The sequence below is a fragment of the Tachysurus fulvidraco genome, chromosome 8, assembly GCF_022655615.1.
Source record: "Tachysurus fulvidraco isolate hzauxx_2018 chromosome 8, HZAU_PFXX_2.0, whole genome shotgun sequence".
NCBI lineage: Eukaryota > Metazoa > Chordata > Actinopteri > Siluriformes > Bagridae > Tachysurus > Tachysurus fulvidraco.
In genome coordinates, this window is record NC_062525.1 from 20,752,153 (window position 1) to 20,895,027 (window position 142,875).

The following is a 142,875-nucleotide window of genomic DNA, read 5'->3' on the forward strand; positions in this document are numbered from 1 at the left end:
TGGCAGCATGAATCCTCTGATATCATAGAAAATGACCAACAATAACAATATTTTACTTAACAATGTGTTAGTTCCTGTTCTCACTTAAGTTATAGCAGTTCTCAACAATCTCCAGCCTCATTTCTCACAAAGGCTAATCAATCACCATAAATAAAAATCTGATGTAAGATAAAAATTAAATTCCCTCGGCTTCAGTGTTTACATCATAGGAATGTGTGGACTGACTCGACAGTCAGAAGGTGTGTGTGTGTGTATGTGTGTGTGTGTATGTGTGTGTGTTAAGTGCTATGGCAGGATGCTAGCTATAAACGCTTTCAAAGTGTGGCTCATAAATGCCTCAGTGCCTCTATAGGACACATTAAAGACGCCATCACACACACAAAGCATTACTTTTATGGTTTTATGACACACACTGCTGAGGTTCTGCATTCACAGGAAGTGAAGTCTGGAGGCCTGCAGACTAAACCACCCTCTTTACTTTATGGATACAATCCAAACCCAAAATCAAAATCTGCAGCCATCCACAACATTTTTTAAATTCATTTTTCCTTTCATATGTCAGCTTAAATTCTCGATCCCGGATCAGTCGAAATCTCGGCTCGGCTCCTTGGCGCTGCGTTCGGCTCTCCATAGCTCCCTTCCTCAATTCCATCCTTTTGGTCCTGACGAAGAGTAATAAAAGGTTATAAAGACGCAGGGTCTCTTTCCAATCCTCAGATCCCAGAGTGAAAGTGTAGACCTTTAAACAAACACTGTTTTATTTTTTGTTTTTGTCCCCATTTGACCCCTTTGTGTTTGGACACGTTGATATCGAATAATAAAACCTTTGTGAGGTCCTCCTTTCAGTCCTAACTTTATTACTAATAAATAAAGTTACGAAAAAATGCGTTTTTTTCTTTGCTTTAAAAATGCATTTTTATTTATAAGTTTAAGTAGAAATATTCAGCGATGAATAAAATGTTTGTTCATTTTTAAAAATATTTTGAAATTTAAGTTGAAAATTTCAACATCAGTTCACCTGCTTCCAGTTTGTGTAGAATTATTCAAAATGTTAAAAACACGACGGAAAAGTAAACTGGAAGATAATTTAGCACAATGTTGATATTATATCGTCACCCAGACCTGTTTGTATCATTTTCTCAAGCATCATGATTATTTGCTTTCAGCATTAAAAAAAAGAGCTGTAAATGGAAATGGAATGCGTACTAAATTAAATTAAATAAGTACATAGCTTGTAAAATGTTAAAATTTTGTCTTTTTTTTTCTCATCTAGTTGTATGTGGTAACTTTTAGGTACAATTTAAAACATAAAAAAAATCTTCAAATTACATTTTATGTAAAATGGAAAAAAAAAATGTAATAAATTTGAAGATAATATGGAATATTCTGCCCATCTGATTATCTTTATTGATCTTAATATCACCTGAGCATTTAGTGATTGTTTAGTGGATAATAAAAATAAAAAGCAGACCTTTAGAAAAGCCTTAACGATTCTGTCAGTGTCGTCTTAGACATTAAAAGGTAAGTAAATTCCTTCATTTCCCCCCCCATATTTTATCACCTTGGGATTCTCCAGTTTCCTCCTAATCTTCACAGAAGTTCCCTTTAGCATGGATCCTGACAATGAAATATTCGACATTGAACAACATTTCTCAAAATCTTCACTCGCTTCACTGATTTTGCCTGTATGCGGATTTCATATTTATAGTTTACAGGCAATAAATTAGCTACTGGAGCTAAACCTAAGCTAACGTGCCAACTTCCACGCATTCTGTTAGGCCTTCATAAGAAAATACACAACCCTCGCATCTTATGACAGGTTATAACCCTCCATGTCCTGTTACGTAGTGTTAAAGAGTACAGGCTTTAGGGCACTTCCTGGAAGGTGGCTACAAATGGACAATAAAAATAACTTCACACACTCGAGCGTGGCCGAATCGTCTCCAATCAGCTTCGCTTATAAAGCCAGGGCTCTTTTTTCTCTCGCTTTCTTTCTGTTTATCACCTGTTCCTTCAAATGAGATGTGTGTGTGTGTGTGTGTGTGTGTGTGTGTGTGTGTGTGTGTGTGTGTGTGTGTGGCGTGTGTGTGTGTGTGTGTGTGTGTGTGTGTGTGTGTGTGTGTGTGTGTGTGTGTGTGTGTGTGTGTGTGTGTGTGTGTGTGTGTGTGAGAGAGAGTGAGTGAGTGAGTGAGCAAGCACCATTTAATGCATCATTTCTGAACAGTAGACTAATTAAGAGGACATACACAGGAGAATGAACACACACACACGCACACACACGCACACACACATACACACACACACATACACACACACACACACACACCTGTAACATTTACTACCATGAATTCTTTCATAAATTTGCATTAGAATTTTATTTTTTTTTCTCATGAATTTGAATAAATTTGCATATTAATGAGCCAATTAAACACTCATTAAAAGTTCTTCTTTATTATATTAGATGGTTCTGTAGATATTAAATTGTCTGTAAATTGAAGTTGTATTTACTCTAAATGCAATATCCATTTTTGGGAATGTACTTTATTTGTTTGCTGATTTTGGAAAATTTTAATTTAAGGGTAAAAAATTAAAAGAGAATTGTTCACATGTGTGTATTTCTTTCTTTTTCTCTTCTTTCATTCTTTCTTTCTTTCTTTCTTTCTTTCTCTTCAAATGTGTCACTTTTTATATCTGATAGTATATAATTTTTTTTTGTTTACATTTCTGTTTATTCAAATTTTTATTATTATATTTTGCCTTTAACTTCCTTTTTGGTCTTTCACTTTTATGTAGATATACTGAAATATACATTTTATACACAAAACCACACACAGATGGATAAGAAGTGGGGGATAAAAGAGCTGAGGAATGTGATCTGTTATCCGAGAGGACCTTCCCCTTATCACAGTGTAAACACACTGCAGCGCTGCATTAAACCACACACGCACACACACACACACGCGCGCGCGCACACACACACACACACACACACACACACACACACACACACACACACACACACACATAATGTCCCATTCAGCATCTGTCTAAACTCATTTTCACCTCTGAGTGAAGGCATAGAAACCAGGCTGAATTAATCATCGCTATGTTCTCCATCAACTCGGACTTCCTTCATCATCGTTAACAAGTGCTCTGCTCCCTACCTAGTGCCCTTCTCTGATACCTAAGCACACAAATGGACACACTCTTTATAATTAAAGAAGCATCTGGCACAGTTCCACACACTTTACCCATACAGACTGACTTTGTTTTATTATGTATCACTGATAGATCTCGCTAGTTTCATTTAGGAAAGCTTTTGCTAGCCTATATAATGTACATATACCACTAGTTTGAATTAAGAACACTCTAGATAGCCTATGTCACATAAATTTGCTGCTAATTGCATTTATTAAAGCTTTAGCTAGTCTGTATCACATAAATACCAGGCTAGCTTCATTAATAGTTATAATTAGCCAATATCCAATTAAACAAATTAAATAAACAGGTAGTTTGATTTAGGAAAGCACTAACTAGCCTATATTGTATAAATGTCGAGCTAGTTTGAAATAAATACGAATAAATAAGAACATAAATATGTAGCTAATATTCAGCTACTTACATATAAACAATATAACTTACTATTGCAAATGTTTTGCTAATTCTGGGCGATAGATTAGTGGATACAGTATATAGACTAGCACAGGTTTAAGGGTTGCTAGCACTTTCTTTACATTATAACAACAGTCTAAAGAGAAATTATCAAATGATTTATATAATATATGTCAGGTTTCTTCCTTGAACTATATAAGGCTTGGGTCATTTAGGGTCAAATAGAAGGTAACCTACGCTATTAAACTGAGCTTTCTTATTTAAAATGAGCTTTCTTATTTAAAATGAACTTAATTATTGAAATTAATGCTAAGTTAAGATTGTTTAATATACCTGCATATTCTCCTAGGATTCTGTCAGCATTGCTGTTTCCCATGAACTGTGCTTCTTGCTCTTTTTTCCCTGTGCTTCTTGCTCTTTTTTCTAAAATCCATTAAAAACCTTGATGTATTGTGAGTTTGAACCTTTTTATGTGAAACGTTAATTGCATTAAAGTTGTGCATAAAGTGTAGAAGGAGGGAAAGGCCGCATGTGATGGAGTTTAGGTCAGGGAAGGCTGCATGGCGGAGTGGGTCACGCGGAGGTTGAGAGCCGAGTCGAGCCGGGTTCAGAGAAAGTTCAGCCGCATGGCATTAGGCAAATGAGGGGGAGAAAAGAAGAAAAAAGGGGAGCAGAAAAGGAGTTTGAGTGATGAGGGAGTGAGAGGGGGCAAATTAGTCAGAAGAAGGCCATTTAGGGAAGGGAAAGGAAGGGCCGAGGCGGATCACACTGTTGTTGTAGCCTCCTGCTGTTGTTGCCAAGTAGGATACTAGCAAACAAACCGTGAACTTTAATACGAAACACAGAGCTCTCAGTAGCAGAACCGACAGCTTTGACATACACATCACTTTTAATCTTGTACTTGAGTTTTCTTTCTTTTTCATTTCTTATAAGTCATAGGTTTAACATCAGTTTTGTATTATTTACCATCATGTTCTTTTGTAAGGGATGAAATTTAGATGTATTTTTTTATTTGTTTGTTTGTTCACTTGCTGCAAATGTCCAAAATCTCACATTAATCTTGCCTACTTAAAAATAAATCACTTTCTTTTTTAAAAAAATGAACAAAACCATGAGGGATTCTTTTTTTTTTTTTATTCTGCCATTTCAACTATATATACTGTAGCTGTTGCAGTACACAGTGAAATGACACAACGTTTCTCCAGGACCGAACAAAGACAGAGCTATATGGACTTAGATAGTAAGTTAGTCCTAGATACATAAAGTGCATCTGTGTGACCTGGTGCAAACAGTGCAGGACAAAAGACATCACACAAAAGGCAATACACAAAAGCAGCGACCAACCAGCATACACACTGTACGTTCGATCGATATTACGTGTGCAGAAATACTGTAATGAACACATTAGTGTTCATTACAGCAGCAGTTACAAAATTGCAAAACAGCAATCAACTGAAATGTGTGACTTTGTATTAGATGTTAACTCTAACCGTTGTGCTTTGCTTAATTTAACGTAGAAAATAATTCATTAGCTTATGACTTAACACAGTAAAGAAAAAAAATAATAAATCAGTGGACTTTCACCAATAATTTATTTACAGCTTTAAAAATGTTAGAAATAAACCCAGAAACTAAACCCACTGTCTGTAAATAATAATAGTAATAATAATAATAATAATAATAATAATAATAATAATAATAATAAAAAGAAGAAGAAGAAGAAGAAGAAGAAGAAATTTCACACCGATTCATTGAGCAGCAAATAATGAGATGATAATGAATCGATTTGCAGTTTCACTTTAATGAAATAAGCGGTTTGGGGTTTTATCGTTTACAATAAATAATAAACAAAGGGGGCGGGGCGAGTGGATGGGCGGGGCGAGTTTAACGCTCGTCACTACTCCCACCTTCTGCTTGTTTCCAAGGGGCGGGGCTTCTGGAGCTCAGCTGCGCGCTCTCGTCACTCACGCAGACGCGTACGAGCGCGAACAAGCGCAGGGACACAGAAGGAACGTAAACACGACGCCGAGACGACGGTTTTTTGTTGGTTTGTTCGTTTGTTTGTCGGTTTTATTTCTTAACGCGAAGGATTTGAAGTTTGAAACGGCGGGATAAAATGGCTCCGGTGTGAAAGGAGGAGACACGCGCACGGGAAAAGGAGAGAGAGAGAAGGAGAAGATCAGCGCTCGCGACTTGCGTTTCCTGCGCGTGGATTTCTTTAAACTCGTATCCACACAAACACGCGGCATAAAACTTGTTTATCTGTTTCCGAACCTGTGCTTTGGATTAAAACGGGGCGCCGCTCGGTTAAAAACTCTTCGGATATTTTGTGTTTTTGTTTTTTTTTGTGAACACGACCCAAAGTCCATCATGGACTCTTTGCGCTCGGGGCTTTGATGCTTGCACGAGCGCGCACACACATACATTTGAGCTTGTGTCGGATCTCTAAACTCCATCCTGAACACTTGAGCACAACATGTACGAGGGCATGGACGTGGTGGGTTTGCACCCTGCCCCGAACCCCTTCCTCATGATGGAGTATTACGGCCAGAGGTTCCCTAACACGCCCTGGAGCGCATCCAAGCACTGTACGTGCCTTCAAAACATCTCCAAATGCTCACATGTCTCTTCTGGTGCATTGTAATATTCCTTGCATGTTGTCTCGGCTCACTCCATTTCAGCTTTTCTGAAAAAATCTTAGGCATGCATGAGGCCAGGACCTTTCCCAGACCCACTTCTCATTCGCAAACGTGCTGCAGAAGCAACACTTTATACTTTACATGTTGCATGCACATGCAGTGATAGGCATCCGGCAGTATTCTGGATACTTTCTAATCCATTCTGCTTATTAATCTTAATATCATAACTGCAACATGCAGCGTAACCCGACTTGGGGTCAGAGAGGAGTCGTGGCGCTGTGATCTTTCATATTTATCCGTGCTTATCTTCTATTTTTTTTACATTTACAGCATTTGGCAGACGTCCTTATATAACAGAGTGACTTACATTATCTCATTTTTATGCAATTGAGCGTTAAGGGCCTTGATCAGGGGCCCAACAGTGTCAGCTTGGTGGACCTGGGATTGAACTCACAACCTTCTGATTGGTAGCCCGACACCTTAACCACTAGGCTACCATATACCATATTCACACACACTTTTTGTTCTCACTCGTAGCTAGTATTTAATTTTATTAAACACAGGAATATATATACATACATACATACATATTTAAGTCTTTTTTTTTTTTTGCTTGGAACTCTACAAAAAGAAGAAAATGGATGAATGATGGCTGTGAGGGGGAAAAAGCCTAGTGGTTATGGTGTTGGGCCATTCGGAAGGTTGTGAGTTCGATCCCAGGTCCAACAAGCTTTCACTTTTGGGCCCCTGAGCAAGGCCCTTGACCCTCAATTGCTCAGTTGTATAAAAATGAGATAATGGAAGTCGCTCTGGTATATAAGGATGTCTGCTTAATGCTGTAAATGTAAAAAAATAGAAGATAAGCACGGTCTCCAGCGTAACCCAGACGTCCATTGACCATCCGTCTTGTCTCCTGATTCTTTTGTAAACAGCTTTACACGCCACACACACACACCTCTGTCCTTCAAGTAACACATGAATGGGATTGTGTTTGTGACGGATTGATCCGAGTGTCCAAGATCGGGGTTTGTTCCTATCTGTCTGACGGAATTCTAACTAAAACAAAGCCCTAATCTGATTTTTTTTTACTTGTAGCAGAAATGAACAACTTCTTAGACGTTAAGATTCTCTTTAGTCTGAAATCTGCGAAGTTAATATCGTAGTTAATCTGGGGTTTGGTTTCGCTTTTAATATTATTCACCATCATTTGGTTGACATAATTTTATTAATTTTGGTTGAAAGAATTTAATAAACATTTACTTAATAATTCATTAATAATTGTTTAACCCGTCAGTGAGAATGGGGTGATATTTGTGAGACGTGTTCCTGTGGAAACGTCACAATTTTTCGGTTATCGTGAACTTTTCTTTGCTTAAATGAATGAATTCTAAAAGGAATTTTGGCTTGCATTTATAAACACAAATTTTTCTGCTAAGAAAATGAGAGGGACAATGTAACAATCGCAAGAGAAACTAGTGTTTAGTGATCAGTTCCTTTTCACACTAGCGTTTATAACAGTATGACATAAAACCGGGTTACACGTCAGGTCACATAACGTCGTCTTTTATCCGTTTATAGTTACATTTTAGGTGTACACCTTAGCCTCTCTCTCTCTCTCTCTCTTTAATATAGCTTAGTGTCAAGTTTCATAAATGTGTCCCTACGACAAAACATTCATCTCTATGAATTTGTGGATTTGATCAAAGCTCTGTGTCCTTAAAGCTGTAAACCTCTGTGCAGATGAGCAGCAGTTATAGAAACCATCACGCACAAACCTGTGATTAGCAGATAAGTGAATAATAAGATGAGCTGCTAGATTTCTAACGCGGTTCTAAAACACGCAGGCATTTGGTTGATTTGAGATATAATTAAGCCGCGAGCGTTAAAATGATCACCGTCTCACTAACGCTAGCGTCTTGCCTAAATAGATGATGATATTGTGTGTGTGTGTGTCTTTTAGGCATTGTGTAATTCTGAGTCGATTCTGAGTTTACAACACAGCAGATTTTCTCAAGCAAAATAATTTCCGTTTTTTTAACAGAGTGTGTTTGTGTGTGTGTGTGTGTGTGTGTGTGTTTAAAAGTGTTTGTGAAGGATAAGGATGAAACCCACTCAGTCTGAATGAGCTGATGGTTGTGGGCAGTAGGGTTTCCCCTCTGAGGATACACAGTGTTGCGTGAGGGAATGCAGTGCTGAGGAGATGATACTCACATGACCATCACACACACACACACACACACACACAAGTGTGTGTACTGTTACATCACAAGCCACAGTCCCGGTAGAATGATGTGCGTTCTCATCTTATTTAAATTACACACTTCACTTGTGTCTTTCACTCTATCAGACTGTCTGTCTGTTTGTGTACCTGTTCCTCTCTCTACTCGTCTGTCTGTGTACCTGTCTGCATCTCTACCCATCTGTCTCTCTACTCGTCTGTCTGTGTACCTGTCTGCATCTCTACCCATCTGTCTCTCTACTCGTCTGTCTGTGTACCTGTCTGCATCTCTACTTGTCTGTCTCACTACTTGTCTGTCTGTTTACTTGTCTGTCTTTCTACTCCTCTGTCTGTGTACCCATCTGTATCTCTACTTGTCTGCATCTCTACTTGTCTGTCTCTCTACCCATCTGTCTCTCTACTTGTCTGTCTCTCTACTCATCTGTCTGTGTACCAGTCTGTATCTCTACCTGTCTGTCTGTGTACCCGTCTGCATCTCTACTTGTCTGTCTCTCTACCCGTCTGTCTATCTACTCATCTGTCTGTGTACCCGTCTGCATCTCTACTTGTCTGTCTCACTACTTGTGTCCGTTTACTTGTCGTTCACACTACCTGTCTGTCTGTCTGCCTGTCAGAAACACATCCACTTGCCTATCTGTGTAATTCTTTCCAGATCTCTCTCTCTCTCTCTCTCTCTCTCTCTCTCTCTTTACACCTGTGTGTCTGTCTTTCTATCTGTCTGCCCCTTTAATGGTCTGTCTCAGTCTGCTACCTGTCTTTGGTGTGTGTTTGCTCGCGTGTGTTTGCGTGCGTGATGGTGTGCATGTGTGTGTGTTAAAGGTTACCAGAGTTCATGTTTCCTTTTACAAGAAGCCTCATTGTCAGTCAGACATAAAGCCTCACCCACTTTTGTTTAAACTCTGCCCTCGGGCTAATCTTCAGCTTCCTGCTGGATGCCTTTATTTTATTATTACAATTTGTACATGCATCTGTGTGCGTGATTGTATGTGCACGTACGCGTGAGTGTATTTTAAGGACAGAGTTCACACACAGAATGCCTCAGAGCGATGTTGACCTGTCACTCATTCAACACTGTTTAAACTCCGCCTTCTTAATGAATCACTTCCTGATGAGCTCATGACTGGTGCTGGATTATTAAGAGGGGTGTGTGTGTGGGTGGGTGTATGTGCAGTGTGGTTGTGTGCTTTGTAGTTGTACACAAGGTAGTCAGGGCAGCTTTTCTGGGACGACTTGGACACACACACAAACACAGACTTGTTCTGAATATATCAGAAACTGATAAGAGGCAAAAGCATCCTAAGAATAGTTGTTATCTGTGTGTGTGTCAGAAGAAGAAAGGATGTGTGTGTGACTGCTTTATGAATATCAGCTATTGTTTGACTAAGGGGTTTTCCTTGTGCTGCTGTCACAATTTGTGTGTGTGAAAGAGAGAGAGAGAGGGTGTGTGTGAAATGTCTGGACTTACTCCAGCTCTCAGCAAATTGAGTCTGGTATACAGTGACCTCAGCTCATTAAGCTTGTGTGTCTGTGTGTGTGTGTGTGTGTTCTGTCTGACTCTGATAGGTCAGAAGGTGTTGATTTCTTTCCTTAAACAAAATCTTGGTTCAATACAGCAGCTTCACGGGCTCTTGTATGGGGGTCTTGTATGACGAACCCATCACCTTAGTTCCAGTGTAGAAATTATCCCCATGAGCAGCGGGGTTTTTTTTTTTTTAAAAATTTTTTATTATTATTATTTAAAAATCAACGTTACGGAACCATGTCGATCATTAGGGGTGCCAATACTTTGTGTAGCACACCCTTCTTTGTAATTGTACCCCTACAGTAAAGAGCATTAATACACACATACACACATGCATGTATGTTTTCATACATACTTGCACGTGTGTTTAGTGTAGGGATGGGACCTCGTCCTGTTGCTACGGTAACAGGGATACGGGTCAGCAGGGCTTGCCACATGACCGGCTAAACCTATAAGGTCAAACTGTCCATTAGGAGATTATACAACAGACCTGTGTGTGTGTGTGTGTGTCCCCTCTGACACTCATATCTTATTAACAGAATGGTGTCACAGATGTGTGCCCGAATTCAAAGGTGTACAGAATGTGTGCGCGTGTTTTGCCTTAGGCCTGTGCTTTTGCGTAAAATCAGGTCCAGACGTCTGTAGGATGTGTGTGCGTCCCCGTCCCTGAGGGCCATTTTTTTTAAAGCCCCCCAATTCAGTTCAGGAAATGAGTGTCTACTCGAGAAGAACAGCGCTGGCTCACACACACACATGTGGATTATTTTGGAGTTTTAAGATCATAGTGGATATGAGAGAGGTGTGTGTGTGTGTGTGTGTGTAAGAGTGTGTGGGGTTTGGAGAACATTTTTTCCTTACTCACGCACTCACTCACTGTTACACATCAGTGACTTATGATACATTTTATTAATATTCTAATAATGAGCCGAATCTGATTGGCTCCTGACAGACATTCTCATGAATATTCATGATCCTGCTGGTGCCTTTACCCTGGCTATGTGTTTCTAGCAGTTTTTCTCAGCAAGTTCTACACACACGTCTGTGTTTGACTCGGATGTTTCCGAATGCCTCCGTCTCGTCTTCACTCGTGGTCTCTGGGTCTCCCACACCGTCCTTATAAACCTGTTAGCACCCGTACGATAGCCAGCTAGCGTGTGCGCATTCTCATGTTGTATGGAGCAGCTACTATACACACACACATGCAGGGTGAAGCTCTGAAGGTTGTCTCACGCATTCTGCTTTGTGAGCACTGACTGAATGTTTGTGTGTTTATTTAGCTAATACAGGTGTGTGTTGTGGACATTGTCCTCTTCCAATCTATGTCTTTCATTGTCTGTGTGTGTGATGTGTTTGGGGCATGTGGCTGCAGCAATGTGTAAATAAGAGATCTAAATTTAACTCGCATGTTCAGCTGCTCTAAAATCACTTGACACGCACACACATGACCACGCAGACATGCATATATACAAATATGCTTACATAGCGAGACCGACCAACACACACACACACAGCGTGGAGGTTGTGGTTAACACGACACCAGCAAATAAAACACATCCTTCTATTTATACCCACTTCCTGAGTGCAGATGTGTCATTCGTGATGGCTGATAAGTCTGTAATAAAACACTCTGTGCTGCATTCTTAAAGAAAAAGAATAATCCACTGTCCAACCAGTGACACCGATTTACTAGAACAACACGTTCCCAAGCGCTTCATTCACAAGTTTCCAGTTGTTGTGGAACGTCTGTGAAACAGGTTTCTTTCTGTTCTCAGTTACGTTTTTGGCAGTTTATGGAAGGAGTCTCCAGTGTCAGGGATAACTTTTCTTTTTACAGACAAGTTCACCCTTTTTTTTTTTTTTCCCAGTCTCTCTGCAACAAACAAGTCGTAGCGTTTTTGAGTTTTGAACGTGTCACGTCATGAAAAGTAACTATACAAATGGATAAAAATGAAACGTGTCGTTCTTTAGTGTCGTTAAGAGACTGTAGGAAATACCTAAAAACCTATATTAAGTGTTTTCCCTTTTGTTTATCTTTTTTTTTTCTTCTTTTCTTTTTTCTTGTTCAGCCGTGGAGACGCAGAGCACGAGTTCGGAGGAAATCGTCCCCAGTCCGCCGTCTCCTCCTCCACCGCCGAGGGTCTACAAACCCTGCTTCGTCTGCCAGGACAAGTCCTCTGGCTACCACTACGGCGTCAGTGCCTGTGAAGGATGCAAGGTAAAACAAACACACACACACACACATACACACACACACACACACACACACACACACAAATGTGACCCTCAGTTCCTTCATTTCATGTAAAACTGTGCTTTCTGTTCTGCATCATCGGTGCTTGGCCCCCTGCCGTATCGCTCATTATGACTGAAATGTGAGTCTTGTTATTCTGATTTGTACTTTTGGCCAGTTTGTAGGTGTGCGAAAGGTCGCTGACGCTTCTGTATTGATGCACAGGTCGAACTCTTGTCAGAGGATCAGCTGCTTTTAAATCAATAACCAGATCAATAACCAGGCAGCGAGGTTAAAAACCCGAACGTAAGCAAAAGATTTGCGGCAAATTTATTTTTTTAAAGTACTATAAAAAAGGCAAGACTAAAATTTGAAATAATTTTAAATATTTCTAAAATAAAAAACATTTCTAATGTTCTTTGAATTTTTTTTTTTTTTTTTTTTTAGTTTCAGAGCAAAGGAATAATTTTTATAGAAAGAATAAATAAATAAAAGCATTTATGAAGTCTGCTTGTGAATCAACGTTTAGATCTCAAGTATATGAAAGTGTATATTCTTATGAGAAAAGACTTAGAAAGCAAGTCCCGCATAACATAACGAAGCTTCCTAACGATAAAATTATTTTTTTTTTGTTTGTTTGTTTTTTTTGTTTTTTTAAATGGGGAAAAAAATCTAGTTTGCCGTCCAACATTCCGAACATTCCAAATTGAGACGTGTCTAGAAATAAAAACAAAATTCATGCTTCAGAACCAAAGAGTGAAGTGATGAGTGATGCTGAAACAACATAAATGAACGCTAGCTTGTCAGTGCGAGCTTTTAGAATAAAAGCTTTTTTTTTCTTTCCCAAGTTAAAATGAATCTTATCTTAACTCATAAATATTCATGAGTGTGTGAGGTGAAGTTTGGTGAAGGAAATCTGGCAACTCTGGATTTTGTAGGTCAGACACAAAATACAACAGTGTCTGCTGAACACATCCAGCTGTGTGTGTGTGTCTGTGTGTGTCTGTGTGTGTCTGTGTGTGTGTGTGTGTGTGTGTGTGTGTGTGTGTGTGTGTGTGTGTGTGTGGTATGCACTATTCACGCCAAGAGATTTGTTCCATTTCTGTTTCTTAAGCCGTCTGTTACTGTAGCCAAGCAGGGATGGAGTGTCTGTGGATTTTGTGGTGTGTGTGTGTGTGGTGTTGTGTGCGTTTGTGTGTTAGAGGTAGAAAGAGCAGAGTACACACATGTGTTTCATCTATCTGCCAGTAGTTGTCTTGTAAAACACACATACAAACACTACTCTCTTTCCACCTGTAGCTTTGCTTGTTTTGATTTCCGTCTCCTGCAGCCCCTGAGATGTTAAATCATGTTTTAAATTCAGTTCTCACACAAACCCCCTCGTTATACAGGAGCGATCGGATCATCGTCATCTAATCTCTCTAACGGTTTGAATCGAGCCACTACGAAACGAAACACGTCGTCATTTTTCAGCACGTCATAAATAAAGGAGAATCCCGACATCCTCGTATTCAACGCGGTGTCCGTTTTCTCCACAGGGCTTTTTCCGAAGGAGCATCCAGAAGAACATGGTGTACACGTGTCACCGGGAAAAGAGCTGCATCATCAACAAGGTGACGCGGAACCGCTGCCAGTACTGCCGCCTGCAGAAGTGTCTGGAAGTGGGAATGTCCAAGGAGTGTGAGTAGCTGCTTCGCTTCATCATATCTGCGCCTGGGTTGATTTTATCTAGAGCTAGCGGTGAAGAGTGTAGTGAGTGTTAGAGGTTTAACAAACAGTTACTGAATAGATGGTTGGTCTATCTAAAGCTAGCACCTGTAACTTGTTTGTTTACTGCTGACGCTGTGAGCGGCCGTATTTGACGTCGCTCGGGGTTGAGGAGACCGTCCTGAGTTTGAGTGTAGGAGGTTTATTCGAACGAATCACCTAAAATGGAAGGTTTTGTTTTTTTTAAACCAATCAGCTTCACTGGGAAGTTTCTGTTTAGTCTGTATTAGTTTTTTATTTTGACCCATTCCTGCAGTTCTTGTTTTTGTTTGTAATCTCTTTGTACATGTTCACCCTGTAATCTGAGCTTAGTTTGTTCTGTTTTAAAACAAACAAACAAACAAAAGTCTAATCTATTTCACAGTGACTCTGACCAGGCAGTTACTAAGGATGAAGGCGTGTGTTCCTCACATGAAACCCACAAGTAACAAATTCTCGTGTACTTTTGTTAGTCTTATTCCCTTTTAGGAAGCTTTCTTAAAAAATAAAAATTAGGGTAAAGTGCGAATAGTATTCATGTCTTTATTTCTATTCGTTTTGAACATCACAGTCCTAATATCACACTGCAGCATCAGTGACCGTGTTCAGATCAGGACCTGGAGATGGTGATATCAATAATGTGATAAATGAGTACGTGGGGATGTAGTAGCCTAAAGGTTAAGGCAGGGTTTCCCCCCAGAAAATTTGTTAGTTAAGGCGGTAGGGTTGGGCGGGTGGGCGGGGGTGGGGGGGCTTCTTTGTGAGATAGACCACAGACTCTGTACTACATTTAACAATTATTAAAAACAGGCACGTGCAACCTAATCACCAGCTAACACTTTAAATTTGCAAGAAGTATAGACTAATACAATAACAGGCTTAAATAAACCCAAAACATAAGTCCACTTACAGTTCTCACGGACATGCGTTTTATCAACTGGCTAGATATCCTCCAGACAGTGGTGGACCACGTCTTTCTTTCCACGTCATGCCCGCTCGCTGTGTGAAGCGCATCCACGCTATTCGAGATGCACTTGACGGCCTTTTGTGCAGCGGATTTATTTATTTATTTTTGACGACCCAGTTAAGGTGGTAGGGTTTCCCAGCTTAGGCGGGCCGCCTTAACTGAAAAGCGCTGTGGGAAACCCTGGGTTAAGGTGTTGGACAACCAATCAGAAAGTTGAAAGTTCAAATCTAATGTCCACCAAGCTGCCACCACTGGGCCCCTGCGTAAGGCCCTTAACCGTCAATTGCTTAGCTACATAAAATGAGATAAAATGTAAGTGGCTCTGGATAACGCCGTCTGCCAAATGCTGTAAACGTAAAAAAATTGTCACAGCGTGTATTGTTTCGATTTTTTGCCAGTGATTACACACTTGTATTGGAAACAATGAGATGTTTTGAAAACTGTTCATATATACAAACACAAATATATAGAAGAATTGAAATGTATAGAGTTGCTAATGATAAAAGGTAACTTCAACTTGGAAACTCTTGTTTAAGGGTTTACTCTCAACTTCTCAGAGAAATAATAAAGTAAATAAGACAAACTTAATGAAAAAAAAAAAAAAAAAACCAACCTAAAATACCACCTCTGCTGTTATCTGAATCTACTGTGCAAGGTTTTTTTACTTGGAATATATAAAATAGATATTTTTATAATTGTATATAAAACAAAGCCCTGCTTGGGCCCTGTTTTTCTCTCGGAAAAACCCGGAGTAAATAAATGTTTGCTTGTTTAAGTCTAGTCTGATTTAATGATTTAAAAAGTCAGAAATAAGTAGAATAACTCAGAAGTAGAGCTAGTTATAAGTCGATCGTTGTAGTAATAACAACCTCGCTGTGTATTCTTCGTCTCAATTTTCTATGAATAAATTCACATTTCAGCCGTCTGGATGCAAGACTGGATGTAGACGTACATATACTTTATTACAAGCTCCGCCCTGAGGATCTATTAGTCATTATGTTTTATTTAACACCGGTTAAATTATCCAGTACCGGTTTAATTGGGTTGTCGTCTGGTTGTGAAGCTCCTGTTCGTTCAGCATGTTCACTCATCTTAATCCTAGACTAACAGGAGCTAGCATCTTCAGCTAGCGTGTGACGTCTGTGGGGTTGCAGTACATCACCCAGACATCAACCTTACGCTTTTGTCTGCAGTTTGTCTCTTGTCGACTCGGCCCATTGTCCCACGGTCATTTGTAGCCGTCTGACGCGTGATCCAGGATTAGACTTGCGAATAGTTTAGCGTGAGAAACCAATGCCAAATTTCACTGCGTGTGCTGAAGTGAAAATGAGGAAAGAAAAGCGAGTGCTGAAGTGAAATGTGTCATCAGTCTGGCAGTTTTTCACCGTCTCGGGCTATTTGCAGGTGCCCCGTGGGAGAAAAGAAGCAAAAAATTTTTACACGGCTAAACCAGATACAACCTGAGTAAAGTGTGTATCAAAAGCTAGCAAAGCTGGACGGATATAGTAACACTGGACGCTGTCTGAAAGCTAGCGTGATGGCGACATGCTCAGGCATTAAGGATGCTTGCTCACGGACGCATCCTGAGAAATGGCGTTTAATCGCCGAGGTTTACAAATAACATATTGAATTCTAACATCCGTCCCACATCCGTGCTGAGCTCAAAAGCCTCGATCTGCCATTTAACAAAAGCCCTGTTAATGCCACAACCAATATTTAAGGCATGAAATTAGTTAGTTATTTAAACTGGCAGAAAAACATTTTCTCCTAAGTAGATAAGTGTCCCAGTATCTAAGCCCCGCCCCCATCATAATAATTTTAAGCTTATTGTGTTTGTAAGCATGCGCATTGATGTGCATGCAACCTGGTTACTGGAGGACCCGAGTTGCCTAGCAACCTGATGGTACGTGGTTTTAACCTGACTGAAGAATTTATTGTAATGGGATTGATGTCAATGTAAATATTAACGTCTTGTATTACAGATGAGCACTAAAAGCCCCGGAGTGCTGCTCACTGTAACGATGCTACGATTGCTATGAACGACCGTATATACACCTTAAGCATATCTTATGTAAACTATTTATTTTGCGTTTATACTAGCAAGAATCAAAATGCAGAAATTTCTACTTGATGTGCTAACTTGCATGTTTCAGCATTATGATTGCACCGTGTGTGTGTCTGTGTGTTTGTTTGTGTGTGCGCGCTATATACCACACATTTTTTTTGTCAGAATGTGTTTCCATGGTGGCATACACTAAAACACACACACACACACACACACACACACACACCAGGGTTTTCCCTGTGGCTGTGTGATCACACATTCTTTCAATTCTGTCTGCTAGTGTCAGACTTGAGAAGTTAATTGGGAGAGGCGAGAGAACGACCTCACAGCAGTTTATCCTATTCTTTTCTATTATACACTCGCAGATGTGTGTGTGTGTGTGTGTGTGTGCGTGTGTGCGTGTGTGCGTGTGTGTGTGTGTGTGTGTGTGTGTGTGTGTGTGTGTGTGTGTCCAGCACTCTTTAGAAGTGAATAGGGTGATCCATCATTGCCAGATTACTGAATCTACAGCAGTGAGCTGAAGCTGCACACACTCGCCACCTAGTGGACACTCAGAATTTGTGCGTGCGTGTTTTGTGTGTGTCATAGAGATGTACAGTACAGTGCATTCCATTCCTATTAAAATCATTGTAATTAAAGGCTTGTTAAAAATGCCTTTGTCAAGGACCTAATTTCCAGAAAGCTCTGCCTTACTAGCGAGTGATATCACAGTGAGACACATAATTAAACATGACCGAAAAGGTTCACAAAGATTAGTAAATTGTCACTTCTCATTTTCTGTTATGGATGAAACAATACCAGATATTGTTGTCTAATTGAGTTTTTGCAGGTGTTTCCCATTATGAATCACAAATTTCTGACTCCCGGAAGGTAAACCATGAAATCAGCGAAGTTCCGATATGAATAGAATTGATAAGAATTGATGTTTTTAAGTGACAGAAAATTAGGTGTGTGTTATTTGAAAGAATGGACACTGATTTTTTTTTTTTTCTTCTTTTTTCTTTTTTCTTTTTTTCTCCAAACCGATATAAAGGTTCAGCTTGTGGTCTGCAGTCACCGTTACAATGCAAAAGGTTTTATATGCTAGAAAGGAAGCTGATATTTTAAACATGATTACATCAGCAGTCAGACAGTTTATGCACAAACACATCAGGTTCCTGTTCCCCTCACACACTCCCTCTGTTCCATTATAGCAGGAGCTCATCTCCCGGCAGGATGATGCAGAGATGCTGAAAAGAGGAAGAGGAGAGGAACATGGACATTTTTATCTTTCCGTTGAATTTCATGCACGTGACGAACGAGCTGCCAGCGGTTTAATTTTCTCCCCCTGAATTACAGCCGCAAGAGACACACACACCCATTTACGAAGACCTTCTGCTGTAGAGAACCTCCATTAGGAATTTGTAGCACAGGATAAAGATGTAGAATTCCAACCAGGATGCAACCATATGTTTTTCAAATATATCTTTTATTTTAGATATATTTAATATAAAATAAATAATTCTATTAAATAACGATCAAACAGACAAATATTCCCAGGTCAATGAATTCTTTAGTTATTTGGTTAATTTCAGGTTCACGCACATCATTCCCCCCCCAATGAATTTTCTAATGAAGACCAAGATTTATGTTACTGATTTAAATCTTTCTCCAGTCATCATACAGAATGAACCTGAACACACGCACAAAAAAAACTAGCCTCAGTAAAACCTCAAGTCCCCACGACGTAGGTTTTTAACTGGTACCAGTAAAATTGTTTACCAAGTAACACAAACCTTGCATCATATTCCCAATGATTTGTGTATTCAGTTATGGAAGCAAAAATTCCCGTTTACATCCTCATAATCTAGGTATTTAACCTGTCCCAATAACAACCAGATCACACATACATACACAAAATGTTTATATATTATAGATCTCCTTTAGGATACATTATGTTCACTGCGCACCAGAAATGTTTCCCTTTCATAATTTTATGACTCCAAAAGGTAGCCGTGTACCTGGTCTTTATAATAAGGCAACTTTAAACTCACCTTCCTCTTTCTCATCGCTTTAGTTCTCAGTGAAGGTTTACCTACTGAATGCCAAGATGAGAACAACACACACACTCACACTTCCCCTGCAGGATTTTTTGTGTGACTGATGAAGCGAGCACGCTAATAGTTCTTTAATGGCTTCATTAAACCGTGTGTGTGCAGCGCACCGATCTGTCAGTGCGGCTAACGTGGCACTGTTAAGCACGGCCCGCTTTTATTTAGGAATTAATTTCACCTCTCCAGAGGCACAAAGATGGAGGGAGAGAGAAACAGAGCATTAACGTTCACTGAGATTGCAAAAAGAATAATGGAACGACATGCAGCATGAGGCAGTTGCAGATTTGTGTAGCTATATGTGTGGCGAGTAATGCTCACACACAATGCTGATAAATCACAGAATCAAGTAACATATGACAAATGCCTAGCCACTAACCTTAAAAAAAACAGCTGTGAGGATTTCTGAGAGGATTTGTTGCTCATACTCTAAAAAGGGTTCATAAATATTTCATGACAGTCAGTCAGTTAGCGAATGTGAGCTAAAGTAAGAAGGTTTCTGAGCCAAATACTAGCCAGCTTGCTAGCTAAAGGAGCTAGATTTCTGAGGGATTTTGTTATTCCAAAATTCATGTTCATTCATTCACTGCTGAACAGATAGCGAGCATGAACTCAGCAGATGGGCCAAAAAAATTATACTTTATTTATCATTATTTTATCCTAGAGAGGTAGCTAACGCGTTTGATCAGATCTGAAGTGACAGAATACCTGAGACAGATTTTATTTTTATTTTTTTTTAGATTCTGTAAAGTTCAGTCGTTTAGTGCTAAACAGCTAGCTAAGCTGAGGTGACTTTATTCTGGGAGGGTTGTTTTAATTAGTTTAAACGTTTGTAAACAAAATTAAATGTTTCGTTTGTTTAAACGTTTGTCAGTGAAAGCAGCTAGGTAGCTAGCTAAAGTGACAGTATTTCTGAGGGTAGTCATTATTTACATTCAAACAAGGTTGATGTTCATTGACTGCTAAACACAAGTTTTTTTCACAATGCCAAAACATTTATTTATTTATTTGTACTTGTCGGGCACTAGGCTTGCCACCCGTCCCGTGAAATACGGAATCGTCCCGTATTTACAGGCAAAATGACGCATCCCATATCAAATTAACACGGGACGCGATTTGTCCCGTATTTTACATAGGTCCACATTATACAGCATCCCATGCAAATCATAGAGACGTGTCCTATTCTGCCCCTGACTGGGTAATACTCGTTGCTTTCGTTGGTTTGATTGGTTTGTTTTAGGGTTACAGGCCGTGAATCACGGGCAATCAGAGTCAGAGGAGGGCGGGAGGGCGCCTTGCCGGTTCTTTTGACAGTCAGAGTGACAGAAAATCCATATGAAACATGCTCCAATACTGCACACTACTACTTCTGGTCCGCTGATATTCACTGATACACTGATATACATCCACTGATGTTATTATGTTCATGATGTTCATGGAAGATCTTTTGCAAGTTTGTAAGTTATAATTACCGAGTTATGGATCTGTTAATTTAATAATAAGTTAATAAAATATAGTTGGCGTATATTTATTATTGTCATAGCTGTGTATTCAATATGACCACTTAAGTTGTGATGGTGAGAGACTGAGTACATCTGTTCACACTGATTTCAATAGCAAATATCTTATTATAATATCCATTGGTATCAATCTTAATATTTTTTGAATACATGTTTTAAGTTATGATATACCACCACTGGCACGCCATTGGGACTGTGATCATCGTGGCCCCGAGGGTTGTGGCCCCCGCTGCGCCAGACGGCCCTTATTTTTCTGTATTGAAGGTGGCAATCCTATCGGGCACTCACTGTGGACAGCAAAGAAAGAATTTGATTGTACTGGGAAACTTGTTCCCTTACTATGCATATGACCAAAAAAAAAAAGCCCTTTAAATCTTAAAGATCTTAAGTTAACAACGGCAAACCTGACAGGATTTCTGAATATATTTACAAAGAATATATTTACCTCATATTTTTAAAAATTATAATTGTTTAATGCTAAGTAGGTAAAGTGGAAGGATTTCTGAGAGGATTTTTAAAGATTTTTTTTAAAAGTTTATTTTGAAAGAAAAGGATTGTTAGCTAGCTAGCTAGCTGACAGAAGCTGAAGTGTCTGTTTTGCTGATAAGAGTTTTAGCTCATCTTAAAAACAGTTCATTTTAGTTCTGTGCTAAACCGTTAGCTTGCTAACATAAACTGAATAAAGTGATTTCTGAGAGGATTTTTGTGAGCGATACATTCAGACACATTCATTATTATTTAATGATTGATTAAATCTTTTAGCTTGCGGACAGTTAAATAAGTGACAGGACTTGTGAAGAAGAATTAAGGCTAACATCGTCCTTTTTCTCTGTAGCGGTGCGGAACGACAGGAACAAGAAGAAGAAGGAGGAGAAGAAGGTGGAGTGTGTGGAGAGCGGTGTGCTGAGTGCTGACACAGAGCTCATGATCGAGTCCGTGAGGAAAGCTCACCAGGACACATTCCCTTCACTCTGTCAGCTTGGCAAATATACCACGGTGGGTGTGTGTGTGTGTGCGAGAGATAAATTAACTTAGCAGTGTTTATCATACAGTAGTACCGAAAGTTTAGCTTTAAATAAGAGTGAGAAAAAACATTAACTATGTTCTACACAATGCTGTTGAATCCTGGAATTGTGATGGATGTCTGCTACAGCTCATGGAAGCCGTCAACGGTAAAGTTTTCCGACATCGTTGTTCTAAGCTGTGTCTGTGTGTGTGTTTACAGAGTAACAGCTCGGAGAGACGTGTCTCACTGGACGTTGATCTGTGGGATAAATTCAGCGAGCTGTCCACCAAGTGCATCATCAAGACGGTGGAGTTTGCCAAGCAGCTTCCCGGCTTCACCACGCTCTCCATCGCTGACCAGATCACACTGCTCAAAGCCGCCTGCCTCGACATTCTGGTGAGAGACACACACACACAGAGTAGATGTGTTTAGTGTCAGCCTTGTTTTGTTGCTAAAGCTACTCCTTTTGTTTATAGATTCTGCGCATCTGCACACGCTACACACCTGAGCAGGACACCATGACGTTCTCAGACGGGTTGACGCTGAACCGCACGCAGATGCACAATGCCGGCTTCGGACCGCTCACGGACCTGGTGTTTGCCTTCGCCAACCAGCTGCTGCCCCTCGAGATGGACGACGCAGAGACGGGCCTGCTCAGCGCCATCTGCCTGTTGTGTGGGGGTGAGAACCACACACACACACACACACACACACACACACACACAGTGTCTCTTACTGTAGCAACTTTAGCTTTATTTCCTTGTTTCATACTTATTGTTAGACAAAGAGATCAAATAAGAAAATAATATATTTTTATTGTTAGTTTTTATTTGTAGTAGTACTAATATAGTATTTTTATACCCTTACTATAGTATACTAGAGGATTATGATCATATTTTATTTAATTCTGTTTTTACAAATTTACTAAAAAGTATTTCTGTTCCATTATTGTTTTATTATAACTATGTACATTATAGCTCAGTGTTACTCCTTTTTTTTTAATTGAGCTATTTATACTGTAACCTACATTTCAGTATCCACCCACACGCAGACCAATAAAAATTCATGGTTTCTTAGCCTCACCTAGTGGCGGCACGGTGAACTGCTTTTTAGGAATAGACTGCATCAAACAAAACTATTCCTGCAGTTTAATGTGTGTTTGTGTGCATGTGTGTAAGCAGATCGTCAGGATCTGGAAGAAGCCGATAAGGTGGACGTGCTGCAGGAGCCGCTGTTGGAGGCACTGAAGCTGTATGTGAGGAAGAGGAGGCCACACAAACCCCACATGTTCCCCAAGATGCTGATGAAGATCACAGACCTGCGGAGCATCAGTGCCAAGGGTGAGTGTGTGTCTCTCTCTCTCTCTCTCAATCACACACAAACACACTTTTTTTGTTTGTTTTAAGCTTTCTGAGTTTAGCAGCTTGTTTAATGTTTAAATATATTCTAGTTTAAACAAGATACCAGCTTTATAACACAACTTTGTTTACTAAATGTCCCATTTCTCCCTACCTCTCCTTTTCAGGGGCAGAGCGAGTGATCACGCTGAAGATGGAGATCCCTGGCTCAATGCCTCCTCTCATCCAGGAGATGCTGGAGAATTCAGAGGGGTTGGAGAGCACAGGGAGTGGAGCTAATGCACGGTCAAACCCCGCTCCTTCAGGCAGCTGCAGTCCCTCACCCACGCCTAGCTCTGCCCATAGCAGCCCATCCACACAGTCACCCTGACATTCACACAGAGACAGACAATATCCTCCTCTTCCTCTTAGCCCCGCCCGCTCAGTGCTGCAGGGGCTCGGTCGTCCGCCACTTCACTTACCTCTCTCCGCTGCTGTAAAGACTCATCAGACCTTCGGTAGAGAGAACATTTTACAGACACGTAAACGTGAACAAGAGCGAAGAACTCAGAACTTGTGTGGACTTTTTTTTTTTCTTCTTCATTTTTTTCCCTCCAACATCTCAGGCCTGGACTTCACCACGATGAATTAAACGATGGACTTGGCCTAGCTTCCAAAAGGCCTTTTTTTTTTTTTTTTTTACAAAAATATATATAAATATATATATAGAAGAACCCAGGAATGATTGTGGAAGTAAAAATACATGGACTTGGAGTGTAGGTGTATTTCTTCACTGACTTCTTTTTCCTCTTTTTATGGCCGTTAGAGAAATTGCAGAAGGGGGATACAGAGAGAGAGAGAGTTTCTTTATTTCAGACTGATTGTGTTGATGATGAAGATGATGCAGTTTTTCATGAAACGAAAATGTCAAAAACATGAATTTACACTCATGTAAATTGTGCACAGATGAAATGAGATAAAACTGGTTGGAAAAAAAATCTGCCTCTTTAATTTGTTCTTCACAACAAAATACTTATCCTATGTCTGATTAAATATAGCTCATTAAATTTGTTACTGCCTCTAATACGACACTTCAGCGCCTCCTACTGGTAGTGTGTAGTTTAATGTTTGTCCCTTTATCATTCCCAGACTAGCAGTCATTAAACAACAGTCAGAAACAATCTCCTTTCCCATTTTTTTGTTTTGTTTAACTCAGCTCAATGTTGCATGTTTCTCTGATCCTGACATGTTCTACTAGTGTAGCTCAGTAGTAAAGGGGACACGACTGAGTTGAGGTGTGTCTCAAAATCGAAATATTATGTAATATTACTAGATTATTATGTAAAAAATAATGTAGAGCACTAACCGGTTTTAATACTACAGTTTTCTTTCTACATTATTAAATACTTACTCATTTTACAAAGTTTTCAATTTCGGTTTTCGATTTGAGCTGATGGCAATAAACACGACGACAATGGCGTGTTTTTAATCAATCAATCAATCAAATTTTATTTATAGAGCACCTTACAAGAAAAAGAGCACATGGTGCTTTCCAGTAAAACAACAATAGACAAAAAAATATAAGAACACAATGAACATAAAAGCAGTTGAATCAGGGGCTATGTGTTAAAAGCTTGTATGAATAAATTAGTTTTCAACTGTGATTTAAAAACACTCAGCACAGTGATGCATCGTACAGTATGTGTGCTGGAAGTGAGTTCCACAGCTTTGGTCCCGGGACGGCAAATGACCGGCCTCCAAACTTTTTGTATTTAAACTTGGGAATGACCAGAGAGGTATGTCCAGGGGAGCGGAGAGTTCTGGCTGGTTGGTAGACTGGTACTGAATCAGCGAGGTTGGCTGGGACGAGATAATTGATGGCCTTGAACACAAACAGCAGGACCTTATACTCCACCCTAAACCACACCGGAAGCCAGTGAGGCGAGAGGAGGACGGGGTGATGTGTGAGCGTTTGGAGGTGTTAGAGAGAAGACGTTAGTTAGTCTAGCTCGTCAGTGTGTTTAACATCGCCAGGCATGGAATCACTGTACATTTTAAATGAATCTGGTGGACAGTGATGTTTTGGCTCTGGCATGCAATGACGTGGATGACAATTTTTTATATTATTAATGTACCTAAGGGGGGGGGGGGGGGCACGGTGGCTTAGTGGTTAGCACGTTCGCCTCACACCTCCAGGGTTGGGGGTTCGATTCCCGCCTCCGCCTTGTGTGTGGAGTTTGCATGTTATCCCTGTGCCTCGGGGGTTTCCTCCGGGTACTCAGGTTTCCTCCCCCGGTCCAAAGACATGCATGGTAGGTTGATTGGCATGTCTGGAAAATTGTCTGTAGTGTGTGAGTGAATGAGAGTGTGTGTGTGCCCTGTGATGGGTTGGCACTCCGTCCAGGGTGTATCCTGCCTTGATGCTCGATGACACCTGAGATAGGCACAGGCTCCCCGTGACCCGAGGTAGTTCTGATAAGCGGTATAAAAGAGTGAGAGTAATGTACCTAAAGAAAGACAGCGAGTTTTTGAACAAAGCCGATCGCGTTACTGTTGCTTCAACACGCACGCTCAGAAATCATACATCTCTACTGCACATCAGGGGTGTCACTAACTTTACATGTTACTATATTATAAATGTGGAAATGTGTGGAATTTGTTTTTATATATATGTAAATGAGATCATGGATTTGTGGTTGCAGAGAATGGCCGTTTACAGTGGTTTGCTCAAAAATTTTGGGAATGCTTGCGTAACCCACCAAGTGCCTTTTAGCTCATCTTTAGTAAAGTGTTTCTATATGCTTCAATACTCAAATACACTATTGCTAAAAGTTTGGGGTTTGAATTAGGGATTTCCAATTACTTCCATGGCCACATGGGTATGAATTTAAGCACCTAGGCATGCAGACTGCTTCTACAAACATTTGTGAAAGAATGGGTCGCTCTCTGGAGCTCAGTGAATTCAAGCGTAGTACTGTGATAGGTTGTCACCTGTACAATAAATGCACTAGTTAAATTTCCTCACTACTAAATATTCCACGGTTAACTGTTAGTGGTATTATAACAAAGTGGAAGCAATTGGGAACAGCAACAACTCCACCACGAAGAGGCAGGCCGCGTAGAATCACAGAACAGGGAGGTGCACAGTGCACAGAAGTCGCCAACTTTCCGCAGAGCGAATAGAAATAGACCTTCGTATGACCTTCAGATTAGCTCAAGGACAGTGTATAGAAAGCTTCAAGCAATGGGTTTCCATTTCCAGCGTCTGCATCAAAGCCTTACATCACCAAGTGCAATGCAAAGCATCGGATGCAGTGGTGTAAAACACGTCCTCACTGTTCTCTAGAGTGATGAATCACACTTCTCTGTCCTGTAATCTGATGGACGAGTCTGAGTTTGAGTTTGGTGGAGGGGGATTATGGTGTGAGGTTGTTTTTCAGGGGTTGGGTTTTGCCCCTTAGTACCAGTGAAAGGAGCTCTTAATGTTTCAGCATACTGGGACGTTTTGGACAATTTCATGCTCCCAACTTTTTGGGAACAGTTTGAGGATGGCCCCTTCCTGTTCCAGCATGACTGTGCACCAGTGAACAAATCAAGGTCCATAAAGACATGGATGAGTGAGTTTGGTCTGGATGAACTTGACTGGCCTGCACAGAGTCCTGACATCCACCCGATAAACCACATTTGGAATAGATTAGAGTGGAAACTACAAGACAGGCCTTCTTGTGCAACATCAGTGCCTGACCTCACAAATGCGCTTTTAGAGGAATGGTCAAAAATTCCCATAAACACACTCCTAAACCTCGTGGAAAGCCTTCCCAGAAGAGCTGAAGCCGTTACAGCTGCAAAGGGTGGACCAACTCCATATTAAACCTACAGATTAAGAATGGGATGTCATTAAAGTTCATGTGCGTGTAAAGGCAGACGTCCCAAAACTTTTGTCAATATAGAGTATGTCTCCTTTAACCACATTGAAGACATGAACTTTACGTTAGTTTAAAAAGTACTGTAGGGTAAATGTAGCTGATTTTGCTACTTCCCTAATTCTTAACTTCTGATTAATTTATTAGCAAGAAAGTTATTTCGGAATTATAGTAATAAAGGTTTTCAGACGTAAGTATGACTTGATTGTATCAGTTTAAAATTTGTACTATTTAATCCTTGAGTAGATTTTTGGCTGAGACATTAAGTGACCCTAGTTTTTCTGACATTATCAATTACCTTTTATTTTAATGCTTTGTCCGTCTCTGCATACTAATGGTTTATCACACAAACCTCATACAGTTTAGAAATTCAGAATTTGAAAAAAAAAACTTATTTTGCATTTATGCTACAGTTAGAAAAATACAGCAATATAAGGTTGATGATGATGATGATGATTATTATTATTATTATTATTATTATTATTATTATTATTATTATTATTATTATTAAGAAAAGAGCAGATAGAACGTGAAATATAAAATAATGAATAAATATTTCAGCCGTTACATTTGATTACTTTCTTGTTTTATTTATGTACTTTCGATGTAATATTGTTTTGTTAATTTAATTGTCAGATTATAATTAGCAAAACGTTGTCTATTGGTCAACTACACTGTCCATCAATTGCAGTTTAAATGCGAGTGCTCTTCCTATTGGCTACAACATTTTCCATTCATTCATTCCGCGACCAATCAGCGGCCTTCGCGCGGAATTTCGAACTCTATTCAAACCCCTAGTCGTGAACAGCCGCAGTGTTCCTACGCCTGTTTGACATAAACAAAATAGTTCCATGCAATAGTACTCAGACTGCATAAAGGATGAATTCATTATTAAATATGTACAACACCAAATTCTATGTGTTTATGCTGTGTTTTGCGTTCGATTAATGAAAGTCTCTTTAGTTGTTTGTTGTTTGGCGGAGGGATATGGATGGTGCGCTGTGCCCCTGCACGCGGTGTGCACTAGTTAGTGTAAAGCTGTTAGTTCGAGCGGAGGTCAATATCGGCCTCAGTGGTCTGTTTATGTCGCGTTTTTAAGTTATCGATGGAATATTTTTCATCTTGAAGATCTGTATTAACTCAGGTAACGTGTTTGTATACAGCTCTCGTTCTAAAGTATTGTGTTTTTTAATTATTGCCGATTACAGAACTCTATATGACGCGTAATGATTTTGGTTCCTAGTCGTTTTCCGACAGAGCTCTCAAAACTCGGTGGGATTGGTGGGTTAATCTCGCGAGCGTTCGCTCATTGGACAGTTAAGTGTCCGTATAAATCGCTAGCCAATGCAGAACGAAGAGGCGGGACTTGTCGGAAAACGAGTGCTTTTGCAGTAACATTTTAGTCGAAATGTATAAAACCGAATTAAAGGTTTGTTGTTTTATTTTGACATTGTTATATGCGTTTTAAGAGACTCGTAGAAAGTGTGGGTTTCTTTGGAGAAACAGATGCTACTAAGGATAAGATTTTAACGCAGCACGAGTTCGTGTATTTAAGTCAGACATCGAGGATAAACACAGTTTTGTGTGATTAAGTGTTTCCTTTTCCACTTCTTTATCCAGGTAAGTAAAGCTGGTGTAAGGAAGATGCCTCTGCTGGGAAAAATCGTGGTGATCAAGAGAAACGGTACAGATGGAACCGAATTTCCACTCACAGCATCCTGTCTTTTCGGGAGGTCAGTAATAAACACTAAATTTGATTTAATTTCTATTTATCGTGCCAATATAACGTGCTGGTGTACTTAGTCTGTGACTGGACCGTTTGTCTAGAGCGGTTTTTCTGGCCATGTGTTGTTCGCGTGCGAGTCGACTCAGTAGTTCGGTTCTTGTGAGTGAACGTTAAAAATCGACTCTCCTACTGTACGTGAGCTTTATTTTCATCATATGCTATAGGTAAAGGTAATGCATTCGACGTTTCTGTCGAATTGACAAAAAAAAGCTATCAACATCTTTTTAACATTCGAGCTGTGTAGTCTGTGTTTTTGACTCCGAACCGATACATAGGAACGGCTTGCGTATTTAAAAGAATGTCTTGTGATTATTTACCCAGAAAAGTATTTCGAGATTTCATTATTTCATCACACGTCCAAATCGCGTTTGTTTGGTTTAGGATCATACAAACAGTATTTCTTGTAGAAGTTGACTCTTGTTTATCAGATGAGCCGATTGATTCGACTAACTGAAAAGACCTGAGATTCTCATCACTACTGTTTAAACTCGGGCGGGTTTTTCTGCCATTGACGTCACACTCTCCTCTTAGCCAATCAGCGTGGATTAGACGTCACGCGCTCCAGGAAACGTGCTCTGGTTTTCATGCATTTTGCTTCACTGTCAATATAAACAGTCCAATGCTGATTATGGACCGTTATCAATGTTTCTGAACGTTCTTTCAGAGGTCCTCTATACAATGCACGCAAATTGTCCAAGTATAGTCCAAAATAATTCGGATTAATAATGTTTGTGTCCTAAAACCCAGCTCAGCTACTGCAGTGCATCAGCTGCTGTAGATACAAATCTAAACTAGTTATCATAGATCATGGATTTGCTTAATAATCATGGCTGATTTTTAAAACTGATCAACCAAGGTTCATTTCAACGAGTCTCTGTATACTAACGAAGGATATAAATGTTTATAAACTATCCGGATTTTTTTTGTGTAACATGACATTTCTTGTGTGTTTGCTCCTGTGACTTATTTTTAGGATTCAAGTTGTGCAATGAACTCTATTATCCATGTATTACATTTACTCTTTGAATGTACATTGTTTATGATCTCCATCTGACGTGTTTTTTCCTTATTATGGTTTCAAGGAAGCTTGAGTGCGATATCCGGATCCAGCTGCCACAGGTGTCGAAGGAACACTGCAGAATCGAGTTTAATGAAAACAAAGAGGTAAACAATTCAGGAGCGAGTCCCAAATTCATCCAGCATGCGGTCCTGAATAGTGTTTTAGCTGCCTACAGGATAATAATTTAGTTGTAATGAAAATGAGTGAATAGTCAGATTCCAGTGGATGGTGTTGGCCATCGTCCTCATCACCAGCAAAAATGTTATATTAGCAGATTGTGTGACCATGTGTCTCTCTTCTTCTTTTTTTTCTTTGTGTGTGTTGTGTTTATTTTTTAAATTGTTTCTGATTGTGTAAAAATCATCAAACTATGCTTGAGAAGCATTGCTAATTGGCATTTTTTTATCTGGAATGATTGCCAGTTGTGTGGGTGTCATGAGTATTCGGATGTTATCTAGCCACTTGGAGCAGAGATAAGTGTGACCCAATACTGCTCTTTCTGGGTTCCTGTAAGGAAGCTGTGTCCCAGTTGATGTTGCACTTGTTACAATGTTTAGTGAGTCACAATGGATCCATGATGCACTGCTTCGCTGCGTTTCTTTAGTCGGCTGAGAACTTGATTGGGTCTAGGGCTGGGACGATTTACTAATCTGGCGATTCAATACTATCCCGATACTTTTGTGCCGATTCAATACATATTGCGATTCTGTAGCTATTGCGATTCATTGTTTAAATTGTGATTTTTGTTTGCTTAATAAAGATTAGACAATGGCAAATACTTGATCATATCGTTAAAGAGACTGTATATGAGTTATATTAACAGAAACAATGCATCACATCTTTCTGAATTTTTATTTCAGGAGCATATACATACATAGTGCATAAAGAACCTTGAACCATAAAACTTTCAAGTACCAAAAACTTGAATATAATATTTAAATGTGCAACAAAATAACCAAAATCAATACTCTCTGAAATAAAATAAGTGCTGTTAATCTGTTCCAATAAATAACAATAAATAAAAAAGCTCCGGAACAATTTATTTAAAATTGAAATAGATTTATATAAAGATTTATTTATTTATGGGCTGTCAGGGTTACATAGGACTCTGTAGCTCGCGATGCGACTCGTTGAGCTTTGCTTAAACGTTTTTGTTTTTTTTACTTCTGACGCAACCTCGTCATAGATTTTAGGCAGGACTGTGTCTGTGAAAAGATTCCTCGATGGAATAACGTACCTCCGCTCCAAAGTATGGATCATACTTCGAAAACCTGCATTTTCCACAACGCTATAAGTTCGAATGTCTTTGCAGATAAAAAGAGCAATCGACTCTGTGATGCGTTTTGCCTTCTCTGAAGTGCATGGTAATTTACTCAATGTCACATCCAGAGTTTGTTGAGACGCTGCAGGTTGTTTGGCATTCAGCCTGAAATTTGCTATCACTGTATGGCAGAGTTTGCATACCGTTTTAGTCATGTCCAGCGCAGCTCTTCCTGCCAGTGTGTAAAATCCAAAGTGTTTCCACACTTGTGATTTAAAATGTGAAGGTGCAGACACAATTCTCAAAGAGGTTTGCTCCCCTGCCTCTGCCATGGTTTAGCTTTCTTGCGCCAGCTTAAAACGGATACAACGTCGTCTAATACAGACAACAACAAAATACGTTTCGCCCTCTGTTGGAATAAAAGCGATAACGTCTTCCCGCCACATCTCTGGAAAAGTAAAAAAATTAAATATATATCGATTCTGAGCCAAACAAATCGATCTCAAAATCGTTTTAAAAAGAATTGCGATAGTTTGGTGAATCGACTTTTTCTCCCACCCCTAATTGGGTCCGGAAGCATTTGTACAATGTGGTCTTGTATCAGTTTCCATAGAACTCTAGTGATTCAACCCTGAATCGACTCGAATGCTGGAACACTTAAGGAGCTCACAAAATGTACCAGTTGTTGATATAACCATTGTAACTATACAGGCAACTGACCACAGTCCAAACTGACACGTCAGATCTGCTCACTTTTAGAGCCCAAAGCTCTCATCACTGGGTTTTTCTTTGAGGATTTTTGCAGATTTCCGGTCATATTTTACTGCTGCATTAACACTATTTGAATAAAGGTTGTATAAATGTACCTAGCATGAATCAACAAAATAGTGTTGGAAATTCTTTCTTTCCCTCCAGCTTATTTTGACCAACCTAAGCTCAGTGAATCCAACCCGCATCAATGGTGAGGTTCTGCAGCAGTCTGAGCGTCTGAAGCATGGAGATCTAATCACAATTATTGATCGTTCTTTTAGGTACATCATCATTTCTTAATGTCCAAAGCATTGTGTGTAGTTTTATATTTTATTCTCTAATTGTTGATATAAAGTTGACCTCATGCTTTGCAGGTTTGAGTATCCACCTGCGCCGACTCCAAAGAAGAAGCGTTTATCGACACCTGGTAAAGGAGAAACTGTCAAGGTGAGTGTTTTACCTGAGTGCAGGGTCAAAGTGTCCTGGCACAATGCTGTTGATGGTCAAGAATCTTTTTTCTTCTTCTTTTATTTAGCGAGGAACTTGAGCAAAAACATTTTGGACTAGTTCCATTTTTCACATTAGACACCAGTCCAGTGTGAACCTTTTCACCCTAAAGGTTTACATTTTACTTGTGTTTTTTCCCCATTGTAATTTGTTAAATTTGTAAAAAATTGTTCGGACTGCCTAGATAAATGTGTAATTTGTTATGCTTGTTATTTTAACAACTGTTTTATTATTTGAAATATTTGGTTAGTGTTAGGATTCAAACTTCCAAACGTCCTCCCAAGCAGAACTCCTTTTTGGAGGCCAAGAATGTTTGAAAACTTTTAACGAACCTTCTTTTAATTTTTTTTTATTATTATTGGGTGACCTTAATAGCATGTCTTCTGAAGGAAATTAGATAGTTTACATGCCCCCAAAGTTGATGGAGTCCAACATCTCTAAAGCACTATTCGGACGGGACTAGTTTTACGTGGGGATGTGGAGTAATGCAATTTTACCTCAGGACGTCTGTAATATCAATTGGCCAATTCGCACGGGACAAGACATCTCAGTAAAACTAGCAGAAGGGGGAGGGGTAACTCGCTTTATGCACAACAGTAACCTCCTTGTCGTCATGTGTGTATGACGTTGCTTCCTGTTATCACGTGCGCAAACAGACAACATGGTGCCTCCATGCTTAAAAAACGTGCCTTTTAAACAGGAAATGACGGAATTTTACCGTACATATTTACAGCGGGTCGATTCGGACGGGATTAGTATTACCTGAGGTCATTTTTCCGGACCTTTTTTTACAGAAGGTAAAAAAAAAATCTGACATTGTCCATAATGATTACCGAGATGGCACATTCGGACGGTACTAAAATCACAGAGAAGCTCTGGTAATAATTACTTTACCCCCAAGTCCCCACGTAGAACTAATCCAGTCTGAATAGGACTTAAGACAGCTTTGTCTGTTTCCCAGGTTTTGCAAGACCAGCAGGTGAAGAGCACACCTGGGACCACAGAGAAGAAGTCTGAGCACACCACAGGTACAGTAAGCTCTCGTGTTGCATTGCTGATGACTTGTGATTGGCCTTTGCCTTTATTTGACTGTTTCTTTTCCTTTTTTTTTTTAAATAGATATCTGTTTGAAAGATGGCTCCAACCTGCTTGTCTGTATGGACCAGAGCATTGGAGATCAGCAGAGCAAAGCGAGCATGGACAGCAGCTCGTCTCCCTTCTCTGATCTTTACAACATGGTCAAGCGAGATCTGGCCACCAAACCTGTGTGGAAATCTTCTAGCCTGTCAAATACCCCTCTCTCAAGACCTTCAGTGGACAGACAGGAGATTGAAGAGGTTTCAAGTGAGAACATTAAGCCGATGACTCCAAAGTCGGTCAAGAAAAAAAGAAGATCCTCAACCGTCAAGTCATTAGAGGGTGTTCAGACAGAGAACCTGTCTGCAGAGGAGAAAACAGCCACACCTGTGGTTCAGGTAATGCAGATGAGGCACTCGGAGGGCATCAGCATGCCTGTATCTCAGAAGAAAACTCCTCAGACAACACCACAAAAGTTCACCACCGATCAAGTGGCCCAGCAAATAGCCTCCAAGAGTCCGAGTACCAAGTCGCCGAAAGCCAGGAGGAGCAGCACTTCCCAAACCCCAGAGAAGCAAACCATTTCCCAGAATCCCTCAGAATTAGAAGAGTCTGGAGAGGTCAAAGTGAATCAGGCCACTAGAACGTCCCCGAGAGCAAATGCGGGAAAGAGGTTCCAAGTCCAGGATGTGTTGGAGGCTGTAGTCACACCCACTTCTGATGGTGCAGGTCAGTTTTTTTATTTTATTGTAAGGTGCTGTGAATTTTAGATATTTGTTTATATTTGCACTAATTATAGCGGTAACAAAAAAGACTTTATGTAAAATGGATGGTGCTAACCACATTCCTGTGTCTCTTAATCATTCGTGTTTGTTTGGTCATCTACTGAATGTAGAGCAGGGGCCTCCAACAAATCACTACCAAGCTACTGGTAGCTCGTGGACCCACTTCTGGGTAGCTCACTTAAAAGTTCATAGAATATCTACAAAATTGATAAAATCACAAACATCCCGACCTTTTCCAGAGTTGAACCGAATCCGACCAATCATACTCCTCTGCAGGAACACATACATCACACAGTTTAATACAGCCTTCGATCAATCTTTTTTAAACACAGATCGCACCAAGAATGTACATGGAAGCGTTATATAAACTTAAATCTTCGAAATTTTAAATTGAAAAGTTTGGATAAAGAAACAGCAGATCTCAACTCGGAGGCTGCTAGGGACTCGATAGCATTAGGAATAAAGCTACCAAAGCAAGACTGCTGAATGAATATATACTACTTCACAAAAATGCATGACGTGCGTGCTGTAAACATTTCTCATTAGTGAAGGTGGGGTTGTAATCAAGTCATGTGAATGCCAATAAAGATAATATTTAATAGGCCATCAGGGTGTGTGCCATGGGACTTGTTAATGATTTGCTGATAAATAACAGAATCCATGTGAATAAATTAAATCTGATGATAGTAACTGCTGATAAGTTTTATCTGTAAGCCTGGTGTTAAATCAGTTGACTCAACAATTAACATGCTGCTTATGTGAATATAAAATGATGTTGCCAAAAATATGACCCCCAATATTGACATCTTTTAAAAAGTTCACACAAATATAGATTATTCAGCCCGTTTGGTTTATAGCAATAAGCTATGTAAATAAATGTTAATAATAATCTAACTCTAGTAGCTCTTGGCCACCTTATTTATGTCAGAGTAGTGCTGAGTGGGGGAAAATGGTTAGAGACCCCTGTTGTAAAGAAAGCCTTACTATGTCATCATTAGGAAGTATATTTTTATGATACTATTCAGTGTGTTGTAAGCTGTTTATTATTCCTGAGCATTGCTGCTTTTCCTTTTGAAACAGGAGATCAAAATGGTGATCTCGTTTGCTGTTTTTGTTTATTTTAATTTAAAATTTTGTTGAATTAGTTTCAAAGAGATACTATTGTTGCTAACAAGAAAATCTTAGCTGGCAGATAAATCTATTACGCCACACAACTTCTTGCAGACATATGACTTAGCTTGATGTTCAGCAGGTAATAGGCAGGCCTCCAGCAAGAAGCACAAACGTGATGACCTACCACTTCCTGTACCCAAGAGAAAACGTGTGTCCTTTGGTGGACAGCTAAGCCCTGAACTCTTTGACAAAGGATTACCACCTAATTCCCCCTTACGCCGAGGAGCGACCCCTGGGAGACGTAGCCTGGGGTTCACTCAGAAATCTCACTCGCTTCTGAGACGAGCCTCTACCATTGGCCTGATGGTAAGATTTGAAAAAATGCTTGTGGTGTTTTTAGTGTTTCTAAAGCATTTGTCTTCTAACGTCTCTTAATGATCTGTAGGGTTATAAGCTTGAAGAGGATATTGCAGAGAGCCCTGCTAAGAATCGTTCACCTAAACGGGCTCCTTCCCCTGCCAAGGGCCTGAAGACGCCTTCCCCTGCCAAGGGCCTGAAGACGCCTTCCCCTGCCAAGGGCCTGAAGACGCCTTCCCCTGCCAAGGGCCTGAAGACGCCTTCCCCTGCCAAGGGCCTGAAGACGCCTTCCCCTGCCAAGGGCCTGAAGACGCCTTCCCCTGCCAAGGGCCTGAAGACGCCTTCCCCTGCCAAGGGCCTGAAGACGCCTTCCCCTGCCAAGGGCCTGAAGACGCCTTCCCCTGCCAAGGGCCTGAAGACGCCTTCCCCTGCCAAGGGCCTGAAGACGCCTTCCCCTGCCAAGAAGTCTCCAAGCCCAAAGGCTAAAACCCTGTCTCCTAAATATTCCAAGACCCCTTTACCAAACTCACCAACCCCAAAATCCTCCCGGAGGCAATCAAATGCTTCTGTGAAGTCTCCCTCTCCAAGTGAAGAGTTGCTTCTCAAGACACCTACAACGCATGGCCGATTTTCGGTTTCCCGAATCAGCACCCCGTCACCTGACTCTGTTCACAAGAAAGAAACAAAGGAAGAATCTGTACCAGTAGTAGAAGACCCTTGGAAACGTGTTACTCCGAGAGCCACGCTGAGAAGCAGCATGAAGGCATCGGCTCGGAAGACCCCAAAGAGTGTTCTGAAGAGCGCGCTTGATGTTGTGCGCTCACGACGCAGTGGAGCATCACGTGCTAACTTGAAGGGTAAGGTCGATGTGTGTTGTGGCAAATATCCCACACATCCACCCAAAACACATTTTTCTTTTAATAAGATTTCTTTTGTTCCTGTTTTAAGTTGTGAGTTCCTGGGCTGACATTGTGAAATTTGGACAAGCTAAGCCTCAAATGGATTTTGGTGTTAAGAAAACAGCAAACAAGAAGACAGCAGTCAAGCAAACTAAAGTGACCAAGCCCAAGGTAATTTTGCTTCTTTCTTTTTCTGTTTTTAAAGTTTTGGGTTCTTTTTAATTGTTGTTTATGGATGTGTACTTTGTCTGCAGACACCTGCACGCAGACTAATAGATCACACAAGTACTGGACATGCGGATTCTCCAGCCAGTATAGTTGTAGGCAAGGCCTACTTAAGATCTACCAAGCTCATGGGTGCTGCTCCTAAAGTAGTATGCAATGTTGCCCTGTTTAAAAAGGATTTGAAAATGGATGAAGATCTTACTGGTGAGATGATTTGATTCAAGTTGAACACACAGCTCTTATACAAAATATTTCTTCTCTTTCAATTCTCCAACATCTTTGTTCGTTCGCAGGGGTATCGGATATCTTTAAAACTCCGGCTAACAGCAGACGGAAGAGCGCTTTTACAAAGACTAATGTGTGTCCAGCAACACCACTTGTTGGTGAAATGACTGAAATCTCAGTAATGAATACTCCCGAGGAATCTGGTAAGTGTTGCTCTTTTTGTTTTTGATTTTCTTTTTTAAATAGGTTTAGCATTGTGAATGTTCAAGACCTAAACTCATCATATATTTGTTTATAGGTGAAATGGTGGTGTCTCCTATGAATGTTGCGTCTACTGCCAAACTGGGTCGCTACAACAGTGAAGCTGTGAGCAGACTTCTCCAGGATGACCAGGATGGAAGTTTAATTGAAGAAATGGATGACTCAGTTGGCCTTAGTCCATCTGGAGTATCCACAGTATTAGATATGCCTAGTAAAAATCAGACCAAGAGCAAGAAGGCTGTACCAGTCGGAACACCACAACAGAAACCGACTCCGCAAGAATGCCTTACAGGTGTCAAGAGACTCATGAGAACACCTAAGCAAAAAGCTGAACCTATAGAAGACCTAAGAGGCAAGTTGCTTAAGACGCCCAAAGAGCCAAAACCACTCCAGGAAGTGAGTTTTGAAGGTGTTAAAGAACTCCTTCAGACGCCTGAGCAAAATGGAACTCCTTTAGCAGAAGAATTGTCTGGATTAAAGAGAGTGAAGACTCCAAAAGTTACCATAAACAGCCCTGTGGTGTGTTCTGTGGCCTTGAAGAGACTTACCAAAACCTTCATGGATAAGACTGAGCAAGAGGAAGACCTTACTGGAGTAAAGCAACTGATGAAGACACCCAAGCAGAAAGAGGATCTGGTTGAGGAAGACCTGACCGGCATTCAAGAGATGATGAAAACTCCCAAGCAGAAGAACCAGCTGATTGAACAGAAGAAACAGCCAATCAAAGAAGATCTGACAGACATTCAGCAGATGATGAAAACCCCCAAGCTGAAGAACAAGCCAGTTGAGGAAGACCTGACCGGTGTTAAGCAGATGATGAAAACCCCCAAGCTGAAGAATAAGCCAGTTGAGGAAGACTTGACCGGCGTTAAGCAGATGATGAAAACCCCCAAATTAAAGAAACAGCAAGTTGAGGAAGACCTGACCGGCATTCAAGAGATGATGAAAACTCCCATTCAGAAGAACCAGCTGATTGAACAGAAGAAACAGCCAATCAAAGAAGATATTACAGACATTCAGCAGATGATGAAAACCCCCAAGCTGAAAAACAAGCCAGTTGAGGAAGACTTGACCGGCATTAAACAGATGATGAAAACCCCCAAGCTGAAGAACAAGCCAGTTGAGGAAGACTTGACTGGCATTAAACAGATGATGAAAACCCCCAAATTAAAGAAACAGCCAGTTGAGGAAGACCTGACTGGCATTCAAGAGATGATGAAAACTCCAAAGAATCTGGTTGGGGGGAAGAGCATGTTTCAGACCCCCAAGAAGAAAGGTGAGCCAGTTGAAAATGACTTTGGAATTGATAATTTGATGAAGACCCCCACACAAAAAAATGGAGTGATCGAGGAGTCCGTCATTGTTGAAGAGCTTGAAAACTGCAGTTCTGGTGCTTTGCTTGTTGAAGGTGAGTTAATGCTCTGCTGTGTTTGCACACACACCTCTTTAGCTCTTGTTTTATATAGAATTATGCGGAATTGGAAATTGTGTATGTATGCTAAAACAGGTTAATTCTCTCTTTTCTTAAGATGCCTGTATGGAATCTAAAGAGAAGGCAAATATCTGCCTAGATGGAGATGTGAAGAATGATACAGAAGAAGCTGAAACTTCTTGCCAGGAAGTGAAGGAGGGGCAAACAAACGTATCCACTTCTGCTAAAAAAACTAGGTGTGGCGCTAGAGTAAGAATGGCACAGAAATCCCAGAAAATTCGGGAACATCAGGTGGATTCAGATTCTCTGCCTGCTGTAGCTGCTGGAGTTCAAGATGAAACCACTGCAGATTCTGCAAAGTCTGTTTCTACTTTGCGAGGAAGGAGGGGCAAGTCAGCCATTGAAGTCTTTGAGAATATTCTTGTACAAAGTCCTGCTGGAAAGTCTAACAAAGGAAGAACCACAGAGGAGCAAGTTGAGGCTCCAGTATCATCTCATACCTCTGCAGGTGATGAACAGGTAGCACTTAAACCCAGGAGAGGACGGAAAGTTGCACAAGATGTTGAGGATTTGCAGGTAGATCCTGTTATCTCCATGAAGTCACCGGCTCCTGTTAGGGGGAAGAGAGGAAGGAAAGGAAAACATGTATCGGAGAATACACAAGAACCAGAACCTTTAGTCGAAGCTTCAGTTGAGGAGGTTGGGGTGGCATCAAAGAGTGCTGAACTTCAGCCATCAGCAGAGACTGAGGTACCAGTTAAGACCATCACCAGAGCAAGAAGAGGCAGGAAGGAACCCACAGTGGCTGCAGAAGAAGAAACCTCAGACACTATGAGTGCAGATGCTGTAGTGGTTGAATCTGCAGCAGAAAATACCAGGAGAGGCAGGTCAACAAAGAAGGAATTGCTGAAGACCTCACAAGTTATGGAATCTCTGGAAACCACCCCGATTGTTGTCGAGTCAGATTATGTTGATTCTAAATTACCAAAGAGTACCGAAGCTCAGTTAGCAGCAGAAACTAAAGGTCCTGTTAAAGCTAATTCAAAACCGAGGAGAGGCAGGCCAAAGAAGGAAATTCCAGTAACAGCACAAGTTGAGGAAATCTCTAAACACTCTTTAGATTCTGAGGTACTGCCTGAAGAACACACTGAAGTTCCTGTGAAGTCTAAACGAGGAAGAAAAGTGAATCCAGTGGCTTTAAACAACCAGTCAGTGGTTGATGAACACACTGCTGAACCACATCCAGTTGAATCTCCAAGTAAACCAGAAGCTCCCACAGTCAGGTCTGGACGAGGTGCTAGAAACAAGAGGTTAAAACCACAGGCAGAGGATGCTCCTAATGATCATGCAAAACATGTCATTACAACAGCTGCTCCGACTGAGGAACCAGCAGAAAAACCAGTGGTGCTAAATGTCAGACGAGGCAGGATGCCAAAATGTCCCAAAGCTCAGGTATTAGATGACTCTCAAGAAGAAGCGCAAGATAAAACCAGTATTGACTCGGAACCCATTCGCAAGTTGGAGGCACCTACAGTCAGATCAGCCAGAGGAAAGTGCACAGCTGCGGTCAAGGATGAATCAGAGGTTCCAGTTAAAAGAGGGCGTCGTGCAGCTACTGTTGAAGTCCCTCCTCCAGTTGTCAAGTCCAGCCGTAGTAGAAAAGCTGCGGCAAAATATGAGCCCGAGGATGTCACAGCAGATGCCACAATAATGGTGGAACCAGTTAAGGAGCCCGGCAATGAAACAAAGGTTCTGGTGTCTGTGACTAATGAAACATCACTTACCCAGGCAGACCCTGGAGTAGTAGTTAAGGGTGGAAGAGGGAGAATCGCTAAGAAAGCTAAGGTCTCAACCAAGAATACCTCAGTCAATGAAGCTGAAGACACAGCAGTGGAAGAGCTTCAGCTCAAGAAGAAGGAGGAAGCGACAGATAAAGAGGATCCCTCAGTTGCAGAGATAGAAAAATCAGTCAAAGGACGCAAAGGTAGAGGGGCAAAAAAACAAGAAGATCTGGAAATGGAGAAGCCAGCTGCTGAAGAAAACATCCTACCAGTCAGGAGAGGACGAGCAGCCGCTCCAGTTCTTTCCCAAAACAAGGAAGTGGCCGCTTGTCCTAAAAGGGGGCAGAAAAGAAAAGACATGGAGACTGTAGCTGAGGAAACCGTGGATACCGAGTCTTTACCAAAGAGGAAAAGGGGCAAAGGAGCTGGTGCAGAAACTGAAACAGTTACAGCTATAACAAGCAAAGGAAGGAGGACAGCAGCAAAAAAGGCAGAAGAAACCCCTGATGTGGAAGCTGAAGAAGCTCCTAAAAAAGGAGAAAAACCTGTAAGAGGCCGGAGAAAAGTAACTCTGGAGGATGTTCCACCTCAGGCAGAGGATCCTGTCCTAGGTAAGTTTTCTCCACTTTCTTTTAGAGAACTTTTTAAACCCGAATACATAGACTTGCATGGATTATTACATGGATGTTCAAAAAAGACTTTATTTTTATTGCAGAAACAGCCACCAAGCGAGGAACTAGAGGTCAGAAGAAGGCAGAGGCAAACGTCCCTACCGCTCCTGTAAGACGGTCAAGAAGGAAATGAAGCACTGATCTTGAGATGATGTAAATAATCTTCAAGACTGAGGGGTTTTTATGTACTTGGACCATTTAATTATTGTGGTGTTTTTTTGTATTAATTCTTTTTATTTTTTTACAGAAAGTTAACATGATTTTTAAAATGTTTAAAAAAAAGTGTAATTGTTTTTAAAAATCATTTCAAATTTTCAAATTTATTTTTTTAAGGTTTGGGGCATTTAAATGCATTTGTGTTCTCCGAATTGCTTCCTCACCCCCTGAGCCTTCTGTCTCTCTCTTCTCTTCTTGTTTTGGGGAAAAGTTCACTTTTATTTACTTCTCATCCTTTTTTTTTATCTGCCTATTTTTAGCAGTTTGTAGCTTGGAAAAAAAAAAGTCCTGATAATAAACAGTATGAGGATTGGAAAAATGAGCATCGTCCATCTTTAAATCATTTCATGGGAACTGGTTTAATGCTTTTTGTAAAATATCTGATTATATAAATATATTGGTGTGTTAAACGTCACCAGAATCAGACGAGATCATCTTTCAGGGGTAGATGATGACCATTGGAAATTTGATTAAACACAAGGAAGCACAAGTTGACTATGAGCACAGAGCAAAAGAAATGTTTTTTTTTTTATTATTGTATGGGTATATATACATATAGGGGAGATATGATATATTTAAATTTTACAAAGTTATAAAAATTTCTATTTTCAACTCTATACTCCGCACCTCCTCCTAAACGGTGGGGGCGACGCATCGTAAATACAACCGCTAACAAATCAACGAAGAAGACGACTTGCGGAGGAGGAAGAACACCGACTTGGAGGGAGATTTGAGTTTTGTGTTTGCGACGCACAATGGCGACCGACCCAGACATCAAAACATTAACAAATGGATTTATTTGCAAGTTATGCGATGTTAAGATTCCTAACGGTAGGGTTTTTGTCCCCCTCGACAGTCGAGTTAATGTAGCACGGCTAAATACGCTTATGCTAAAAATGCTAATGCTAACCTCGTTAGCTTGCCTTGTGGTTTTGTTTACGTTTTCAGCACGTTGTTGTCGTTAGCACGAGTTAGCACGAGTGCTGAGAACATATTAAAACATCAAATTTATCTGTTTCTGTTAGTTCCTGTGATATAAATAAACATAACCTGGCAACAAATCAATAAAACAAATGTATTCACTTAGTAAACAGTTTAGCTGAAGATGAAACTTTCTAAAGAGTCGGTTCTTTTAAGTGACTCCTATGTGATTTTATGATGTAGCTGAAGTGGAGACTTTTTACCCCTGATGTCTTTCCCACCGTGAATGTTTGTTTTTTTATCGTCCTGATGTTTATTTGTGACTCAGAGGCGAGTTTAGGGGCCCACATGAATGGGAAGAAGCACCAGCACTTGTGCAGACTGCGGGCGAAGAGAAAAGCTCAGGAGGAGAACAGCGTGTATGTCAGCGGCTTCAAACCCGATACGTCTACCAGCGAGCTGTCTGAATATTTCCAGCAGTTCGGACCCGTGTCCGAGGTCATCATGGACAAGGAGAGGGTGTGTGTGAGAGATGCTGCAGTCATTAATATTGACAGTGTGTGTTTAGATGCTGTAAACAGTTCTGGGTCATGATTATAAATGATCCCAGTACTGATCCCTATGGGACGCCATGTGTGATTCCTATTTGTGTCTGTGTTTTTGTGCAGAGTCTGTATGCCATTGTAGAGTTTACAGAGAGCACGAGCACCGAGGCAGTGTTGGCTCAGCTGCAGCATCGTTTGGACGGACTGAAGCTCCGCGTAAAACCCAGAGAGAGAAAGGAGTTCAAGCTGGCCAGCAAGGGGAAGCACGACCGAACAAAACCTCACATCAGCCTGGAGAAGCTCAACCACGAGCTCTGCCTCATGTCTTCTGTAAGTACTTCTTTCTTCATCTCCCACCATCACCACAAACACTGCTGATAAAGACCCCCCCCCCCCCCATTCCCTCAGGTAAATGAGCAGATGCAGAAAATGGTGGAGATTTTCCAGCTGAGTGAGAATGACAGTAAAGCAAGGCAGCTTCTCATTCAGCTCCTGGAGGAGGTCTTCATCGAATTTCTACCAGGTCAGAATCCAAATGTGAGGTGTGTGTGTGTGCATGAGAGAGATAGAGCGCATGTAAATAACAAAAATGATCAAAGCACAATATTCCAGGATGTTCCTATGGTACACAATGCATATCACAATGTTTTAGAATATACCACCAGTAAAAGAAACTGGGGGCAAAAAAAACCCCAAAAATTTATTGGTTTGATGACGCATTTATTTCAGCTGCACAAAAGTAAGGCAACATTGAATATAAGCAAAGTTATAAAGTATTAAAATTAAATAAAAAAAATAATAATAAAAATTCACAAAAAATGTCACGATTGTTGATTTAATTGTTTTCAACAGTGTCATTAGTCTAAAGTTTGAATTTTAAAAACCTGTCATGTCGCCCATCAAACCTACAGAATGCTCTGCTTGCCTCTTGCTCTTCTGGCTCTTCTAAATGCCCTTGAATGTAAGGTCTGAATTTTGGATTTGAATCAAATCATGATGACTGTCAGGTAGACGGCAGGAGGTTATAGATTTACATAGATCGAGATTCACTGTGTGAGACAAAGAGATAGAAGGAAAAACAAAACACACATCCACTTATTAGTAATATGAATTATTGCAGATGAATAGTACAGTGTTTTTGTTCTATATACTTTTTATAATAATAAAAAAGAGAATCGATGCCCTGGGACATAACACTGCATTCAGAGATGGTTATAACATTTTATATGTGACCTAAACACTTAGAATAGATCTCACAGTGTGTTTGGTTGTATTGCTTCTCCCTGAATCAGCTCGTAAGCAAATGATTGGAGCCGAACTCATAATGTGACATTTGAGGCATCTAAACTGGTGAATTGTGCCCTGTTTTTATTTTACACCTCAACAGTCTAAGTAAATGTAAAACCCTGTTTAAATATGCTCAATGTGATGCATGACTGAAATTCAGTCAAACGTTTTATTTATTTTATACAGATTGTCAGATCGTTCCATTTGGCTCCTCTGTGAACACGTTCGGTTCCCACTCGTGTGACCTCGATCTCCTCTTGGACCTGGAGAACACCAAAGCCTTCCAGAATCGCACCAGGATGTTAGAGCAGGTTTGTGACCATGGCTCGTACACACACACACACACACACACACACACACACACACACACACACACTGAGGAACACTTGAGTACATTTCACTCTATTTAAAAAAAAACCCTGATACTTTATTTGACTCATTAATTGACTCAGAGAATTTTATGGAAAAGGAGCATACAAATAATTTCACATTGTTAGTACGTGTGATTATGGAGGTAAAAAGAGGTGCAGCAATTGATTTAAAAAGGGATTATATTTAAAGTTGAAATGCAAAAAGGCAATTAAAAGGGGTCTACATTTTAGTTAAAAATTAATAAAGTTAATAAAAGTTAAACATAAAAATGCATTAAAACAGTATTATTTTCCTCCTCATTGACCAGCAGACGCCCGAGAACCAGTCAGAGGATGGACAGTCAGAAGACATCCTGTCCGACATCAACCTGGCCACGGCTTCCCCCGCGGAGCTGCTGGAGCTGGTGGCGGCCATTTTGAGAAAGTGCACACCTGGAGTGCATAAGATCCAGACAGTGAGCAGCGCACGCCTCCCAGTGGTCAAGTTCAGCCATCGGCAGCTCAACCTGCAGGGAGACATCACCATCAACAACAGGTACAGCAAAACTCATCGTCATTGCTTATTTTATTCAAGCTGGAATAAAGGTGTAAAAAAGGAGTTAGTCGTAATGCTGTTTTGCTGACGACAGGCTGGCGGTCAGAAACACGCGATTCCTGCAGCTCTGCTCGGGGCTGGACTCCAGAGTGCGCCCTCTCGTCTATACTGTACGATTCTGGGCCAAGCAGAAACAAATTGCAGGTACGGCATCAGAGTTCTTGTCCGATTGCATCATAAATAGGACAGGTTGTATCCCCTGACTCTGATTTCTTTATTTCTCCACTGTGACCAGAAGATGACAGCAGAGCTTTAGCTTTTAGTCACCAACCAGCCACTGTGACTTATCTTAACAATATAGAGTGTTCTTTATAAGAGGCAGGCTTTCTGTGGGACAGGTGAATAATAACAATAATGATAAAAAGTAGATAAAACGATAAGTAAATAAAGTTAATCACATTTTATAGGCATTAAGAGTTTCATTTAAAATTCAAATAAAGTCAGCAGAGTAAAATATAATGTTTTGGGACTTATTTTCCGCACCATAAGGCGCACCGGATTATAAGACGCAGTCTCAATTGCGGGGTCTATTTCTGTACTTAACCCATACATAAGGCGCACTGTATTATAAGGCACATGCTAAAACATACGGTCTACAAAAAAAAGCTAACGGAAGCAAAACAGTGAGTTTAGTTAAACTTTATTCTACTATTTAACAACACACACACAGATAATCCATCAAAGTCCTCACCTACCGGAGGCGTGGCGGAGGTAAGCGTACGTACTGTACGTATTACAGAATGTTCTCTGATTGGTTTATCGCTGCCAGCGTACGTAGTGTACGTCCCTGTGTCAGCGGGAAATGGTCCGACAGTCAATCAAGCGGAGCGCTTACCAAAGTCACACAACATTTTTACAGGTTTTGGAACTCAGTGCACACAGGCGCACTGGATTATTAGGCGCATGGCTGATTTGTGAGAAAATTTAAGGCTCTTAGGTGCGCCTTATAGTGCGGAAAATACGGCACTAAAATATAACAGGAGAATATTATACATTAAAACAATTAATAGAAAATATTATAGCAAAATGAATAAACATTGTAAACGTTTAAACAATACTGATGCATTTTGACCTAAAACGGAAAAAGATTCCAATGGGGTGCCAAAACTTTTAAATCAGCGCGTTTAATTGAGGCAACTTGGACAAACTGGTGGTTAAATCATTTTAGAAACAGAAACCAGCTCAATAAGATGTGGTTGATGGTGTCGATGTAACTTTTCTTTCTCCATGTCCGCTTTTATTGTTCGCATTGTGAATTCTGTTTTTTTGCACAGGAAATCCGTCTGGCGGGGGGCCACTGCTGAACAACTACGCACTGACGCTGCTGGTCTTATTCTACCTGCAGACAATCAGTCCACCTGTACTGCCTTCTGTGGAGCAGCTCAAGAACATGGCATGTACGTACACCTGGGCTTATTTTGTGTTGTACTGTAAAAATGTCTGGTAGGAATAAAAAGAAACACAAAGTACAGTAACTGTTAGACCTCAGGTGTAGCTCCAAACGTAATTACAGTGCTATACAAGAGTCAGACTAGCAGGGTTGGGAACCGAGAACCGGTTCTGGTTTTTTAACAGGAACCGGAACCGTGAGGAATTTTTACGTTTCGGTTCCAAACGTGGTTCGGATGAGATGACGGGCAAAGCACTGGGAGCGGTCACTTTAAATAGCCACGTCTTACCTCATGAATATTAATTGTTTACACTGTTTGCAGTCACGCAACCAAATGCGCAGCTTACCACAGAAATCAGTCACTCGCGCTGCTGTGCTGAGGTTCGCTTTGTGTTAAACATGTCTAAAAAAAAAAAAAAAGTCTAAAGTGTGGATACATTTCCAAAGCTACAACAATGAAGCAAAGCACACCCCCCACACCCCCTCTGAGAGGGTTTTCTCCACAGCTGGAGATACAATAAGCCAGGAAAGGTCTTGTCTTCTCCCAGAGAAAGCAGACACGTTCTGTTTTGTTACGTTGTAATTCTGGATGTTAAATTTGATGTTGGATTTATTTACATTTAAATTGAAATGCTCTGTTTAAAATATTTAAAGAGTGATTAATAAACACAAATGGAATTGTTTAAGTATTGTGCATTATTTTTCACATTTCTTTTATTATGGAATCGGAATCAGAACCCGGAAATGCCTTTTGATACCCAACCCTACACACTAGTGTCACACACTTGTGGTGGAGTTTAATTAAAGCAGAGAGCGTGTCGTAATTACACACAATTCATTTTTTTTTGTCATGACTTGGGTTGTATAGGTGAGGAGGAGGAATGTGTCATTGACGGATGGGACTGCACCTTCCCTAGTCAGCCGATCGGCGTGCCTCCTAGTAAAAACACAGACGACCTGTGTAAGTATCGTGATATTTAGATACTGGAAATCAACCTGTTTTTGTAGAGAAGTGCACAAAAAAGATTAAAGCATAGAAAGCCATTTCATATGCACCTTTAACCTCAACAACATAACAGCAACATTCAATTCTTTTTAACAGGCTTACTTCGATATTCCTTGGAAAGAAATAAGCTCTGAAATAATAATTCTCAGGTTTAAAGGTATAAAGTGAGACCGGGATCCCACCAAGGCCAACAAAAACTAACCAGACAGCAGGAACTAAATGAGACAGAAATGAGCTCCATAGGACAATGAAAGTTGTCTTATCTTATCCGGAAAGGGCCGGTGTGGGTGCAGGTTTTCATTCCAACCAAGCAGAAGCCACACCAGAGGCTACTGAAAGCCAAGAACAACTGATTAAACAGGTGGAATCAGGTGTGGCTTCTGATTGGTTAGAATAAAAACCTGGACCCACACCAGCCCTTTGTGGATAAGATCGGACACCACTGCTGTAGTCACTAATCACATGCAGCAGGTTGCTAGCTGTTGGTAAATGTTTTATCTTGGTCAGGGTAGCTGGGGTATAAATGGCCGATTTGTCATATTTTGATTAGTAGAACAATGTAAAACTTTTAGAAAATATTTGTTTGAAGGGACAGGATTCAGGATTGGATGAGATTAATGAAATGTACTGTGTAGTGGGTGGGGTTGGTCAGAATATCTGCAGGAGCGGGTGGGATAGATCAGAGGTCTATTAGAAAGGTGTGGGATTGGTAGTAAGGTCAGGAAGAGGGAGGGTTGGACAGAATAGCTTAGGGAGTGGCAGAATTGGTCAGAACTTTGCTGGTGGATATGACGGGGTTTTCTCGTGTAAGCACTCGTACGAACCATTCCTTCAGGAGTGGAATGAGTTAAACAGAATTGGTTGGGCAGCAGGAAGGATTAGTCAGACTTAGTTTGAGAATGGGTCTGATTGGTCAGAATTCTTTCAGGAGTGGGGGAGTGGTCAGAACCTGTGAAGTATCTCAATTAATTCAGGAGTTTGTTAGATGCACCATCGTACACTTATGTGCTTGTTTAACATCCAATTCCAGGTTTAGTTTCCCCTTTGCTGATATAATAATAATAATCTATAGGAATATGTAGGATGTCCATGAAGATTTGTGTTCATTCAGCCACAAGAGTATTAGTGAGATTAAACACTGGACTGGGGTCTGGGGTGCATTTGGTGGTGTATTTTGTATCAAAGGTGTTCAGGGATTAAGGTAAGGGCCTGTGCAGGACACTCGAGTACCATGTCTTCATGTGATCTTTATGAAGTGTTTGGGCAATTGTGTGGTTCCAACAGTTTGGTTAAGAACCACATGGGTCTGAAGAGCAGGTGTCTGTATTTATTCGGCCCATGTAGGTGTAGGTCAGAGTGTCTCCGGGAGCAGACAAGATCAGTCTGAATTCCCCTACACACCTCTATTCTGGTCCACCAAGGATGATCTTTTCTGTAGGTTCTCCTGTTCTTTCCCAGTATCTCATTATCCGATTTCCCCTTTCTCCCTGTCAGGCACTTTACTTTTTGGTTTCTTTACCTACTTCTCCAAGTTTGATTTTCCTGGATCCGTGCTGTCTCTGAGAGCCGGGCGCATTCTTCCCATCACAGACTTTCTGAGCAGAGATGATATGTCTGATACTGCAGAGAACTTGGACAGTGCAAGGCAAAAACCAACTGAACACCCTAAACTTGGACCTGTTAACATCCTGGACCCATTTGAGTGCCACCATAATGTAGCTGGCAACCTTACCGAGCGAACACACAAGAACCTACGCAGGGAGTTCTGCGAAGCTGAGAAGTACTGCCGGAGCCAGCAGTACCAGCGCAAGTCATCCAAGGGCAAGTCCTGGGGGCTAGTTAAGCTTTTCGCACCACATGCAGAGGGTCCCTCCTGCTCACATGATGCATTAGAAAAAGTCCCGGAGATCAACATCCCATTCAGGGCAGCCATTTTGACACCTTCTTTCCGTGCAGAGCTGAGTTCAGCAGGAGAGGCATTCCGAGTCCTTTGGTTCAAAAAGGTCTGCTCCGCCTTGGAGGTGGTGTTCAATGACATTCTCAAGTGTACACTGTCAGACCATGTCGAGATCAGTCAAGATCAAACCGTCACCAAAGATGAGGAAATTAACAATAATCAGAGTCTTGACAATTCCAGCCATCAGCAAACAGTTCAGACTGGAATAAAGAGACCTTTGTCCATAGAGGAAGGTCCATCCTGCTCTTCTTCACCCCTGGAAAAGAGGATGAGACTGGAACCAACAACAAATTATCCAGAGGTGGCTCACTGGACCTGGACTCAGAAACACCCGGTGTGGGCTGGCCGAAGGAAGATCCGGAGAATTTTACTGAAAACAAGTGATGAGTCCTCCAAGCCTGAAGGGGGCTGCAGCAGCATTGAGAGCAGGGTGACCCAGTACATCATAGAGAATGACTCAAACCCAAAGGAGAAAGTGCAGTTCGGGGTGGATGCCGTTGTAGCCGGCAGTGACGAGTGCACGAAAGCGGTGCTTAAATTTAAAGCAACCGATGATCCTGCAGGACATTTTCAAGACTTCGTCCATTTTCTTGATACTTTCCTGCCCAAGATGGTGGATACATTGTTGGCGAAATCTGAATGATCATTTTGTTCTTTGACTGCCCTTCCTGCACATTTCATTTGTAATAAGTAGACTATTGGGTCTATTTGAATGTAGACACAATAATTAACAAATGTTTGATATAGTTTGGTTGTCGTCTGGCCTGTTTTTCCTTATTTGTACTCTGATTTTTTTTTTGTGATTATTCATTTCAAAGAAACAAATTGTTTTGATTTAAACTAGTTTGTTGTATATTTTGGTTTGTTTATTGTCAAAAAGAAAAGTTATAAGTGCAGGTTATTAAACGTGAAGCTATCAGGTTATGGTCTTCAGCTTCTGCTTTAGATGTGTGCTCCATTTATATCTAGTTATTTATTTATTTCTGAATGAATGCAAAAGGCCTGTTTCCATACATAATCTGCACCTGTCAACACTTTTAATCCATGTTTAACTCAATGAATCGTTTTGCTCAAGATCGAGGTTTAACTCACTGAATTCCTTTGGTTAAGACCAAGATTCGTTTCACTCTTAATTCATCAGATCAGTACATGACTCAGTGAATTGTTTCAGTTGTGGCCAAGATTCGCTCATTTCTTTCAGCAGGACAGTGTTTGATTTGCTAAATCCTTTCAGTTAGGACTTATAGCAGCTCCACTTTTTTTCAGTGAAACATTTTGGTTATGGACAAATTCTCTCGGTTCGTTCTGTCAGGATTTGACTCAGGTGAATCATTTCCATTCATGGATGAGATTCAGTCTGATGTTCAGGAGATCAGAGTTTGACTCAACAAATCAAAAAGCTTTCTCATTATTAAACTGGTTGGTAAATCCTTTCAGATAAGACTATGAATCTCTTCTTTCTTGTTTTGTGGATCACTTTTTGACTCCTTATGATCATGGATGAGATTTGTGTGAGTAAATTACTACACCCCTTAACTTGAGGGAGGAATGAATTTCGTCTATGATCATAAATGACTCCGTGATTCGTGGCTGACTCTTTCAGAGAGCGAGTGTGTGTGGTGCAAGTGCAGACAATAGTAATCTTTGTAGCACGTTAATAAAATAACAGTGATTATTAATTATTTGAAACGCCTCAAACGGTTTGGTTTCTGCCTTAAACTGCAGCATGATCAAGTCGAATGAATTCAAATGAATCGTTAAACTCAACCAAAATTGTGTCTCTATTCTATTACAGAATATAGAATGGATTTTAACTCAGTTGATTATCATCCCTTCTATGTTCTGTACAGATAATAAAATTGTCCTTTGTATTCCTAAATTCCTAAAATGGCGATTTTTGGATTCTTTGTTAATACCAGCAGTGGCTCGTGCTTTTACAGAACAACTTCCCAGCAAGATGAAGTAAAAGGTCAGCCTTCACCCGGTGCTGCTTGGCAGGAGATGTACGAGTGTCATTATGGATAAGGATGTGCAGTTTCCATACAGATGTAGTGTGCTCCAGACAGGCTCACCGATTAACATCAACTCATTTCGTTCGATCTGAGCTGACATGGATAGCTCGGGACTGCATTAGGATGTAGAGAGAAACCAGGACTGGGTGCTTCCCATCATTCTTCGGGGGTTATAAAGGATGCGCCGATCATTTCCATGTGATCTCATTCCTGAGCTAGCTATAAATATACACCACAAAGGGAAATATATATTTAATCTAAATTGAACAGATCTGAGTTTTGCCAGAACTCTATGCAGTGTTAACTCTGTGTTATACTCGGTGAAAGTTTATCTGTCGTCCAGCTTTTGAATTTGACCGTTAACGTTTCTCAACCCCAACACACGAGTTGCTTCAAACCAGGAATTGGGGCTCTTTTTAAAAATGGCTGCTGCCAATGTTTATTGGTCATATTAATTTTTCATGACCATTCAGATTAAGGCAAGCTCAGATAACCAAAATAGAGGACAAAAGTCAATATATCCAGTCTTGTGTTTAAATCGTTTAGTATAACCCTAAAGCCATACCTCAAGCTCACTAAAAACAAATATCTTTTGCTAGCCTGTTTTGCGCGATTTTAACATGCACGTTAATGAGATCCTGGATCGATCGGGCCATGTTAAAGTCACTCCCATGGCTATTAGCCATTGATGTCTCATTTATGCATGGTTAATGGCTTTCATTATGAAAGGTTGATGTGAAAGTTCAAAGGATGTTCCTCAAGGAGCATTACTGCTACAAGATCTCTCTCTGTGGACTGGTTTTGAAGTGAACGTTTTTGTGCCAAAAGATGTTAAGAATCTCATCTCACCACCAATAGTTCTCTTAAGTGGAGATAAATGTTCTAAACTTCTCCTTTAAAGCTACTGATATGAACTTGACATGTGGACTGCACTTTATTATAATTAAGCATGATTTTGCTATATTTAAACTTCACAAGTGTGTTATTAAAATGTAATATTTGTGCTCTTCATATATTTGTGAAATTTCCAAGAAAAAAAAAAACGTTTATAAAACTCATAACAAATCTTGAAAGACACCATATGCTATATATCAGTTGAATGGGCTTATTTTAGGGCACAAATCCATCCAGAAACATCTGAGACCATCTCATGCTACCCAGTGTAGCAGTGCGATCTGTAGATATTCATTAGATTAGATTAGATTCAACTTTATTGTCATTAGATATGTACAAGTACAAGGCAACGAAATGCAGTTTAGGTCTAACCAGAGTGCAATAGCAACAAGTGCAGGATATAGTGTTTTTACAAGATTTAAATAAAGTGGTAATATAGAAGTAATTTACAGATATGTGTGTATATGAACATAATATACAGATGGCTATAATTATAACTGAAATTTACAGAAGGATGTAACAAAATATGGCTATTACTATAAACAGTAATTTATAGATGTGTATGTACTATGAACGTAGTATGCAGATGAATATATATGTACTATAAACATAATATACAGATGAATATATATGTACTATGAACATAATATACAGATGAATATATATGTACTATGAACATAATATACAGATGAATATATATGTACTATGAACATAATATACAGATGAATATATATGTACTATGAACATAATATACAGATGAATATATATGTACTACGAATATAATATGCACATGGCTATTAGTATAAAATGAAATTTACAGACTGGTATGTGCTATAAACAAAATATATGGCTATTAATATAATATATTGCTGTTACTATAAACAGAAATCAGGTGGATATATTCAATGGTAAGGCAATGGTGAGCAGCCTTTATACATGTGTTGATGTTGGAGAAGAACACCTCTGGAAAACACCTCTGTGGAAGGCTGGAAGCATGTGGAGGTAAGTTTCACAAATTTGCTGACGTTAACCCTGATATATTTAACTAAATCATCCTGGCTTCTTTGCTAATATCAGATTAGACTAGCATTACTTTCAATAGCTATTGTAAACTGGCTAGAAGAAATATAGAAATATATTTAGATATTTATAGAATCTTTTTTACTTCAGATTAATTCATTTGCAATCTCTGTAGCTTTAGCAAAATAAATAAATAATATATATATATATATATATATATATATATATATATATATATATATATATATATATATATATATATATATATATATATAAAATGATCATGAAATGAAGTGGGGCACGGTGGTTTAGTGGTTAGCATGCTCGTCTCACACCTCCAGGGTCGGGGTTCGATTCCCTCCTCCGCATTGTGTGTGTGGAGTTTGCATGTTCTCCCTGTGCCTCGGGGGTTTCCTCCGGGTACTCCGGTTTCCTCCTCCGGTCCAAAGACATGCATGGTAGGTTGATTGGCATCTCTGGAAAATTGTCCGTAGTATGAGTGTGTGAGTGTGTGTGTGTGCCCTGCGATGGGTTGGCACTCTGTCCAGGGTGTTTCCTGCCTTGATGCCCGATGACGCCTGAGATAGGCACAGGCTCTCCATGACCCGAGGTAGTTCGGATAAAGCGGTAGAAAATGAATAAATGAATGATCATGAAATAACCTAAAAGTTTTTAAATTTTTTTTTATTTAAGTAAAGTAGTAAAGTTCTTTACCCCCACAAGAAACCAACGTTTCTTTACTTTTAACTAAAAATACAACAGAAATGAAAGCTTTTTTTGATTTCTGTGAAAACATTTGTTAAAATATTGTTGTGTTAAATATATTTTCAGCAAATTGTCAGTGTTTCATATTGCTGTTCAGCCATTTAATTACAAGACTTGTACGTTTAATTAAAGGTATCAAATACACCATGAGTCAGCTAGTCATGAGTCAGCCTTGCTAGCTCTCGAGAAGATTGGCACTGATATATGTGAAGTAAAGAAGGGTGTAACTCAGGTTATGAGTCTGTGCTCATGATTGCCTCAGATTCCTCAGTACTGGACATGTTGTGCATTCTGTGATTCTTTTCAGCTCTGCATGGTTTTAAAGAGTGATTATTTTGAGGTTTCATGTATTTTTTTGCCTTATTTTGATTTGCAGCTTCATAATTAGCTTAATGAGCAGGTGTTCGTAATAAAGTGGTTGTCAAGTGTATTTTGCTAATGTTCCTCCTTACTGCTGTCGTGTCATTTTCAGGGACAGTGTGAAATAGACACCGCTTGTTAGCGCTCAGCTAACATCAGGATCACATACTGCTCCTTTAATCTGTTCCCTCCCAGCAGTCACCTGATATTATTCCTCCTGCGACACAAACGAAAATGTTCTAAATCAGCAAAGCCTCAGCTGTGTTTGACACAGTGCTGTGACACTCTGGATGTCATCATGGCCCTCCTCTGTCTCTCTAGGGTAATAGACAGATAGACCCCTTCCCTCACTTAATGCGTTATTCATGACAAAATGCATCCTTATTTGGAATATTTTATTACCCTCATCCTTCCTCTGGGACTGTATTCTTTACTTGGTGTGTGTGTTCTTTATTCTGATCCCACACACCAGCAAAAGGCAAACAGGTCTCTGAAGCACTCTGCTCACATTAGTCGCCTCGTCCCGCGCTCCAGACAGCACGTGTGTTATCAGTGAGGCGCCCATAAAGATACAGGAGTTTAGGCCTCGTTCGAGTGAGCACGGTGCGGATCGCAACCATTATCGCTGCAATATAATGTGGCATGGAGAGGTTTTAAAGTGTGGTGAAGATGTTTGTCTTGCGTCTGGAGGATTAGCGTAGAACTCTCAAGTTTGCTCTCGCTCTGATTTTATTACATTTTGTGTTCAACCTCTGCATCCATGATCGACGTGATAGAGTAGCAAATCTCAATCGAACATTTATTAACCATTCCTACCATCACTCATCTCATCATGGCCATCATGTGTTTCCCTGTAGCTAAATTCCTACATCGTACATAACCAACTACCTGCTCCCTTTCCTTCTTTCTTTCTTTTTCAAAAAAAATAAATGTAACCTCCAGTAGATCCCTAATGAAAACTATAAATCACTCATGTCCGTCTCCACCGCTATGTTGTTCCAGCTCTAAACTCAGTAAAAAGAGCTAAAGGTGTGCTAATACATAAAGAAGCATACATACTGCATTTTTACACACCTTTAAGACATGAATTTTATTTCCCAGCAGAAGAAAGAGATTTTTTTCCTCTGAATTGAAACCATTTCTCTTTCGCTCCTCGATTCTTCGGTCCTTGTGATGGGCGGGGAATTGATTTTCCTTCCTGTCAGGCTGTTAAAAAATAAATGCTTTAGTAATTAAGGATGAATCAATAACAGTTTTTTTTTTTTCTCAGAACAAGTACATGGATTTTGGTCCTTGTCAATAATAGATACAGAAATTTGCTCCTGTTGATGTTTCCTTGATTTATTTAGAAGCTAGGAAAAGAAAACTTCTTGTACATTCAGATAGCTTTAGCTGGCTGAGAGCTAGCCATATTGCGAGCTGAGTTTTATGTGTAGGTTATTATATTGTTGGTGTGATTTGCATCCTGACTCGAGAATAAATTGTAGAACCTTAATGATTTGTCTCGATGCTCAGCGACGCTTATACTCACTTCACTACACCACATTTGCGAAAACCTTTGAAACAATAGTCACTTCTCAAGTATATACACTAAGCTTATGCCACACAGTAACATACATTATTAGATCTAATATGAGTAAATGGGAAAGTCATTAGTAGACCAAGGTTTCCAGTATCCAAATCTTCAGCTATCCAAAATTTCCAGTCCAGGACCTGAAACTACTCCATAATTAAAATAAAAAAAAGAACCACATTTGACTATAATGTCCACTTGCTTCTCCTTCCTTCCCTGAGCAGGGGGCAGCATGATTCCTTCCTCAATGGACCTATATTAATGCTTGTTGCAGTTCCTGTTTTGACCACTAAGTGCAACACCTAGAAAGCAGCTCACATGAGTTGAACACTAGAGTATTTGTTGAATAGGTAAAAAAAAAAAAAAAAAAAAATTTAATCGCTGAAAATATTTAAAATAATTTGCATTGTATGTTGCAGTTAGCAAGGATCAAAGCTTTAAATTAAATTTTCCTTGAGGTTGATTGATTGATTGATTGGCTTCAATCCTCAATCATGATGGAAAAAACCTAAGCTTATAGTCTGCCTTGGAGACTTTGCTACTTCACGCGGACGTTTACTTACCAAACACAACGCTCCAGCAGTTGTTTTTTTAGGAGTGCATTATCTCAGAGCGTGCTGTTTGTGGACTTGAGGGTTTGTTTTAGCTCTTATCTCTGCTGGCTTTCTCTATATTTACCCACGCCAATCGGCTGAAGTGGAGGATCCTCGTTCACTGTGTATGGGTTGGCTTTTATTGCACAGTGAACGGTGATGGCCATGGAGCTGGAGGAAACTGTGAGAGCTCAGCAAATGTTTATTTTTGGGCTGTGGAGGTGTACGGCGCTGTATGGAAAGGTCAACTTATGTTAACTTAGAGAATGTTGATAATTATGGTAAGACTGTTGACGGTTTCACATTCCGCTCAGCATATGGTCTGGGATTGGGGTAGAGTTTCCTTTGCTGGGATTAATTCAAGGTGAACACTGATTGAACTGCTATTAAAACTGGCAGGTCTTTAGCCAAGTGTTTAACTTTCAGCATTGATGGGCAGGTGTCTACAGGGGCACAAATTTGGACTATTAATGATGGATGGATGAGTGTTTTCCAGGCAGTGGGACGCCACTTAAAGGTCCAATACATCTGAAACATGAAAGAAGCCAGAGCTCACTGTCAACACTGCTGGCGCCGTCCTTATTCAACTGGAGATATGAACACGACAGTCTATGTGGACAGGGATGAATTATTGGTTTGGTAGGAAGAAGGGAAAAGATGGATGACGCAGGACATTTAGCATGATTATTGCTACAGGTCACTAAGGTGGAAGCTCCCAAAGCATTACCAAGGAGTTTTAGGTTATACAAAACTTAAATGAACTACACATCTGTCAAAGGTTTCATTCTCATATGAGCTGCTGAGCTGTTAAGCCCCCAGCTAGGAGCTTTAATTGCTTCATATTTCTACTAGTGCGTCAAACACTCAGAAATTGTTCTGAGGTATTGTTGGAAAATGTTTAGGGAACAGCATCTCCATCTCCATAAGCTGACCAGAATCACAGATTGGTTTACCGCTTGGAACACGCGACATTCTTGTTCATCGTGTCAAAAGATCTCCAGCATGCTGATTTAACTGCTCCTGAAGTACACAAGGTTCCACTTTTTCAATGTCTTTTATGAAACGCCTCTAAATAAAAAGTAGAATATGTCCTTTGGTCTAACGACTTTAACATCTGTATGCAGAATTTGTACATTCTTCTTTCATCATGCAAAAGTAAACCCTATATGTAAAAACACAATTACCTGCCAAAATCATTGTTTCAAAAGTCAAATGAATTTTCCTCTGGATTCATTTCAAGAGTAAAAGAAATGTAGGACTTCTGTAGGAAATGTTGTCACAGTACCATTCTGTATCATTTACAGAGAATATGATATTTAAACTTTTGTCTATTTTTTGTTTTTAAAAATCAACCATTTGTGAAAATAATTTGAACCGATTCAAAATTCTCATCTTATACCATTGTGTGTTTTTTTTGGGGTTTTTTTTAAACAGGCAAAAGGAATTTTTAGAAATTATTTTGGTATGCTGCTTGGCCTCTTGATGATAATTAATAATAACATTAATAATTAACTGCATGATTTTTTTAATTAAAATAAAATTTAGATCTAAAATAAAAGGTAATGTCTTTCTGTGAGAGCTGTACTCATGTTCACACACAGGAATGGAAGAGGACTTGGTCTGAATTCGTGTTGTGACATCACACGATATGTCTTGTCCTAAATCTGTGGAAAAATTTGCAGAAATGTTTGAAAATTGCAATTTCTCTGAATACTATGGAGTTCATTTCTGCAATCGCAAAACCATTGAGTCCTGGAAGAGTGATAGAAATGCATTTGGATCAATAATTTCTTTAAAAGCAGGTCAGATGTCAACAATTGATCTTTTTACCCAATCAAACCAAAATCAATTGTTTAAAAATAAATAACTAAATAAATAAATCCTAAACATTTGAAATTAAAAATGAAGTTTTGCATAGAATTATTCTTCATTTTGATTCATTTTATTGTTAATTGTTTGATGTTAATTATTATAAATTTGAACTGTTCTTAATACATTTGTTTTTGTTCCATGGACGACCACTTCATAGAAAGATCATACTTCTCTTCCATTAAGAATATTTTCTTAATATTATGTAAAATTGTTCAAACATTTTGAAAGAAATTTAATTAATAATTGTTTTAAACATACTATATATATTTTTAAAACTTGTTTCTTTAAATTAACATGAAACAGTCCAAATGTCAACAGGTGACCTTCACACCATTATAAAATAATTCTTTAAATGACATTTGATCCATTAAGAGATCAATCAGACCACTAAGTAAAGCCTTTAATTTAATATAAGGTGTTTGGTTTTTTCTGTTGTTGGAAGAAACAGTTCAGCTCTTTCACAGCGATCCTCACAGTCATTTCATCCTGAACGTATTTAAACTGATGAAAGTGCCTTAGCACTTAACCTTTTTTTCTGCTTATAAAAAAATGTTTAAATACGTAATAGGCCTAAAATGCCATTTGCGTTTGCGTTTTTTTGTCTCTTTGTTGACTCAGAGATTGTAAATGGACAGAGATGAGGGTGGAGTGTTTCCTTCTTCCCTTCCCTCCCTGCCTGTATATAAGCAGCTGCGTTCGAGAAGGCAGGAGAAACGAAAGCATCGTTTGAGCTGCACCTCTGCTTCGACCCTCACCTGCACTACACAGTGAGTCATTCTCTTTCTTCTTCATCTGTGACTCAGGGTTCTGGGGTTTTCAGGTCATTTCCAAATTTCTTTTCATTTGCTTCCTTTAGTGTTTCCTGGCTGTTGATGAAATTTCCTCTAACTGCTGCTCTGTCAGTAGTATTGTTTCTATTGTAACAGCTCATTAACAGGGATTTGTTGCTTATGGCAATGTTTTCTGTAAGCTGATGTTTGTATAACATTTATGTAAGGAGTCTCCAGTGTCAGTGGAGACTTTCCACAGTCTTCCAGACAGAGGAGTTTTGCGTTTCGAGCTGCTCTTCTTTAGGTCCTCTAGATCTCTTTCAGATCTTAAAATGGAATAAAAATCAAAACGTTTTGAAAACGTGCCAGTGGGCATTTAACATCACATCACTGCAGTACTGTAGAAGTCGGTATGTTCAGCAGTTGTACTAGAAATTAAACTGTCTGTAGGACTGATTTTACTGAATTACACTACAAATTTCAAAAAGTTTACAAAATAATAAATCTAATCTAATAAATCTTAAAAAATATATATTATGGTTTGTCTATTAAGATATAATACATTTTTGATTAACTAGCATTTTTCCTTTTAAAAGGATTTTTTTGTAATACTTTTAAATGTTTTTAGTTTCATCATTATAAAATTCAGGTGTTGTTTTAGGCACTCACTGATAATGGAACCAAGAATGGTTTTGAACACCATCTCAATTCTTTAAATCAATGACAGGAATTCACGGTTTTATCACTTGATTCACCTCTTCGATGAAAGTTGATTCTTTTGGTTCCAGACAACTTATTGCTATTTTTTTCTAAAATTTTTATTTATTTATTTCCTAAACATTTGCTGTAATTTGCTGAAATTACCTGAATCATCGTTACTGACAATAGATGAGTGAATGAATGAATAAATTCTAACAGTTCCTAACAATTACAGTTTCAGAGAGTCAGAAAGTAAAAATCAGAGAGTCGACTTAATCCGTAGCATTCGTGTCATTACGTTAGAATTTTTGTTGTTATCAAACTGCACTGATAAATCGGATCCTTACCTTGGAAAACCATTGTGATGTTTCAAAGAAATCTTATATAGAGAATAGAGACTATTGAGGATTACAGGGAGAATTAAACACCTAGAGTTGACACTGTTGATATAAGTTTAGCATTTTATAAAATGTATGTTATGCAATGCGATGTGAAATTTAATTTAAAATATGCTAGCTGGATGGGAGAATATAGCATGCTAGCTGCTGTCGAGTCTACGATTTACCTTGTCATTGTCTCCCTCTGTCCCACTTAGACTCAGCTGACACCATGAGGTCTTGTTTGGTGCCCATAGCCGTGGTGCTGTGTGTCCTGGTGTGTATGGCTGAGGCATATCCTCCCAAACCTGAACCTCCGGCGGGAGACGCGGGGCCCGAAGAGCTGGCCAAGTACCACACGGCACTGCGCCACTACATCAACCTGATCACCAGGCAAAGGTGAGCCGTTACACCGTTATCCCTCTATAATATTTATGTATAATATATAGAATTCATGCCACAGGAAGTTTCTAACAATTTGAATTTTTTTTTGTTAAAAAATGAATGATGCATTATACTTTTTATTGATTTATAGTTATATTTAATGGTCCGTGAAACAATTCCTGTTCTCACTGACCGACACAAAGCACTGACACTGGAGACTCCTTCCATACGTTACATAAACACATTTCACCACACATGTTAAAAGCTGTTACTGTTTTAAAAAACACAATCAGATTTGAGAACAAAACAATTCTGTGGTGCAAATGTATGTAAAAGATCGAGTGGAATGTTGTGTACACACTTCAGCTTCATTTACTCTCCTTCACACAGATTTAACCTCCAGGAGCTATTAAGTGGGCTGAACTTGTCGCATTTATCAGAATTTTACACACACACACACACACACACACACACACACACACACACACACACACACACACACACACACACACACACACACACACACACACACACACACACACACACACACACACACACACACACACTGTTATTTACCATTGAGCCCCACTGAGGTGTCTTTTTATCCTCTGACATAGAAAGCAGTTAATTATCATTATTTTCTTTTCCCATTTATTCTTTTTTCTTTTCTTTTTATATTCTTCTCTTCACTTTTCCTTTTTTACTGGCTTCTAATTAATTCTTTGTGTTTCTTGCTCTATATCCCTCTCCCTTACTTCTCTATCTCCCCATTTCATGCCTTCTCCTTCCATGCCCCTTCTCTTTCTTTCTTTCTTTCTTTCTTTCTTTCTTTCTTTCTTTCTTTCTTTCTTTCTTTCTTTCTTTCTTTCTTTCTTTCTTTCTTGCTCTGATTCCCCTTTCATATTCCGTCTTTCCACCGTCACTTTCCTCTCTCTCTCTCTCTCTCTCTCTCTCTCTCTCTCTCTCTCTCTCTCTCTCTCTCTCTCTCTCAGATATGGGAAGAGATCCTCTCCAGAGGTAGAGATGGCTGAGCTGCTCTTCGGAGGTGATGAACAGGACGTGAGGCCACGGTGAGAGATAATAAACATTACTAATCACATGCTAATGATCAGATTACTTGTGTCTCTCACTCAGAGTCTGACTCTCATTCTATGTTTCTTCCAGAATGGACAGAATGGATGATGGTTTGGTCTGGTAATTGTCTCTCACTGCATTCCTGCACTTGTCATCATTCCATCTTTCTTCATCCTTTTCTCTCTCCACCATCTCTCTGGAGGATAAACCAACCAGCCAAAGCAGCATCAAACTATTGGCACACGTAACTCTCTCTTTCTTTCTGTTTCCCATTCTCTTTCTTTTAGATTGAATCTCACGCTGTTTTAAAGTTTTCTGTGAAGCGGCAATTGTAAATAATTTGTTACTCACCCAATTGTGAATAATAAAGAACGTCTAAATGTGAAAATGTGTGATGGATGTTTCCACTTTGTACAGTTCTTTTAGCACACATCTGTAGGTTGATATCACCTGAGTCATGAAAAGTAATCAAATGAGCAACAGATGATAAATAAGACTCACAGAAGATGACTAACATAAACAAAAGGCTTCTTGAAAGCTTTCCTGAGTGCTATTTCATTATTTTGCGACTAGATGGCAGTATTAAACAGTTGTCTTTACTTTAACTACGTTAAATCACAGATTTCTACACTACATAACTGCCAAGTATTTATTTTTTAACCTAATTTCCCTTTGTTGACTTTTTATTGGGTATTTAATGAACCGTGTATGTAAAGTCCTATTGTATGTGCTAATTTTCATGCTAAGTAGTTTTAGACAGTATTTCAGACATAACAATTTTGACCTTCTATAAACAATAGTGGACAATTTGTGCATTGAACACAGGGTTGCTAAGCAACTATACATGGACGTCAAGCACAAACTAGCTAATCAGTGAATCTTATCATTTAAGTCAATGTTTACATTTTCTATAAAGACATTGGAATTGAGCCAGAATTGAATTTATGTCAAACTTTCAGAAATATCAATATTTTCCTCACATATGTTGGTAAATTGCTTAGAAAAGATTCAATATGTAAAAAATTGCAGCGTAATTACTCTTAGCAAAGAGGGCTATCTGAACTGAAGTTTCATTTATCTCAGGTCTGGACTGTTAAGACCTAGTTTCCAATAGATCTAGCAACCAAATAAGTCTATACCAAAAAAAAAAAACAAAAACAAACCAACCACCTTACAACAACGTAAACAAATCTTTCTGATGTTTGATATTTAATTGTAATTTACTTTCAGTCACAATTAACTGAAGTGGTAATTGTTTGTTTAGCGCTCGGCTAGGCTTATATGAATAATAAAACAACAGTTAGCTTATGAGCTAAGTGTTAGTTATCAGTATATACAAATGTAGCATCAAAAAAATTTATTTGTTTTGGCAAAGGAAAACATTTCCTAATTGTGCCCATGCTGGTATATTTAACGGTGGCTTAAAATCTGTTGGTCAAACATTGATCCTGTGAAAAAATTGTTTCATTTTGTCGTAAATTGTCGTAAGTGATCATTAGATCAGTGTCAGCATGTGGATTTAAACATGGCTGATAATTTGTCAGCCCTGGTGACCAAACAGGCTATAGTATGTTAGGCAAATGTTGGCACCCACTCCTAATGGATGGTGTGGGCTAACACTAGGCTGACATTAGTTTGCTACCTGGCTAATGAATAATGTTTAAACTCTGTAAATAACAAAGTTGTTAAAGTTCACGTGTGATAAATGGCCAGATATATAAAACCGTTGGTCCTTTTTGAAACATATAAGCTACAACAACAGTGGCTTAGGTAAGTTTTCCAAAGTAAATATGTGATCAATGATATGTTCAGATTTTCTGTAGGAAGAAAGTTTAATTTAATGCTTATTTATATTTAGAGTCTGCAATGTCAGGGTTTTATAACATTTTAATAAATGGTTTTGACATAAAGATTTATTTCTATGTAGTTTCTCAGTAACCTGACAAGGCTGGTAAGAGACCTTGTGATAGTGATAACAGGAACTAACTTCAACACCGATAAATTGCTGTGATATGTAGAATAAAACACTTTAGAACAAGCTGTTAAAGGAAAATACATGAGTTCAAGCTGGTATCACAATCATTCATCACACCATTCCAGCCTTCCTGAAAGCAAGCTCCATGTGTTTTTGCTTACTCATGGGATTCAAATGTCCCATGTCTCTGATATTGACACAACTGTGGTTTATTGCTGATGGGACTGATACACATAACATATACATAAGAATATAAACAGGATAAGCAAATATATCTTGAAACTGTAATAAATTTCAGATGCTTAAGTAAGCCCAAGGTAAACATGATTTGTTTTTTATCTTAAAAGAAAAAAAATATAGAGAGAGATTAACATTAGCATCTTTTTTAGCATTTCTCATACAACAAAAATGCATGAATTCAACAAACGCTTTAATTAAACGCTGTACTCTACAACCTGCGGGTTATTATGCGCAGTGTTGCTTAAAACGGCAATGCGCATGAGCGTGACTCTGAAATCTGCAGAAGACGGGCAGGTGGGCAGGTGGGCCCGGCACTTCAGTGCATGTCCGCTTTAAGAGCTCAGCAGCGCGCTGACCAAATGGATCACTCTAGATTCAGTGGGAGCTGATTGGACTATCGTTCTTCTTCAATATATTTGCCTGTTTGTTTTCTATTAACGTCGTCTCTTAGTGTATTTACAGTTCTATATCAGGGCTTAGGAAGGTGGTTGTGTTGGAAAGCAGTCACCAATCTGGCAGATACGTAATCTAACACTGGAGGACAGCAGCAATACGGGTAGGTCTTAATAAACGCTATGGGGAGGCTTTATTATTGTAAAATACATCTTTTATTACATCTGTATTCATGCCAACGGTGATAATACGTAAGAGATCATGCATGCGTACTGCAATAACCACGTTCTCGTTCCAAACTGCTAGAATAAATAGTACTCCGCAATAGGTCATAGGACATACGCGGTAGTATGCGGTTAGAGATCGAGCCGTGGTTGTCAGGGGGCGTGGCCTGTTGTCTAGGCGATCACAGATCCCGTTGGTGGTGTGTAGAGCACGAGCGTCACTTAGCTAATCAACGTTAATGTTCACAATAACGGTTATATTTATACTAATTATACTATTATGCTAATATTAAATTAATACTCAGTTTCTTGTAAGATGTCAGAGATTTCTGGTTTACTGACTCGTGAGGTGAATTAACCATCTGGCTAAAAGAACATTGTGAATATTTAGTGATCAGGTATCAGGTTATTATTGTTATTGTTGTTGTTGTTGTTATTACTTATTATTATAGCTTTAATAACAAACAGCTACATAGCAGCCTTCAGAAATCCAGATGTAGTTTTAGATTGTGGATGACCAAGCCAGAGGTGAGAGTAATGAGGAAAAACTCCATAAGAAATGTATCCTATTTTCTTCTGGGTTAGACCAGATAGTGGGATTATTAATAGTGTATATAGGTGTAAAAGAGCAAAGTGTAAAGACAAACAGTACTGAGTGTGTTTACAGGATGTTCAGTAGCAGAATATTGTGAATAAGAGTCTTGGGATGCTTAAGAGCAGCTTAGCAACAGATCTACAGTATCCACATGAGATTATCCATTGAAGAAATGCGAGGCATGGATCTAAACTCTGTGTGTGTGTGTGTGTGTGTGTGTGAGAGAGAGAGAGAGAGAGTTCCTATCAGTCGAAACAACAAGGACATTCAAATACACTTATTCATGTACTGCTGAGTCTGGACATCATCTGTGACCTTCATCACACTGTTAATGTTCTTGTGATATTGAACTGTTGCCGAGCTGATCCCAGAATGATGTACTGTGTCCTTTGAACATCTTTATTAATCATGTAGACTATCAAGAGTTTATATATTTTTTAAATTAGTATGTCACGTAAATCGTTGTTGTTTTCTTTTTGTTTTCTTTTTGTATTATTCATGTCAAATAGAATATTTATTTATTAATCACATCAAATAGACTGGTTGTTAAAATTAGTCAGGATAAATAGAGCGGTTTTGTTGTTATTCACGCATTGGGGCATTTTTTTAATTAGATACTTCAAATAGAATGGTTTATTTTAATAATTATGCCAAATAGAGCGTTTTTTTAGTAGTCACGTCAAATATAAAAATTTTTTAGTCGTCACGTCAAATGGAGCATTTTTTTTAAACTTTAAAAAAAAACGATTTTTAAAAATTAGCCACGTCAGTTAAAGCATTTGTTTTAAATTAGTCGTGTCAAATAGAGAATTTATTTTATTAGTCACATCAAATAGAGCATTTTTTTATTTAAAATTAGTCATGTCAATTAGAGCGTTTTTTAATTAGTCACATCAAATAATGTGTTTTTTATTGTTTACTTCAAATACTGCATTGTTTTATTAGTCACAAAAAAGTTTTTTTTTAAAATTAGTAACATGTACAGTGTTTTTGCTGGTCAAGTAGAGCATCAATTAGAGCTTTTTTTTTTTACTAGTCATGTCAATTATTCTCAATATAATATTTTAAAAAAATCACCTTAAATAAAGCATTTTAATTAGTCACCTCAAGTAGAGCATTTTTTAAAATAATAATAATAATAATAATAATAATAATAATAATAATAATAATAGTTATAATAATAATAATAATAATAATAATAAACTTTTATTTTGTATAGCACCTTTAAAAGTAGCATATCAAAGCGCTTGACATAAAAAGATGATTTTATTATTAGTCACGTCAAGTAAAGCATTTCTTTAAATTAGTCCCATCAAGTTAAAGGATTTTCTTTTATTAGTCATGCCATGTAGAGCATTTTTATTAGTCATCTTAAGCAGAAGGTTTTTATTAGTCATATACAGTGTTTTTTTTTCACATCAGGAAAAGTGTTTTTATTATTCATGTAGACCAGAGAGTTTAGAAGTCACATCAACTAAAAATAAAATTAAGCAGTAAAAAAAGCGATAAATATAACCATTAAAAGACAAAATCACAGTCAGGAAAAAACGTAAGCTGTTTCACAATCTCGGAGCTGCATCAGAAAAGTCCCAGTCACAGTGAACGTCATCCGAGTCCGAGCACGGAGGAGGAATTAAAAGTAGATGATTAGAAGATCTCAAAAGTCTGGATGTGTTTTGAAGACAGGTGAGGTCAGAGATTTAAAAAAATAAGAAACCCTTGAACTCTGTTCTATACTCGACTAGCAGTCACTGACTGGAAGCCTGGACAGAAGTGATGTCTTCCCTCTTTTTGGTGCTGGTCAGAAGTTAGACGTCGAGCAGTTGTGTTTCAGACCAGTTAAAGAAGCCAGTTCTGTGTAGAAGGAACTGTGTTAATCAACCCGAGACGGAATGTAAGTATGCATCACATTCTTCAGGTTATTAAATGAAATGATATATTTGGCTACAGATCTTCTGTATGACTGAATATAAAGACTTGTGTTATTTTATGGTAACATTTATTTTAATGTCATGTAGGTATTTTTTATTGAATCAGCTCAAGCAGAGCGTTTTATTAGTCACGTGAAGTAGAACATTTTCATTAGTCCTGTCAGAGGAGAGTGTTTTGGTTAGTCACTTGAAGTAGAATGTTTTATTACTGATGTCAAGCAGAACGATTGTATTAGTCACGTCATCAGCTTTTTTTTTTAAATCACGTCACAAGCATTTTGTTAGTCACATTAAGCAGAGTGGTTTCAATAGACGCACATGTTTTTATAAGTCACATAATATAGAAATCTGTTTATTAGTAACATAAGTGTGATATCCGTATAAACCCTACACATAATAAGCCTTATTAATTATATATGATATTAGAATCTTTTTATAAAAAATAATACAATACACAGATGAAGAGACTGTAAGTTAGTTCATTCAACCCCCCGCCTACTCATTCATAAACATGATCCTACCCGGAACCTCTGGGGTTGTTACCATGGAAACCAGCATGGTCCGAGGGGAAATAAGTAACTGGCTATTTTGGGTCTTGATTTGGTTACTGATAAACTTGACTTAGCTTTTGTGTTATCCTGATAGAGATGAAGCAGCATATCAAGCTTCGAAACGAATTAAAATCACGGGAATTAAGAATTCTCTTCTCATCGCTGACCCCTACAGTGGAGGCTAATTGATGCATGAGGGTCAAATTAGCTTGAAGCTGTGTGTGTGTGTGTGTGTGTGTGTGTGTGTGTGTGTGTGTGTGTGTGTGTGTGTGTATTTCCACCTATGAGCTCAACCACACAGCTTTCTGACGTTCAACGTTAACACCTTCCTCTCATTAATATTCATGAACACAGGTGAACAATTAATCCAGCTGTAGCCTGCAGGACCAATCAGGGTCAGAATTAGCATAAAACTTTCAGACTTTTTTAAAATATCGGTTGTCGACCTTCAGTGTGAAGAGCACAATATTAGAAAACGATTACCTTTTGTTAATTATTAAACGGTCGTTGTTAACGTCTGCTCACGGAATTGAACAAAGTAGCGACAAGACATGTTTTAACTCTCTGCTGTTAAATAATAATGCTGACTTATAATTATTTGATGCCCTTTCTCTAGTTGCCATGGCGAAAAGCGGGAGAAGAAAGTGAATGGGGTAGAAAAGAAGGGGGGCGTGTTATGGTTGTCTTGGATACAGCCGTTTTCCCCTGTGATGTAATGAGGAAGTGGACCTGTGGGAGAGGGGAGGCTATTCTTAGGACGGCATTCGGGTGATTGTGGACACGCTGTGTTTAGTGCGTTTCAGGAATACTGATGTTACGTGACTTTAGGGCAATCCAAAGCTTCCCAGAACTTAACAGTTACCGAGCAGGTCTATTTCCTGTGACTTGGCATCTCTCAAACCAAAATGACTCGCTGAGACTCGCACATTCTCTTATTGTAATCTTCAAACTCAAGGTCTGCGTCTGATATGTCAGATGCCTCCATGCTGAATCTGACTTTGATTGGTCCAGCAGACTACAGCTGGATTAATTATTAGTCTGAATAAAAACGAGAAGCTGTTACTTCTGTCCTTATAGGTGGAAAGATGGCTGATGTAATCCTGATGTTTTTGACGTCCTGACATTAAATCAAGCTATGTTAAAAAGTAACTGTACACTGTCAACCAGAAAAGCAATGTCACTTCCTGTGGTCATAAATGTTCATCAATGTACACACAGCAGCACATGTCAACCCTGTTCCCTACCCTGAGGTCTACCCTGTAATCACACACGTGTACATAACTACATGCCTCCTCTGCAATCATAGACACATACACTCCACACACACAGCTGTGTTATGCTGATTTCTGGGCAATGTGCCACAACAGGAAGCCTGATTTCACAGCATCCACAAACGGAGAAGATCATTCGAAGAGATAGAGAGAGAGAGTTTGCTGTCTTGGTTTGATTACGTTATGAAGATTTAAAATCTCAGTGCTTTACAGTTTCATCTCTTCCAGTTAATAAAGCACACAGACAGAACATCTAGCTCGTAGAGCAGTTCATTTTGTAGGCATCCCGTGTCAGCATCAATTAAACATAAAAAGGTCTGAAATTAAATTTTTTTGCGACTTTGCATCACACTGCTGTAGTTTTCTGACCATATTCAACATTGTAATTGTAAATGGTTGATTGCTGTTGTGTAGAATTGTAGATGTTAATGAATAATCCTGATGCTTGATGGGATACAATCATTGGCTGACAGAGAGAGAGAGAGAGAGAGAGAGAGAGAGAGAGAGAGAGAGAGAGAGAGAGAGAGTGAATAGGGACAGAGGAAGAGAGAGAGACTGAAATACAGTAGATACTTAGATAGAAAGAGTGAGTGAGAGAGAGAGGGAGAGAACGTAATGTAGTGGTAAAGTGAGGTAAACAGAAGTGCTGTGAAGACATTGTCCACTTTATTCAATTCAAACCTGAATGAATGAATCATATACAAAGCGACTCGGGAATCATTTAGTACAAAAAAGTTTCTCCGAACAGAAGCAGGTTGGAAATGAGATCTTAAGGATTCAAAGCGGACTTTAGAATACCATTTTTGTGGTTCATTTAAAGCGACAAGCATTTCTATCAGAGAAAAATCAAATTATAATCACTGTGGCTGTTAATCGATTTATGACATGCCTTATGGAGATTTAAGCAAAGTCTGTGCCTCAGTTTGTGGTGATACACTGAGGGAAACAGTCTGTTTGTATGCACAGTCAGTGTTTAAAAGCTTCTCTCAGGTCTGTTATGGTTCTGTGTATTCACACTTCAGTCACGAAGCTAGTATAAGCTGTAATTAAGGTCCTGTGCCTTCAGATCTGTTTGTGTGTGTGTGTGTGTGTGTGTGTGTGTGTGTGTGTGTGTGTGTGTGTGTCTGTGCAATATGTAGTCATTATATAGTCAGTATGTGTTATATATAATTGCCACTATATATTTTTATTGTATATATTTTTCATACAGTGTGTGCTTTTGAATGTTTAAGGAGCAGTTCATATCATGTTTATTGTGTTTGAACAGTGTGTTCTTCACCTCAATGAGGTTCTATAGCTGGAAAACTGGAAAAAAACAAAACACTCCGGTTGAACAGCATCTGAAGACGTTCTAAGTGAACACTATTGAAATTTGACTCGAAATGGACTCAGGAATCAAACAAAAGAATTGACTTCCGATAGAGACCCTGAGTATGGGATCAGTGTAGTGCTCTAAAATGCAAATTTATTAGTGAAAATGTAGTTGTCAGCAGTGATTAAGGTTGCTAAGCACATCCCTTAACAGTGGAGTTGCCCGGAAGGAAGTCCTTGGGACCACCAGCTCTTGTTCCTAAAGACAAACACTAAATTTATAGGCCAAATATCAAGCTTTTGCTGAGTTATCATCTCAGTTGGGATGGGGGCAAATTTAGCAAGGTGTAGCATCTCCTTTTCTTTTCAAAACAGTTTGAAGATGTCTGGGCATCGAGGTAATGAGTCTCTGGAGGTTTAGTGTTGGAATTTGGTATCATTCTTTGACATATTTTTCGTTTAATGATGCTCCAAATGTTGTCTATAGGTGAAAGACCTGGACTGAAGGAGGCCAATTCAGCTCTTCTATGATGAAGCCATGCTGTTGTGATAACTGCAGTATGTAGTTTTGCATTGTCCTGCTGAAATACACAAGGCCTTCCCAGAAATCGATGTCATCTGGAGGGAACCATATGTTGCTCTAAAATCTATACATACCTTTTCAGCATTCATAGTGCATTCCAAAACATGCAAGCTGCCCAGACCGTATGTACACATTAACCCCATACTGTACCATCAGAGATGCTGTCTTTAGAACTGAACGCTGATAACACGCCTCCTCTTTAGCTCGGAGGACACGGCGTCCATGATTTCCAACAAAAATGTTACATTTGGACCATAGAACACTTTTCCACTTTGAAACAGTCCATTTTAAATTATACAGTGTCATCTGAGGGCCCGAAGAAGGCATCAAATAAAGGTCTTTGGCCATGTCTCTCAGAGAGCCTCTGCCCATCTTTACTTCTGAGAGACTCTGCCTCTATAAGATATCCCTTTTATAGCTAATAATGTTACAGCCCTGATATCAGTTAAATTATTTAGTTGCTAGATTTTCTTCCAGTTGAATTTTTTTTAAAAATTTCTTGCTTTTTCAGCAATTTTATTCAAATAATATAAAAAAAGTCCCAACTTTTTTGGAATCAGGTTGTATATAAAGCATTTCTGAGATACATCCTAAAATTCTGTTTGGCACTTATTCAGTAAATTATTTGATTATTATTTTTTTTAATTGTCTAAAATTTGGATAGTTTTCAAATTCTTTACAACAACTTGACACTAATTAAAGCTTCTAGCAGCATTTTTAGGACCCAAGCACCCAGGCTCAGTGAGCCACACATTCACAGGCACATTATAATTGTTGGATAAGCAACCACAAGAAAACCATGGACAAAGTGAAAGGCAGACCACAGACAGTCGTGCTGCAACTGATATGTAATGTTCAACCTTTTTCATATGGAAACAAACTTTAGTTTTGCTTAAATACAGGATCTGGAACAACCAGAGCTTGATATTACAAACACATAAGAAATAAAATTTTAAATAAAAGACACATCAGTGGTGTCCATTTCACAAACTTTGAACATAGACTTTTTGACAAACTCTCCCTCATTAAAGGGCAGATGTTGCAATCTCTGCCACCACAATAAAGCTTTACAGCCTTTACAGCAGCTTCACTTTTTGATTTTGCTTTCATGAACATAGTCTGCCGGGAAACCAGACTTTTTTCATCTCCTCCACCTTCTGGAGCTTCTCATAATGTTTCGTTTCATAGTGTCTTATGTTATATTCTTTACAGACACGTTAGCTCCATTAGCACACAAGACAATACAGTGGCAAGGCATTCTGGGATATGTAGTATTAGCAGAGCATGCGACTAGCCAGCTGTAATGCACATTTGATATGATCTCGCGGGCCAAATATAATTACACCGCGCGGGCCAGAGTTTGACACCCCTGAAATAGACAGAAGGGTGCAATTACTTCTGCAGCTGCCACAAAACCCTTTGAGCTGACTATTGCTATGTTCACCTTTAGACAGGTTGTAGTTAGATAAAGGAATTTTAGCATATTATTGTAATTTTTAACCAGCAGTGTTTACAATAACAGCATATAGGTAACATTTTATTTTACATGTTATTAGTCTCATGAAACTTTATGCATAGCCTCTTGCCTGAAGATGCCTAAGTAGTCGTGAATTCTTCTTGATTACACTTGAATTCTTCTTGATCCATGGAATACAGGGATGCCTAGCTTTTACATTTTGGACATGACCAAAACCATACTTACAAATTATGCTTAATTTGACCCAATCTAATGTCCCTAGCACGTTTGACTCTCAACTCTGCCAAATTTAACAACTTTCTAACAGACAGTTCTATGGGCTGCCATAATAATAATAATAATAATAATAATAATAATAATAAGAAGAAGAATAAGAAGAAGAAGAAGAAGAAGAAGAAGAAGAAGAAGAAGAAGAATGACTAGAATAATCTACAACAATCACTCGGATGCAGAGTTATTTCTAAAAAATTATTTGATAATTGTATTAGTACCTATGTTAAAAATATTAGGTGTATTTTGCCAAACACACATTTTCTGTTACAAGCAGAACATGTGGCATTATTACAATACTACAGCTCTGAGTCTAGCAGCTGGCTTCTCGAGCACTGCATTTTTGGGTCACTTCCTTCAGTCAGGTCGATTCAGAGCTGAATTGCGTTCTCTCAGAACGCTTACAGCACTTCAAATAGGATATTGATTGTGAGCTGCAGCTGTTATGTTTCACATTTTCTGCTCATGCATGTCCTTTTCATATCTTTATGGTTATTTACGTCACTACCACCAAAAAAGCTTTGGACACTCTGTAACTGAAAGTAAGAAAGACTTCATTTGAACAAACCTCCATAAATCAGTTGCTGCTCAGCTTGTGTTCATTGTTCTTCTTGCATCAGATTACTGTCTCAGTCTTTCAGGGAGGATATACAGTAGTTCAACCCCAGACGCTTTTTAAATCAATTTCCTGAAAGAAATTTCCTACATTGTATTAGCTGCCGTGTTAAATGTGTCAATCATCTGTAACTATGGACTTTGTGGTCTGTGGTTAGCTCCCTCTGGATAGAGTCTAATCCTTCCCTTACAGTAACATCACTACAGAGCATTTCACAAATGTGCAAATAGTTATGCACATCAAGTGTGTTTGTTGTGCTGAAAATTTTCGGGTGATTCACAGCTAATTTATTTTGGAACTATCACTAGATAGAATTGAAAAGTCATGTGAGGAAATAGCATGACATTTTGTTTTCTCTTTTCTACCTGCAGTGTCAATATATTCTGTTTTTTATTATCATCCTTTTACTTGGATTTGATCTGGTCAAGAAAATGTTCTATATATGACCAGAATTGACTTTTTTGAGCTAAGGTACATTAGTCCAGATTGGTAGTCAAGTAGGGATGGACACCTTTTTGAACTCTCCACCCAATTAAACAAAGCTCCGCCTCCAGAAACTACAGAATCTAGTAAGAATACTTAAGCTTAGTCACTAAAACATCAGGCTGCGTATTTATTAAGGCATTGCTTTACTTTATTTTTTAACTTTAGATACTTTAAGCAGTGTAATGTCAAATCAAATCAAATCAAATTTTATTTGTCACATACACATACATACAGGGTATGATATGCAGTGAAATGCTTTATGCAACTGTCTGGAATAAGAATAAAAAATATAAAAAAAGTTATAAAAATGCAAAAAATAAATAAAAATAAAATTAAATAATAAGAAAGTATAAACTATGTAAGAAAAGTATATAAAACTATATAAAAACATGAAATATATGGAGAATATGAAGAAATAATGTATATACTGTACATAAATATACATAAATGTGCATAAATGTGTATGGTTTTTAAAGATTGTCCTTAAAGTGTCCAGGTGCAGTATGGTGTGTAAATAGTGTATAAAGTGGCACTGTGCTGTGCAAGTCCAGAGTTAAAGTGTCCTTAGAATGTTTGTTGTACCCCATTATCACATAGCATTACATTACACTTAGCTTCTGTTATGCTAATATTGATTAAAATAAAGAACAAATACTCAGTGTAGTGCTTGTACATAACTAAAAAGATTAACGGTGGCAATAGGCTAGTTAATATCTGAATGGCGGAGAAAGCTTTTAAAAACCTAGCTAGAAGATAAGCATTAGCAAAGCGCCACATGTACTTTTGTCACAAATGTTTTACATTTCACCAGACTTCAAACTTCCATGTCTCCCATGTGCAAGAGTTCTACATTTTTTAGTTTTGCCAATTCAGCCATTAACTTCTTGATGTTTGATTGCTCAGATGCTAAATGAACATAAACGATACCGAATTGCACAATTTGTAAAATGGAGTCAACAGTAAAATTAATTTAATTTGTAAAAATATTTTAATCGTTTATATTATTTTACCTTTTTTATTTACTTTTTTTTATTTTTCATGGTATTAGGAAGGAAGAAGTTTGTAAATGGAAAATTACAAAAGAAACGTGCAAAAATTTCCAAAAAATTCTTATAATAGAGTTTGGGTAAAGAAAAATGATTCAATATCCAGTAGATCTATGAACAATATTGTTCAGGTTGTACACCATTAAACTCAACAAACAATAAAAAAAATTATTTTTATTGAATTCATTGAAACTGACAAAAAAAAAGCAGCTGAATTATCTGCTTATATTTGAATAGTTTATTTTTGTGATTTTTGCAAATTCATGTTGATCTTCCGCTTGTATCATTCACCTCAGAACCTTTTCACTTTATTCCAAAGAAATTCAGTCTATAAGCATTTTGTCAGACATTTTTCTTCTTCTTCTTCTTCTTCTTCTTCTTCTTCTTCTTCTTCTTCTTCTTCTTCTTCTTCTCTCTCTCTTTTCCACTGTCTCTCTCTTTCCATATTATAGAAAGCCCAGAGAAGTCCCAAGATACCAGCCATGCCTGTTGCATCATCCAGCTCTGACTCAGGTGAGCCTTCTGTTTTTTCTTTTCTTTCCCTCTTTGATAAATCCCTGGACACACCTACCTCAGAGTTTTCTGTCCAACACACTGCAATAACTGGTTTACAAATCAATCAGAACAACACAAATAAGGCAAGAACTGAAAGATCGGCATCAGATTCACTAATGGTGTCGAAGAGAAGAATCATTATTATTATCAATACTTCCATTAGCTGCATTGTAGCATAAATGCATTGTGTTTACATCCAGTAGTGTCTAATTTTGCTGAACAAAGCTTAATATAGCTTCAAAAACAGCTAATCTTTATAGTTATAGTTTCTGAGGTAATTCTTAGTTTTGATTGAAGAAATTTGGACTAGTCGATTAAACACATTAACTAGTGGTGGAAAAAACAAGGAAGGAAGCAGAGAAATGTACTTTAATTCATATTCTAAAAATATCACACATTAGATTTTATCATACAGAATCATGGGCTTTACTCAGTTATCATCATTCATATACCTGCTTTTATATACATAAACCCTTTTACATTTGTATCCTTCAACTTGTTATAGATTTTTTAGTTGCCTCGAGATCAAAGGTTTTCAGTTCAGGATTAGCTTCTGCCCATGTGTTTAAGCTACAGACTGGAACTGGGGCAAGATTAGCAGTCATTAGCTTGTTTATATCAGAGCTATACTCAGGCGTGTGATGTCATAGCGTTTGATGAAGATTCTTTTCCTCAGATTTCCATCGCAGTTTACTTTGGGGCAAGTGGAGAGAGAGAACTATCACTCCTCCCTTTCCTCCACTTCCTCTAAGAAGTTTTCTGTCCAACACATTGCAATAACTGGTTTACAAATCAATCAGAACAACACAAAAAAGGTGTCAAAGAGAAGAATTATAATTTTTAATGTTTCCTTTAGCTGCATTGTAGCATAAATGCATTATGTTTACATCCAGTAGTGTCTGAACAAAGCTTAATATAGCTTCACAACAGCTAATCTTTACAGTTAGAATCAGTTTCTGAGGTAATTGTTAGTTTTGATTGTGGAAATTTGGACTAGTCGATTAACACATTAACTAGTCAGCCTGGTCTTTTACTCTTGTTTACATCGGAGCTGGACTCAGGCGTGTAATGTCATAGCGTTTGATGAAGATTTTTTTCTTTGATTTCCATTGCAGTTTCCTTTGGGGCAAGTGGAGAGAGAGAACTATCACTCCTCCCTTTCCTCTGCTTCCTCTAAGAAGTCATTACAAGGCTTTCACTCTGTCTCTCTGTCTTCTGGATCTCAGCGATAGACAGAGTCACAAAACAAGTCGGTTTCATTTAAGCAAATTTTAAGATTTAAGTCTAGAGTTTTTTTACTTCTTCTACCAATATAGAATCGCAATGCTGTTACTCTGACAGTGTCATTTAATCCACATGCTTCCATGGAAACCTCTTTCAACATCTGACCTGTTCATTAGCATGAACTGATTCATCTTAAGAGAGTGCTTTAACTTGGTCAGGGTCGCAGTGCTATTTGATTTTGCATTCGTTATTTCAGTCACATCAAACATTTGCTACTTCATTGAAGTTTATGCTTAGATCTAATGCTCCTGGTAAAAAAAACAGTGTCCTGAAATTAGTTATTTATCTTAATATAGTTTGGGACGTGTATATATATATATATATATATACGTGTGTGTGTGTGTGTGTGTGTGTGTGTGTATGTGTGTATATATCTCAGCTGTTTTGTCTGATTGTTTTTGCTGGATGTTGCAGGGCTCCAGATGTCAGCAGCTCTAAGAGTCTTAAATTTCTCCACATCATGTTCTTCCATGAGCAATACATTAATAATTGTTGAGAAGGCTGTTTCTTTTTCTTATTATTTCTTATTACTTTTCTCATTATTAATGAAATTTAGCTGATTTTTTTTTAAAATCTTTAATCTTTAATCTTAAATCCTGATTAAAGGAAAATGTACTGTATCTGATACACCTCACATAGGTTTCCTAGGTACAATGTATTTCTAGACATATTTACTCATTTCAAGCTTACAAGCATATGTGTGCTTCTTTCTAGAAAGAGCTGGCTGACCATCGTAAGTCAAGTTTGAAATAAGTGCAAATACAGAAATAGTCTTATATTTGTTTCAAAACAGTCTAATAAAAATAAGAAATGATTAAGTAAATAGTATTCAAGATATGTTTACTTTGTAAGACCTTTGTAAGTGTAGCATTGTCTAGATTTGTTTATAAAAGTGGTGATTTCTTTGGAGATGTTTTAAAAAGAACTTTAGAGAAGTCCTAAATCCAGCTCAGGATCTCTTCAGATCCATTCAGTCATAACTGACATTCATCAAAACCAAATCTGCATTATTCATGTTTAAACCTAAAACACGTCCAGTTTAGAACAAAACAGCAGTGAATTGTTTGGGATTCGAATCCTGATCTGACTCATTAAAAAGATCCGGAACTCCCGATAGGAACATCAGACGGGCCTTGAGATAAATTAAGCTTCTGAGCTAAAAAAGAAAAAAGAAAAGGAAGCCATGAGATAGAAAAGAGAGTTGATCGAGCGACATGGGGAGCCTCGTTTTCTTCCAAACCCTCCCAGCTATTGTCAAGAAGGATTGAGCTCAGAAGCAGGTGAAGAGAACTAATGAGGAGAGGAAGACTGAGACGGTGAGAGAGAAGGGAATTCGGGAAGGGAAGGGAAGGGCTACCGGCAAGCGTCGCTGACGTCAGAGAGGTGAAAAAGCGAGGGAAAGGGAGGAGGAGAGCGAGCGCCAGGCAGAGAAGGAGAGCGCGACGGAGGAAAGCATGGCTGGGAGTCTCTTTAACAGGCTGTCTCTGGAGGAGGCCGGCTCTCTTAACTCTCTTAGGAGGCCAGGAGGTGAGAGAGAGTGAGTGAGAGAGAGAGAGAGAGAGAGAGAGAGAGAGATGCCGATTATGTTGATGTTTGTCATAACGCTAATGTCCTTTTGAGTATCTTTTATATCATTATTATCTATTGTATATAATGCTAAAGGGTTATAAATGAAAAACAGGAAAAGAAATGAGGCATGAAAAGAAAAACAGTTGACAGGTGAGAGTGAGGTGGGGCCTGCACACACGTTTTGTTCTACAGATTATTTAAAGAGCATCGTTTTTTTGTTTAGTTTTTTTCTTTGTGTTTTTCAGCCTTACAACCACTGTTACAAGTGTTCTGTGTCCATAAAATTGTACAATTTTCATTGTAGACCTTTAAACACTGCACAATAATGTGTAGGCTCTATAACTTAAAACAGTTTACAGTTTAACCTCACTTTTTAGCATTCTACTGCTGCTTAACGAACTGCGAACGAGGATCTTGGATAACTAACTGATTTTTCTCTAAATATAAATATATCAAAGATAAATTAGAATTATTTTTATAAATATGTTCTCAAATATATTAAGATTTCTTTATTAAGGAATGTTATATTTTTATGCATTTCTAATTACACTTAATGTCATAATGGCAAACTTTTGTTTGGGCCTTTTTTTATGCTTTTTTGTTTGTTTATTTGTTTATTTTTGTTTTTTTTTAATGCATTTCACCTTCTTTACCTTTCAACACTTTGAATTTTTCATGAATTCATGCATTTTAATGTATTTTTTTTTAAATGCTGTTCATGAAAATTTGAATTGTTTTTCAACATTACATTATTAGGTTTTGTTGGATTACAGGCCATTTGGATGGTCCCACAATTTTGGTGCCATGTAGAGATTAAGGCTCAATTGATCTTTGTTTTATTTAAATTTTTTTAATCATTTTTCAAACTGATCAGAAGAAAACCTGCATTTATGCACTGCTTCTACACTGTACATGCTGTATCTTTCATAGGTCATATTAATGTTTGAAGCTATTTATCTGAAAATGTACCTGTGTTTAAAAAATATCATTTACCTTGACTTACAGATTTATCTGTGTGATGGAATCACTTTTTGTTAAGTATTCCTCTCATTGACTGAGAAATAACTAAAGATTTTTTATATCCTGATGAGGTCTGAGTGTTAAAAGCTGTCATGGCCTTTCCTTTAACCATTTTATGATGATTTCTTTGCCAAGAGCACTCCTGAAATAGAGTAAAAATGCTAGTGAAGTTTATGAGGTCATGCTAGCTACAGTTTATTATTGACGGCACAGTTCCTCATACTCACAAATACTTTTAGCATCTCTTGGAAAAGCTAGAAGAAGGATGTGTGATCATTGCAAGATCTTAAGAGGCTAATCTGTGGTTAAAGGTGTACTGTATGCACTGCATAAATGTCCTGTTTTCAAAAGTTTTAGACAAGGTAAATTGTAAAACTTTTTCCCACGGTTTTTCCACGGTTAAATTGTAAACGTTTTCCCCAGCCTTCCACTGTACAATAATTCAGAAATTAAAATGCAGCAAAGCCCAGAATAATACTATTAGTTTTTAGTATATTTTTAAAGGTCTATAATGAAGGTCTAGAACAAGGGTACAAATCTGTAATTAAGGTCTAACAAAGATCTACAGTCTATCATTAAGGTCTATGGTGGGCCTAAGCTTAAAATGAGTCATATACATCAATTATATGCTTGTGGTGAAGGTGTGTGATACAGGGCTAACCATCACAAGGTTTTCTCAGGAGTCTTTTACAATGATGATGGTGGGTGATGGGGGAATTAGTAGCCTGTGTGTGTCTTTAAAATAGTGATATCCTGGAACAGTTTTTGAACTGTGGACAACTTGAATTACTGGGTAATAATAACAACAATTTATAGTCCTACAAACTTTGATGTACAAAATGATCACAAATCCGTCTGTACCATTTAGGTAGGGGGCATGTGTGGATCGGTAGCTAGACCATATTCATCTCCAACTCATTGATCATAAAGGGAATCGTTTTGTTTGGAACATTTCCGTCTTCTTTTCTTATAAGGCCTCTGTCCCAGCTTTCCCTGGCAACACATCAAAATTCTGGACCTCTGAAATCCCCCGTGTCTTGACATTTTAAAGGCAGAATTAAACATCTCTACAGCTGTCTGTACCATCACTGTTCATAGCATCCGGTGAGACTCACTAAACCAGTGTGTTGCCAAGAATCTTTGACTAAAGAAATAAAAATTCACAAATCAAATTTTCTACTTACATGACATCTGAATGACCCGAAACCCTTTGTGTTTTGCAAGACAACCACCGTAAGTGTACTTGTTCCATCCACATCAGGACTAGCTATACTGCTGCTTTTGAAGTCCATAAAGATTCTCAAGCCATCCAACAATAGGGAAGCAACTCACCAAATCTGAGAAGCATCTTTCATTTGGTCCTGTTCTTCTTTCATAAGCCATTGACTAGGTTCTTATAACCACCTTCTTAGGGTTATTAATGGCCACCTTGAGCAACAGATGAAAAATTGCCTCAAACATAATTACCTAAACATTTTTATCTTCTTAGAGAGACAATCAAAAGAATACATAGGGTTCTTCATAGTCAATATTTAGCTGAGTAGAGAACCAGTCATGATCCTGGCCATGGATAACTCTGGCATCATGTAGATATCTTCTGATCCTAGAAAGTTTTGATTGCTACATTCCCCTTACCTGTTGCCCAGCCTAAGCAAAGTTGTTCTTCATGAGTGTTCAGGTCTGGAGAGAGGATCCAGGCACCGGTAATAGTGTCTGCACTAGGTCACCAATACAAAATGAGCAAGAGACAACCTTACGGTCATACCGCTCTTTTATAGCCCCTTGTAAAGTGCGCAATGCAGCCCCTGCAAGCTCTCTTGCCAACTCTGAACGCTCATGAAGAAGTCGTACATTTTTCACAATTGTCTTTCCCAAAGGCTTAGACTTAGCCAACCACTGTTCTTCCAGGGCTTTCAAAGGACCTCTCACAGAGTTGCCAAACACAAGGTCTGATGGGCTAGAAACACAACACGTATAGCAAATGGTAAAAGAGGCACCCCCCCATCCCAATCCTTACCAGTTTCTACACAGAACATGCACAGCATGGTTTTAAAAGTTTGATGAAAGCACTCCAAGACACCTTGAGACTCCAGATGGTAAGCACTAGAAAGCTGGTGAGAAATCTGTAATGTGTGCATTACTTTTGAGAACAGCCATGATGTGAAGTTTGTCCCACTATCGGCTTGTCCAAATGTGGTGAAAAACTTAATAAGGGCCTTAACAATAAGGGCGTTTTTGACTTAAACATACACATAGGGAATGCTTTGTGGAAATGGGTGGCAACACGCATTATTGTCAGAAGGAAAGTATTACCAGAAAGGGTTTTAGGCAATGGACCAACACAATCCACTCTGATCTTTTCAAATGGATCTGTGCTGACTATAATGGGTTTAAGGGTTTTAGGAATAACCTGATTAGGTTTACTCACTAACTGACCCGTATGACAAGTCCTGCAATATCCTACAGCACTCTTTATACCAGGGCAATAGAAATAACGCAAGATACGCTGATGAGTCTTATGGATTCCTGCAAGGATGATCATGAACTAAGCAAACTGGGAACCATCACCTGGAATATTTCCATCCAAGGATCATCAGAACTTGGAGGGGACCATTTCCTCTTCAACACCCCATTTTCAACAAAATACCTGGTCTGATACTGCTTGACATCAGAATGATTATAGATAGACACAAAACTATCAAGCTATTGATCTATTGAAAGGTGAAATTGCTGAACAGCCACTAAATGGTCATGAGACATGGGCAAATCTACCTTGGGGCTAGGATGGATCTCATGTGTCACCTCGATATTGTCACTTACCTTACAAGGTTCCTCCTGAGAAAGAAAGGATGCTGACAAATCAACTATGTCACCCAGTTTCTTTTGTTGGGCACATGTCAAGACAAAAACAGGGAACAGAAAAGAGTGCTGGTCACTAGCTTGAGAAGTAACAGTCACAGATTTGGAAACTACTTTAGGTAAAATGAAGACTATTTCCAGCTATATCATTACCTAGAATGTCCGAAACTCCTGATCTGGTAGCGCTGAGTGCACAGTTGCCTTATCTACCCCGGAGAAATTCTCAATTTCCAAATATTAATAATGTAATGGCACAAGAATTAACATCAATACCAATAAGGTGAATTAATACATCTCTACCTGCATAAGAGGCTTCAGAGTACCGTATAGTTTCAACTCGCATGTCTGCACGGAACCAGTATCTCAAAGTACACTTACAGACTGTTCTACATGGTCAGTACATAAGGAGATATAACCTGAACATTCAAAAGATTTAAACATTGGCTCAATTAGGCAGTGAGTCTCAGAGATGCTTTTGGAAACATTAACCTTTTTAATCTCTGCCTGCTGCTTATTTTGCCTCTGTTTTAACATGGGACAGTTTGCAATGACATGACCCAGCTCATGACAATAGACAGTTACGAGACCCAGCTGAGAAATTAGCCATGGTTCCAGTTTCATATGCGGGCTTAAAGGAACGTACAGATGCATCTTTGTGAGATGAAGGTGGACTAAACCAGCAGTTCCCAAAATGGGGGTCTCGCGCGACCCCCTGGGGGGTTGCGGCCTGGGGGTCGGGGGGTTGTGAGATGATTTCCAGAAATTTTATTTATTTATTTATTTATTTATTTATTTATATTTTTTTATTTGTTAAAAAAGATTGTAATGATGTCCCTTTTAGACATCATTCATAAGTTTTTCCCTGAAGGAGATGCTCCCGACCAATATGACTGGATAAGGTCACCACTCCATGTAACCACGGCAAATCATCTGCCGTCAGATACGGAAGATGCGCTGATAGAACTTTCAACCGATCAATCTTTGAGGACAGCATTTGACGGCAAGACGCTGGATGAGTTCTGGGTTTCTGTCGCGCTGGAATATCCACAGTTGTTCGAAAGCCATGTTGGATGTAATTTGGCTCAACGTATTTATGCGAAAAGACATTCTCCGCGCTGACTTACATTAAGAATAAACACAGGTCACGTGGGGGGGTCCTTCAGCAGTCTAATATTGGGGGTCACGGTCTGAAAAGTTTGGGAACCCCTGGACTAAACACAACCTTATGAGTTAATATGAACTCGCCTGAAAATATAGCAACTTTAGACCGGGTTTCAATTTTCTGTTTGTTTAAATGCACTACCAACTGTCCAATATCAACTCTTTAAGCAGGTCAAAATCTCTTACCCCACTAGCTGAACACCATTTATTGAACAGCGTGGCTTTTTCACACGCAAATTCAATGTAAATCTGGTGAGGAGACTTGTGTTTCTAAAATTTTGCCTGTAGGCTTTCCGCACGCACTCATAATCATGGAGCACTGTAGCTTTAACAGTTTCATAATACAAACTCTGCTCAAGAGTGAAAAGTATAGTGATAGTTTACATTGGAGCAACAATGTCCATAAACTTTCTGGCCAGTTCAACATAGTGGCTATTCTCTTAAAAACTGCAAAGTAAGCGTCGACTTCATCTTCCGAAATAAGGGCACTAAACCAACGTGTCTAACATCAAAGGCAAACAGACTTACTGATGAGGACTCGGCTGGAGCAGGTGGTGGCCTGTAGCATTCAGCAGCAATAGGAGACAGGGAGATTGCTGTTGAGGAACTGAACTTCCATGGCAGCGGCACCCACTTCCGCTGCTGAACCTCCAGGTCGAGCTTTTTCCCTTCGCAGATTCTTAAGAGATCTGTTTTGTACTCTTGCCTCTTAATCTCCACTTCAAGCTCTTTTTGGGTGAGCTGCCAACCCGGATCTACCACACTGGCGCAAGACTCACATCAGCCTCCTCCGGCTTCATCATAGCCTCCGCACTGCCAGGAGCGTGGAGAGCTATGGTAGGGTGTGAGGTGCTTTTCCGAAGTGTGTCCCGCTCCGGTAGGATCTGTTGAGCCACAAGTGCCTCATATAATTCTGCTTTGACTACCTTTTTGCTAGCTGTCTGGCATACTGACACATTAAAATAATCAGAAATGAGGAGCAGATCATTATTCCTGCACCTGTCAAAATCTTCCAATGAAGGACAGCATAAAGGCGATTAAATCAAATGGCATGATACCACAGACAGAATATACCAAACACTATACAAGAATATTAAGATATCCCGGACAAGCCCGCAAATCTGTTACAACCCAATCTAGGGTTGAGCGGCACAGAGTTATAGCTCTAGATTCGGTGATTCGATACCTTAATAAATTGGGACAAAGACCAAAAAAGGCACAAAAGATAATTTCTAGAAAAGGTATTGGTATATTTTCAGAAAGGAAATAAATAATATATACATACAAACAACTGTACAAAGGCATCTCTTCAGGTGTGAGCCCAAGCCAAAATAATAAACAAAAGAGTCTAATATTTAAGTAACAATTTTTACTTGAAAGGAAAGAAAAGAAAAATACAGTGGGACTTCCCTGACTCTCTACCAAATGGGAAACATATGGGAAAAAGGAACCCACTCCAAAATAAAAAAAGTGCAGTTACACTTCTACTGACAGTGAAACAGTGATCAATATTTACAGTGATAAAGAGATATGTATATACACAGAGTGAAACACAGCAATAAGTCCAAGGGAAAACCAAGCTCAGAATCAGAAACAGGCAAAAGTCAAAACCAGAACAGCTCCTATCAATAAACACAACAATCACTATCTCAACAACACTGCTATGAACACACCACTTCTAACACCCTCCAACTTCTTCTACTTTCTCTTTATATAGCTGATCAGTGATGAGGTCATTGAGGTGAGGGCAGGATCAGGGCAGGCTTGGGCAGGCCGGAAACTCTGGCCTGGAACCAAACCTGCACACAGACATGAACAGAGAACACAATACAGTCCACAAAACCAGGGGTTGTAACAAAACACGTCTAACTGGCGGTATGACTATTCAACCCATTGAAACAGGTGTATAGAAGAATTCTATTAGACAATTTTAAAGTTTTTTCCAGCTTGACCATGGACTCCATTATACCCCTGTCACTTCTTCCCCAACACTTTAAAACCTATTACTTTTCACTTTATCTTGATGCATGTACATTATATGGCCAAATGTTTTTATAAACCTGACCATCATAACCATATGTGACCCAGGAGGCCTGGGGCCCAGTTGGGAAGCGTGAGGTTGAGGTCATGGCTCTATGCAGGGCACTCGAATTCTTACACTCCAACATTGGTGAACCATGTCTTCATGGAACCCACTTTGTGCACAGGGGAACGTTCTTGCTGGAATGGAGAATGGGCTCCCCAGTTATAGCCATATAGTTTATCTTCCATAATAACACAAGTATAAGGATAAATGTTTATCAAAAGTCTGGAAACTATATTAATCTCATCACAAGACCTAAATTTTTGGTTTCTACTGGGTTCCAGTATCTCATCAAATATCCTGGCACTGCTACTATCTGAGGCTTTCCTCCATTTACTAAATGCTATATAACTGATTGAATTTATACCTGTAAATTATTGCTTACTGATCTTTTTCTGGTTGTTGTTAATTAATGTTAGCCTGCTCTAAATTATATATATTCTAGTATATTCTTCAAAGCTGCAGGTCTGAACTTTTTACCTTTATCTTACCTTTTAATGAATTGACTTGACTTGAAACACTCCTACAGTAATGAATAAAGCGGTAATGTTGGCCACTTGCCTTGTAGACTGGGAAATCTAGATATATAACCACAAGTTGCTTTGACGTTAATTTCACCAGTTGGCACAGCACTACCTGTGTGTCTGTGACAAACAGATGTTTGTGTCTGGGCTATTGGTTTTCTACTTGTAGTTAACAAATTAAAAATTCACACCTCATTATAGTTCTCTTGGATTGTAGGAATTTGGGAGACATGCGTGTTTTTATTGTTATTGCACCAAGATTGAAGAAACAATTCTATTCCTCCAAATGAGATTACGGGATTACACTTGCTTGTCCATGTGCCAATGGAATGAGCACCAGGTCATGCATTCTGTTCTCCTTTCCTGTTTCCTTTTGAGTCTTGCCAGGGTGTTTCCTAAATAAACTCCTTTCTGAATGTTTTTTAAGCAACATTATGGGTCGGGATGTTAGAGTTCCATGTTTGGACACAGTCAGGACTGAGTCAGTATCTACCATGTCAGATATCTCCTGGAGATGACATTGTGGTTCTACATTCGGATATCATACTGGTATCTTAAAAACTGTTGCCTGTTCATGCACTTTTAAACACTGTTGCATTGACTTCATGTTCAAACGGAAATATGTCATTCTGTGGCATCATGTCACACCTCTCAAGCTATTTGATTCCCCTTTGATGTCTGTCTGTACAATTTTCTAAGGGGTATTTGAATTTTTAATGCACCGTTGGCCTAATATCAGTCTAAATCACAGGATTATATTAACACACTTGTCTGAATATGTTATGGGTTGTATAGTCTCAGATTATTGTACAGCATAAAAAAAAAGATGCTTTATATTTATGGAAGGAGTCTCCAGCTGTTAAAATATGGTCATGGACAGGAACCCCTTTCATTATCTGCACACCTACAGCGTGCTAGTTTGCATCCCGTGTGTTAGAGAGATGTGTGAAGGGATTGTTAGAGGATGTGTGAAAAGAGAAAGTGTGAAATGTGCAGATTATTTACCTGCTTGTTTGGCTGCTGTTCATCTCTTTTCCATGTCCTGTGTGTTAATTAGCGAAGGGGAATGTACTAATCCGCTTCATGTCGTGGTTCTTTATGAGCCTCCATTTCACACTGGATTATACTCTTTGTGTGTGTGTGTGTGTGTGTGTGCGTGTGTGCAAAAATAATCTACCTGGAATGTATTAATAACCAGCCTGAATGCATTAAGTATGCCTGACTAAGTTTCTTTAAAAAAATAAATATTAAATAAATTAAAGGAGGTATGGAGGATAATATTGCTATAACACACAGCTCTAAATAGCATTCTTTGTCTCCTATCAATCATAGAGACTCTAACCAATCATGTGTACAATCAATAATATGTTACACATGTAACTGTACATGTTGACTGAGAAGCATGTTGACTAGCTTCATGTGTCTCAGAGAAAGCATGTGCTAACTCTCTGCCTCCCCAGCTAGTAGCTGCTGTATGAAAGTGGAGAGCTGGCAGGTGGTTATGAACATGTAAATGTAAGGGTCGGTAATCTTGCACTGGACTGATTATATAAGATAAATTATGTGGTAAATAATTGATAGCACTCCGTCTCATCTAGTGCTCTGTGTTAGAGAAAATCAGTACGATCAGCCTAGGATTTCTGAAGAACTTGTTTAACATGTTTATTTTTGTCTTTTTATTTTGCCCGATGCCTCTCAAACGCTTCCGAACTCGTCTGTTTCTGTCGAAAATTAAAAGCGGCCCTTCTGATTTCTGTCTGTGTGAGAAATCCAGGGATGCACCAGACAGAGCAGCAATCAGAAACGACATGAGAGAGGAAGTGAGCGAGAGGAAGGCGAGTGGATTGTGTAATTAAATCCAATTATGTAGCAGCTGTGTGCTTCAACACAGTGCACTTACGATTCATCGTACAAACCCCCCCCCCCCCCACCTTTCACACACTCGACGTGATGGATGGACATGCTCTACAGGAAGGCAGGAGAACATCAAAGTTCTCTGCACTGCTGCTTTTTCCTACAGCATTCGATTCAGTCGATACTGAAAACGACGCAGGTGCGCAAGCAAGTCTTCCAGTGTGAACAGGACTGAGAAGAGAGACTTTAGAAAAAGACTTCAGTTAACTACATATGAGAAATGAGAGCGCAATCTTGGAGACATCTTTTTCTTAATACGCCTGAAAATGTTAACATTAATTAACGTGCATTTTAATGAGCCGAGGGACACTGGGATGTGAGTACCATTAAATACTAAGCTAAGAGACTATGAGACATATAAACCACCTCAGATCCGCCTGAATAAAACGGTTTGTTAGAAGGCAAACATGGGTTGGTGTTTATTGAAACTAATTTTCCATGGAAAAGCTCCCATAAAATTTTTTAAACTTGTTTTTTTGATGTAGTGTTATGATTGTCCTCTGATTTTCTATCGACAGCGATGCACAGCGTCCTCGACACGCTGAGCGACAGCACCGGCTCCACCGCTGCCAACGATCTGGACCTCATCTTCCTGAAGGGCATAATGGAGAGTCCTGTAGTGAGTTACCACACACACACACACACACACACACACACACACACACACACACACACACACACACACACACACACACATAATGCTCTGCCAAAATGCCAGATGTTTTACTCTACTAGTCTAATGTTGCTGTTTTCATGTGGTTTCTTGTCAGATCAATGGATGATGGCATTCCACACTGTCACTTTTTATCAGTGTGATATTTCATATCCCTTTATCTTTCAGGTATAAGCTGAAAGATAAATTCATAAATATAAACATTTATTTTACAATTATTTTAACTGGGAGTTTCCGTATCTGCTGCTGGTTTAGTTCACTCACCAATCATGAGCTTTTAGCCTAAAACATAGAACCTGTGTTATATTATTATTTGTGTCGGCTATATATGGCTGAAAAGACAATGTTGACTTAAATTGATATTAGACCTCTGGGTGGGTGTGTTTTAATATACTAATAAGCTCACTTGATTGACAGTTCTCTGTCCTAGGTGGGAAAACAAAACAGACAATGAAGCATGATCCAGGGCTTATACATAGCATGTTTAAATTTAAACAGTGTTTACTTATAGTATTAATTTTATCATTTAAATATAATATCTTGTATTAGTGCCTCATATTTAATGAGAATGAATAGTACTTGTACCTTCCCTAAGATCAGCCTAATTGTGGTTCAGGATCCATAGCAACCCTGATCAGGATAAAGCAGTAACTGTGTAAAATTTAGTTATTTAAGATAGACTTAAATTCTAGGAGAGACTCTTAAATTCTAAAGTAAAATAAATCTTAAATCAGACACTCACGGTGAATCATAAGTATGCAGAGTGATTTGTAGAATATTGACTGACCATCTGCAGCCTCTCAGTTATTGAGGAATATTTCTGGTATTCACTATATAAGTTGTTGCACAAAGCACTATGATCAAATGTATTTTGACAAGTTCCTTCTATTATTATCTCATCATTATGCCTCTGGATATGTACTGTCAATTATAACTTAATGGCATTGATGAGACCTCTACAAGACAAAAGAACATGTTGAATTATCCTGTTAAATGTTGTGCAAGTCTCTGTTGCACTGTGCTGCCAGTCACTGTATAACGATCCTATTGAGAAGCTTCATCTCAACTGAAAAAAGAAAGATTGATACATGAATCTGTAGCATGCAAAGCGAGCCCGAATTTTTGAATATCTCCCACTGGGACTTCCTACAAATGCAGTGGTAAATCCAGACGAGTGAGTAGGTTCAGATCCGGCTTTTATTTACAAGTTTTAGCAGCATGCAGTGTCTCTCGCTTTAAATCTTCCTCCTTTATTCCATCTCTTGGATATTGTTTTCCTTCTGATCCTGCCCTCACGTCTTCTGGATGATTGATTTATTCAATGACAGGCTTCTTAGACTTATTCTTCTTCTTGGCCTGACCTCCTTTATGATAGACAATGCATTGTGTCCCGTTTGAACCATTTGAAAAAGTATTAAGTGTTGAGGGGAAAAAGGAGCACTCAAAAAACACAAAAACCTTTTGATGACATTTTCTTTACTGTGACTGTCAGAGAACAATCACAAGGGAAACTCACGTGGATATAAATAAAAGAGAGACTAGATAAAAGAGAAGCAGGAGGCACAGTGCCTCTTTAGACACTACTGGACCTCAGGAGAGCTTTCGATAATGCCCTTTTGACAGGTTAAATCATAGCTTTGTGTGTGTTTTTTTTTAAATATAGGTCATAAAAATGATGTAAACATAAGGAATAAAACATTTTCTATCACCAGTCCTAACCTTTGCATTGAACTCCATCCTATATCTTCATTCCTTCACCTTCATCTCTATTCTTTACCCCAAGTCCTTGCCTTCACATTGATCTGTACATTTTACATTGCTTTAAGTTTAGTTTGAAGGATTTTACAGGTGTTTACTTTAAAGGATTAGGTTGAAGGTAACGCTAAGGAATTGGGTTAAAGAATGGTGGCTTACATCCCATCCTATCCTTTAGATTCAACTCTACCTTTTACCCCAAGTCTTAACCTTTATGTACAACCCCATCCTTTACCACTAGGCTTAACCTTTATATTTTACTGTGTCCTTTACCCCAGTCCTAGCCTTTACATTCAATCCCATCCATTTGCCCCGGCCCTAGCCTTTACCTTCAATTTCATACTTTACAACATTTACCTGCAAATCTTACTTTCAACTCTATTCTTTAATCCCAATCTTAGACGTAACTATCAACCCAGCAGTTTACCACGTCCCTTATTTTCAACCCCTTTCTTTACCTCTAGGCTTTACATGCAATCTCTTTTTTATATTCAGGTCCAACTTTCCCCTTCAACTTAATTCTTTACCCCCAAGATCTAACCATTATCAGTGCATTCTATCAGCCTTATCTTGTATTTTCAACATCATTCTTTTCTCCCTGTCTTTACAGTCAATTATACAGCCTACAGTCATCTCTGCCCTTTACTACAAGGTCTAACCTTTACATTCAAACTTTAACATTCACACACTTTACCACCAACTTTACTTTTTCCTTTAACACTATTTACCCCAGTTCGTTAACTTTAACCCCATTATTTATCCCCAGTCATAGTCTTTACCTTCATCCCCTTCCTTTACCTCCAGTCCTAGCCTTTATCTTCAACCAAATCTTGTATCACCAGACATTTAAATTCAATTCCATCCTTTACCCACTAATATTAACCTTACTTTTAACCTTTACCTTTAGCCACATACAGGCTTTACTTTCTTTACCTTTACATTTAAAAGATCACCACAATGCAAAAGCCCAGCAAAACTAGTCTTTAAAAATGGACCAAGCAGACTTTGTCATAGCATGTGGCAAGTTGATATTTGTTTATACAGAATCTACCTTATTTTATGTAAAGCTTTACTTACATTTTCACAATAAAATTATTTGCTTTAGATAAAAGTCTGCAAATTCACTAAAAGTAAATACTTGTTGGTGCAGCTTTAAGCAAGTAAACTCTTGCTTTGTGCCTTATAAGAGTAACTCTTGCATAATCGTTAACAAAGATTAGCTCCACCCACATACACTGAAACGAAGCTCAACAGTTGTTTAGATTTTGAAACTTTTGCAGATTGTGCCCTGAAAACCATAATTAACCAGTGTAGAAATAGCTTACAGATTTAGGTTGCATTGTGTTTTAGGATATACAGTAAACTAGGGTATGAAATCATTTCAAAACTGTAAGAGAAACTGGTTTAAAATGAGTGATGTATAGAATTACGGTAACAGACACCTATGGTGAATCATATTCGAAATGTTTGTAGACAAAAATAAGTGCAGTTGTATAGTGTAATGTGACTGACTAGCTGTTATATAGGGATATTTTAGATATACATAAATACATCCTCTGTGAAACATATGACAATAAACAAACAATAATAAAATAAAAAGTGAGCACACATAATTACAACGTTGCAAAATAAAAACTTTATTTTATATGTTTAATTTATTCATTACAACATCTAATATACTTTGACTGAACTCAAGTTCAATTGGTGCAAAAAGTTGCTTGTGTTTAAGTTTGACCTGTTATTCCCATTATTATCATCTCATTGTTATGTCTTTGAATATGTATTGTGATTTGATTATTTCAAGTGTATCAATGAGACTGCCTAAGTCAAAACATTTCTCCAGATAAATTGTATAATTCACTTATTGAGAAGCTTTTTGAGTAGTTTTATCTCACCTCTTAAGAGGTAGCCTCGTGTCTGTCGGATGAGTGTTTTTTTTTTAAAATGCTCTTACCTTGACCTGACCTACTTTATTATTGTCAGTGCATTATGTCCTTTGAAACATTTGAAAAAGTCTGAACCATCAGAAAAAAGGTACACTTACAAAACACAAAAATCTTTTGACAGTACTTTGCTGTGATTGTTAGGATCCAATCACAAGGGAAACTCACATGGGTGTAATGAAAATGTAGACTGGAGACATACTCCCTCTTTAGACACTGCTAGTCCTCGGGAGAACTTTCTGAAAAGCCCTTTTGGCTGATAGCTTTGAGTTTGTTATTTTGTTCTTTTTAAGGTTATACAAATTATGCCTTAAATGTAAGGAATTAAACTTTTCCAACCCCAGTCCTAATCTTTATATTTAATCCAATCCTTTACCTCCAGTCCTTTATCCCCAGCCCCAAACTTAGCCTCAGTCTAATCTATTAAACACAATTTCCAGCTCTGCACATTACTCTGTTTTACATTTTACCCTTTCCAACCATAATCCACCAGTCTTACCCTTTACATCAGTCTGATGCCATCCCTTCAGTCCCAAATTGTACCCTGCCCCACATTTTACTCTATCACACCCTTATAAACCTGTCCTACCCTTTATAGCAGTTCCACATGAATCTCACGGATCTACACCAGCCTACCGTATTATCTGAGTCCTATCCATTACACCAATCCCACCAATCCTCTCTTCAAGCTCAGTCCTCCCATTTATCCCAACCCTTCCCAGCCTACCTCCCACTCCCATTTTTTGCTTCATCTTTTTATTCTGTCCCATAGTTTACCCTATTTCTCCTTTCACCTCATCCTATCCTTAATGCCTGTTTGATGCACCCAATTCCTTCCTACTTTGCTTCACACTTTATTCTGTCCTATAATTTACCCCATCTGACCTTTTATCCCCAGTCGTATACTTTTCACCAGTTTTACCCCATTCCTGCTTTCACCTCTGTCCCACACTTTACCCCATCTCACCTTTAATTAGTTAGTTAGTTTGTAAGTCTAACATTGTACTCCCAGTTCCATCCTTTACTCACAGTTTTGCCGCTTTGTCACCATTTAGATAAATTTTGCATCTTATTTATCCCAAACTTTTATTTCAAACTCTTTTATCCATCTGTAAGCTTTATCCAGGATTACCCTTTCTCCCTGTTCAGACTTTTCTCTTAAACCCAGAGTGTTGCTGATTAACAGATGTGTGTAATTATTGTATATGTTGCATGACCCCTACCAGATCTTGATGCTTTAGTGTCCTGTCTCCTCATTGGTTGAATGAGTCTTCCCTCCACTCTGAACAGCTCAGTGTGCCTTTTATTCCACAGAGGCTTATTCAGACAATAACAAGCACAATGGCTAATTTTTCTCTGCACACCCTGCATTTGTTTTTTGTTTGTTTTACTTACAGTCATGGGCAAAATTGTTGGCACCCCTTAAATCTTTTCCAGAAAATGAAGTATTTTTTATGTTTCGCTATACACATGTTTATTTCCTTTGTGTGTATTGAAACACAAAATTTGACATAATTTAACACAAAACTCGAAAAATGGACCGGAAAAAAATATTGGCACCCTTTCAAAATTGTGGATAAATAAGTTTGTTTCAAGTATGTGATGCTCCTTTACTCACCTGGGGCAAGTAACAGGTGTGTGCAATATAAAAATAACACCCGAAAGCACACAAAGTCTTTGAATTGTGTGTCTGTGTGTGCCACACTAAGTATGGCGAACAGAAAGCGGAGAAGAGAACGGTCTGAGGACTTGAGAACCAAAATTGTGGAAAAATATCAACAATCTCAAGGTTACAAGTCCATCTCCAGAGATCTAGATGTTCATTTGTCCACGGTGTGCAACATGATCAAAAAGTTTGCAACCCATGGCACTGTAGCTAATCTCCATGGACGTTCAAGTTCCAAAGAAATTCGACATTTGAATGAAATGAATCGCTATGGCAGGAGACCCAGGAGGACCCCATTGCTGACACAGAGACATAAAAAAGCAAGACTTCAGTTTGCCAAAATGTACACGAGTAAGCCAATATCCTTCTGGGAAAACGTCTTGTGGACAGATGAGTTTTGGTGAAGCACATCATTTTACAGTTTACCGAAAACGTAATGAAAAGTACACAGTACCTAGAGTCAAATATGGTGGAAGTTCAAATATGTTTTGGGGTTGTTTTGGTGCCTCTGGCATTGGGTGCCTTAACTGTGTGCAAGGCATCATAAAATCTGAGGATTAGCAAAGGATTTTGGGTCACAACGTAGGGCCCAGTGACAGAAAGCTTTCCGTCCAAGATCATGGGTCTTCCAGCAGGACAATGACCCCAAACTTACTTAAAAAAAACCAGAAATGGATGCCAACAAAGTGCTGGAGAGTTCTGAAGTGGCCAGCAATGAGTCCAGATTTAAATCTCATTGAAAACCTGTGGAGAGATCTTAAAGTTGCTGTTCCAATAAGAGAGACCTGGAACAGTTTGCAAAGGAAGAGTGGTCCAAAATTCCGGGTGAGAGGTGTAAGAAGATGTTGATGGTTATAGGAAGCGAATGATTTCAGTTATTTTTTTTTCCAAAGGGTGTGCAACCAAATATAGAGTTAAGGGTGCCAATAATTTTGTCTGGCCCATTTTTATAGTTTTGTGTGAAATTATGTCAAATTTGCTTTTTCCACAGTTTTTTTGTGTTGTTTCAATATACACAAAGTAAATAAGCATGCGTATAGCAAAACGTGTGTAAATGCAATACTGTTCTGTGCGAAATATTTCAAGTCGTGGCCTAATGGTTAGAGAGTCTGACTCGTAATCCTAAGGTTGTGGGTTCAAGTCTCGGGCCGGCCACGACTGAGGTGCCCTTGAGCAAGGCACCGAACCCACCAACTGCTCACCGGGCGCCGTAGCATAAATGGCTGCCCACTGCTCCGGGTGTGTGTTCACGGTGTGTGTGTGTGTGTTCACTGCTGTGTGTGTGTGCACTTTGGATGGGTCAAATGCAGAGAACGAATTCTGAGTATGGGTCACCGTACTTAGCCGTATGTCACGTCAAAAAAAAAAAAGAATTTAAGGGGTGCCAACAATTTTGGCCATGCCTGTATCTGGTTTACATTTATTAGGTTTAAAATTGGAAATGGTCATTAGGATTTTCATATTGGTTTAAATTGCCACTAACTTAAACCTGTCTAGCAGATGTATATCGTCACTGTCGGGGGGAATCCTCGTCTCTCCAAAACCATTATTTTCCAGGAAATTAAAAAAAAACACTGTATCTTATCTGCAATGCACAGGGTTTAGTCTGCGTTGCAGTGGATTGTCTTGCGCTAAATTCCTGTCCTCAGACGAACACCAGATTTTTTTTTCTTTGAGCCCAGTGCTTTGAAGACATTTACCTCAGAAGACGTGTTGATTCGTTGCGACTCTTAATCTTGAGGATATGCCGCGAAGCTCGCCCGTGGAGTGAAGAAGAGGTGGACAGTTGAAGTGTCCAATGGAGTTAAGAGATTTGCGCACAAGCTATTTTCACGACTTTAGATTGTTTGTTAACTTGTAAAAATAACAGACCCACGTAGGGACTGACCAATAGTGAGTGAGTGGCGTGACATATGGCTAAGTACGGTGAACCATACTCAGAATTCGTTCTCTGCATTTGACCCATCCAAAGTGCACACACACAGCAGTGAACACACAAACATCGTGAACACACACCCGGAGCAGTGGGCAGCCATTTACGCTGCGGTGCCCGGGGAGCAGTTAGGGGGTTCGGTGCCTTGCTCAAGGGCACCTCAGTCGTGGCCGGCCCGAGACTTGAACCCACAACCTTAGGATTACGAGTCAGACTCTCTAACCATTAGGCCACGACTTGCCCAATAGCATCGATATGTGAAAATATATGAAATTGACAAAATTTGGATATACGAGGTTTCCGCCCGACAGCGACAATATACTAACAGTCCAAACTTTTCTCTTAGGTAATTGGTCCCTGCTACATGATGAGCATTGCTGCATCTCTGACTGTTTGCATTTCACAATTTTTGTAGTTGCTTGTGCTTTATTTGTGTTTGTTTTAATGTGAAACAGGCCCATGAGCGGTTTGAGGAGCCGAAGCTGGAGGCAGTGAGTGAGAACAATGTGGAACTGGTGCAGGACATCCTGAAAGAACTCACACCACTCACCGAACAAAGCCAGGCAGCACATGAACTTGCCCGCATACTTAGTGAGCCACACTTTCAGGTATACACACAAAGGTCATGCACATCACAGCCTGGCAAAACTGTAAGAAATAACCAGTTTCGTATTGGTCTCCAGTCCCTCCTGGAAACACATGACTCTGTAGCCTCCAAAAGCTATGAGACTCCACCACCCAGCCCCTGTGTCTTCATGGACCCTGCCTTCAACAACCAACCCGTCCCTCCCGATGCCGTCAGGATGGTCGGCATACGCAAAATCTCCGGAGAACATCTGGTAAGAACTGGCTTAGTCAAAGAACTTTAGCTAATTTATGCTATTTCATTGAATCAGTGGAAGGAAATTAATTCATGTACTAATAAACATGATTGTTTTGTGATAGATCATATTAAACAGAGCACCGAAATAATCAGTGGCAGGTTAGAACAGGATTATTTTCCTATAACAGCAAAACCCAGAGAGTTTTAGCATCCATTTTGCAGTGACCTGCAGCTCCACCACTGTTCATGCTGACCAATCAGAATAGAGCATTTGATAGTGTTCAACAACCTTAGTTAAATCATTTATTTATCCTGTTAGCAGTGGCTGATCTCAACATCCTTATCTTCTTGTCGTGCTTGATGGCCAGGGTGTGACGTTTCGTGTGGAGGGCGGAGAGCTGGTGATTGCACGTATCCTGCATGGCGGTATGATCGATCAGCAGGGCCTCCTGCATGTCGGTGATGTCATCAAAGAGGTCAATGGGAAGGAGGTGGGTAGTGACCCCAAAGTGCTCCAGGACATGCTAAAGGAGGCCAGCGGCAGTGTTGTGCTTAAGATTCTGCCCAGCTACCAGGAGCCACACACACCCCGCCAGGTCAGCCACACACAACACACACACAGACATGCTATACGTCATATATTGTAATATTGTGTTTAGTGATATAATGATAAATGAGCCAGTGTCAAATGAATATTAGGTGATTGATGAAGAAGAGCTTTAGTCCCAATCAAACCCTCTCTCTGGTCAGTTTCCTGTTGGCTTGCTTGTTTTCGATCATGCCACTGCCCAGGTATCCCATCAGCTCTCTTTTGAAACCTGATGTGTCATGCTGTGGAGAGCTTTCAGGATGTTAATCTGCATGCTGTCATGAATAAGATCACAGCCATTGTGGTGTAAGAGGCGAATGCTGAAGCCAGACACATTTCCGATTCTGCCTGATATGGGATTACACCAATTGCTACAAATATATCACAGGGTTATATATTAATGTGTTCTTTCAAATACACCATCATTAAAATTGTGTAAGGAGACGTGTAGTGTCCCCAGTGCCAACATGCTGTACCAATCAGAGGTAAAGTTGTAACTTAATTTTTTTTCCATTTAACAAACATAGGGGAGTGCAAACCTTTGCACTCTACTGTATGGAAAGAACCATAAATGTTTCACCTAGCTTAGTAGACGTTTGAGGCTTTGATATGGATCCATGCAGCAGATCAATGTTGTATATTTCGTGTTTTTGTGGTTAAAGAACCAACAGCTTGGCTCGTTTTATCAAGAGTCCCTGGAACCGTGTCCCGTACGTATGATGGAAATGTAGGCCACGTCTGCGTCTCTCCTCCCCCATGTGGCTGCCCCATCTGTGCTCACCTGAGTCACACTTCCTGTCATCCTGACCTCCTGCCCACATTCAGCATGCCCCAGGCTGGTTCCTGACGGGTTCCTGTCGGGTTAACAACAGCTCTGACAGTATCACAGGTTAATATTAATGCGCTCGTTCCAGTATTTATGGTCATTATAGTATCAGACTGGTGAGTGAACTGTCTTTCATACATGCTGAAATGCAATTGAGATCAACATTAAATGCAATTGGATAAAAGTATAAAATACTGTTTGTTAATAAATCGTCATTCTTGGACAATTGATGTTGTATTGTGTTGGGCTGTACTGTATTGTGTTGGGCTGCTTGACACCACACATCTAGGGATTATTTTTGTATATATCCTTAGATCTTTATACTATCCAAATGCAACCATGGTTTGCTGCTTGTCCAGGAGAAAACTAAGAGAGAGATAGAAAGTGGGGGGAAAACGGGGTAATTTTACATTTTTACAATTTCACTGGGTTGCTATGGTGACACCCCGTTTAGGCCCCTCCCCCTCTCTGAACCTTTGTTCTGCTTTCACTCTTTCCTTTTTTTAAATGGTCTGTATGGACCATGTGTTACAAATGTCACTGGACTAACTCATGGACTATCTCTAGCTGTGTGTGTGTACGTTTCACTCTGACACACACACACTGCCCCGTTTTTACAGATCCCCTGTGTTTAGTGTGTGAATGCTGACTCACACACTTTGAAAACAGGAGAGATAACATATATATACTGACAGAAAGGAGACGTGTTGCAGTGCGATGCAATGTGTGTTGTTTTGTGTGTTGTGGTGTGCGTTGTGTGTTACAGCGTGTTGCAGCGTGTGTTACAGTGTGTGTCACAGACTGTTCGAGTGTTCTAACATACTTATTAGGCTCAGGAATGTGCTGCGTTGCAAGACAGACTTGTGGAACATCTTAATTGTTGTTTACTTCTGATCCGTTATGTGAAAGGTGGCCACTTGCTACTTACATTCAAACTAAAACTTATTTCTGAGTTCAGGCTCAGTCTGGTGATCGTGGTAAATATCATCACTTCGTCTTCTGGGTGTTAAGTGAAAACAAAAGGTCACATGGCTAACATGTCAGTCTGAAATCTGCGGACGGCTTGCTGCTTTTAGGCAGCGATGGAAATAGAGAAAATGGGTAATTCCCTATGTACGTTTACGTCTCATTACGTTGCAAAGTTTTTGTCCCTCAGGACATACAACCTCACTGGTGGGGGGACAGACTTTTTGCCCCTCCCCTATATGGTAATCTATTCAAGTGTTACTGACTAATAGGTAAATGTATGTTAAATTGGTAAACGCTGTACCTGTGAGTTTGTAAATGCCACATAATATTTGAGTGATTTTTAGAAAAACAAACTAACTGGTAATGGCCATATGTGTGTTTCTGAACCATCAGGCATTCGTGAAATGCCACTTCGATTACGACCCCGCTCATGATAATCTGATCCCCTGCAAGGAGGCTGGCCTTCGTTTCCACAGCGGAGAAATCCTGCAGATCTTCAACCAGGATGATCCCAACTGGTGGCAGGTGGGTCCAAGCCACAGGAACCCAAATGAAGCCAGAAATCTTTACATTAGTGACGTGACATAGTCGTATTTCAAGCAGCTAATAAATGAGATTGCATTCAGGTGCATTGGGGTTAAATGTGTGTGGATTGTCATTCCTGAGGCCCAGTCGTCAACCTCTGTGTGCTGCAGGCATGTCACCTGGAGGGTGGTAGCGCAGGTCTGATCCCCAGCCAGCTGCTGGAGGAGAAGAGAAAAGCGTTTGTGAAGAGAGACCTGGAGCTAAGCACAGCAGGTACGAGCACACACCTGGAGGTCCTGAAGAAACTTCGGTTTTCTACATTGTAGTGTTTTTTCCATGGAATAACACACTGAGGTGCAGAGCTCTGAAATCTACACAGTATAATAGCATTACTGCTAACAGTAATGAAAACACACAAGCTGGTGGTGAAACTTAAAGGAAAGATTTTTTTTTGTAATCGAAATTGAATTTTTCATTTATTTACGAGAACAGGTGGGTTTGACATGACATCAATGTTTTTTTTATCAGCTTGGAAGTAAACATCGCTCCCTAGTGGATATTTAAAGAAGTGAATGCCAGAGAATCTTGAAAAGTCAGAATGAATATGAAATAAAAATCGATCAATTAAATGCATTAAATCTTTTTTTTTTTTTGGGAATTTTTGCCACATAGGTATAATTAGGATGGTGGTATATTTTTTTATTTAACAGCAGCTTTGACTTGAAGCACAGCTGCAAATTACAAGTTTATATGAATGTGCTTATTTCAATATGTAGCCGTTGTTATAGTAACGGCTCGTTCACAGGGAATCTGTGATGAAACAGATGAAAAGCTTGAAGCCTTCATACAAACTAAAATCTTTCACAACATTAAATTAAACAGATGGATGAGAAGTATGATGTACAAAGTGATAGATGGATTAAAACAAATATTGTGTGTCTCAATAATAAATAATAAAATGCCATTATTGGCAACTTGCTGTAGTCTAAAACACTTTGAAGCAGATGTAGCAGTACATATCCTGTAGTGTTTTTATGATACACATGTGTGTATGTTACCGGATTGTGTGCTGATGTCTGCAGGACCTCTGTGTGCAGGCATGGGTGGGAAGAAGAAGAAGAGAATGATGTACCTGACCACCAAGAATGCAGGTAACACTTCGTTCTCTCTCTTCTCTCCTTTTCCTATTTTCGTCTGTGGTTTTGTGGCCGTCCTCTCTGTGGCATCCCTTAGCCCAAACCCTATCATAGTCTAAAACTATCCTCCAGTTAAAACCCACCTCCAGTCTAAACCCAGTCCTAGTCTACACCATACTCCAGTTAAAACCCACCCCCAGTCTAAACCCTATCATAGTCTAGAACTATCCTAAAGTTAAAACCCACCCCCAGTCTAAAACCTTTCCTAGTCTAAACCATCCTCCAGTTAAAACCCACCTCCAGTCTAAACCCTGTCCTAGTCTAAACCAGCCTCCAGTTAAAACCCACCTCCAGTCTAAACCCTGTCCTAGTCTAAACCAGCCTCCAGTTAAAACATTTAGGGTACTTATCCATAAGAACTTACATTTTGATACAACTGAGCAATTGTTCAGGGGCTGAACCATCCTTCAGTTTAAAAACACCCTGATTCCAAAAACCTTTCCTATTCCGAACCCAGCTCAAGTCTAAAACCATCCTTCGCTCCAAAACCATCCCAATTCAAGTGTTCATGACACTAATACAGTCTTCAGACAAAGGCTAGCTTCTGTCTAAAACCATTCCATAGTTTAGGAGCATTAATAGTGAAAACACTCCTAAATGTTCCCTCAGTTAAAAACGTTTCACTTTAACCTTTCCCTAGTCCACATCATCCCCAATCCATAATTATTCCTAGTGCAAGACCACCCCTAACATAACTCCTTGGTCCAAACCATTCCACCAGTCCCCAGTCTAAATTTTTTTTAAAACCCCCCATCCATCTTCTACCGCTTATCCGGGGCGGGTCACGGGGGCAGCAGTCTAAGCAGGGAAGCCCAGACTTCCCTCTCCCCAGACGCTTCCTCCAGCTCTTACGGGGGAATACCGAGGCGTTCCCAGGCCAGCCGAGAGACATAGTCCCTCCAGCGTGTCCTAGGTCTTCCCTGGGGCCTCCTCCCGGTTGGACATGCCCGGAACACCTCCCCAGGGAGGCGTCCAAGAGGCATCCGAAACGGATGCCCGAGCCACCTCAGCTGACTCCTCTCGATGTGGAGGAGCAGCGGCTCTACTTTGAGCTACTCCCGAGTGACCGAGCTCCTCACCCTATCTCTAAGGGACCGCCCAGCCACCCTGCGGAGGAAACTCATTTCGGCCGCCTGTATCCGGGATCTCGTCCTTTCGTTCATGACCCAAAGCTCATGACCATAGGTGAGGGTAGGAATGTAGATCGACTGGTAAATAGAGAGCTTCGCCTTGCGGCTCAGCTCTTTCTTCATCACAACAAATCGGTATATCGACCGCATCACTGCCGAAGATACACCAATCCGCCTGTCGATCTCCCGCTCCATCCTTCCCTCACTCGTGAACGAGACCCCAAGATACTTAAACTCCTCCACTTGAGGCAGGAGCTCTCCACCAACCTGAAGCAAGCCACCCTTTTCCGGCTGAGAACCATGGCCTCGGACTTGGAAGTGCTGATTCTCATCCCCGCCGCTTCACACGCTGCTGCAAACCGTCCCAGAGCACGCTGAAGGTCCTGATTTGAGGCCCCAGACTGCGCCTAGGAAATCCTGTCCATATAAGTAATGAACAGGACCGGTGACAAAGGGCAGCATGCACCGGGAACAAGTCTGACTTACTGCCGGCAATGCGGAGGGCTCGGCCCCCATACTCCCAGAGCACCCCCACAGGTCACCACGAGGGACACAGTCGAATGCCTTCTCCAGATCCACAAAGCACATGTGAACTGGTTGGGCAAACTCCCATGAACCCTCCAGCAACCTGGCGAGGGTATAGAGATGGTTCCACTATCGGCCGAATTCTCCTCTACAGTATCCTGGCATAGACTTTTCGGGGGAGGCTGAGGAGTGTGATCCCCTGTAGTTGGAACACACCCTCTGGTCCCCCTTCTTAAACAGAGGGACCACCACCCCAGTCTGCCAGTCCAGAGGCACTGTCCCCAACCTCCACGCGATGTTGTAGAGGCGTGTCAGCCAAGACAGCCCCACAACATCCAGAGACTTGAGGTACTCAGGGCGTATCTCATCCACCCTTGGTGCCTTGCCACTGAGGAGCTTTTCAACTACCTCAGTGACCTCAGCTTGGGGAATCGACGAGTCCACAACTGAGCCCCTGCCCTCTGCTTCCTCAGTGGAAGACATGTCGGTGGGGTTGAGGAGAACCTTGAAGTACACCTTCCACTGTCCGAGGATGTCCCCAGTCAAAGTCAGCAGATTCCCACTCCCACTGTAAACAGTGTGGGCAGGGCACTGCTTCCCCCTCCTGAGGCACCGGACGGTTTGCCAGAATTTCTTCAAGGCCAACCAATAGTCCTTCTCCATTGCCTCACCAAACTCCTCCCAGACCCGAGTTTTTGCCTCCGCAACCACCCGGGCTGAAGTGTGCTTGGCCCTCCAGTACCTATCAGCTGCCTCCGGAGTCCCCTGAGCCAACCAGGCTTGATAGGACTCCTTCTTCAGCTTGACGGCATCCCTTACTTCCGGGGTCCACCACCGGTTTCGGGGATTGCCACCACGACAGGCACCGGAAACCTTGCGGCCACAGCTCTGAGCGGAGAACATGGTCCACTCGGACTCAATGTCTCCAACCTCCCTCGGGATCTGGTTGAAGCTCTGCCGGAGGTGAGAGTTGAAGATCTCTCTGTCAAAAGTTCCCCGCAGACCCTCACAGTACGTTTGGTCTGCCAAGTCTGTCCAACTTCCTCCCCCGCCATCGGATCCAACTCACCACCAGGTGGTGATCAGTTGACAGCTCCGCCCCTCTCTTTACCCGAGTGTCCAAGACATACGGCCGAAGGTCAGATGAAACAACCACAAAGTCGATCATCGACCTCCGACCTAGGGTGTCCTGGTGCCATGTGTACTGATGGACACCCTTATGCTTGAACATGGTGTTCGTTATGGACAAACGGTGACTAGCACAGAAGTCCAATAACAGAACACCACTCGGGTTCAGGTTGGGGGAGGCGTTCCTCCCAATCACGCCCCTCCAGGTGTCACTGTCACTGCCCATGTGAGCGTTGAAGTCCCCCAGTAGAACGACGGAGTCCCTGGTCGAAGCACTTTCCAGCACCCCTTCCAGAGATGCCAAGAAGGTCAGGTACTCTACACTGCCATTTGGCCCATAAGCGCAAATAACCGTGAGAGACCTATCCCGACCCGAAGGCGCAGGGAAACGACCCTCTGGTTCACCGGGGTGAACTCCAACACATGGTTGCTGAGCTGGGGAGCAAGCCCACACCAGCCCACCGCCTCTCACCATGGGCATCTCCAGAGTAGTAGAGAGCCTCAGCGAGGTGACATTCCATATCCCTAGTGCCAGATTCCGTGTCCGGGGATTGGGTCGCCGAGGCCCCCGCCTTCGACTGCCACCCAATCCATTGCACCGGCCCCTTACGGTTCCTCCTGCAGGTGGTGGGCCCACAGGAGATCAGCCCCACGTCGCTCTTTCGCGCTGAGCCCATCCGGGCCCTGTGGGGAAAGCCCGCATGCGAGCCCCAACCCCGGGCCTGGCTCCAGGGCAGGGCCCCGGTTTCGCCATACCGGGCGACGTCACAGACCTTGATTTATTTTTTCTCATAAGGGGGTTTTGAACCTCTCTTTGTCTGGCCTGTCACCCAGGACATGTTTGGCTTGGGAGACCCTACCAGGGGCAAAAAGCCCCAGACAACATAGCTCCTAGGATCATTCAGGCACCCTTTAAAAAACCCTTCTAATCCAAAATCATGTCCTAGTCTGAAACCCTGAAAACCTGTCCCCAGTTCAAAATAAACATTATAAAACCAAACCAAATCATCCCCATTCTCCAAAATGGTCCCTGATTTAAAAACCACATTTCTCACTAATCCACACCACACCCCCTTCCAATAACATGTTTAAAGTCTAAAACCTTTTCCAATTCAGAACTTTCTCCAGTCCAAAATCATCCCCAGTTCAAATCCATCCTGAATGCAAAATAGTCCCTTAATACAAATCATCCCACTAGTCCATAACCATTTACCCGTCTAAACTCTTCCTCAGTCCAGAACTATCCCCAAGTCAGACACCATCAGTCCCCACCCCAACTCAAAACTCTTTTCTAGTCCTTACCCTAATCCATCTGGTTCCACCAAGTCCAAACCATTCCACCTCTCCTTCTCCAAATGCAAACCCTTCTCTCCATCTTGAATCAAAACTAGTTCTGCCCAATCAAACAGCATAACTGCTGTTCCTCTCAGTTCAGATTCATACCCCTTGGTGCAAATTCCCCACTCATGAACCATCTTGCTAGGAGCAACATGCAGCAAGAGCATGAAAGAAAATCAAATTAATTTCAACCAAGCTGGTTCCTTGTGCATGAGACTTGTGTGTGTGTGTGTGTGTGTGTGTGTGTTCTGCATTCTGCATTGTGTTAAAATTGTATAAATTTGCTTGTATTATCTTTTTGTTCTTACTCTGCCACAGCATCAGGCTTAGATGTTGCAGACCTCTTTTTATTTTAATGTTTTGTTTTGTTTTGGCATTTTATTTCTGTTTATTGCTGATATGTAGTATAAATCTGAACCCTATTCTCCTTTTTTGCTTAGTTTTAGGTCATATTTGTTGCTGTTTTTCTGATTCCTGCTGACTTTCATCTGCTCATAGCTGAAAACTACTTTTCTTCCTTAAATGCGACTTAAAAGTAAACCGAAGTAAATCTGTTAGATGCTTATAGTGTGTAATGTCAACGAACACCAGTATTGACTGAAATGTAAAAAATCTCAAAATTGTAGTGTAAATCAACATAACTGATTGTTTAATTGTTTATTGAGTTTGATGTACTTTAAACTCTCTCACTCTCTCACTCTGTGTCAGAGTTTGACAGACATGAGCTGCTGATCTATGAGGAGGTGGCGAAGGTGCCGCCGTTCCGGAGAAAGACCCTGGTGCTGATCGGTGCACAGGGAGTCGGACGCCGCAACCTGAAAAACAAGCTGCTGATGTCACAACCTCATCGTTACGGCACCACGACACCCTGTAACACACACACACACACACACACACACACACACTACAATCCCAAGAATCCATATTCCTGTCCATTTCCCATAATGCACCTGTAATAGCTCAAAATACACATTTCCCTTTTCTTTATGCCACATAGACACGTCCCGTAAGCCAAAAGTGGATGAGAAGGAGGGACAGATGTACCTGTTTATGTCACGCAGCGAGATGGAGGCGGACATTAAGAGCGGCCGCTTCCTGGAGCATGGCGAGTACGATGGTAACCTATACGGCACCAAGATCAACTCCATCCATGAGGTGATCGAGTCCAGCAAGGTCTGCATCCTGGATGTCAACCCGCAGGTGAAATAAGAGGATCGATATTAAAGTGTATTTTTACCAGGAGGAGAGTTTAGACTTTAGGTCGGGCAATATGGAAAAACATATAACATGATACACAAAGAAACATTACGCATTTTAGAAAAGTGTGTGCAATATTGATAGTATTGGACAATAATTACAGACTTTTATAATGAAGACTTTTATGGTATGGTGCAGTGTAACTTGACACAAACAATTGGCTCAACTATTTGCGACCAGTGTGTTGTCCAACATTTCCTAAGTTCCCTGCTCACATCAATTCTTACCTGTAGCTAGTTTCTTTTTACTGCTTGACAAAAATCTTTTAGTATCAACTGATTATGTAAGATACAACAGCTAAATAAATGCAAAGAGACATTATAAAGAAAACTAAACTTTTGGAAGAAGCAGCAGACTTTGTGCATTGGTGCCTGTGTTGATTGTAGCTAGTCCAGTTAGCTCACTTTGCTAATCCGCAAAAGAAGCTACTACGAAAGCTACTAAATCCATTTTTTTTACTTAAATCAAACAATCACATTAAAATTTTATTGTTTGTTTCACTAGAACTTATACAATGTACATATTTAACCCTATGCTGTGGCTACATTTCTCATCAAAACTAACAGAAGAAAGGCCACACCCACAAATGAGAGTAGCAGTCACTATACATCCTCAAGAGACAAACTACAACTAGCTGCTTACCTGCTAACGTTAACGTAGTGGCTCGGCACCAGTGTTACTCGGTAGCATCACCTAACGGACAAGCTTTAAGAAAAACAGGGTCCAATAGCATCTTCGATATTAATGGCATGTGAGCTCAATAAATAATCGACAGATTTCTGTCACTTCAGGCTCTCAAAGTGTTGCGGACAGCCGAGTTCCTGCCCTATGTCGTGTTTATCGAAGCCCCTGACTTTGAAGTGCTGAAGGAAATGAACAGATCTGCCATCGAGGCTAGAGTCGTCACCAAACAGCTCACTGTGAGTTTGGCCAAAAAATGATTATTTATATAAAATAAAATAAATGAAATGTTACTAACTTATGTTAACTAAATTAACATAGACAATTAAAACTATATTAAATTATGTTAATATTATATTAACTCAATTTCAAGTTCATATACTTTTAAGTCCTAATCAATATTTCGATACTTGGCATCTTTTTCCCACTTGATATTGTGTACAGATTTACCAGAAAATACAGAATATTCCTGAAGTTTAACATTCCTTTTCTAAAATATTCGTACAAGTCATATTTTGTGTTAAATTTTAGTTTTCTTTAAAAACACATCATCTCAGCAGAATGTTTCTGTGTGTCATGCAGGACTGCGAGCTGAAGAGGACAGTGGAGGAGAGCGAGAGGATCCACAGAGCTTATGGTCACTACTTTGACCTCACCATCGTCAACGACAACCTGGACGGCGCATATCGCAGCCTGAAGGTGGCGCTAGAGAGACTGACCACTGAGCACCAGTGGGTTCCTGTCAGCTGGGTTTTCTGAGCCGTATATATATATAAAGGTGAAATGTGAGCAGCTCATAAAGAAACAAAAAAAACAAAAACAAAAAAGAAACAAACCTAGAAACAGCCATGTTTAAATTCTACCAAAAACACAGATTATTTTCATGCTAGTTATATGACACAAAATGACACTTTTTTCTGACATTAAGGTGTAAGATTTTGTGAGTTTGTGAACTATGTGCAAACTGTGTGTTAAAATGAACACACACTCCAGTTCACCCAGAATTTAAAGATGGCTGCTCAGGTATGCTAGGCTTGTGCGATGAGAATGATTTACTCTTTCACTGCCATGATGTTCAGCTACATTCATTCTGCTAATATGGTACAGGTTTGCCATTTAACTCTTCTAGGCAGGCATGAGATTTTGCATTTACTGTTTATAATACCTCTTTACAAACCGACTGGCTGTTACACAAAATGAAAAAAGTCACACTCAAATTAACATTTCAATCCAAATGAAGTGACCCATATCAGAGAAGTCGTCACTAAAGAGAGCAACACTACAAATCTTAAGAACAAGCTAAAAATCCACCGGATTTCTGAGTTATCTTGAGTTACTGCTGCCAACAAGCAGTTCCTGACCTGTTCTCCATTCACAGCACTCTTAACATGCTGAGCCTCAAGGTCAGTAACCACATAGTAAAGCCAGAAGCAGCTGGAGGTGGTTTGATTGCACAGAGCCAGCAATGACTGCATTAAAAAAAAAGAAAGGAGAGGAAAAGATTGATTGGTTGCTGTAGAGAAACATGCTGCAGTGGTGAGTAACTTCCACGTAAACCTCAGCATGTAAACCTCACACTCAGCAGCACCAAACCACCGCTTTAGGATCCATAAATCAAGATTTTATTTTAATGGATAATGACGAGAGGTTGAAATCAGCATTTCACAAAACTAGCACATGCTTTCATATCACAGGAAATTAAAGAGTAACAGAAACATTGTGTACATGTTTTTGTTTGTATGGTTTGATCATTGTTTTTATACCACTTTTTTAAAAATATTATTGATGGAGTAATGCTACCATGTGCCACCAAAATGCTACGTCTTCTAGCCTGTGGGTTATATTAGAATTTAGTTTAATTTAGTAAACAAGATGAAGCGCGCTTCAAGAACCCAAAATTATTCATCACTTTTATTCAACCCAAAATAAGAATGTTGGACACTTCATGCACTCAACACTTGCAGCTTTGCTTATGTAGCGAAAATGTTGAGGGATTAGAAGAAAATGACCAGAGTGAGAAAATTAGCTCATGCTGTGTGGTTTATTTTTAACCATTTTAACTAGCTACCACTTTAAACGTTTACTGCATTCTGCTAAAGGTATGTTACGTGTGTTTGATGCCATTCGATTTTGATTTGGGCTTCTACTTCCAGATGATACAATGCTTCTTACATTCACATACTCTAGATACACACTCAAGCTAACTAGCTACATGCTCCACCAAACATCTACACTATCAAGCTAACTAGATACTATATACTAAAGCTAACAAACTACATGCTCGAGATAAGTCAGCTACATACTCAAGCTAGCTAGCTACATGCTCAAGCTAACTCCAACTGCATGCTACTGTATGTGCTTGAGCTAAATCTAGCTACACACTAAAGCTAGTTAGATGCTCAATCTAACTAGCTTAATACTAAAGTTAACTAATTACATGCTCAAACTAAGCAATACTGAATCAAACTAGCTAAACCCTCAAGCTAACTGTAGCTACCTACTAAAGCTAATTAGCTACATTTCTAGATCTGTGCACTTATCAGACTGGAAGTCAGTCGAGACAATCAGATTTGATGCCCCCACATACTGTAGTTCATTTAAACAAAATTTATATAAACAAACAAAACAAAACACACACACACACACACACACCAGTTTTACTTTGCTGTACATTAGTTTGCTCCATGTCCCGCTCCTCACTCATGTAGCAAACATAGCAAGCGTTGTTTGGCGGTGAAGCTGATAAACAGAATAACCTGTCTATGATAAGTGGAAAAACATTTTGTTGTAAATTTGATTTAGTTGATTCCATCTGCAAAAAAAACTTGAGCCCAGAGAAACAAGGACCCTGACAGGAGCCAGTGAGGTTCTCTATTTTACTAACAACAATCACTCCTATTAAATGTGTAAAGACGCGATGGAGCCAAGATGTAGTGTGTGTGTGTACCTGTGAGTCGTATATTAATGCTGTATATTTGTACAGACGCCGTGTGAAGTGTAGCTGTTCGTTTCTATCCTCCTGAATGAGAGATGATGAGAAATATGTTTGTGCTTAAATAAAATTGAGCTCACACTAGAACACAGTGTCCTGTAAATTAAAGCAGCAATAAGTGTCCTGTCATTTAGAGACATCCCTTAAGAACTGGATTGATGTTTGGTTCTGAATTTGGCTGTAAACAGGAGACTAATAAAGTATGAATCTAATAGAGTATGTATCTAATAAACCAGATCAAACCCCCAAGTGACTCACTCTGGATTTATCTGTGAGGAGAAAGGGACGTACGTGTGTGTGTGTGTGTGTGTGTGTGTGTGTGTGTGTGTGTGTGTGTGTGTGTGTGTGTGTGTGTGTGTGTGTGTGTGTACCTGTGCGTGTGCGAGATGATTATGATAAACAATTTCCTGGAGAAACATATGCAGATAGTAACAGCATGCCAGTGAATGGGGACAGACAGGAAGAGGAAGAAAGTTTAAGAAAGAATCAATGAATAATAAGTGAAATAAACGTAAGTAAAAGAGAATGAAAAAAGGATGAAAAAGTGAAGGGAAAATAAGTAAAAGAAATAAAAAGAAAGTAACAGTAAAAGACAGCATTAAAGAGTGAAAGAAAACAAAAAATAAAAGAAAGGAGTGAAAAACAAAAAGAAAGAAAGAAAGAAATAGAATGAAAGAAACAAGAAATTATCTAAATAAAAAGAAAAAAGAAAGATAAAAAAGAAAAAGCAAGACAGAAAAACTAAAGACAACCATTAAAAGAAATAGATAGATACAAAAATATACAGTGAAGTTAAAATGTCTGTAAGAGTATAATCCTGTTATAGTCCACAACCTTACACAGAGAACAACCCACACCCCTTGCTATCTCAGACTCTGCCTCTCACTATCTCAGACTCAGCCTCTCACTATCTCAGACTTTGCCTCTCACTATCTCAGACTCCGCCTCTGACTATCTCAAACTCCGCCTCTGACTATCTTAGACTGTTCCCCCTGAAACCGAACTGAGGTGATGTTTCCTCTCCCTTCTGGTAAAGTCCCAAGATGTCAATAATCTCCAGACTCTCAACAACTGATGAAGTGCTTTGCATTGTGTTTATTCAGAGTATAACTAACTATCTCTCTCTCTCTCTCTCTCTCTCTCTCTCTCTCTCACACACACACACACACACACATACACACACACACACACACTCTACAGCACAAACGGACTATGGATCATCAAGCCGTTTTACAGTCATTGTAAACTTCTCACGTTATCAACAATATAACAATGTATTCTTATCAATAATAAATCAAAATGATCCGGAGCTCGGATCTGGTCCTGATCTTTTCACTGTCAATTTGTGTTCAGTGTCCATGACGTTTGCTGTGCCTGTTGAGGTAAAATGTGAGGAAATGACAGCTGCTCCACGATTTCAGTGTAATCTGGTGGTGCTTCATCAGGAACGCTTATCTTCCTCTGCAAAGAAAACAAATATCCAAGAACAGAACATTCTATTACTTATATTTTAGCAATAAGAATTAGAATTACAAAAAATATTGTGCAAAACATAATAAACATGAGAAATATCGTAGGAAAACATGTAAGAATTAGCATAAGGGGTATTGTATATGAAAATAAAAACATCCATAAACATTTGGATGTCAAGAATGATAGGTATTTACCTCTGAATATGGTGGTGGAGGGACGACAGTGGCGACGGAGTCATATGAAGGGGGCGCAAAAGTCTCCACAGATGACAGTGAAGCCTCATCAAAGTTGTCATTGTTAACCGAGATGGGAATGACATAAATAGGAGTGTTCCGGTGTTGCAGCTCTCTCGTGCTCGATTGTCTGAAGCACCGGAGTTTACAGCAGCATTTCATCAAGACCATAGCAATGGAGAAGCCCAGGAGTGGCGATAAGAACATCCTGTTTGGTGCAGACCAAATAAACTTAGCATTACACACTTTAGAATTAAAAAAATAAACCAAACACTGTTATGTCCAGCACTAATTTGCATGATAACGATCCTACACTAGATTGCTACTATTACAATACTGAACCTGAATACAACAATCTCCAATTAAAAAAAAACATCCATGCTTGTCTTACACATGGCTTTGTGATGTAGACGCATTGAGACCTGAGGAAATGGTTTCTGTTAGTTGCTGCTGCTATCAACAAATGTTTAGCTTTAACATGTTACGTCATGATTAAAACACTTTGTTTAGTCAAGAATGAGAGGTCCTGAGTGTATCAGGGAAAATGCATGCTTTAAATGATATTTAACATTTTTTTTTTATTTTACAGATGCTTTTTTTTATTTACAGAATTTTTTTTGTTATTACAGATGCTAACTGTTAGCAATGTTGTCAGTCATAATAATCTCCACACACAAGAAAATCTAATGACATAAATGTATAAAGTATACATTTGTCATTAGATACCTTTTTAAAGAACGTTTATTCTACATATAGTATAAACAAAATCATTACATTTCTACAAAATGTTTTAGTTTTTCAGTCAAGCATTTATTAAGAGTTTAAGGAATTAAGAGTTATTTATTATTAAGAGGTAAGAGTTAACTATTTACTTGATATATATGATAATTCAACTTACTTTATATAGTAGATAAACTTAAATAAAGTTTCTATATATAGTATATAAACATTTAAACTTACTTTATATAGTAATAATCCATCTCAATCATTCCTGCTGCTGGTCTGGGAAAAGAAAGAAAAAAATCATTAAAATGTTTTGATTCAGTTATCTATAAAATGCTGTAAGATTTCAATCCAGGAAGCTGTGGAAAACCCAACAGCTCTGTATCAGTATTTAGCATTGGCACCTCTGTGTCTGTGCTGAGGATTTAATCAGTAAAAGCTGCTCAGTTTTGAGGTCAATGTCAAGAGACGGGAATGAGACAGCATGACAAGTCTTTCCCAAAAGCCCTGATAAAAACATTTGGTATGGTATCGTAAATGTTGTAAAACAGACAAATTATATATATAATCACAGATACAATAACCTTTCACACATATGCTTTCCTAAACAGCTACAGTGTCATCTTAACCCTAATCATGGCTTCACAGTAATTATAAACTACTAGCTACAGCAGATAATTGACTAGTATCTTAAAGCAGAAACTTTATTGAATCAAATACTTACAGTGAATCAAAATAAAGTTTTAAGATGTTCGAAGAAACTCCTCAGGCTGAGCTTATGGTATTTGAGGTGTCCCGAAGTGGTGAAAAAACAGCACGAGGACTTTGAGCAGGTAACTGACGCAACAAACTGTTGCCGTTTACACCCAGGGAAAGCTGAAGCAGTATTAGACGACGTGCTGGACATGACAGTCGAGAAGTTACAGTAGAAACTGTAAAACCACGTTCGAGTGAACAACCACCAAAGGGTTAATAATTATAAAGGTTTGATTTCAAGCTGAGAAAACAATAACTGAGAGTTCTGACAGGATACCGAGGCAAACTAATCTCATCTTTCCCATTTAATTATGATATAAAACTGTTATAATATATATATATATATATATATATATATATATATATATATATATATATATATATATATATATTCATATAAACATAAACTTTAATGTCTTAATGAAAAAGATAAGTTAAAAAAGTAAACTACAGGTAAAAAAATAAAAAGATAAATGATTAATAGAATAAGCAGAACAAATGGGAATGTACAATTGGGAATGTACAATACACAATACAATGTTTTGGTTTTTATTTTGTATCCTCATTCGGAACAAATCTAGGAGTCTAAACCATTTATTAGCAGTTTATGTTTATTAAAAGAAGAACAAAGTAAATTAATGCTGCAGTTCTGTCAGTAGCTAAGCTTCTGTTAGCTATACACACACAACCTTCATTACCACCAGCTAATGTCCATTAAATACTTTTTAAAGGAAGTAAAACATCACTTCTCCCAGCAGAGAAAAGTAAGAAAACCTTTCTGAACATTAATCCAAGACCTCATTATAAAATGTTGTGGGTCACCTGCCCAGGGATGATTGTGATTCTACTTGTATATTCATTTTGGTTAGTTTATTCTTAAGTCTCCACAGTGAACACAGTTTTATGATGACAGAGATCATGATGTTAAAAAAATGAGAACATGGTCAATGAACAGTAGGTTTTAAATTCCACTTAAACACTGTGATCAGTTCATTGTTCATGAAGTCCTTCACCTAAATCCTCACCTACTCATGTGATGCATAATATAAAATGCGAGACAATTCTGAACAGGAGACATCATTTATTTTAAAATAAATTCAGGGCACAGTTATAAACCAAAGAAAGAAAAAAAAAAGTCAATACAGGTGAGGTTGCAAGGTGCAGGTGATAAAGCCTCTACTTCCAGAGCTTCTTGATAGACATGTTCTTCTCGCTGTCTTTCTGCATCACCTGAAAGTAAAGAACAGTGTACTTATAGTTTCATTCTAAATGTGTATGGAGAAGATAACTGAAGTTAACACTTACTAAACAATGTGCACAATTTGTCTAACTGGCTTTAAAAATTCAGTAAGAAGTAACAAAGTATAAAATAAGATGAATGTACCTTTGCAACAGCCATCTCAAAGTCTTCCTGGGTGACGTGGACCCTCCTCTCTCGCAGGGCATACATGCCGGCTTCTGTACAAACGCCCTGCGTGAAAAAATTTAACAATGACATATTTTGGATGGCGGCTAAAAAAAACACAGTGGTAAACAGTACAAATGTAAGGCGCAATACAGTGACTCTAGGTCCTGCCCTGATGTTTTTCACAACTTTATAATGCCAATTTAAGTTAACCATAAATGTTTTATGGTCCTAAGCAAAAAAAGGTCCCAAAGTCAGTGGCTAGTTGTCAGTCAGGGTTCACAGGGTGACAGGACTTGGCCAGACATCACGGTCAAGTGTAGCATATAACTAGAGGAAGCAGCTAGTTGCTGAAATGGGCAAGTTGTCAAACTACATGTTGGGATGGTAAAGACAGACACGGTCACAGGATATGGCCAGACACCCTGGTCAAGTTCAGATTGAGTTGTCATGGTAACAAATAGTTGTCATGGTAGCAAATGAGGTAGAGTCACAGGTAGTGGCCAGTCGTCAGGGTCAAGTTTAGGATGAACCTCGAAGAAACTTCTTTGATCAAATTTAGGTCAAGGCCACAGGGTCATGTTCAGGTTCAGGATGGAGCCACCGGAAGAGGCCAGTGGTTATAGTCAAGTTAAAGGCAGCAGTCAGTTCCTAATCGTCATGTTTAGGACACAACCCTAAAGAGGAGACAGTTATTACAGTACTATTCACACCAGAGCTGCAAGAGGAAATCAGTTCTGATGATCAATTTTAAGATAGAGCCTCAAACAATGGCCAGTCATGGAGTAAAAAAAAAACGAGATGGCATTCCATACATCAGGACTAAGCCACAGAAAAAGGCCAGCTGTGATGGACAAAGTCCAGGCAATATGGCCAACTCTATGACTAAGTTAGGGTTAGCTGGTTATCTGAAATGGGCAAGTTGTCAAACTACATGTTGGGATGGTCAAGTTCAGGGTGGACTAATGAGGGCATCTTAGCATTGCTTATTTAGCCTTAGTTTTTAAGCTTCTTTAAACTTCTTATTGTGAGGAACAATGCAGGTGGTCCGTAGAATAGAACTGATCAGACTCGAGTCCACTGTAGTACCACTGTATTTCCTGGTCTTACTGCTGAACTTACCTTAACCTCAGCACCTGATGCCCCTGGCATGAGCTCGGCGATTTTGCGCAGGTTGATGCCACGCGTCAGATTCATCTTGCGTGAGTGGATCTTCAGGATGTCCAGACGGGCCTGTTGAGAAAAAGGACAGTGAGCATTGTGGCTCTTTGCTGCTGTACACACTATGATGATAAGCATCAGATGAGCATCTGGTTAAGGTTTATGATAAAATGACAAGACCTCCTCATTGGGAGGGGGGAACTCGATTTTCCGGTCGATGCGGCCAGGCCGGAGAAGAGCCGAGTCGAGGATGTCTATGCGGTTGGTGGCCATGATGACCTGCAGGAGACAATCAAATGTCAGGAACTGTTACATTAATAATCAGCAACAATCGAACATCCAACAGTTTGGTAACTAGTTACTGCCAGCTCTAAAATTCTCACTGCACTGGTAATAATTAATCAGGATTCTCTGTGATGAATAATATTCATCCTGTACCTTGATGTTCTTGGTGGCCTCAAAGCCATCGAGCTGGTTAAGGAGCTCGAGCATGGTGCGCTGCACTTCACTGTCACCACCGGAGCCTCCCTCTAGACGCGAGGAGCCGATGGAGTCAATCTCATCCATGAAGATGATGGAGGGCGCATGCTCACGTGCCATCACAAACAGCTCACGCACCATTCGTGCACCTGCAAAACAGATTATAATTACGGAAACCCCACGCCAATATATTCTTTTATTATAAGTATATAAAGTGGCATATGATAATTACAGTGCAGTATGTATAACTAATGCTTTAGTTGGCTGTCCTCACCCTCTCCGATGAATTTCTGCACGAGCTCGGAGCCAGAGACACGGATGAATGTGCAGTCGGTGTGGTGAGCTACAGCTCGAGCTAGCAGTGTCTTCCCAGTGCCGGGAGGTCCGTACAACAGCACCCCCTACAGGTCAACATGAGCAGTATTACAGTCTGTTGTAATATGTGATGTATTAAAATACGAGTAGGGTTTGGCTCAACCCACCTTCGGTTGTGCGATTCCGAGGGCCTCGAAGAGCTCCGGGTGCTTGACGGGCAGCTCAATCACCTCCTTGATCTCTTTGATCTGCTTGTCCAGACCACCAATCATCTCATAGGTAGAATCTGGCACCTACAGGGCAGACAGAAAAAAAACAAACAAAAAAAACCCCCAACATTTTACTTTACTTTAAAACATTTTCTTTTACTTTATTTCATTTACACACACACACACACACACACACACACACACACACACACACACACACGCACGCACATGCGTACCTTCTCCACCATCATGAGTGACACCAGAGGGTCCACCTTGTTGGGGAGGATCTTGTGCAGCGTGTAGCTGTCATTACGCAGTGCCACCCGGCAGTTCGGAGTCACCTGCAGGAATTAGTTAATATTTTATATGACAGATCATCGAAAAAACAAGAAGCAATCTGGAAGTAACTAGACCAATATGAAACACTCACGTCATTAATGTCGATGTTCTTGTCGACGTCCACCACAAATTTCCCCTCAGGGTGAACCTACAGACACATGAGGAAACGAAAAGCAAAACATTTTGACCATGCATCAGCAGACAAAAAAGTTACTCATTAGTGTAGCTCCATTACTGCATGCAACTTACCTTTACCAGGACTTTTTTCTTGTCCATGGCTCGGACCACTTCGCCAACATAGGAGCCCTGTTCCTGCAGCAGCTGCAGCTCCTCACGAAGCAAACGTACTGCACAAAGACAAAGTCATATCAATCTTCTTCTACTTTTAGGTTGTTTTTTTTAAGGGGTCCTTTTTCAACACATCCATACATCTCCTCTTTGGCCTTCCTCTTGACCTTTTTACATCTCCAAAAGCCTTCTACCAATATAACCACTCTGTCTCCTCTGTTCATGTCCAAACACTCTCAATCTAGCCTTTCTGACCTTGTCCCCAAAAACAGCCAACCTGAGCTCATCCACATCTCTGCTACCTACATCTCTGCTACCTACATCTCATGTCTTTTCCTCACTGCTATGGTCTCTAACCCATACAGCAGAGCTGCTCTACTGTCTTTTACACCTTTCCTTTGATTCTCGCTGACACTCTTCTGTCACACAACACTCCTGACACTTTTCTCCATCCACTCCAACCCTCCTGTACTCATCTCTTCACCTCTTTTCCACACAGGATAGTTGACTAGAAATAAACTCCTGCACCTTCTTGACAAATATACACTTTTCTTAACCTAGCTTACACTACTCTTTCCCATAGCTTCATTGTGTGGCTCATCAATATAATACATCACCTGGGGCATCTTCTGACTCTCAAAAATCCTGTTGAATAATCTAGATAGAAACTCCACTGCAGTCTAGACACTTCCACAACTCCACAGGTATGTCACCTGACCAACAGCCTTTTTTCTCAGAGACTTCCTCACCTTATACTTTCTAATCTTTCCCATTTCTTAATATCTAAAATATTCACCTCTTTTTCTTGTCTTTCCCTCTCATTTTCCTCATTCATCAGCTCCTCAAAATACTCCCTCCACCTTCTCTGCACTCTCTCCTCACCTGTCAGAACCTTTCCATTTCTATCTTTAATCAACCTTATCTGTTGTACATCCTTCCTATCTCCATCATATCTATAAGTCCTTTTCGCCTTCCCTTGCATCTATCCTGGCATACAACTCATCGTACGCGTTCTGTTTGTCCTTTGCCACGGCCCTATTCGATTTCTCTTAATCATGTCTACTATCCAGTTCTTTTTTGCTAGCCTCTTCCTCTGAATGATGTCCTGTACTTCCTCAATCTACTACCATGTTTACTTATTTCCTTTTCCCCTTCCAGCGGACACACCGAACACCCTCCTACCTGTCTCCCTAATCACTTCTGCTGTAGTTTCCCAGTCATCTGGAAGCTCTTCCTGACCAACCTCAAGTCTGCTCTAATCCCTACTCTCTTTCATCTGGGAATACTCTCAATCACCACACTCCAGAATCTCTCCTTCTCGTCTAACTCACAGCCTACTTTTGGAGCACAACCAATGACGACGTTCAACGTTAACCCTTCTAACTTCAAACTGATCGCCCTTTCAGACACTCTTTTCACCTCTAAAACATTCCTCACAAACTCAATCTTCAGGATCATTCCTATCCCATTTCTCTTCCTATCCACGACATAACAGTTTGTATCCCCCTCCAATACTAAGTATTTTGCTCCTCTTCCACCTGGTCTCCTGCAAACACCGTACATTTACCTTCCTTCTTTCCATTATAGCTGCCAGCTCTCTACCTTTCCCTGTCATTGTACCAAAGTAAATGTTCCTATTCCCAGACCTATACTCATGCCTTTCCTCCTCTCTCTCTGCTTCTCTCCTTCTCTCAACCAACGGTAGCCCGATTTCTGCCAGCACCCTGTAGGCACCCTTCCTGACACAACCCTGTCTATTTATCTGGGCTTAGGACCGGCACAGAAACCACTGGCTTGTAACCCCTGTGACTAGATTCTCCACTAAACGTGTGTCAATAATGTTATACTGCATTTAAACATGTGAGGTTATATAAGGGTTTTAAAAGAAACGCTTGTGATTAGAGTCTACCTTTAGCATTAAGCTCATTTCTCTGGGCCTGCAGACGGCGAAGGTTCTGGCTCTTCTCATTGACAGTCAGCTACAAACCACAAAAAATAAATAAAAAAAAAATACAAAAAGATTTCAAGATTCATTACTCAAAAACTCTATTAACCTATGAAAATACTTAGTTTGCACAATTTGAGTAACACTAAGAAATACAAGTGTAAAATGTAAAAACTAAGCAGAATTTTATGCATCTGAAACAAAAGCAGATGAACCTGAATCAATTTAAAGGGTTTTTTGTGTAATGGACATCACTTAATCTTAAACTAACGAGAGAAGCCAGAATTCAAACAAGCACACAGTGATTATGATAATGAGTTTCGTGTCTTTTCACGGAGTCGGATCATTTACACGAGCCGCTATAGGTCAATAATTCGAGCCGACTCTTTCAAACATCCGAGCTAAATGAAAGGTCAGATGTTATAGAACGGACTCCTCTTTAATTCGATTGCACTACAACAATAGGTGCATTGATAAGATTTAAAACAAAAGCAAAAACAAACAAACAAAAAACCCCACATGGCTCATATGTACGAGCCGACTCACAAGATTCGTATAAAAGATCCGAATCAAAGAGTCGACTCGTTCGAAAATGACAAGACTAGTCTTACTTGTAACTCCTCGATTTTGGACAGGTAATACTGTCGGAGACCTGAGCCTCCTTTACTGTCCTCCAACTCCATCTAAAATAAATACACAGAAAAAGCAGAATCGATCAATAACTCATTGCACATCATCTAGAATAAATTTCTCTAAGCTACAGCAAACATTACAACTAACGACAGTACAACAACATTTATAAAACTACAATAACAAATAAATCCTGGTTAGTTTCCTGCTCTAAATGAAATAATTCGAAAAATAAAAACAAAAAACCGAACGCCGGCACTCACTACTAGCATTTTTCTTACATTAGCAAAGCTAATATCATTCTGTAATTCCTACCCGTTTTATATTAAGCCCCACCTCATGTGCGAGGATTGGCCTGTAGGTCATGCATAAAAAGTGGCTGTCCAATCATAAAACAAATCATAGAAAAACGATCAAATCCTACTAAGAAAGGCGGGACAAGTCAGAATACAGGTGGAGAAAAAAAAAACGCTTTTAGCTAGTAATAACAATGAGACAGCAAAGTGAAATCTATTTAAAGATTTTTAAAACCCTATAAATACGACTTCTCTCCTTTTGTTACACGACACATATATACGCGAATGTCTTTCGGTCGAATATAATGCAGAATAACATATAAATTACTACAAGGAAACTGCGATTTGTTTCATTTGGAGGAATCTTAACTTACATGGTCGACTCCGTCAAGCGCCATCTTGAAACCTAATGACCATATCCACTGGATTATGACGTATTTCCGGTCTCTGTCGTATTAAATGTCCCAATTTCCTCTTAAAAGTAAGAAAAAATATTGTATATTATAGAGTACTTAACAGTAATAATAAGTACAAAAAAAATCCCAGAATCCTTAAATGAATTAAAAAAATATATACATTTTTTTATTTGTCACTTACAGGAAACCACTTAAATTAATTTGCTTACTCATTCTTGTACTACTTTTGTTTTTGTACAATTTTCTGATTACTATAACTTAAGGTATATTTTATATTACTATATCTATAGGTCCAGCCCCCAGAAAGGGGTGTGTCTTGATCTACAGTATCCCTATATAGCTGCTATCAGGTGTGTTTAGAATCATAGTGATGTGTAAATCATTCATGCACGTCAACATGGCATCATGTTCCTGTTTCGAAAGGAAAAGCATCAATATACAGAATCAGACCAACACGGTTTGGGACGCCCCTCCAAATTATTGAATTTGGGTGTTCTAATCTCTTACATGGCGACAGATGTATCAAATCAAGCACCTAGGCATGCAGACTGCTTCTACAAATATTTGTGAAAGAATAGGTTGCTATTATAGGGAGCTCAGGGAGTTCAAGTGTGGTACTGTGATAGCTTGCCACTTGTGCAATTTGTCCACTCGTGACATTTCCTCATTACTAAATATTATAAGAGTAAGAATGGTTGGCTGCTTAGTATCAGATGTTTTTCAGATGTGATAAGGAATTATATGTTCATAGTGGCCTTTTAACTTCTATGTGACTGCTGTTTACTGTACTTAGTCTTTGTTGTTCTGTGTAACATGCCTACATGCATGTTTGTATGTAATTATTATTCTTCTTAAAAATTTATTAATTTGTATTTTGTGTTTTATGATACTTGCCTTAGGACAACGGATGAAATTTAGCTATTGTGCTAATTCTGGCATATTTACACTGATGCTTATTGCTGATTTGTTGATTAATGTGCACTGTCCTAATTCAAACAAACAAACAAACAAACAAATAAATAAGCTAGTTGTGTAAAATCATATGCTGACACAGAAGAACAGTGTATCAGTTTGGCCAGAGAGCAGCTGTCTCCATCAATCACTCAAGGCATTCCACATAGTGAGGTGTGTGTGTGTGTGTGTGTGTGTGTGCTCTCCCTTTTATAGCAGTCTGTAAGTATATTAGGATTCCCACAGGCCAGACAAGATCCTTTCATATGAAAACTATGTAAACTATTTTGAAAGAAGAGCATTGATGCCTTTGTTAAGGCCAAGCATTTTATTGTCCAAAAAAAAAAAAAAAAAAAAAAAATTACAAAGGAAGTTTTAAAAAGTGTAAAAAAAAGTACAGAAGTCAAACACTACAAAATAGAAGATTTTTTTTGTCATACAAAAATCTTTTTTTTAAATTCAACGGTATAAAAAAAGAAAAAGAGTAAATCATAAAAACAATGGCACATTTAATACAGGAAGTTATACTAACTGTAATAGTCACAGACCAGTAAAAGAAAGAATAATGGCTGCTTTATACTTTAAGGAATCTTTTGGGGCAAAATTCAAATTTCTACACCTTTTTCCACACAACTCTATTAGTGATCAGCCAAAATGTGTAACTAAAGAACTTTCATTTTAATGAAAAAGCTTCTAAAGCCACGGCAACAAGCAGTCAGACATCACTACTGGAGACCAACTTCAAACGTACATAAAGTTCACAATACATTTTTATTGCTTATTTGTCATTTAAATGCCTAAAGCAAATTCATTAGAAATATAGCAGGAAGGTTTTATTCCCTGTAAACATGGTTGGTGGTTTTCTCAGTCAAAAGCTCCACTTTCTGCATCACAATTTGCTTTTCTATGTACTGTTATTCTCTGCACATTCTATGCATCTGTATCTCATCTCTCACTTGCTAAATGAACACCAAGTCCCCTAAGTAAATGTCCCCTGCATTTAGAGAAATACTTATCAAAATTATACTTTGTGATTCGCATTAAGTAACGTAATATTCAAGTAACACAATGATCATTTTGGACCTCTGACTCCACTCTGCTGAAATAACACCATTAATTCTTAATTTTAAAATCATTCTTTTTAAAAATACTGAACGTCATTTAATAAGCTAATTATGGGCGGTTGTGTTATCTTTGTGAATGGATGATTTTATTTGGGCTAGCTGAATAGAAAATAAATGTGCTAAATATGTAGTTAGCGTCCTTGATAAATATGACCTACATAAACAAAACAGCTTGTGAGGTTCAACATCATGATAGCAACAACAAAAAGATTAGAACAATTTGTTGCATTTGAGGAAACGTCTCAGCTGATCGACTTGTGTTTAAAATAAGTGTAGAAATTTGAGCTCAGCCCAAATTGTCCCGTTAAAATATCCACGTTCGCTCAATTCTCTCTCCTCCGTCGAAATTTATACACTCTTATATACGGAATGTAAGAAGCAAAAACCAGAGCAAATTCACTTGAAACAAAGCGCACAGTATGGCTTTAATATGGCTGTCATCTGGCTTGTTACCACGGCAACAAGCTGGTAGGATAAAACCTGCTCAGGAGAAGCGTATTTAACAGAAAGACTTAATACAGTTTAGTGAATTGTTTCCACGCTTTGGTTTGTATGGATAAGGATACGGCTTAAACAGACAGCTTACGCCTGCATTTTAAAGGAAGTGTTAGATTGTAAGATATACAGTGCTGTGTGTAAGTATTCACCTCCAATCCCCTTTTCACATTGTGTATAACGGATATGGACTTTGTGCTAGTTTTTGTAAACTCTTGACACAGAATCCTAATAATGTCTGCCAAGTTATTTACCAATGAAAAGACGAGCTCCAGTACAATGTAATCCTGGAAAAGGATAAAAGGTCCGGTTGTATTTATTATATAAATCACACACCCCACGACTTTTTGTGGGAACACACCAGGTGGTGGTAGAATCATGTTTTAGGGAGGCTTTTTTCTGAGCAAGGGTCATTGAGCTTCTCAGAGCAAAAAGATGGATTTAAATATAAATGGCAACAATTTATATTGTACAATATTACACAAACTATTTCCATATTCAGTGCAATTTCTGGTGAAGATATAGGACAATCCTACTTAAGTTTGTTTTATTTCCATGACGTTATGTGGAAAAGTCCATGTTGGGGTGAGGCACTGCATTTCCTTAGGCATTTGCCAGATTAATCACAAGATGCACGCTTTTTCGGGATGAGTAAAACCAAAATGTGGTAACTGTATTCACTGTTAAAGGAACTTTACAAAGCAAACAGAACTCAGATACCCTGACTCTGGTTTAGTACCACAGTAAAATTAAATATTGTGCAGAAGAAAAACTGAGAAGTTTTAATTGGCTTCATGTCTCCTCCATCCCATTCTCTGCATCCAGTCAGTCAGTCTGGTGCATGTGAGTCGGCTCGGACACACGAATCTGTCTCTCGAGTAGAATGATCAGGATTAGACTGGACACATCTGATCTTGGAGGTTTTAAAGCATCACCAGAGAACAGGAATCGGATTCCTTCTTTACCACTAAGGCGATCTGACATCAGTTAAAAATGGCTTACACTCCTACCTGCTGTTTATAAACACGGCTGTGTTCCGTTACCATTACAACTGGCAGAACGGCACGTACATACACACACACACACATACCTGTATAAAATGCTGCCTTCCATTTTATCTTGTTGGCAAAAGGAAGAAATAAGGCAGATATGGCTTGGAAACTTGTTAGAAACAAATTCACACTCGAGGTCCAAACTTCATAATTTGCTAAAATTGCAATACCAAAAGACAAGGCAATTAGAAAAATGCTTTCGAACATGAAACAATTGCAATGGCAACGAATCCGTGACCTGAGGAAATCGTTACATTTTAAGAAGACAAAAAAAAAAAAAAATTAAGTTTGCATAATATGAAGACTTGCAGCATTTCTTCAGCATGCCTTCTTAAGACGCTGTTATTCCTCTGGGGTTTAGGTGAGGCGGATCCCGAGTACCTGCTCCAGCTCCTGTCTCCTCTGCTGCACCTGAGAACCACCAAGACAAGCTGACTGATTTCTGGAAGGAGTCACCAGTGTGAACGATTTGTAACAGTCACAGGTAAAGCTGCATAATCTCCAAACAAGTTTGACATGTTTTTATCTTCTCACATCATGTGTTTAAAGAGTATTTTTTAAGTAAATAATCTATAAACCTTTAAAGGAGCTGTTTGTAATTTTTCAAGCTCACCACTGTTTACAAGGTGAAGTGCAATGAAAACATCCACAAGCTGCTGTTTACTCGGCTGCAATGGCACATGACTTGTGTTTAAAAGTTAAAAGAGGTGGAGTTATACAGGCAAGGCCAAATATATGCCCTGGAGAGGGGAACGAAATTAATAAAATCTTCGAAACAGCCTCCTGAAACTGGTTTATTACAAGGCAGGGAGATTATTGTGACTTGCAGGGATTTCTTTTAAATATGATTATTGCAGGCCCACGAAGCCTTTTCAACTATACGAGACCTCATGTTTCATTTTATTTTAAGTTGAAACTCTTAATTTCCAGTGATAAAAAGTCAAGTTGTCTTTTTCCTTCCAGTAATGTTTGAAATACTATTATACTATTTAAGTATAAATTAGCAGCCATGGCTACATGGGGAAGAGTTGATCGATGTCAGAACACATACCTTGGAGAATACGTAGCGGCCCACAGCCTCCTGGATCCAGGGAGCCTGGTAGAACTCGGTCCTCCTCTCCTCCTCTGTGTTCCCAGCAGTGTCTGTCATCAGCTGAATCAGACAACACACACACACGAGTTGGACCAAATGGCTTTTTAATGAAAACCAGTAGTGAAGCTCAAATGCTGAGTAACTCCAAGCTCTTGGCTCGACATTTCGAATTTTCAAAAATATTGGTGTCTCCATAACACCGCTGCTACAGCCAAATGCCACGTGACCTTAATTATCGCCATAGCGAGAATATTACAACATAGTGCTTCAGCAAATTCATTTTGCTTCTGAAATTTCGATTCAGTTGCTTTTGAGCTAGAACACTCTGGCTATCTTCACAATACTTTTAGCTTTCCCCATCAGTACCTTCTCCTACACGAGTACAGCATTATAAGGACACTGGAGACTCCATTCATACATGTTTAACATGATTTACTTTGTAAAACAACCCAAATTTAAACCGGGTTATTTTTAGTCCTGGATTATGTGAATGTGTCAAAACAAGTAGAATACAATGAGCCATTCATACTCTTATCCGAGCCGTGTGGTTATATGTAAATAACCCAGGTACAAGGTACACGCTGTGGGGCAAGTTAATTGAACTGAATGTTGTTGGTGGATTAATACAGTGTTTGACAGGGGGATTGTGGGTACCTTAAGGTCTCGGCTCTGAGACTTGAGCCAGTCCTGGATAAAGTCCTGAGGGTTGTTGCTGAAGCTCAGCATAAAGTCTCGCTGCGTTTTCAGCTGGTTTATTGACTCAATGGTCTCATGGATCTGATGAGCAACAGGAACAAATATTAAAAACAAACTATATTTATCAGGGCTCTGATAATTCACATCAACGACTGTTTACACACACACACAGTCACCGACAAACACACACAGTGGGGTCACAGACACACACACACGCATGCACACAGTAGGGTCACAGACAGACACACCATCACACACCCCCACACACCTTCATCTCCAGGGCTGCAATTTCCTGCTGGTTGGTGGTGGAAGAGAGAAAGCTGCTCATCTGGCTCTTCAGCGGATCGTCCACCTCTACATCAATGTCGAAGCATGCAGTCTTCTTCTGGTCGTTTGGGTCCACGCTGTCCACAAGCAGGGACAAGACTTTTTTATTTATAAAACGCAGTGAGATGTGAGATTTGATGCAAAAGCAGCATGCATACACACCTGATGATGTGGTTAATGACAATGGGGTCTGGGTGCTGTAGGAGTCCCGCCAGCTTCATGGGGATCTCTGAGAACCTCATTCGGTGGCAGGCGAAGATCTGAAATGAGACACAGGAGTGTTGGACTCTGCACTGGCCACTAGACCTCGGGTGGACGTTACACTACACATACCTGTCTGAAGTAGCGGTTGCAGTTTATAAATTCTTTCTCATGACAGTCCTGCAGCTTGTTGTTCTTGATGTAGAGCCAGAGCGCCTGCATGATGCTGGCTCGGGTCTGAGTGTGAACGCCCAGGAGCCGCGCTAACCGCGGGTCCAGCTTGTACTGTGGTGGCTTTGACGAGGAACGAAAGAAAAATCAATGTTAACACATTACATTAGCCCTGATGCATGGCATACATATGCCACTTTGAGTGCTGGTTCAGAGCCAGAACTTAATTTAAAAGCAGTTCTTTCTTTTTCGACACCCAAAGCACCGGCTCTGATCCAGGAAAAGTGGTTCTTAAGTAGCACCAAAACGTTGCTGGTCTAGACTTAAGAACCGCTTGCTTCAGGGGCTGGGTTACTGTGACCGACAAGACTAGCGCCATTTTTAAATCAGGATTCACCACGTTTGGGTGCCAATGTAGGTTTGCAAAGCCATGAGCATTAATAGTACAGAAACATATGCCATTGTTAATGTGTTTGCGGCTGCTGTGCTAACGTCGCTGTATAACGTTGTATACAGTGATGCAAGACTTGGCTCTTTGAAGGCTCGCCAGTGGAACCAACTTCAGCACTAGCTCTGAACCAGTACTCGGTTCTTTCTGGTGGAAAAGGGGGCAACAGTAAAGCAGATTTAGTTTTGTAAAAGTACTGGCAGTGTTACCTGGTGGTCCAGCATGAGCAGCAGTGTGCATTTCACGCTCACGTCTCCGGGCCGCTTAACCTGAAAGCCGTCCGTCTCCTGAGTGGTCGGCATCCTATGCCACTGACAACACAAACACACACACACACTTCCCTGATGAGCTTCCCATCTTCTATTAATATTTCCTCATTTTGGTTTAATTCCTGTTTCCCTGATGATCAGTTTAACTGCAATATTTTAAAAATAGTTTTATCACGGTAGAATATTTGTAGATTTATTTAAAAAAAAAATACACAGTAATTAAAAATTATGTATCATTTTAAATTGATTTAGCTAGACATTTAAACTACTTGCCCATGGTAATTTTTAAAGTATTTATTTTACTCATAGCATTATTTATATAAATTTATTTACAATTTCTCTAAACATACCTACAGTATTTTTGTATATATTTACAAAAGTGCAATACTTAATATTTACTAACCCATTATTATTACTCAGAAATACCTAGTTACACAAAATGTATTTATTTTTTAAACATTATGTCTTCAGTATTCAACTTGATTTTATAAAGCATTTGTAATGCTGTGTGTATTCCTAGTATTTAAATAAAAAAAGTTTATTGAAAATCAAGATTAAAAGTATTGGCACTTTTACTGTGTTTGCCTCGCATGCCACCATTAAGAAAAGATTTGCACTTTTACATTTAAAACAAACTCACTGTGCCTTAAAATTGGTTTTACTGCTTTACCTCCACCAAGTGGTTGTCTGGACCATACAGCTCCTTATCCAGCTCAATGACAAGACTTTTAAAAAAGGAAGAAAACTTTCTTTTCTGTTTCCCAGGCTATGGAGAGAGAGAGAGAGAGAGAGAGAGAGAGAGGGAGGAGGGGAGAGAGAGAAACCGTTAGTTCTTATGTTCTTCATTAGCAGACTGATGTTGCATTATTTGGGCCTACACACACACACACACACACACACACCCCTTCCAGCAATTGCGAAACCATTCCCCTCCTTTCAGCTTTCACCACTCTAATGCCGTCTTAACCACTGAAGCAGCGAGACAATAAGAGAGAAGCAAGCAGAACAGAAAAGCAGTTTTTTTCTTAAGGCAGCTGTGTGTGTGTGTATCATTTCATGCCCACATGTTGCACACACAGTTTCAGTTCTTCTTAACCCCTGTGAAAGCCTTTGAGCCAGGGCGTAGTCATCATGGGAGATTTCCACAGCACATTTGCTTGTGCGAGTTGGCCGAAGGCACAGCGCGAGATGAGATGAAGAACAGCCACAGAACAGTCATTACAAGTCCTTGTTTGACTTTTCACTGCTACATTTCGATTGTGATGCTTCATGGCGACTGCTAACTCCCTGCTAGTTACCTTTCTATTCCCTCATAATATTAACAAAAACATTTGCTGTTCAAGGAAGAAAAGCACAACCAGCAGCAGCAGCAGCAGATAAGCAACATAGCTAAATTAGCGGACTGTAGCAGGTCTCACTGGTGTTACACACTTGCCTGTTTGTTATAAAATTAGCTACATTTTAAAATGGCAACATCTGTGAGCCAACATGTTAATCACACTCAAGCTACAAAACAAGGTTAGATGTATCCTGAGTATAAGCTGGCTAACAACAGAATGATTTAGACGGATGGCAAAGGACACAGCAATGACAAAAACAATACAGAACTGTCCACGACGTCAACATTTACCCAAGATGTGACATTAAATTACTGGAAAAACACAAACACCCAAAATGCCACTGTAATTACTTTTGGCATCAACTAACTGAAGATGACGATTTACTAAGTTGGTACATGACAACGGAAACACAATGTGACCATGAAAACCGGACAGAAGTAAAGATTCCGGAACAACATTTTCTTTAGAGGTCATGATAAATTATGAAGAAAACCCTCGCAAGGACCAAAATTACACTAAAGTTGCATGTAGCATGAACCACTAATGAGAACAGTACATGTTTATTTTAACACGCTTGTTCCAACCGGACACATCTAGACTAACAGCCCCATAACTTACATCCTCCAGGAGTTTGCCCTCCACTCTAAGCTCCCATGATGCCACTTTCTCAGACTCTTCCCCCTCAGGTTTGGCAGGTGTGCAGGTGTTTGAGATGTAGATCCTCAGCTTGCGCTTTTGCTTTAGAGACCAAAAATAAATGAAAGTTTATTTTTTATGTACAATTTTAAGATTCAAAACCTTAACCTCTCCAGTTTTACCCAGAATTATGGAACTGCACACTACTCTGATCCACATACACACTCACACAGCTTTTTGGTGTTACCGTGATAGGCTTCTTGATGGCCTCCTGAATCTCCATACGCTTGCGAGCAATGGTCTGGTCCAGCTTCCTCTCAAAAGCCAGAAGGTCCATGTAAGCCTGAGACTCAGGAACCAGGTCCCGGATCTGCACCAAACAAAACAGTGAGAACACTTAACCACCAGGTGGTGATGAACACTAACACACGCACTCAGTATTGGCCTTAGCTAAAACTCACTCTCTGGGGTAGAACTTTGTCAGCCATTTTGCGTCGTTTCAGCCTAAAACAAGACAAAAACATCATGTGATGAGTGAGGCTATTGGATATTCAGAATGTACATAATAATAATGACATGACAGTGGTGTGTTGAAGCAGAGAAAACCCCAAGGTTGATTATTTTCCTATAATAGCATGCCCTATAGTGTTTGATTTCTCTTATTATTCATTGTGTTATAGAAAACTGGAGAAACAGCAGGCTTGTGGTACTCACCCTCTCCGAGGTCCCATTACCGCCCCTGCTTGCTGCTGAAGGAGTCTCTTGCGTGCCGGGTCCATCGCGGTCTGGGGCATGCCGGGTCGAACGGTCATGGAGCTGCTGTATGATGGCCCGGGCATCGGAGAACCCATGCCGCCCATTGGCATGGTACGGCCAGGAGGGACACCAGGACGCTGAACACACACACACACACACACACAAAATGAACATGTGTAATAAAGATACACTCCAAGATAATCTGAGTATCCTGATTCACACCGGAGTCACATCGCATGTGTCTCACCTGCCTTTCCGCATGAGATAAAAATCAATCTTGGTAAGAGTGTCTGCCAAATTCCATAAATGTAATGAATGAAATACTACAAAACAATACTGAATGAAATAAGGCAAGCAGGAGAAATCTGCTAATAACCACACCCCCTCCAGTCCACACCTCACTTTTTAGCCAGACCCTTTGAATAAATGCCTCTTTGTGGGTGACACACACTGGTAGAAAGGATTATATAACCACAAACAAGAACAATTTATCGCCAAAAAGCACACCAAGTACAGCTCACATTGTGCTTTTTGTTATTCCCTGTTCTGCCAGCTGGAATAACAAAATTGTTCCCCCACAAACACGACAAGCAGGTTAGTCATTAATCGGTGTGTATTTGTGTTTACTTTCTATCCCCAAGGGCATATGGCTGTTCCTCTTTTCACTAGTCCACCTCACAAAGAGAATCAATAATATAAAACAAGAGCAGGCAGATCCTACATTTAACTTACATTTGTTTGGCAACACAGCAGCATTGACACCATTGCCAGGTTTGTGGCTTTCACAATACATAAGTCTTCTCTTGCTGTGCCACAAAACTAGACTATAGTGCTATACTGTAAAAAAAAGGGCTGCAATAGAATTCCTTATTCCTGAGATTAAATCCATATACACTGTATTGGACAAAACAAATGGAAAGTGTAAGTGAAGACAACAGAGCTGTGATGGATTTGCTCAAAGAGTCAGTACTCGAAAGACTGGGAAAAGGAACGTCCATAGTAGATGATGACAAATTGAAATTTTTTTACATTGTTTTTTTTTAAATAAAATATTTAAAAGCCAGTGTGCACTGAAGTGACCTTGCTGTTTCAGTATCTGAACCTAGTCGACTAGATTCAGGTCTTTTTCTGACAACCTTCTCAAACAACATGAAGGACTCAATAAAAAAAAAAAAAAGAAGATCTCAGGTGGGAATCGGATGGACTTTATACTATTAAACAAGATGAAAGATATAAATGAACTAAAGCACATCACAGGCATGTGCTCAGCGTTTTTGGCATGATGTTAATTAGTGCCATTTGGACTATATTATTTGTTAAAAGTGTAGAATGCTCAATTTCGATGCCTGAATTAGGGAATTGCATTTGACTACGTTTTAAGTTTAAAACCTGCATAAATATTTGACCTCAATAACTCCTTAACTCATTAGACACCAGTGGTGTTGTTGAGACTTTTTCATACCACGTGACCCAAAAATTATGACATGATGCAAAAAAAAAAAAAATAGATAAAAATAAAATAACGGACGAGGTTTTAAAACAACGTAACATTTATTTTTATGTACTTTCTAATAATATTTTACAATAAAAACATCCGTTTTGTAGAGCATTGTTCTCAGATATGCCACATTACGAGGCCGTAATCCAAACGCCTCCTTGTTTAACACTTGGGGGCCTATAAAGTGTTCTGAAAGTATTATTTCACACCCTAGATAGTGCACCGATGTAGGGAGCACGGAGCCGTATTGGGACACCACCCGCACTTAAACGCGGAAGTTAGACTGAGCGCTAGCAGACAAGAGTTTTAAAATTCTCTCGATATATTTCAGACCCCGAATCACCGACACGTATAAAAGTGCTGTGAAAAAATATATCTATATTTAATGACTGCGAACTTTGCGTTGTTTACTTCACCAATTTTACTTGTTAGCAATTTAGCTTAGCTTTAGCCATGTTTACTAGGAAACGGTTATATTTTCTTTTAATATTTTTTTTATAAACAAAAGCACTACGTTGGTAAACAATGGAGAATAACATTAAATGCCAAAAAATATATATCTGAAAAAAAAACCTGAAGCTAATATGTTGATAACAAGGCTGTTTACCGGATACTGGTTAACTGGGTTCGGCATTGCTCGGTAGGCCGGATTCATGGCTGCCATCCGCGGGTGGCCAGGAGAGTTCATACCGGAGTTCATCACCGGGGCGCCCGGTGTTGCAGGGAACGCCGCTCTGGACGCCATCTGTGGTACTCAAGAGTGCCAAGAAGACGTTCTTCTAATAGTAAATGTTTTATACACACGTATAAAAAACAAAACACCAAACTAATTTCCCGATTCCGAAAGCATTCGTCGATCTCCGTGTATCATCTCTACTTTCCCTGAAGCGTCTTGTCAAACCGTCTCTCCCCCTCATTCCTGCCGCAACGATTGGTTCGTTCAGAACCTTTTCAAGAGTTTCGACCAATCGCAACGCATACGGAAGTGGGTTCGGTTGGTGGGTGTGGTTAATTCCTGCCCACATGACTCGATGAGTCATTTAATTTAAGTGACTCTTTTGAACTGAATCATTTGAGTCATTTAATTTAAGTGACTCTCTTGAACTGAATCATTTGAGTCATTTAATTTAATTTAAGTGACTCTCTTGAACTGAATCATTTGAGTCATTTAATTTAATTTAAGTAACTCTCTTGAACTGAATCATTTGAAGTAATCAAGATTTCACAAGATAATAGAAAACAGATAAAACATATTATATCTTTATATTTTTCTGCATCCAAACAGGAGATCATACATGTGGGTCTTTAAGTATACATATTTAATTAATGTGTGCTTTTATAAATCTTTAAAAAAAAAAAGAAAATAAACAACAACCTCATTTTACTTTACTGATAATCACTCCTCATATAAACACAGCGGGTTAGTGTTCACTGTTTTTGTAATGAGGAGTTGGAGCAGGAACATTGTGAACATTTTGACCGTAGCTCTTTGTTTACAAACTGAATCAATTAGGCTAAAAATAATCTTCCTGATAAAACAGAGATAAACAGCATTATAACATAAGTGCAAAAATCCTTATGACAGGCACATGTAGTGTCATGCTAAGATTTACAGTTGTGTAAATTGATTTTAAAAATGCAATGTAATCTGTTAATTAGAAAATAGGTATTATAGGAATAGGAAAAATGCCCAAGGAGTCGACTCATTGTCGAGCTGAATCAAATGACACTGAAAAGAGTCGGAATTCAGGAATCGAGTGTTGTCAGAATAAAATGTTAAGTAAACAGGTTTCTTTGGCATAAATCTTTTATTATTATTGATAACTGAATGAGAGTAAATTACCAACTGTTATTAACTAACTTTAAGTAACATTCAAGTCCCTCATGCCACTTTAGATACTACAACTTTATTATTATATATTATTTTACTAATACTTTGGATACTTTAATTTTAAAAATTTAAATAATTTTTATTAGTTCAAGGTAAACAGACTTTAGATGATTTGGCGTTATTATTTATTTAAGTGTTGGAGGACAAGTGTTTTTATTGTGAACAAAAGAATAAGATGTATCTCATGGCTGTTGACATGATTATGCTGGATCAGGCACATTGATTTAGTAATTACTGTGATTATGAAGGAGTCCATCTGAAACATCACCAAACAGCCTTAAGACACAAACACACAGCGTATTGAGTCATGTTTATTAAGTGTGTGACATGCCTGTTAGCATGTGGCTCATGGCCAGTGTAGCAGCATTTCCCCAACGAGTCAAATATATGTACAGTTACAACAAAGTCAAGACACATAATTCCTTTACACTGTAAACATCGAGTACACAGAGAGGAGGGGTAAAAATAATTGGAGAAATTCATTCATTCATTCATTCATTCTCGAAAGAGGAATTTGTATGTGTTTCAAGTTGCCAGAGTAAAGTCCATAATAGTCCAGTTTCTGGTAAAATAACATGATCAGAATAACTCCATGTCCAAGCACAATGTATACTTCAATCTTTCTAAATATTGGTTCTGAACAAAAATGTGATTAAAACCCCAAAAAAAGAGTGATATAAGCAGCATTAAGATTGATTTTGATCACTCCTCCCAGATGCTCCAGCCGTTGTTAAAGTACATCAGCGACCTCCACTTGCCGGTGTTCTTACTCCCTCCCTGAACTCTTTCCACTGTCCAGTCACACTTATGTCACGTCGCGGGTCTAACACAATCGACACAAGATACTGAAGACACTGATTTGTTGTGCAAATATTCCAGAAAAAAAAGAAGAAAAAAAAATCCCAAAACAAAATACAATAGTACAGTTGTGTAAACCGAATGAAAAAAAATCGACGCCGATTAGTTTCTTGCTCTTGTGAACCACATGGCATCGTGGGTAGCTCTTGAAAGACGTTGCTGTGGAAACTGGTCTCCCAGCGACAGCTTCACTCCGGGCGCTGCTTAGGATCCAGCGAAGCTGAAGGACGAAGACAGATCTTTGGCTTTTAAAGAAAATTCCAATAAATATTCAATTGACTCTGAATTATTAACTTGGTTAATACTAAAGTTAAACACTAAATAGGAAGCCTATATCTAGAGATTCTATTTAATACCTCTATAGTACTTGATCATGTATCAATTGGTACAAAGAAATATATAATAAACAAAATAGTTTCATTTGTAAATAATTTACAAACAAAACAGCAATTCACATTTATAAATGGTCCAGTTAAGTAAATACAGTTAAATTCTGAGGTTATTTTATTCATCTCCATAGAATATTCTGTATCATTTAATGAACTAAAACAGTAGTTCATTGTGTTACTAAAAATATGCTACATATCATGCGAGTTTCCAGGGAAACAACTAATCTTTGATCATGAGCATCTCAGAGTAGAATCTCAGCTGTGAAAAAGTGAACGGATTTGGTTTTCTTAAAGAAGGTTACGTAATACTCTTCATATAGTTCACATTTAAAAAGGTAGGGTCTCCGTTGTCTGAGAAATGCTTCAGAAAACTGATTCGGGACGACAAACAAAACAAAAATCAAAACAAACGTGTAGCCAATGAGCAGAAAGGGCGGGTCTTGTCAATATGCAGCGGAGAGTGCGCATGTGTGACATTAGCAGAAAGCGGTTTTAACATTCACATTGAGGATAAAAACAAAGACAGAAAGCGAAGAAAGGCTTATGATAAGGCAAGAAGTAGGACGTGTTAATATAGGATCAGCTTTCCAGCCCTGGAGAGAACTGAAGGAGCAGGAAGTTGGCCACATATTCACAGGTTGGAGTTTCCCGAGTCAATATCTCCTGAGCTAAACGCTGTTACTACACAAATAACACCACTTTTCTATCGTAGTAATGTAGAGACGCAGTTACAACTGTGTTTTGTGTAGTAACAGCGTTTAGCTCAGGAGTTATTCACTCGGGAAATTCAACTTTACTTAAGACGCCGAGGCGCTTTTTTCCTTCTCGATAGGTGAGTAATGTTGGTTTTGCTTTGTTACACAGAACTAATATATGCCTTTGTCCTTTGCATGATTATGCTTGTGTGTCATTTTTGCTTGTTTGTTTATCTGCAATCGTATTGTTCTTCCCTTCATCTATGATAAAGACACATTTCTTTCCATTAGTTGCCTGGGTTACATATGTATGTGTGGGCAGAGCTATCAATACAGGGGTGGGACCCATTTGGGTTAGGGATGTGTTTGTTTTGGTGATTTCAAATGTCAACATTGGCTTTCAGACAACGGAGACCGCACCTTTAATGTTGTGGAACACCAACAAAATTAACTGTTCTCCTGTTACATTATAGCACCTGTAAATAATTTTTTCTTTCTTTTAAATATAAGACAGATCAAAAGAAAAAAAACGCAACTGGCCACATTACAGAGAAACCACGTTAAATAAACGTCTTCTTACAGAAACTTTCACCACGTTAACAACTAGACTAAGTTTTTACAACTTTTAAATCTTTGCAGTAATTTATTACGATCTTAAAATTGTCCAGTCACGATGGCCAGCCTTGGCCGCTAAAATTACACATACTTACTGTTTTTGTGTTTTAGTGATTTGGATCGTCTTGGTGAATTTGGATTCTGTGGAGAAATAAATAAATAAATAAATAAAAATAAGTTTCAATATTTCTATAAAAAGAAAAATATTACAAAAAAATGCTATGGAGTCAAATGAGGAAACCGTATACAGTATAGTGGAAAACCAAATGATAAAAAGGCCAAAATCTTGTCTAAAAATAGAGAAATTTTGGACGCATCTGTGGAAAGAAAACTTACCAAAAGACCAGGACGTTTCAAAGAATGTAAAAGTACCTTATCTGCCTTTCTCTTCTTGGCTGCAAACAAAATGATTGTTTTATCAAATAAAATATGATGTATTTTCTTCAAACACAAATTGTTTGTCTCCAGTAAACATTCAGAAATTGTGTCCAAAGCTAGCTATCAAATACATTTATGATAAAGAAAATGCTAGCTAATCAATAAATATAGCTAGCTAGCTAAAGGTACAATTAGGAATTTTAGTAGAGTAGCTTAAACTTTAATAGTTATCTAGAAGCTATTAGCTATATGTAACTTAGGCAGCAGGACTAACTGTCAGTTTGGGATTTGTTCCAAGTTAAAGTACATAACTGAATCTAGAAATCAGTTTTTTGCTTCCAGGTTTTCTTATATATATGTTACGCAAATGAGCTAACAACAGAGCACTTACCTTTCTTTTCTGCACCATAGGACCAGTCGTTGTCGTTAACGTCATCGTTGTCCTCCTGATCACTCTCGGATTTGTTGGTGTTGTTGCCACTGGCTATCCTGAGGAAAAGGAGGAGATGAAAACATGAGACATGCACCAGTGTCGTTACAACCAGTAAGCCAACCTGAAAATTACTTGTAACTGCTTTGAGGATGAGCAGGAAAACAAAATTTATAGGAGTGGGCAGATCATTCACTCCACCCGAAGTAAGTAGTCAGATGTGGAAAATTCTGTTCGTTCGTTTTCACAGTAAAATATTAATCTCCACAACTACAGTAGCAACCAGATTGGTCGAGAGTTTAAAACAAACAAACAAACAATTCAACCTTTCACTCATTTTTTTGAATTTAAAAGCAAAAAAAAGTGTAAATTTGACACCTTGACTTCACTATATATAGGATTAAACAAACAAACAAACAAACAAACAAAAAAAAAACGATTAATGTAAACTAAATGACCTGGCAAAAAATAACTAGATAATACATTAAGAAAGAATATAAAAAATTAAAAACTTGTCATGTCAAAAATGTCATATCTAATTAAACATTGCTATTATATTTATTTCTTTTTTGTAACTAAAACATTCAGACCCGAGGTGGAAAATAAAGCTATTGTACTTATTGTGCTGTAAACTAAAAGAGAAAAACTGGGTGGGTAGATAGACAAACAGACAGCATTGGATTTGACTGTTCTGGCATAAATAATGAATATAAATACACAAATCCAAAAGATTATTTTTATATAAATATTATATTATATATAAATGTATAAAGCTTATAAGAAAAATTCTATACAGTTTTAATAAACATTTTTAAAAATCGTTTCTTAACATAAAATAGTCGTTCATGATTTAGATGAGTATAACCCATACTGAACAAAAACAAAACAAAACAAAACAAAACTATCTTAAAAAACAAACACACATAGAATAAAGTGCATGCTGTGGCGTTTGGAGTCACCTGCGATTGGCGATGCGACTGCTGTTGCGCCCCATGCCTAGGCACTTCTCTAGGTGAGGGGCAAACCGTGAGGCGGCAATGCTCCGGCTGCAGTTGGGACACACACACTCCTTATTCTTCCACTGGTTATACACCTGGCCGAAGATGTCCACTCCGGGCTGGTCCACGATTTCTGTCCCACAGGAAATAAAAATCACTTAGTAACAATACACAATAATTGTAGGAGGTTGTTTCTAAATCAGCTCTCTAGTTCGGTAGCGCTGATCGAGTTGGACATTTTAAGGTCTCAAAATCTCTCTATATTTTTCTTTTCCTACTGCGCATCTTATACATAATCCACAATGGCCTCAAGAATTTTTCCCCCTTCACTATTTCACACATAACTGTTACAGACATATTTAGTGGCAAGTCGTACCAAAGTCCTTCATGCTCTCTTGATCCGTGTCATCCAGGAAGAAGTAGCCTTGCTTGACAGCTCGGTGAACTTCAAAGCAAAGCCCCAGACATGCATCCTCGACCAGATCGGAGAGGATCTCCTGAGCAATGCCCTGAGGAAACGTACAGTATTGTCCGGCTCAGCAAAATCACTAAAGCATGTTTCGTTCAGAGAAGCAGAAAACTATGATAGATTTGTAATGTCAAACGAATAAGAAAAATCCTAATTTTCAATACATTACAATTTCTGTGGATACTGATCTTGACAAATGATTAAATTAAATTCCCAGTGAAACAGTCATTATGTTGATGTCTTTCCATTTGAAGCAGAAAGTCAGTGACTACAGATTTTGTATGCTGGCCCACTGACAAAGAAATGACCAGTCTATAATTTTAATGGTAGGTTTATTTTAACAGTGAGAGACAGATTAACAAAATAAAAAATCCAGAAAAATTCAGTTCAAAAAAAGTCATAAGTCGATTTGCATTTTAATGAGTGAAAAAAGTATTTGACCCCTTCGTAAAACATGACTTCGTACTTGGTGGCAAAACCTTTGTTGGCAATCACAGAAATCAGACGTTTCTTGTATTTGGCCACAGGGTTTGCAGATCCTCTCCAAGCCATTAAGGTTTCGAGGCTGACGTTTGACAATTCGAACATTCAGCTCCCTCCACAGATTTTCTACGGGATTGAGGTCAAGAGACTGGCTGCGCCACTCCAGGACCTTAATGTGCTTCTTCTTGAGCCACTCCTTTGTTGCCTTGGCCATGTGCTTTGGATCATTGTCATGCTGGAATACCTATTCACAACCTATTTTTAATGCCCTGGCTGAGGGAAGGAGGTTCTCACCCAAGATTTGACAGGACATGGCCACTTTGATGCACTGAAGTTGTCCCTTAGCAGAAAACCAAAGCATAATGTTTCCACCTCCATGTTTGACGGTGGGGATGGTGATCTTGGGGTTATAGGCAGCATTCCTCCTCCTCCAAACATGGCGAGTTGACTTGATGCCAAAAAGCTTGATATTATATGCTTGATATGTTGTTATTCTGTCTCTCACTGTTAAAATAAGACTACCATTAAAATTATAGACTGATAATTTGTTTTTGTCAGTGGGCAAATATAAAAAATCTGCAGGAGATCAAATAATTTTTTCCCTCAATGCAAACCCCTTCCCTGCTTCACAGTAGCAGTAAACACGGTATTTTGGTGTGTTTTCCCAAAACATAACTAATTTCTTTCTGTGAGCTCCAAATTGGTAACACACATCTCTAAACAACCACATATGTGACTTATCAGAAAAGCTTTCTAAAATGCCACAGTTTCATCCTTTTTAATACCCAGAAAAAGAATTCTCGATCGGCAGCAGTCAGAATCTCTCCGTTCTCCATATTTAGCGAGTTCACTACTAGTTTACAGTCATATTTGTTTACATTCATTGGGAGGGGTCTTGTCTCAAGTGCTTTAAGGTCTTGCATCACTTAACGTTTAACCACGAAGTCACTCTGACTTCCTGTTTTGTGTAAACATAGTGGCATTATCTATATGGCTATAATTTCAGCTTTCTTTAATCAGAACTGTTATGGTTTGCTGGTGTGTACATTCTCCAGCATCGAGTACATCCTGATGTGTTATCGTGTGTTCGATCAACCTTTTTATATGAGCAAAAGACACCTGTTTTCATTTTCATCTGTTTAACCTCCACACACCTCCATTTTGCTGTTGTCCATTCCGGACAGGGCCGTCTCCTCCATTTTCATTGGCGAAGACTACAGGAAGAGGCGTCTACATGCTGGAGCACAGGGCTGGGACACACACACACACACACACACACACACACATACATCATTAGACAGAAGTGTTCGTTGTAATAACAAGACAATTATGAAGGTAAAGCCTTTGAAATGTAGTAGCTTCTCCACCCAATGTAGTTCATTAAATGACCAATAGAGTACAATACTGACACAGACAGTACAACACGTCAATGCCCTACCCCCCCCCAAACACATACAACCTGTAAGACAGCAATGTTATTCATGATATTTAATGCTATATTTAATTCTTATGCCTATAGATCTCACTCATTCATTCTCTCTCTCACACTCTCTCTCTCTCACACACACACACTTCAAACATGTCTGATTACACAATGCAGACAAAACTAGCTTTAAAAGACACACAAAACCTGTAAGACAGCAATGTTATTCATGTTATATTTAATTCTTATGCCTGTAGATCTCTCACACACACACACACACACACACACACACACACACACACACACAGCAGACAAAACTAGCTTTAAAGCCACACACACACACTCTCACTCTCTCTCACACACAGTTCACCGTAAATACAACAAACATTGACTATTTTCTAATTTTATGGGAGATCAGAAACGTGACCGCAAAAACAAACACACCGTCTTTCACACACAAAGTCGCCAAACGTCCCGCTTTCCAACACTAAACATCTCCCTGTAGCACAAAGACAGCGCGTTTTATTGTCGCTCCTTTCAGATCGCTTTTCTTTTACCTTCTGCACAAAGGCCGCCTTTTATTAGGAGTCCTGCTGCTGCTCATCTGACCAAGATCTACACTGTAAATGACTAAATCCGCGCACATTCGAGCCCAAAGACGCGTTCAACGCACCGCGGAAGCTCTAAAACATTCTTCCCTAATAAAAGAATCGTTCACAGATTTATAAAAGCAGGTATAAATAACATCGCGTGCGCTCACTTTCAATCTCCACCTCACGCAGGCCGGAATAATCGATCCTGCTGCTGGAGAGAGTCGATCGCGAGATGGGCGGAGCCAAGACGCTTTACGGGAACCGGATTAAACGCTGTCGGTAACTGTGTACATGGATATCTATGAACTGTGTTCAGGAGAAATGAGCTGACGCACGCGCACTTTGCTACAAGTTGCTAGAATTCGCCAGGTGATATCGTCTGATAAACTCATTTGCATATCAAATGACGTTGTGTGACGTGGACAAACTCTTTCTCTCAAAATCTCTTTTTATCTGTCATCTTTCTGTATTTCTCTCTCATTCTCTCTCTCACTCTCTTTCTTTCTTTCTTTCTCAGTTTCACTCTCTCTCCATTTCTCTCTCTCTCCCCCTCCCTCTCTTTCTCCTCTCTCCCCCTCCCTCTCTTTCTCCTCTCTCTCTCTCTCTCTCTCTCTCTCTCTCTCTCTCTCTCTCTCTCTCACACACACACACACACACACACACACACACACACACACACACACACACACACAAAGCTAGTGGCTAGCTAGCAAAAAGAGTAATTATGTGTTTGCAATTTCAATTTAATTATCAACACACACACACAGCTAGTGGCTAGCTAGCAAAAAGAGTAATTGTGTGTTTACAATTTCAATTTAATTAAATTCTCAACACACACACACACACAAAGCTAATGGCTAGCTAGCAAAAAGAGTAATTATGTGTTTACAAATTCAATTCAATTCTCAACACACACACACAAGGCTAGTGGCTAGCTAGCAAAAAGAGTAATTGTGTTTACAAATTCAATTTAATTAAATTCTCAACACACAAAGTTAGTGGCTAGCTAGCAAAAAGAGTAATTGTGTTTACAAAGATCTATGATTTCTATCATGAGCACAAAGTGAAGCGGAAGTATACAGGTAAATAGACATGAAGGAAATAGTCATGGATGGAATAACACTTTAATTACTTAATTAATTAAATTAAATTGAATCACTTACACTTAATTACTGTAATATAAATGTGCTTCAGCAAAATTAGGCATTGTGGACAATACTGATCAGTGATTTGTATTTTAGGAACAATGGTGATCAGTGATTGGCTGTTGGAAACTGTGCTGTTCAGTGATTAGTTGTTGGGAACAATGCTGATCAGTGATTGGTTGTTGGTAACAATGCTGATAAATGATTGGCCTTTAAACACTTTGAAGTGATTTCGTATAACTAACATTCTCTCTATAAGGTCCCTTATAGAAAAGTCACACAAATAATCACGATTCACATGGAATTTTACATTGTATGTTATGTTCCACACATATTTCATATGTTGTGCACAGGTTGCAAATTGCAAACTAATTTCTAAATGATTAAGGATTTGGCTTATTGTCCTGTTGGAAAATATATTGTCTGCTCATCCACAACAATTTGCTTGTAATTTGCTACATCCTTACCTGTAATGGAACAAGATTTCTAGTTTCTCCTATCAGCATTGTGTTCAGTCACAGGATTGATGTTACCTTGAATATGGGCTGTATTTACTTTTAGACCAAATTAAAAAAATATGAATAAAATGGAAAATAAAGAATGATATCAAATGTGTTCAGAAAACTGAATCTCTTTCAGAAAAAGATACTAAATAGACATAAAAATTTAAGCTGTTTTAATACAACACAATAAAATCTGTTTTTTTTTCCTTCAAAGGGTCTCATTGTTCAGCATAGTGATCTATATTTGGTATGTCATGATACGGCACATGTCTACATGATATGTATGTAAGTGCAGTTTGCCTTTAAATAAAGAGTCATTTACAATAAAATACATCAGATAACTGGTTAACAATGACTCCAAAACCTTTACCCCATATGTCTGTAGTGTTGTTTTGCAATTGACACCTAAGACAGATTTCCTCTCTAAGGTATTTGAAGTTATTAAATATTTAAATTTACGCTGAAGTGGCAAAGAAAAATCACGAGTCAATACTTTTCAATACTGGTATTGATAATAATTTTATTTTACAATGGCATCTGAGTCTCCGAGTACATGTCCACTCCTGGCTCCTCCTCAAATGTCACTTTGGCATCATCAGCATCCAGCTGACAGACATGAAACAAA

At 39.3% G+C, this 142,875-nt stretch overlaps 9 protein-coding genes across 30 annotated transcripts in view; 5 read left to right on the plus strand and 4 right to left on the minus strand.

Annotated features, from left to right (window-relative positions):
* Positions 1–23,674, plus strand: part of raraa (retinoic acid receptor, alpha a) — a 77,546-nt gene extending 53,872 nt beyond the window's left edge. For 3 of the 4 annotated variants that reach the window (XM_027176869.2, XM_027176872.2, XM_027176873.2), the window contains 7 exons: positions 12,079–12,227; positions 13,781–13,922; positions 21,466–21,626; positions 21,856–22,032; positions 22,113–22,317; positions 22,818–22,976; positions 23,162–23,674. In XM_027176869.2, the coding sequence (XP_027032670.1) occupies positions 12,079–12,227; positions 13,781–13,922; positions 21,466–21,626; positions 21,856–22,032; positions 22,113–22,317; positions 22,818–22,976; positions 23,162–23,364 (1,196 nt within the window). In that variant the 3' untranslated portion in view covers positions 23,365–23,674. Of the gene's footprint in view, positions 1–5,544; positions 6,201–12,078; positions 12,228–13,780; positions 13,923–21,465; positions 21,627–21,855; positions 22,033–22,112; positions 22,318–22,817; positions 22,977–23,161 lie in introns of those variants that run through there. The other variant, XM_027176874.2, reaches the window with a different exon arrangement.
* Positions 23,675–27,886: 4,212 nt separating this feature from the next.
* On the plus strand, positions 27,887–41,624 carry mki67 (marker of proliferation Ki-67). Of its 4 annotated transcripts, none has more exons than XM_027176920.2 (15): positions 27,887–28,040; positions 28,517–28,629; positions 29,765–29,846; positions 31,919–32,034; positions 32,128–32,200; positions 33,222–33,288; positions 33,380–34,066; positions 35,372–35,601; positions 35,681–36,449; positions 36,541–36,662; positions 36,746–36,920; positions 37,010–37,144; positions 37,240–38,610; positions 38,732–41,026; positions 41,131–41,624. In XM_027176920.2, the coding sequence occupies exons 2-15, from the start codon at positions 28,541–28,543 to the stop codon at positions 41,217–41,219; spliced, it is 6,300 nt and encodes a 2,099-aa protein (XP_027032721.2). In that variant the 5' UTR covers positions 27,887–28,040; positions 28,517–28,540; the 3' UTR covers positions 41,220–41,624. The 4 variants fall into 4 exon arrangements, with proteins under 4 accessions (XP_027032721.2, XP_047673304.1, XP_027032720.2 ...); XM_027176919.2 differs by lacking the exon at positions 27,887–28,040 and adding an exon at positions 28,224–28,325 and having other exon boundaries at positions 35,375–35,601; XM_027176918.2 differs by lacking the exon at positions 27,887–28,040 and adding an exon at positions 28,225–28,325.
* A 341-nt stretch (positions 41,625–41,965) lies between these two features.
* tut1 (terminal uridylyl transferase 1, U6 snRNA-specific) lies at positions 41,966–50,293 on the plus strand. 3 transcript variants are annotated; one of them, XM_047817358.1, is made up of 10 exons: positions 41,966–42,133; positions 42,552–42,742; positions 42,892–43,098; positions 43,177–43,291; positions 44,242–44,383; positions 44,767–44,961; positions 45,056–45,165; positions 46,296–46,418; positions 47,280–47,372; positions 48,912–50,293. In XM_047817358.1, exons 1-10 carry the CDS (start codon positions 42,058–42,060, stop codon positions 50,015–50,017), a joined length of 2,358 nt encoding a protein of 785 aa, XP_047673314.1. In that variant the 5' UTR covers positions 41,966–42,057; the 3' UTR covers positions 50,018–50,293. The 3 variants fall into 3 exon arrangements, with proteins under 3 accessions (XP_047673314.1, XP_027032758.2, XP_027032759.2); XM_027176957.2 differs by having other exon boundaries at positions 41,967–42,133; positions 44,242–44,366; positions 44,735–44,961; XM_027176958.2 differs by having other exon boundaries at positions 41,967–42,133; positions 44,242–44,366; positions 44,738–44,961.
* Positions 50,294–53,178: 2,885 nt separating this feature from the next.
* pyyb (peptide YYb) lies at positions 53,179–62,155 on the plus strand. The gene is made up of 5 exons (XM_027176837.2): positions 53,179–53,282; positions 59,082–59,230; positions 60,528–60,708; positions 61,686–61,763; positions 61,858–62,155. Exons 3-5 carry the CDS (start codon positions 60,542–60,544, stop codon positions 61,889–61,891), a joined length of 279 nt encoding a protein of 92 aa, XP_027032638.1. The 5' UTR covers positions 53,179–53,282; positions 59,082–59,230; positions 60,528–60,541; the 3' UTR covers positions 61,892–62,155.
* Positions 62,156–64,272: 2,117 nt separating this feature from the next.
* mpp2b (MAGUK p55 scaffold protein 2b) lies at positions 64,273–109,897 on the plus strand. 5 transcript variants are annotated; one of them, XM_027176903.2, is made up of 15 exons: positions 64,273–64,538; positions 66,940–67,088; positions 75,189–75,249; positions 76,407–76,540; positions 88,224–88,324; positions 96,131–96,283; positions 96,359–96,514; positions 96,867–97,094; positions 99,276–99,407; positions 99,578–99,680; positions 100,490–100,558; positions 105,433–105,594; positions 105,722–105,924; positions 106,773–106,901; positions 107,245–109,897. In XM_027176903.2, the coding sequence occupies exons 5-15, from the start codon at positions 88,226–88,228 to the stop codon at positions 107,419–107,421; spliced, it is 1,611 nt and encodes a 536-aa protein (XP_027032704.1). In that variant the 5' UTR covers positions 64,273–64,538; positions 66,940–67,088; positions 75,189–75,249; positions 76,407–76,540; positions 88,224–88,225; the 3' UTR covers positions 107,422–109,897. The 5 variants fall into 5 exon arrangements, with proteins under 5 accessions (XP_027032704.1, XP_027032702.1, XP_027032703.1 ...); XM_027176901.2 differs by lacking the exon at positions 76,407–76,540; XM_027176902.2 differs by lacking the exons at positions 66,940–67,088; positions 76,407–76,540.
* A 4,008-nt stretch (positions 109,898–113,905) lies between these two features.
* psmc5 (proteasome 26S subunit, ATPase 5) lies at positions 113,906–120,369 on the minus strand. Of its 2 annotated transcripts, none has more exons than XM_027176868.2 (13): positions 120,282–120,369; positions 119,593–119,664; positions 118,946–119,015; positions 116,998–117,095; positions 116,840–116,896; positions 116,646–116,750; positions 116,368–116,493; positions 116,160–116,286; positions 115,844–116,034; positions 115,586–115,684; positions 115,367–115,477; positions 114,224–114,310; positions 113,906–114,069 (listed from the first exon to the last, which is right to left on the minus strand). In XM_027176868.2, exons 1-13 carry the CDS (start codon positions 120,303–120,305, stop codon positions 114,016–114,018), a joined length of 1,221 nt encoding a protein of 406 aa, XP_027032669.1. In that variant the 5' UTR covers positions 120,306–120,369; the 3' UTR covers positions 113,906–114,015. The 2 variants fall into 2 exon arrangements, with proteins under 2 accessions (XP_027032669.1, XP_027032667.1); XM_027176866.2 differs by lacking the exon at positions 120,282–120,369 and adding an exon at positions 119,927–119,945.
* A 1,432-nt stretch (positions 120,370–121,801) lies between these two features.
* smarcd2 (SWI/SNF related, matrix associated, actin dependent regulator of chromatin, subfamily d, member 2) lies at positions 121,802–132,316 on the minus strand. 4 transcript variants are annotated; one of them, XM_047817371.1, is made up of 13 exons: positions 131,988–132,316; positions 129,841–130,019; positions 129,588–129,630; positions 129,356–129,496; positions 129,109–129,228; positions 127,821–127,916; positions 127,091–127,192; positions 126,395–126,556; positions 126,224–126,321; positions 126,003–126,138; positions 125,693–125,815; positions 124,997–125,098; positions 121,802–124,387 (listed from the first exon to the last, which is right to left on the minus strand). In XM_047817371.1, the coding sequence occupies exons 1-13, from the start codon at positions 132,123–132,125 to the stop codon at positions 124,277–124,279; spliced, it is 1,551 nt and encodes a 516-aa protein (XP_047673327.1). In that variant the 5' UTR covers positions 132,126–132,316; the 3' UTR covers positions 121,802–124,276. The 4 variants fall into 4 exon arrangements, with proteins under 4 accessions (XP_047673327.1, XP_047673328.1, XP_027032665.1 ...); XM_047817372.1 differs by having other exon boundaries at positions 129,374–129,496; positions 131,988–132,315; XM_027176864.2 differs by having other exon boundaries at positions 121,802–124,356; positions 131,988–132,315.
* A 1,246-nt stretch (positions 132,317–133,562) lies between these two features.
* atxn7l3b (ataxin 7 like 3b) lies at positions 133,563–141,027 on the minus strand. 6 transcript variants are annotated; one of them, XM_027176821.2, is made up of 8 exons: positions 140,770–141,027; positions 139,741–139,836; positions 138,011–138,143; positions 137,596–137,767; positions 136,598–136,695; positions 136,165–136,223; positions 135,924–135,969; positions 133,563–134,374 (listed from the first exon to the last, which is right to left on the minus strand). In XM_027176821.2, exons 2-8 carry the CDS (start codon positions 139,789–139,791, stop codon positions 134,334–134,336), a joined length of 600 nt encoding a protein of 199 aa, XP_027032622.1. In that variant the 5' UTR covers positions 139,792–139,836; positions 140,770–141,027; the 3' UTR covers positions 133,563–134,333. The 6 variants fall into 6 exon arrangements, with proteins under 6 accessions (XP_027032622.1, XP_027032621.1, XP_027032625.1 ...); XM_027176820.2 differs by lacking the exon at positions 140,770–141,027 and adding an exon at positions 140,567–140,763; XM_027176824.2 differs by lacking the exon at positions 140,770–141,027 and adding an exon at positions 140,454–140,763 and having other exon boundaries at positions 133,563–134,349; positions 136,201–136,223.
* A 1,723-nt stretch (positions 141,028–142,750) lies between these two features.
* The window catches only part of slc4a1b (solute carrier family 4 member 1b (Diego blood group)), a 15,933-nt gene continuing 15,808 nt past the window's right edge, over positions 142,751–142,875 (minus strand). The window contains exon 18 of the mRNA XM_027176948.2: positions 142,751–142,856. Within this exon, the coding sequence (XP_027032749.2) occupies positions 142,776–142,856 (81 nt within the window). The 3' untranslated portion in view covers positions 142,751–142,775. The remainder of the gene's footprint in view (positions 142,857–142,875) is intronic.

Bases quoted from the DNA above. Each gene is read 5' to 3' on its own strand.
- mki67 (XM_027176918.2), top strand. From the start codon at position 28,305: ATGTATAAAACCGAATTAAAG. The intron at 36,663-36,745 runs GTAATTTTGCTT...CTTTGTCTGCAG, and splicing joins CTAAAGTGACCAAGCCCAAG to ACACCTGCACGCAGACTAAT. The intron at 36,921-37,009 runs GTGAGATGATTT...GTTCGTTCGCAG, and splicing joins AATGGATGAAGATCTTACTG to GGGTATCGGATATCTTTAAA.
- tut1 (XM_027176957.2), top strand. From the start codon at position 42,058: ATGGCGACCGACCCAGACATCAAAACATTAACAAATGGATTTATTTGC. The intron at 45,166-46,295 runs GTACGGCATCAG...TTTTTTGCACAG, and splicing joins CAAGCAGAAACAAATTGCAG to GAAATCCGTCTGGCGGGGGG. The intron at 47,373-48,911 runs GTAAGTATCGTG...TCTCCCTGTCAG, and splicing joins TAAAAACACAGACGACCTGT to GCACTTTACTTTTTGGTTTC.
- pyyb (XM_027176837.2), top strand. From the start codon at position 60,542: ATGAGGTCTTGTTTGGTGCCCATAGCCGTGGTGCTGTGTGTCCTGGTG. The intron at 60,709-61,685 runs GTGAGCCGTTAC...TCTCTCTCTCAG, and splicing joins AACCTGATCACCAGGCAAAG to ATATGGGAAGAGATCCTCTC. The intron at 61,764-61,857 runs GTGAGAGATAAT...TGTTTCTTCCAG, and splicing joins GAACAGGACGTGAGGCCACG to AATGGACAGAATGGATGATG.
- mpp2b (XM_027176899.2), top strand. From the start codon at position 78,030: ATGGCTGGGAGTCTCTTTAACAGGCTGTCTCTGGAGGAGGCCGGCTCT. The intron at 78,103-88,223 runs GTGAGAGAGAGT...TTCTATCGACAG, and splicing joins CTCTCTTAGGAGGCCAGGAG to CGATGCACAGCGTCCTCGAC. The intron at 105,595-105,721 runs GTAACACACACA...TATGCCACATAG, and splicing joins TTACGGCACCACGACACCCT to ACACGTCCCGTAAGCCAAAA.
- psmc5 (XM_027176868.2), bottom strand. From the start codon at position 120,305: ATGGCGCTTGACGGAGTCGACCAT. The intron at 114,311-115,366 runs GTAAGTTCAGCA...TTTTTCACGCAG, and splicing joins CATCAGGTGCTGAGGTTAAG to GGCGTTTGTACAGAAGCCGG. The intron at 114,070-114,223 runs GTACATTCATCT...CTTTACTTTCAG, and splicing joins TTGAGATGGCTGTTGCAAAG to GTGATGCAGAAAGACAGCGA.
- smarcd2 (XM_047817371.1), bottom strand. From the start codon at position 132,125: ATGGCGTCCAGAGCGGCGTTCCCTGCAACACCGGGCGCCCCGGTGATG. The intron at 130,020-131,987 runs GTAAACAGCCTT...GTGTGTGTTCAG, and splicing joins ACCCAGTTAACCAGTATCCG to CGTCCTGGTGTCCCTCCTGG. The intron at 127,917-129,108 runs GTAAGTTATGGG...CTCTCTCCATAG, and splicing joins AGGGCAAACTCCTGGAGGAT to CCTGGGAAACAGAAAAGAAA.
- atxn7l3b (XM_027176821.2), bottom strand. From the start codon at position 139,791: ATGAAAATGGAGGAGACGGCCCTGTCCGGAATGGACAACAGCAAAATG. The intron at 136,224-136,597 runs GTAAGTGCTCTG...TTTTGTTTGCAG, and splicing joins CTATGGTGCAGAAAAGAAAG to CCAAGAAGAGAAAGGCAGAT. The intron at 134,375-135,923 runs GTAAGTATGTGT...TTTCTTTAAAAG, and splicing joins ATCACTAAAACACAAAAACA to CCAAAGATCTGTCTTCGTCC.